General features: G+C 47.9%; 1 protein-coding gene across 4 annotated transcripts; it reads right to left on the bottom strand.

Moving 5' to 3' along the window:
• Positions 1-2,759: 2,759 nt before the first annotated feature.
• ELFN1 (extracellular leucine rich repeat and fibronectin type III domain containing 1) lies at positions 2,760-107,844 on the bottom strand. Of its 4 annotated transcripts, none has more exons than XM_071570981.1 (4): positions 107,699-107,844; positions 85,354-85,466; positions 49,669-49,803; positions 2,760-6,369 (listed from the first exon to the last, which is right to left on the bottom strand). In XM_071570981.1, the coding sequence occupies exon 4, from the start codon at positions 5,927-5,929 to the stop codon at positions 3,539-3,541; it is 2,391 nt and encodes a 796-aa protein (XP_071427082.1). In that variant the 5' UTR covers positions 5,930-6,369; positions 49,669-49,803; positions 85,354-85,466; positions 107,699-107,844; the 3' UTR covers positions 2,760-3,538. The 4 variants fall into 4 exon arrangements, with proteins under 4 accessions (XP_071427082.1, XP_071427081.1, XP_071427084.1 ...); XM_071570980.1 differs by lacking the exon at positions 107,699-107,844 and adding an exon at positions 104,538-104,727; XM_071570983.1 differs by lacking the exon at positions 107,699-107,844 and adding an exon at positions 102,399-102,472.
• Between the last annotated feature and the right edge of the window lie 14,052 nt (positions 107,845-121,896).

Genomic DNA, 121,896 nt, shown 5'->3' with positions numbered 1-121,896 from the left:
CAATGCCATTGCTGACCTCTCCAGGGGCTGTTGCTTGTCCTGTACCAGTCACAGGTGCTTCCATGCCTCTGCCTTGCACACCTGTTCCTGCTTTTCATTTCTTTCCCTCCCTTCCTTTTCCCTTTCCTTTGTGCCAGTGTCAGAGCCCAGGTTGCTGTAGCAGGGGGATATGGGAACCTCCATAGGCAGTGCCTTTCTGTGCTGGCTTCCAGTACACTGGTCCCCACTGCTATTTGAGGTGGGGCAAAATGAAGGAGAAACCTTACCCCTGGCCTCTCCTCTTCTTCACTCTGATGTGCCTTTCCCATGCCCCCTCCTTTCTGCTTGGCAGGGACCCCTCTTGCTTTGGATGGGTTTGGGGCAGCAGGAACAAGGTATGGACAAGGTATCACTCCTCTTTGCAGGAGTGGCTTGAGAGCTTTGGTGGTTGGACAGGAGACAAAATAACAAAGAAAAGCCCATTGCAGGTAATGGTTGATAAACTTCCATGGCTGCCAGTACTGCACCCTGTTTTGGAGGGAGGGGAAAGAGACTGGAAGGTGCTCAGCAGCACAGCCATTGCTTCATCACCACAGCAGCCACCTGGAGACCTGTGGCAAGGCCCCACTGACAGTGGGGCACAGGGTTATACATGTACTGGTACCTCCTTTGGAGACACCTTGAATATAGATGGGCCTTGACCTTTTCTAACCCTCCTTTTTTTCTAGTTGCAGACAGCCTGTATGTGGGAAGTGTTTAATTTACAAAGGCCAGTGCTGCTGTATCACATTCCTGTGTTAGTCTCTGTTGGTTTATGACCAGTGAAATCCTGGTGTAAAAACAGAATCAGGCTTTGATTTCATCTGCCCCTGCTGTTTTATGCCACTAACAACTTTGCATTGCGATAGCAGCTTTTATTCTAGGAGCTAAACGGGCTTCACAGACAGGCAATTAATTAATGGAGCCTCCCCAGCCAGCCTACGCCCTCAACACCACAAGGAAGCATTTTGCAGAGGAGAAAACAAAGGCAGAGGAGCAAAATGAATCGCTCCAGGTAAAGAGCTGAGCTGGCTGCTGCCTCCACAGCGAAGCGTCACACTCCACTGGTGTGGGAATGGTCTCAGTGCAGTGAGAGGCTGAGGAATGTCTTTGGGTATCTATCAGAGACTTGTCAGCACTGGAGCACCTTAGCCCAAATTAACTCATGAGCTGCCACCACCTGGGACCACCCCAGTCTCTTGCTGAGGAATCTCCTGACACCACAAAACAGTGCCAGGAGGCCTGCTGCTGTTTCCATTATCCATCCTTGCTGATCAGCTCCTGTTTCTCCAGAATGTGAGCCCTGGATGGTGCCCTGAGCAACCCAATTTAGAAGGTGGCATCCCTGCCCATGGCCAGCATGTTGGAACTAGATTGTCTTTAAGGCCCTTTCCAACCCAAATGATTCTATGGTTCTATGAAGAGACACACTAAGGGTTTGCAAGGGAAGGCTGTGTCAGCTGAAATGTTGGCTTTGGTCCAGGTGCTACAGCTGAGGTTTGGGGAGGGACCTGCCATGATGGCACTAAACAAGAGATGGGTGATCCTCAACACCCATCTCCAGGTCCTCCTCATGGCCTTAGCAAGATCCAGCCCTGGGATGTGTGCAGAATCTGGGGCACCTGGAGGAGGTGGAGGAATGTGCCTTTGCACAGGCAAAGCAAATGTGTTCCAGGGGAAACTGCCTGCCTTTTATTACGAAATCCTGCTAATGGTTTGTTGTCTACACAAATAACCATGGGGAATGAACTCGTGCACTTCCCAGCCTGCTCTGTGTCTGCCTGGCTCAGCTCCTTTCTGAACAAACATAACCTTTTGCAAGAATACCTGTCAAAATGGCTTTGAAGTATTGAAATAACAGGATGGGATATGGTTTGCTCCTGGGCCCTAGTGCTCATCTGTCAGGATTCAGGATGTCCATCCAAAGAGACTTGTGAGCAGAAAAAACCCTGTGACTCACTGGAGCTTAACAGGGCCAAACTGCATCCTTTGGTCACCAAGGTGGCCTGGGAGTGCCTTCATGGCCTCAACATCTCCCTTTTCCTCCTCACCCCATGAGGAGGGCATCAGTTGTGAGTACTTTAGAGATGGAGCAAAAAGCTGTTGAGTCTTGGACCAGCATTGGAGAGCAATGGTTGAGGGGCATGTCTCTGCTTGGCTGGACCCGAGACATGGACACGAACCCTTCCAGTCTCAGAGTCCCAAGGGCTGGTCAGGGGTGTCTCAGAATGGGCAAGCTGTAAATACTGAGTGTCCCCTCCCTCAGCAAAATCACCCCTCAATGATGTTATTCTCTGGAGAGCAGCAAGAAGCTTTCTCCTCTAATTCATTGCCATCACCCCATCTTGAAAGTGAGCAGATAACCCTCCCCTCAGTTTCTGCTCCCAAGGGCCACCACTCCCCAGATACATCTATTTAGAGGGAAAGACTGATACCTTTCAATTTGCAAGAGCAACCCCATTTTATGGTGGTCTCTGCTCAACCAATAGCCCTTCGCTTCTCATTTACCTCCTGGTTCCTGGTGGTGATGGTCTCCCACGTGGAACAAGGTGAGGGATTCTGCTTTTCTGGGTGCATGCCTTTTTCTTGAATGTACTTGGAAGTGATGAGAACTTGGACATAGACAATTGGTGGAAGAAATCAAGACCAAACACTTAAAAACCCAAACACTCCCCCACCCCAAAAAATACCCCATCAGCCAACTAACCAACCAACAAAAAAGTCCTTCAAACAAAACTCCATCTCTTTCTCTAAAATCCATGATTAAAGCCTGGTACAAACAGGTGAATATAGATATATATATATATTTTTAGTAGATGTAGTATTGTTTTTTTTTTCTCCTCTCTCTTTCTCATTATACAGCAAACATTGCAAATATAGAAATTTTCTCTGTACAATTAACGACTTCGGTTTACAATGCAATGTGTGGTAAAACCTTTCAGTGAGTGAAAATGTGAACGGGCCTTCAACCGGGTAAAAGTCTAAACTGGAAGACTCCGTTTGCAAAAACAGCCCAAAAGATGGAGCTCCTTCTGGTCTCTTTTTGGTTTTTGTTGCTGTTTTTGTCGCTGTTGATTTTGGAAGGGAAGGAAGAACACAAACTGTTCACAAAGAATCCACAAAATCACGGAATAGGGACTCATGCAATGCAATATTGGAAAACGCCAGACCTCAGCTCTCTGCCTGCTCTTTCATTTTCTTTTTATATTTAATTTTTTCTTTTTTCTTATATTTTTTAAAAAAATCATAATGAAACAAAACTTTTTTTTTCACTCCACAGTTTGTTTGTTCTGCAAAGTTTATGTTCAAATTTGGTGCGTCTCACCAACGTGAGGGCATTTTAATATCTCACTTTATATATTATATAGAATATTTATAGATTTTTCATAATTTGTTCTCTCTTTTATTTTTATTGATTTTTTTAAATTTTATTTTGTTTCAAAGACAGTCTGAATAAAAATAGCTGCTGCGGATTTCTTTTGGTCCAGTTAGTGTGTTAAGTCACGAGTTATGTGAGGACTCAGGACTTTTGCTGGGCAGAGACGCCCTTCCAGTAGTCTAAGATGTCATGAAGATCCTCGTCTTTGGCAAACTGGACCTTTTTGCGTAGGGCATGGCCGGCTGCCATATATTCCTCCTCATCTTTGTGCCGCTTGCGGTTGAGTTTGAAGCGCTCCCAGATGCTGTGCGATGGTTTGCAGGTGTATTCTGGGCTGGAGGTGTAGCTCAGGTTGTGATACTGAGGCGAGAGCTGGGAGTAGGCCAGGTCTCTGGGGCGAGGACGGGTCAAAGGCTCCAGGATGGAGGGCTTTCGCCCGCCCATGCTGTCGTGCTGCTCCCCTTGGTGCGAGCTGGGGTACGAGTGCCGGTGTTCGCTGTACTGGCGGATTTTCTCCGCCTCTGCTCGCAGGATGGCCGCGGCCGGTGTCACAGTGAGGATGGTGTCGGTGGTGGGGGATGTCTTCTCGATGTATTTGGCTTCTGATTTGTGGCCCGATCCCTCAGAGCGGTAGGACCTGGGACTCCGTATGGAGCCACTGGAAGAGGTGCTGGAGCGTTTGGGGGCAGCCTCCATGCTGTGGTGTCGCTGGAGGGGGTGGTTGTAGCTTTCCTTGTAGACAGGGGAAAGGAATCCATGTTTGCTGGGGATCTGCTCTGATAAGAGCACCAGCTGAGGCTCCATCGTGGAGACTGCCCCTGATTTCACCCCCTGGAAGGAGGTGGACTCAGATTTCAAGGCATCTATACAGTTGTTGATGATCTGGTTCACTTTGTCTACCTCCTTGGCAATGGTGGAGATCTCAGCCACAGAGCCCTGGGTGTCTGGCGGCAGGGACAGCTCACAGTCTCGCCTCTCAGGCTGCTCACCTGTCCTCACCTCCATGTAGTTTCCCTTGGTGGCCTTGGGGGTCTCACTGCTGTCAATCAGCTTGTACTGCTCGACCTCACCAGCAGAAGGTAGGTAGGGGATGCGGGTCACTGTATCCCCACCCAGTATCTGTCCCTGGGACAGCTGGGTGATGCTGGTGGTCTCCATTTCTGGCCCATATTTCAGCTCAATGATGGTCTTCTTCATGCTGCCGGCAGCCTTTTTGTGCTTCTCCTCCTGCTGGCGCCTCTTCCGGAGACAGTAATACACAACGCCCAGGACAATCACCATGCCGAAGAGACAGCCCAGGATTGTCATGATGTAATGGGTGGCAGTGGAAGGGGTGGGCACCGGCTCTTTGCGGTTGGGTCTGGTGGGTGTGATGGTGACGCAGGTGTGGTTGTACTTGGAGTATTGGTGGACAGAGACTACACAGTAGGTGTAATCTCTTTGTGCTACTAGGTTGCTTACGGTGATGTTCTCCTCCTTCTTCCTGAGCTTGGTGATCATGGAGGAGAAGCCGTTTTCAAACTGGGAGAGGATGTACATCTTGCTGAAGGGGTAGGGGATCTGCACGGTGAGGACGGCCGAGTTGTGGTTGAGGTGCTTCACCTGGATGTTGGGGCGCACCTCTGTCTCACCGATGGGTGTGAACAGGGAGAACTGTGGCGTCGTGCCGTCGCCAGAGGAGCAGTCCTCCTCGGAGCAGGGGCTTTCGGAGGGCACCGTGGTCACCTGGTACCTGGGAGGGATAAAACGAGGGATCACAGTGTAGGAGCCACCAGTGCAAAGGGAAGAGAGCATGCTCAGAGCATTGCGGTAGCCAGTCCGGCCTTGGCCTAACAAGTAGTAGCCCATGTAGTCGGGCGGGGAGTCGCACTGCATCCGGTCATAGGTGCGTGTCATGTTGGTGAAAGCCTCCAGCCATTGCAGGAAGCCAAGGAGCTCACAGGAGCAGTAGAAGGGGTTACTGTAGAGTTCACAGACAGAGAGCTTGTTTAGGCCCCGAAAAGTGTTGCTGTCAAGTCTCTGGATCCTGTTCATGGACAGGTCAATGTTCACTATGTTGGGGCACTCCCAGAAGGCATTGGGGGTGACGGTCTCAATGAGGTTGGCCTGGAGATAGAGGTACTCCAGCTTCCCCAGGCCCCGGAGGATGCCCTCAGTGAGGTTCCTCAGTCGGTTATAACCCAGCTGCAGCACCTGGAGGTTGAACTGTCCTGAAAAGGCACCGTCCTCGATGTAGGAGATCTCGTTCTTCGTCAGGTTGAGGTATGTCAGGTTTCCAAAGCGGCTGAGCGAGGCGTACTGCACGCTCTTGATCTTGTTGTCATTCAGCCGCAAGTCCACAATGGTGCTGTTGATTTGCTGGGGGATGGACTCGTAGGGGGGCTGGTTTTGGCTGCAGATGGCCAACCAGACAAAGCCCTTGTCCCCCTCGATGAGCCAGCAGTCTGCCCGCACCCCGCCGGTGTGCAGCAGAGAGACGGCCGCCACGCACATGCAGAGGGCTGACGTCGCGGCCCACCGGCGACCTGCCATCTGGAAGCGCAGCACGGAGAAGGGGCTCCTGGTCTGTTGGAAGTGGGGAACAGGACAGGGGCTGGGAAGATGTGGGCTAGTGCTTCTTCAGCAGCTTTGCTTGCCTCTCCCTTCTCCTCATGGCTTGGAGACGGGAGGGACGCGTCTGTGGAGAAAGCAGACCTTGGTCCCTACGGTACTCTGCAGCCACCAGCCAGGGGCTGCTACCAAGGTCTGGGTGGCTGAAGCTGGTCCCACATCACCAGGTCTCTGGCATCTCAAGGAGGGAGTCATGAAGTTAAGCGCCCATGCAGAGGAGTCCCTCTGGCTTAGAGACAAGCCTTCCTCTCACTTTTTATAGTACATCTCCTCGTTTTCTTTTTGCTGCCCATCGTGGTGCTGGTCCCCATCTCCATGTGCCTCTGTGGGTTTGGCTTCCCCTGCTCAGTCCCTTGGCTCACCTGCTCAAAACAAAACACAAGCACAAACTAAATATAAAGAAAAGACAGCATTCAGAGGTGTTGGAGATGCATCCAACCACCCTCTTAAAGTTAGGCACTTGCCTTCTTACTCTGTCCACCACCTTTCAAGGAGCCTTTTGTTTATTTGGCTGCCACCAGCAGCGCTTGGCAGCACAAGGGATGTTGGTCACTGACCACTGAGGTAATCTTCTGAGCCCTTGTCCAGCATCACATTTTAGGAAATTGAGAGACCAACACACATCCAGCACACCATTAGTCTGACCTATTTAGGTGTCTACCTTAGAAGGAGAGGAGTGATGCCCCAGAAGTGTCTGTTCCTCTCTACTGAGAGCAGATGAAGTCTAGACAACTCGCTCTGATGTAGATTTGATGCTGCAGTGTTTTGCTGAGGGGAATCCTGACTGTCTCGTGTGCTGGTGTGCACAGCAGCAGTGCCCACAGAAGGGGGTGCTGGTTGAATGCACCGTCTCTCTCTGCCTGCACTGCTGGGTGGCATCTGGGATAAAGCCCAGCATCAAGCATTTGTCCTGCTTCTGGGAATCTGAGCACTAGTTTCAGGGCACTCTTTGCAAAACACACTGACATGATTGTGAACTATTCAGTGTCCTTGTCCCTGGCTGGGGCTTGCTGCCTTTCTGCAAGACCTCTCCCTGACTCACAGGTGAAATGATGCAGAGGTGTGGAAAACCATCAACCATTCAATGGCATAACAGTGTATTTGCAGAGGATGGGACAAGATGTTCCCTCCCCAGCCAGAGGCAGCTGTTTGAAGACTAGGAAGAGTCTTCACTAGACACAAATCTGTGGGGCTGCCAGCAGCCTCACTTCCCACAGAAAAATTCCTGGCTCACATATTCCATTTTTTTCCCTTCTTTTTTTACCAAATATAAATATCCATGGACAGAACTTCTACTTCCTTTTCTAATTTCTTAGGAAAATAGGAAGGCAAAAGTGGAGAGGTGGGAACTGCAGGAGCACCAGCATCTCCTGGGTCTTGCTTTACCTCAAGATATTGAAAATATCATCAGTGGATATCTCTACTGCCAAACAGATCTCTGGTCTAGTAGGACAGATGCAGTGTGGTGTTAGCCAGAGATGGAGTTGCCCACAAATGGGGAGAAATCATCACCACCCATCTAGAAAAATCCTTCTTTGAACTTCTTTTGGGAACAGGAGCTCTGGTTATCTTCCTTGTCCAAGGGAAGTCTGTAGGAGTAAGGGAAGACACCACCATCACTCCTTGAAAACACAGCTAGTAGGAACTGGAGGTTTTTTGGGCAGTTGTGAAGGAGACAGAGGCACATGTTATAGCCAAAATGCCTTTTGTTGAACTTGAAAAACTGTATAAATCCACAAACAGTTTTCCAAACCATTTCCTAGTGCATAGGCAGTAAAGGGACTGTGCTTGGTGCTGCATGTCTGAAAATCATGAGGCTGATTGTGAAGAGGCATTTAGAGGCAGATGCCATACTCTCACTTATGCCTTGAAGAAACCAGGTTCTTTTCCAGCCACTATACCAGGTAGAAAAGCAGACCATGTTTCATTGCAGAGATCCCTGTTCACCACTCAGTTTGTACCTTGGTAAACAGGCAGTAATAATAAGCAATAAAACAGTTTATTTGTTCTTTCTGGATTGTGAACAATCACTGGTGGCACAGTTGAGTTTCCATTATATGAATAACAAGACCTTCCCTCATGTCAGGTTTCTGCACATGAGACTTTCTGGCCATCTTGTGCTGTCACTACCCTAGGACACTTTGCCAGTACCTGGAATCCCATGTTGGCACAGCTGAGTCCTTGGAGCCAGTAAGGAAGGGAAGAGGGAGGCTCCCAGGGCTCCCTGGGGAGATTGCAGATGAGTGCCCCCCTTACCACCTCCCCAGACAACAGCAAGGCAAGGGCTGCAGTGCCAGACAGAAACACATCTGCTGCTACATCCCCCCGGTGTTAGACAACTCAATTAACCTCTCTGCACTCCAGTCTCCTCTCCGGTTCCATGAGATAATGATAGCACTTCACAGGGTGGTGGAAGGCTGAAGCAAAGTGCCCTCTTGTTGGGATGAAAATCCCAGCACACGCACTGTGCTGTAAGTGGAGGCTTTCTAGATATGTCTGCTCTCCTCTGCCACCCAGACCCCTGGTGTCAGGTTTCTCCTGCAGCCTGTGAGGATGCCCGTTGTCCCTAAAGGTGTGTGGCCTGCAGAGCCATAAGCAATGGCTTGTGCCAGTTGTCCCTGTGGGGTGGCTCAGAGAGTGCTTTCCTTGCTGTTGATGAAAGCATCTCCCTATCCTCCTTCATGGTCTTGTAGATTCCAGGGTCCTCCTGCAGGCAAGGGAAGCCCCGCAAAAGTGAGCCAGCACGAGCAGCAGGGATGGATGCATCCTGGCATATTCTCTTCAGCAAGCACTTATTCTGTCACCTCTAACTCCCACTGTGACCCACCTATCCTCTCTGGGCAAACTTGTTTTTGAGAATGTTGTGCAGAGTCAAACCAGCCTTTTCCTTGCAGAGGAAAGTTTTGTCACTCCAGCTTGGGGAGGCTGTGGGCAGCAGCCTGTGTCAGAGGGCATTAGGTAGCAGAGTGGCACCATACATGACCAAAGAGCAGAGAGAGATCTTCCACAGATCTTGTAGGGTTGATCCCCTATAGCCCTCCCCTATAGCACTCCTGTGCCTCGCCCATCTAACTGGAAGTGCTGGGGATGAAGAGGAGAACAGTAGATGACTCAAACATGTTCAATAATGTGTTTTCTTTCCCATACGTTGCCTATCAGATGAGTCCTTCCTGACAACAGAAAGGAGAAAAGGCATTTTATCAGCAGCCCAAGTTTAATTTCAGCTCATTAAAGCAAGCAATTTGCTGGTTTATTTGCTTTGCAAAGTGTGAATAAATGACAGCATTAAGGAGATGTGAGAGAGGAAAGAGGGGCTAATCTCCCTTTTTATTAGATTGCCAGGACATGACTGGGGAGTGGAGAAGTGGGTCTTGTTGCTTTGTACAGAAAATATAATTGTTCATCTTATTGGCTTCTGAGAGCCTCCTTTCCAGCACTGTGGTGTGTGGGTGTGTTCCTGAGTGTGTGTGCTGTGACATCAGCCAAGCACTGAGCATCCCGTGAGGTAGGATGGGAGCAAGGGCACTCGCCATGGTTCCCAGCTCATCTCCCTGTAAGACCAGATAATAGACATCCAGGAGATTTCTCCTTCACTTTTCTACCTTTTGCCTCACCTCTAATATCTCTTTTCTGTACATTTCTGCTCCTGAAAGCCCAGGCTTGATTCCTGCAGGTTAGAAACAGGGCAGCTGGTCCATAAAGGAGCCTTTGCTATCCCTGACTTCTTATAGCTGAGAAAGGGTTCTGGAGAGCAGGGGAGAGAACCCTGTGTCTCTTCTCCACAGACTGGATAAAAATCAGTAAGGAAATCTAGTGGTTTAACCCTCCTGTCTGCCTGATTTGTCTTTGCCCAGTTGCCCTGGGTTTATTCTCCTGGTAACCCAATTGCACATCACTTTTCCCAGTCCTCTGACCTTCCACAATTGCTGCATAGGAAGACCTGGGAACAAACCATCTACAACTCTCACTTGAAAAACAACCAGGAAAGGTAAGATTTGGGAGTCTCCTTCACTGTTTGAGAAAGAAGGGAAAAGGAGGAGCGAAGATAGTGTAAAATAACAATAACAATGATTTGAAATGATGGATTAATCTCAATCAGGGATGTTTTGAACAGTGGTACCATGGTGAAAATGACGACAATGGGGCACATCTATGCAAGGCCATGGTATCCACATTTCTGCAGTTACTTGTGCCCTGCAGAGTCGGTTGTGTTTCCCTTTTCTTCTGCTCTCAGAAGGCAGAATGTCTTGACCAGCTGAGGATGTTGGGCTTATGTGGCTGACAGAGACCAGCAAAGAGGCAATGACAACTCCCTCACTCCTTGTTACTCCTGCACATTGCCTCTGATACTCACTATCCCTGCTGGAGCCCAGATCCGTGTTTCTCCCTGCTAATCCTCAGCCCTGACTGTGATATATTCTCCTCCTACCCATTCCTGCTTCTCCAGCCCTGGTCTCTGTCAACAACCCAGTGGCAAAGGGGGACTGCTGGGATTTTGTGATGCCCGTGAGTCTGCAGCATCCTCGTCCTGGCTGAAAATCCACAGCAAGGGATGTGAAAAGGAAAAGACAAAGCTGGGTCTCCAAAAAGCCGTGCATGCTGGCTGGGAAATTTTTGCTTCCATTTCCCAACTAATGGCATCTTGGAAAATTAAACCAGAGCAGCAGCTGCAAGGAAGCAAACAAAGCAGCCATGGGGACTGGGGAAGGAGAGGGAGAGTGAGCTGGCACTCAGTTCCTGATTTTGTTATTCTACTGAATGAGTAGTTTCAAACTGTGGATTACATTTACTCAGGGAAGGACCCAGAATAACATGTGTGTGCATGTGTGTGTGCATATCTACACACACCAGTGCTCCTCTCCTTGGGAGTTCTGCATCTCCATAACTTTCTTCTCCACAGCTGCTTCATCTCCAGCTTCTCCCCGACCCTGTCACAGCCACTTGGGTTGTTTTATCAAAAAATGGAGGTTGCCCACTACAAAGAAAGCCACAGCAAAATGGAAGTGGTACGTTACAAATGGTAAATGTTTAGCCACCCAAAGACATGAAGAGGGAAAATTCAGCTAATAGGCACCAAATTTTAAAATGAACCTTGGCTCTTCATTATGCATAAGACAATATGAGGAGACAGCTCTAAGTTGGCAGATAAAAAAATTATTAGTGATGAAATCACCCCTGAATGTCTAAAGTCCATTCTGTATGCATCAGGTGGGGAAAAGAGGCATCCTGGCAGGTTCTGCTCCTCAGTCATATTCCTGGTGTTTAATCCATGCCTCCTGCCAGAATCACAACTGCCTTGAATAATAAAGAAGCTCAGGCCTGTAAAACTCAAGTTCATTTTATATCCAGAGGTCCTGGTACTAGTATTGCCTCCACTGACAGGTTTTAGGCAGTGTTTTGTTCATCCCAACCTTATTCCCAAATGCCTCACAGTGTTAGATAATAGAGTTCTCCAGTCAATTCTACTCTCTCTCCTGCTATTATTTATTATTTAAGAAAAACAGGCAAGGGAAAAGAGATATATTTTCCACTGAGGTTTGAAGAGCAATGAAGAAGGAATGAAGCAGAGAGGCAAAGGCAGGGCTGAGAGATAAGTGCCCAGCATCACATACAGGATAGATTTTACTCAGACTTTGGAAGGTCACAGACTGTATGACAAGTATCCAAGTGGGAGGGATGGCAAAGGGATAACTTTCCTGGGAGACACTGTGAGAAACAAAGAGAAAATACATGCTTGGTCTCTATACAGGGCCATTAGTAGCACCAGTATATAAACACTCACAGGTTCTCTATGGTGCTGGGAACAATCTCTCCTTGGGTTGTTCCTATCCAGGGGAATACAAGTCAATGGAGATCAAGACAGTGATGGCTCTTTGGTATCTGCAGATGCTCTGGGCTGCTGGGTCAGATGGGGAACTCTTCAGTAAACAGTTATTCTGGTGTAAAACACACTTTCTGCAAAATTATACCTTGGGTGGAAAAGCTGTGATCTTTATTGGAAGTTGATATTTCAGGCCAATTTAATTTAACACTAAACTTGGAAGCTGTAGTGCCTGAGAGCAGCCCTAGTTCAGAGCCACTGTGCCTCCACCAGCCAGGCTGAGGCCAGAGCTGCAGCCTGGGAATGGCCAGAACAGATCTGTTTGAACAAACTTTTTTAAGAACCTTTTGTTCTACAGCAAGATCAGTTCCGGGTTAAAATGACAATATTTCGAAGACAGGTTAGCTCTTAGGATTTCAGAAAATACAACTCTTCTGCTTTTCAGTCAGCTGCAGTCTGCAGTCATTCACATCCATCTCATGCTGCTTATTTTCCAGGGTCTGTTCAGATAACAATCCTATCCCACACTGCTGTGGGCCACTGAGCAGAATCCTCTGCTGAGTTTAAGTAAGTGTATAAATGATCTTCTTGGTGAACAACCTCTTAAGCCCAGTTGTGTTACCTGTGCATTAAACCAGCCTTCTGAAATATCAACACGGGCCGATATGAAACGTCAGCTCCAGCCTGTGACAGTGCAGCTGAGCCCTCAAAGAGCTGAGGAGTGTGATGAGAGGGACAGAGTTAGAGGAAGGTGAAGAGGAAAAAGACTTTAGAGGACGAAGAGAAGATCTCTGATCAGGTACAACATTAGCAATAAGAAAGATGTGTTTCCATGGGAAAAAGCCTCTCTAATACTTGGTAGATGGAATTTTTCCTTAGAAATAATCAGTCTGAATTACAGGTCCATTATGGGATGGTTATGCTGATGTTAGGCTGGGGAAAAGCAGAGGTCTGGCATGGAAGCAGGACTCCTGTTTTCCCCTGCAAGAAGTGCTGAAGATCAAAGCATGTTTTTCCAGCACTGATGCAATGGAGGGAGCCAGCCCGACGCTGGGAAGCGGAGCCGCTGGTGTTCCTCGGCACCGACAATGTGAACTGTGCCTTGTCTCTGCTGCATTGTCATCCTTGCTCAGATCTTTGCTGCTGCTTGGAAGAGGGTTTTACTGCTTTCATTCATTAATTTATTTTTGCAGGAGGCCTGATAACCCTTTGCACGCTTGAGAGGAAAACCAGCTTTTACACAGGATGGTATCTGGGAGTGGATCTGTGAAATGGTAAGTTTTGTTAGAAACTGTTTTCAGAGGTGCAAGTGTCTTGTTTACTCTGATTTTTAATGGTTGTATTTGCACAGAAACTCTTTCCTCTCTGTCCTGCTCTTCTCCTGAGAGGGGTTCTGAATCCAGTGTGGATCTCTGGCCAGTGCCTACATCAATCACAGTTTCTAGGTGGACTGTACTGCTGAGTGTAGATGGACAAGAAAATATACAGCACACGCAGGGCTGCATGGTAATGATCTGTGATCTCTGGGTAGGCAGAATGGAATTCACTTTTCATCAGCACGTGTCCTGCACACAGGAATTGTTATGGCTGTGCTGTAGGCAACTACCTCTGCTAACCTTTCACTGACTTGCTCACCTTAAAAGCTGGTCCTGCTTCTCAGGTTTGAGACTTCCAGATGTCTCTTCCAACTGAAGTTATCTTCTGGTTTTAGTGATCTATCTCTTGTCCTTTAAACCTGAGGAGCTTTAAGGCTGGACCCTCTGGCTGTCCACTTCCTGAAGAGGGTTTCTGCCCAGATATAGCAATATCTGGCAAGCCCCAGTGCCCTACAAGCCTAATTTTAGCTTAGTGCTGCAGGCTGGCTTCTTATCATGGGCCAGGAGAAGGTTAATGATCATCTGGGCAGCCCTCCAAAACTAATCTAATGTTTATTCAGGATAACAGCATTGCAGAGGAAACCGAGCGTGACCACCTTCCACGCACAGCTTACCCAGCACAGCCCCACTCCTGCACATGGCTCTGCTGGAGGAGCTCAGGTTTGTCAGCTCTTGGAGGAGGGGCCCTCTTCCCCTTGTCTGGGTCAAGACAGGTCCTCATCAGCATTTCCAGTCCTTCTCTCTAAACCCAATCAGATGCTGTGCTTCTACAGACAAACACTTTACTAAGCTGTGGATCTGTTGTTTCAGCAGTGGAAACATGCATTCATCCTTTCTGGTAAATTTTTATAAGATACTTCTTATGAGTCAGATACCCATGCTAGAAACAAATAACCATTTATTTGGATATCTGGGAGGTGGGTCAGCAGTCCCAGCCTGGTGGTTGTGTCTTGGAGGGCCTAGATGTTGCAGATCTGTGCTCCAGCAGGGTCTGGGATGGAGGTGAAAGGATGAAGGGCTGGTGCAGATTAGCACATAAGGAGGCAGAGGGATGTGAACCAGCAGTGACTGTACCCTCTGGCAGAGGGCAGAGTCCATAAAATAGCTCTGTGTGTTTCTGCACCTCAGCTACTCTATAATGGCTTCATTTCAGTCATGAATTACTTACAGCCTTTTCATCCCACCAGCACAGTTCCTGCAGTTATTCTGCCATGCCTTTGAATGGATGTGCAATGGAATACTCCATACCTGTAGGGAGGTGAATGCACTGTTTACTTGGGGCTTCCCTTGGGTCCCTCAGGGCTCCACGAAGGGATTGGTTGTAAGCTATAAAGCCTGAAGGACTGAGATGTGCTGTGCTGAGGGAAAAACGCTCCTCCAGCAATGAGGAAATACATGGCCCAGGAGAGCTTTTGATGCTTCCCTTGGGGTCCAGGAAAAATTGTAGATAGCAAAATTCTGAGAGAGCCCTGAGATGCTGGTATTGGCTTCACCATCAACAGTCCCAAAATAGCTGGTTCTCACTGCCCTTCCAGGCACACTAAGAGGCATTGTGAGAACATCTATTCAGTAGGGTCTCTGGAGAATTCTGAGAATGTGCTTCCTGCTACCTGAAAGGGTCAGGGATATGGCTGGGCAGCCAGATGGCCATATGTGTGTGGAGCTGATATTAATGCCTCATTTGATTATGTATACAGCATGATTAAAAGGCTCCTAGATTCCTGAGCAGGTATGTTTATTATGTTAACTCTAAACAGAACAAAAACTTGGCTCTGCTCTGGGCTTGGCTGGGTAAATCTGGTGCCAGACAGTGTTTCTCTGAAGGCTACCTGATTTCCCACTGAAGTATCCCCATGCACTAGAGGGAAAAAACAAAGTCCATCTTTGCCCATAGAGGATACTCAGCTACAGGTATGAGGGACCACTGGGTTTCCTCTGTGGTGCCAACAAGCCTAAAGCTCAACCAAGTGCCCTTTTACCCAAAAATGTGTGGGAAAATGCAGAGAAGTTTGGGGAAAAATAGAAGTTTGGGTCATTTAGATTCCAGCCTTCATCCAAGAGAAATCTTTTGTCTTGACACATGGTTAAAGCCAAGCTGCTGGTGGAGACACAGCAGTGGGAGCTACTGGTGTGTTAGCACATGAAGCCCTTCCTCAATGTGTCTGCTCCTCAGCAGGGTCTGTGGCCATGCTCTGGGCCTCTGCATTTCCCTGCTTGTCCAGAGACCTCCAAAATATATGGAGAGTGGAAAGAAACTTTGGAGTCCAAGACAATAGAAGCAGGGAGCTGTGCCAGCTTTTGGATTGCCCGTCCTTTTCATAAACATTTCCTGTGGAGGTTGCCCAAGTTGAAAAAGCAAGTGAACCCAAAACACCCACCCTCTCTGGAGGAATGGAGTTTATCGTTAATAATCTACTGCTAAAAGGGTAACATCTGTTTTGGACAAACTGTAATGAGATTTAAACCCCAGGTGGAGGGAGGACTTCACAGTAATAAATGACTCTCTGTATGTCTAAATAGTTTTAATTTTTTTTCTGGCAGAAATAGCTGCTTTTCACCTCAGGCTTCTTTTTGCCAGCTCTTTTTGTTTAATGATTGCTATTAATTTCCAGGGTGGCAGATGGATTTTAGGCTGGTGTAGTCTGAAATGAGGAAAAACAGTCCATGGAGGTGTGAGCTTGGCATGAATGTGTGCACAGGTCACACATGCTGGTGTGATGCCATGTGGGGGAGTCTGCTTTCCAGAGGAACTATTGCTTCCCAGTAGCTGGGACATTTGAGCATCTCTTAGTCATAAAGGAAGGTGAATTAATGATTCTGGTCACTGCCTGTGGCTCTGCCTGTTTAGACCTTCATTTAATAAATACGCTGATTTCAGCAAGAGTTTGGGAGGAATTTAAACCAGCACCAAGCTCTTTGCTAAACCCAAGCCAGAGTGAGCTGGAGAGCAGCACATGGTCTCCAGAACACAGAAAGGAGCTCCCTGCCCATGGCTGGATGCTGCCAGGTAATCAGGATTCCTCCTTGATCATGAAACAGGCATTTTTTCAGTGTTTTTCCTGTGTTATTTTTCTTTTATTTGAATAGTGTGGGATGCTCCAAACAGACAATCCTTCTCCACACTCTGGCTGTGGCAATAAGTGGCTGCTGTCAAACCCAGTATACCCTGCCAAGCTCCTAGAGCCCAAAGGAGCACTTTCTTTATCCTCTTTTCCACCACCTCCTTCTCAATAAGCCCACAGAACTAATTCCATTTAGTGCTACAGTGTGCTGGGGTGCCCTCCTTTCTCTTTCCCTTCTGTGGAGCACCTCTGGACTTGGCTCAGGATGCAGATGTGCAGGATACATGGGTGGTCAAGTGAGAAGCTGGGGCCAGGAAGTGAGGTTGATGATGGACCACCACATGGCAACACCCTGCAGCCAGGTAGCTGCCCCAAGACAAGAGCATGGCAGAGGACAGGGAAAGGAGGGAGGGGTTTAGTTGCCTGGGACTGGGTGAGCCCTAGGGATGGAGCGAAGGGGGTAGAGATAGAAAGTGCAGCATCTCAGGTGATGTAGATAATCTCCTTTAATCTCCTGCTCAAAATAACCCAAAGTCAAGTAAAGGAGGGATTACAGGGCCTAAGCCACTGTTATTGCCAGGGTGTAACAGCCTTAGGTTGCCTCTGAAGGGCTCCTGAGGAGGAAGAGGAAGTGCAGAAAACACTGTCCTGCTGGAAACGCCTCGCTGGTGAGGGTGGCTGTGTGGGCTATGGACCCTCCTGAGGTAGCCCAAGAAGAGTGGGACTGCAGGGTGGGCAGCTGCCTGCACTCAGGAGCCTACACAAGGACCTGGTCCCAGGGGAGACTGTCTTAGATGCCCACTTGTCACCTTGTCATGACTGATGGGCTTATTCTTAGTGCAGGATCCAAAGTGCTTTATAGCCATTAATTATCCTAATGGAGAAGCAGTGCCCATGAGACCCATTTTACAGACAACAAACAGAGCCCATGAGGAGGTAAATGACATATCAGGTGCTGGGCCAGAGGAGGTAAAGGACATATCAGGTGCTGGGGCAGAGCTAGAGTGAGGTGGTCAGTCCCTGCCCTATTACCTCCTTCCAATTTCAATAAGCTTTTCCTTGGATCGTGTTCCCAGCAGCCATGAGGCAGCAGTAGGCTGAAGGCATCTCCTGCCCTTTGCCAAAAAGCCATGCTGTGCTGCTGCCAGAGAAAACTGAACTGCAGAGCCCTATTCATCAGCTCCTGGCGATGTCTACAAGATATCAGCAGCACAGGGACGGTGTGAAGCAGAATTGCATTGGGGAGGGAGCAGAGCATGTTCATTTTAATGAGCTTGTCCCTGCCTAAAGGAGAGAGAAAGCGAGAGGCCAACCTGGTTTAATAAACTCTAGCACACGGATTTAATCAGATGGATCATTGTTCCCCAGCACAGGGATGAATATATTAAAAAAATGATTCAAACTTTTTCCCTTTGTTTTTCATTTGTATTATGTGCTGCGGTGTGATAAAACATCCTGGGGCCAACTTGCAAGGCAATAAAAGAGACTGTGGAGGAGAGGGAGACGTTGATCCATGCGAGTGAGCACAAGCACCGTGGGGAGGGAGGCTGCTGGCAGGCAGGGCTGGAAGTGAGGGGCTGCAGCATCCTCAGCCCCCACCAAAGCCCCAGAGAAGATGTGGTTATGGGGGCTGACCTGGTGTCAGCTCCTTTTCAGAGATTTGAGATGACTAATAGGAGTTTAAGTCCAGTACTAAAGCCAGTCTTTGGTCAAGCTTGAGACTTCCACCTCTCTCCAGAAAGGTCTAAGCACAATCATATCCCCATGTTCCTGGCCCAGGAGGGAAGGAGGGACTCACCTAGTCCTCAGCTTTCTGTAGGGACACCAGCAAGGGATCTGGAATGTTTTCAGGGCTAGATAGTACTGGCCTTCAAAGGAATGGTGCAAAAGGACAAAGCTTCCTCTGTACTCTCCCCTTCTCCTTACTAGGAGTCACTCCATCAGTGTCTTTCCATTGCATCATGTGCCAGGCAGCATGGAGTGGGGTTCTGGGTGCTGCTTATTAATTTAGAGAACTAAATAGCTCTGGTTGCAAAGCTGCAAAGGCAAAGGCTGTATTATGGGGCTCTGTCTGTCTCAAGACCACACCGCTGTGCCTCTGCCTGTACCTGGGGACAGCAGGCACGGGAAGGTCTTGATCCAGCAGAGCAAAGAGCAAACTGGATCTGCAGGCAGCCCAGGTAGGATTGTGTTGGTGTGAGCCTCAGCAGTGCATGGCTCTGGGTTTGCAAGGCTCTTGCTACGTGGGTGTGAATAAAGCCAGCTTAAATAAAATAGTCTTTTGTACTAAATCCTGGACAGACCACCTGGAGCTGTGGTCAAAGACAGACCTCAGAAGCCTCCAAGGTGCCTCCATGGAATTTACCTCTTTTGCCCTGCCCAAGCTCACTGTCCTTTGCTCAGGCTTAAGTATCCTCCAGCCCTTTCTTCGCCCACTCTTTTCTGGCCAATCAGGCTGTGTGCCACCCTGAGACATAAGGAATCAGATCTCCAAGGCTGGGATGGGGTATAATCACTCTCTCTAACATTAAAGACAGCTGTCTAGCTGCATTGGTGCATAGTGAGAGAGTCCTTGGGAGAAGGGACAGCTCCCTGCTAGATTATGGATGGATATCCAAAGGTAGCCCAGAGTTGGTTTAGGAAAGGGTTACAGGTCCCCCTGCCATGCAGCAAAGCTGTGCCTGACAAGTTTGCAGCCTGGCCCTGGGACAGAGACTGGGCTTGTGGAGACAATCCAGGAATTGCTCTTGGTTTGGTCCTCACCTTCCTTCAGGATGGATCACTTCCACCTGCAGCTGCAGAGTTTAAAGGAGGGAGAAAAGGTATCTCTTTCCTTTGAAAAGATTGCTTTAAATTGTGCCATTGACTCACTCAGTGAAAAGTCACTTATGGCCACTTGGTGTTAAATGTCACCACCAACTTTGGCTTCTAACACACCACCATGCTACTGCTTCATTACTTTATCCATTACTGCTCATAAACACTAATAAATAATCCTATTTTCATTCCCACCATTGTTTAAGTGGTCATTAATTGTGGTTTATATGCTGTCTTTGTGTATTTGTGTACGATAGCTTCTTCATGATTCCTTGATTAACTGTGATTGATTGTGTGTTTTAAAATCAATTAAAAGTTTCAACACTAAAAGGTAGAGTCTTTAGCAGTAATGCTCCAAGACATTGCCATTTATAATGGAGCTATTATAGTGCTGGGACCCATTAGTGTGGCACTACGTGATCTTCATTTTCCAGATCTATGCAAATACATATGGATGTGAGAGCGTGCATGGGTCTGTGTCTCTTGTGTGTGAGTTACAGGGTGGGAAGAATGTGCAGAGTAGGGGAAAGAGTGTCAGCTTCTCACAGGGTTGCCAGACCACATACGGTGGGCTGGCTTTTCTGGTGACCATGCATTACCCACTCCCTTTCTTTAGACACTCATGCAAGGGCTGAGCCCCAGGACCCTGTAATTTCCTTGCTGACATGACAGTGTTGTGTATTTATTTTCTATTTGTAAAGAGGTGCTGCTGCCAATACCCTGATCAGGCCCATGAGGCAGGATGTGTTCCCTTCTCCACTGCTGTTTTAGTGAATGTATCTGTGCCTTGGCGGGATGGAATTGAGGAATACAGGGAAGGATAAAAGTGGGTGTAAAGGCACATCTTTATGGTGGTGCTAATAAAATGGTGAAGGAGGAGGAGGGTGGGCACTACCTGGTCACCAGGGCATGTGCTGGAGCACAAATCTCTGCCCTATATAATATCATGCCTCTACTATATCAGTGCTCAGCTCCTCCTGTTGCTGTTGTGCTGGGAAAATGTCTGTGTCCAGCACCAGAGCAGGAGTTAAATGGGGTTAAGAGCGTGCTCTCGTACTGCCTTGCCCTGTAAACCTGAATCCCATGTGTTTATGCCTCTGTGCACACTGTGACTCCAAAGCATCTCTGCCCAAGGCCAAGATGCTTGTGGCCTGTGCAGTGAATTAGGGGTGAGGAAAACCATGCAAGAGATTTTATGCAGGTGCTCTGAGGTCAGGGAGTAAATCCCCAAGGACCAGTGGGAAATTGGGCTCTTGTAATCGACCCCTTACTTGTCCCCTGTGCTCCTGGATATCTGCCTGCTGCCACGAGCAGGGCCCTCCCAGCCATCTGCCAGCTCAGGCAGAGGATTCCTGTGCCCTAATCTGCTCAGAGACATTTGTCACCCACCCCTCTCCCAGCTGCATGCTGAGAAAAATGCCTCAGTGCACCCAGTACAGCTGCTGGAAGCACCCGTTAGGGGAAATCACGAGTCTTGTTAAATGATGGGGGAACCATTTTGTGTAAGCTCTGGAATGGGATCACTCTGTCGTATTAACTTGCCCGCTTGCATTGATGTTAATGAAATAAAGAAATATAATGGTTCCAGACTTTTAAACTTCTTATAGCTCCATTTGCATAATGGCCACCACTACCCTGAACAGGAACTGATCTGTCAAAAAATATTGTTCCAGTCCTCTATCATTCAGCTCAATGGGAGGTGCAGATTGGCCCACAGGAGCTGTTTTTCGCTGATGGAGTGGAGTTTGCCTAGTGCCGAACATAAAAAGCTAATATGAGGACGCAATCCAATACTGTAAAAAAGAAATTGGTTAAAAGTTATAGATCAATAACTGTTAACATGGCTCTATTTTTCAGACAGATCATGTTTACTGCTGCTGGTGACGTGGAGGCAGGCTCCCTTCCTCTGGCTGAAGCAACTCCATGGTTCCCTCTCCAAGGAGCCTGTGGCTGCCAGTCAAGGCTCGGCTGTCCTGAACAACCCTGTGAGCTTACTATGCTGCATAGAATTTCTTGTAAGGGTTTGTTCCCCTCTCCCCTGGACTATGAAAGGTTGGTCAGGGGTGCACCCTAGCACCCAGGCCTGGACAGTAGTCCTGTCTCCACTTCCCTGCATGACCCTTGGCATCAATCAGGCTGTGAGTCCAGGAGTGATGCCAGAGCTCTGGGAGAGCTCCCGTGAGACAGATCACATCTCACTCCTCAGTGACTCAGATCTCCACTCCTTGATGCCCTACAGCAACAGTACTTGATATTTTAGATTGTTACTCCTTGATTACCTAGACCTCTGCTCCTCCATGCCCTGTATCTATGCTCCTTGATTATACACATCTCTGTTCTTTGATGCCCTAGATCTCTGCTCCTTGATTACCTACATCTCTGCTCCTCAATGCCCTAGATCTCTTCTCCTTGATTATCCAGATCTCTGCTCTTTGATGCCCTAGATTTCTGTGCATCAGTGCCCTAGATCTCTGCCTGCTGCAAAGACGATGCCCCTCCCCGCAGACAACCCCTGCAGCGCTTCCAGCTCTTCCAGAGCAACTGGATGTTTTCACCTCTGTGGGGAGCAGGGCACTGTTTTTGGCATGTGTCTGGCCCATCTCCAAAGTGAGGGGAGCATCCCTCCTCTCCACCATGTGTATTTAAACCATGCTACCCACACAGCAGGGTTTGTCTCTCCCCATCAGTGTGTGTTTGGGGTGCGCAGACCCAAATGCTCAACTGTGATGGGGACAAGGGAGTGGGGAGCCGGCTGAGCATCATGAACCAGCCTGACAGTGTCTCTTCTGCTCCCAGTGACCTTGGGCTTGCCTTTGATGGCTCATTACAGCCTGCCTTTGATCACTTGCCTCTTCCCCTCTCTTTCCTTGGAGATGCTGGAGAGCTTTCCTGACCGATATAATCAAAAAGGACATTTTTACTTCCAAAATATACAACTTAATTAGAACTGTGAAGGGAGAGAGCAGCCAGTCCATAAAAACACCCACTCTGCGACAGTTTTTGCCCTGACAATGTGGGAACTGGGAACAAGAGACACCTGATTTTCACTGGGAACAGGGTGGTTTCCCAAAAATACCAGAAATACCACTCACGTCCTAGCCAAAAAGGGGCTATTCCAATGCATGAGAAGGGTTTGGTGTGGAAATGACCTCATCTACAGTGAAATGTGCTTTGCTGAATTGGGACCCATTGCAAGCATGAACTAAATAGCTGCAAACAGCAACACAGAGACCCTCATCTAAACCATCACCCTGTAAATTCACCTTCTAATTGAATGGCCAAATATCCCTCTGTCACCCAGTCTTGCTAACATACTAACTGAACTGGGACCATTTCCAACTTCCTAGAGCCCTCTCCCTGCAGGCAGTGAGGCAGGTCTATCCCACAGCATGGGAGGAGTGTGTTTGCATCCAGCTGCCAGGTGTGGGCAGGACCTGCCTAACAAACAAGGTCTGGTTGTTCCCATCTCTGCAGCTGCCCCGTGAAACAGATGACATCTTAAAAATTGATGGGGTTCATTTCCTGGCTCTGTGCACTTACTTGAAGCACCAACACTGCCATAACCAGCAATGTCCACATTAATTACTATCATAACCCAAGTACCTTTGAATGTGCTCCCCTGCCTGGAATGTCTGTCCCAGCAGTGACCTGCATTTCTCTCCCCTTGAGACCTTCCACATGACTGGAATTTCCAGCACTGGTGCCTGCAGGAGAACAAAGCTGATGCTGGGATATCCCCAGGGGAGGAGGACAGGCAATCAGACAGGTCTGCTGACAGGTTGGCTCTGGCCCAGGCTCAGAGGCTCACCTGGAGCATAAGGAGTTCCTTCCTCTCCTCCTCCCCTTGCCTCATTGAGTAGTAGCATCAGTCCTGCCCCATCTCTGGGGCATGGGCTTTTCCATATTGCATAATGATTTAAATATTCACTGGGGACTGACTCTGTGGTTGGAAGGTGGAAGTGCTTCCCCTGGGATTGTCTGGAGGCCTCAAATTGAGTCCCTTTAGGTCTGAGCCCCAGGGACCAGCCTTCAGCTTTCCACTAGTGAGTCCTTCTGAAGAGAAACCTCCAGTTTCTAAGGAAAAAAGTCAAGTAGTGGAAAACCACCCAGTTCACTGTAAACACAGGTCCTGGGGGATGGAGACAGGCTTTTCAATGCTCTGTTGGCTGCAGAAAATTGAAAATCTCCAATTTTTTGCATAAAATGCTGATTAACCAGTGCTAAATACAAGCATGTCTTAGACCGTGAAAAGACATGCACAAAAGAGATAAAACACTAGAAGTCATGAGGCAATGGGAGCAGCAACTTAAAGGATCATCAATAAAGCTTCTTCAGCGTAGACTGAATAGCATCTAGCCCACATATCACACAGTCTGGTCAAAAGTCTGACCAAAAGTGTGCTTTGAATGCATGAACACAACAGAATCAGGACCTGGAGGAGACCAAGAAACACAAGGGAATGTAACATTCATTTGGGATGCTTCAATCCTGCCTTTTGCCTCAGACCTCAGAACCTCATGGGAAACACCAAGCCTACAAGCCGCAGTTCCCCAGGAAAAGGTCTATGAATTATAGCAGGTCACAAGCTGAACATGAAGTATCAGTGTCGCATCGAGAGGCAGACAGTGCCCTGGGATATCTGAGCTGCAGCATGGCCTATGAGACTCACAAAATCATCTTTCTTATCTGCTCAGGGCTGGTGAGGTCTCTGCTGGAGTAGATTCTGGTATTGGCAGCTCATATCAAAAAGGAGGTGGCGCTGCTGCAGGCAACGCGGAGGAAACAGGATGATCAGAGGTCTATGAAACATGACCTACAAAGAAAGATTGAAAGAACTGGGTTATTTAGCCTAAAAGAGATGATGGAAGAAGAGATGTGATAACAGTCTTCAAGTGCTTAAAAGGCTGCGGCTAAGGGGAAGAGAATAATCTGTTCTTTATGTCCATGGTGGACAGGACAAGAAATAATCGGCTTAAATTACAGCACAAGAAATCAGGTTAGACTTCAGGACAAAAATGGCTTGTGGAGCCAGGCAGTGGGTTACCTGGGAGGTGGAGGAGCTCTGTCACTAAAAACATTAATGCTGTTTGGAAACAGGTTGGCAAACATCCATAGGGAGAGGGGCTGTTCTGGAGCAGGGCTGCACCCTCTCCATGCCCCTTTGGTGCCTGCAACACAATGTCTGGGGCTCCTGGATGGTCCAGAGTGAGATCATCCTGCAGCAATCGCTTCAGCTGGCTGGACAAATCCCAGACATTTCAGCATGTGAGAACTTTCAGGATAGCAAAATTTGATTTTGTAGCAGATTGGGGGCACAAGTCAACATTTTGGGTTATTTTTCTTTCAAAATGGATTTTCTTTTTTCCCCTCATCTTTCAGTCACTCAATTGCAACACAAACGAAGCGGAGCATCCCAGCCACGCCACAGGGGCAAGCTGAAATGACACAATCCAAATGAAACCTGTTTGATAATGTCCTTGCTGAAAACAACAATGGAACCAATCTCTCCCCTCCAGACAGTTGGGTGGGGTTGAGTCACCAGTTCTGAGTGAATAGACTTGCCTTGAGTTGTTTTTCAGCCAGCTCAGAGGATTGTTGCTACCAGAGAGAAAAAAACAAAACAAAACAAAACAAAAGCAAGGCCCCTTACAACTCAGCTGTGCTCATATTGGGCAGCAGCCCATGCACCAGCGGACAGCACAGGGGATCCAACAAGGTGTCCAAGAGCAGCTCAATCCACTTTCACTGCACTGCTGAGCATGCATCTTTGGGCTACAGATTAAGAGATACTGTGTTCTGCTGAGGACTTATTATTACCCCTGGATTCCAAGAGCAATCCTTTACTTTAAAACCTGCCTCCTAATTCATTTTATATTTACCCATAAAATCTTGGCCGGGGTTTCCAAGAGTTGCGGTTTTTTGGAAAGGCCAAATTTTAAATGGAGCTGACTCAGCAGAAGCTAACTTGATTGAAGCAGTGTCTGTCTGAGTTTATTCCACTCCTGGGCAGGGCTGGAAACAAAGCAGCAGAAACTGGACTCTCCCCTAGGTTTGCTTTCTACACAGGCTCTTGGCTGTGTGCAGCAAGCATTGCTTGCTGACCCACAGGGCTGGAACTGGTGAAGTAGAGCAGAGCAGAAGGGAGCCAGCAGACTCCCTGCTGTATATGCCATATTCTGTTGACTTAAAGTTTAATATAGCTGAGATGAGAATCAAATAAAAAGAAGGAAAAGGAAGAAATAATGGAAAAAATTAAAACTCTGTAAGCAATTAATTTTCAGCCTCACTGCCCAGCATCAGTCTCAAGGAGGGGACTGGGAATGCAACTAACAGTTTATGAAAATATCAGTCTAGTTCCCCCAGGATGCTCTGGGATAGATAAGGCCTGCCACGGGGAAGATGGCCTATTCCTTCCCACACTGCAACAGGGTCATACCAGGACTTGGAACCTTTTTAAGGTAGCCCATGGAGCCAAGCCTGCTTCTGCCTTTCTTTTCCCATGCTTTGATCACCTTAGTTGTGCCTGTGGCACAGCCTGGCTTCTGCACATGGTGGCAGCACAACTTCCTTGTTTGTGTTCATGGGGCAGTTCTGTCCCAAGCAGGTCTTGCTTTGGACATGAGTGTCTCCAACACAGCACTAGAGCCTGGCTAGAGCCTCAGGATCTCTCCTCTTCATCCAAGAGCTGAAGCTGGAAGGAGAAGATGGATCATGGAGGATGACCAAGCTGCCATGCCAGTGTAGCACTGGGGACTGCAGTGGGATCGTGTCCCAGGTGAAACAACATTCCTTCAAGGAAAAATTCATTTTAGGCTCAAAAGAAAAACATAAATGTGATGAAAGTTGACTATCTTCTCATACCTTGGACAGTCTCTGTTTCTGAAGTCCTCGCTGTTATGAGGTGATTGAGTGACAGCCAGGCTATGAAATACAGCCAAGGGTTTTGGAACTGACAGCTCATTCCATGTACAAGCAAAGCCTGAAAGACAGTCCAGATCTGCTTAGCAAGAGCAGGCTAATAGCTAAGTACACAGCAGAGACCTAATGAGAACACCAGTATCTTGTAACTCCAGCTTCATTCAGAAAGCCAAGAATACAGAATTGAGTCAGTTTGTATCCGATAGCCATAATGAATGTGCCAGTGGAGATGCCCAGAAAGAATAATACCATAAATTGGCAAAGTGGCAGCTGCATTCATCAGCTCAAACAAGAGCTGGTCATCCATAAAATCCAGCAGTATCAAAGACCAGTTCTTCACTCCAATGTTATTTCCACCTTTAAAGTATGAATGAAAATATGCTTGAAATTTGCCAGCAGCCCCAACAGATGTGTCATTGCTGCTGAGAGCCAACACTGGATGGTGATCCAGGGTTTGAAATGTTATTAATTTATTGCAGAAAATGCTGAGAATCATGAGGGGATTCAAAACTCCTCAACCTGCCAGTCCTCTGGAGAAGGCAGAGAATGTGTGCCTGGGACATGCATCAGCAATGATGCTGAAGTTGAGCACCTGGGCCAGAGGTGGGGAGCAGCTTGCACTGGGCAGTGATATGGAGACACCTCCAGCACAAGCTGAAATGTGGTGCCTGCTGAGCTTGTGCTGCAGGGACAGCACACGGGACCCTGTTGTCTCCTCTGTGACAGGCCTTGTCTCCAACCTGCAACATGAGCGCAAAACCACCAGGCAACCTGCCAGCTGCGATCCTTCCCTTGGGAGCTGGGAAGGAGGGTGAGAAACGTGGTGCAAGTCTCCAGTAATTTGTGCCCACTCCTGTCTGCTTGCAAGAGCACCCCACAGCAGCACCTGTCACTGCGATGGGGTTCCCTTCCACTGCGCCGATCCCCGGGGGAGTTAGTGCAGTGTTATCCCTGCCTGCTGCCAGCACCGCTGCCGCTGGTTTTACCAGAGAGGGTTTGTGCAGGGAGGTAACTTCCCTCCAAGATTGCATCCTGCCTTCCCCTGCACAAAGGGATGGGACTGCCACTGTCACAGCACTCATATTCTTCCTGGGGGGAATTGCCAGGTGCAGGGAGGGGTTTGTTTGCCCCAAGGTGGCTCACAATGCAGGGAAAGGAGCAGTGAGTCCCTGGTGAGGACTTATTTTTTCTCCCTTTGCAGGAGAATAAGGGTGATTTGAAGCCTGTGGGCTTCCAGGAGTTGTGCAGCATTATTCGTGTGACAGCTAATGGAGCTCACTCAATCCATAAAGATTTTAAGTCAAGGGTTTGATGTTAATTATGGACCAAAACATTTAATAGCCCGTTACACTTCCACAAGGCATTTTTTTAATTAAAAAATGATATATTGCACAAAAGGGGGGAAAAAAGGAGAGAAATAATTGAAGATTGCTTTATTCCAGAACAACCTGAGGCAGGCAAGTCAGTAAGGAACTGACGTGTTCGGGAATGTGATGGCAACACCACAAGCATTGAGCTGGCAGTGCAGGAAGCCAGGGAGGGAGCAGCCTCATCCCACCAGAAGAAAATGCCCAGGGAAGGGGAGAACAGCCTGGCCAAAGGCAGGTACGTGGAAATCCACGCCAGTCTTTTGGCCACTGCACTGGCTTTCCCTTACCTGTTGAATCTTTAGTTTGTGCTGCAGAAAACTTGGTTTCAAGTCTTTTCTGACTCTCTATCAGCTCTCTCTCAGGAAAAACAGCTAAACCCCCAGAGTGGAAATTAGTCTGGAGTAGGTCAGGGATGAAGAAAATCTGACATGTCTGGCTCTGATGTTACTCTGTTTTTCATTCAATATTTAAGATGCGTTGGAGCAGGGGCTGGCCTGAGATGCATTCAAATAGTCTGTGCAAAGGAAAGGTCTTCTGCAGAGCAAACCAACACTTCCCCTGCCTCGGGCAGTGTCCATCAGGTAGTGGTCACCGGGGCAGGGGTGCAGCAAGAGATAGCCCAGGAGTGAGCAGCTCCAGGTGGAGACTGTTATTGGACTAACTCAAGGAAGGAGGAAGAGAAATAGGATGGAAATGTGGCCAGCAGCTGACTAGGAAAAGTTAGTGTGACTGCTTAAAGTAGCAAGAGTGTAACACCCAAGCCCCTGGCCATGGATTGATCCAAGTTCCCTCATGCCTCCAGCTCTATGCATTGCTGTTGTTCTCTTTCCTCAACTCTACAACGGGAATAATATTATTCCCTCCTCACAGGGTTTTGAGATGCTCAGTTACTATGGTGATGGGGCCATAAAAGTACCAAAGATAGCAAGAACAATAATAATATCAGACATGGTAGGAGCCAAATAATTGCATTTAGGGCATGCACACAACACAAAAGGGAGAGCCACCTCCATGCACCACGGCTCTCAAAATCAGAAGACAAGACTTTTGTTGTACCAATGGCTCACAGCCTACTTAAAGGGCTAATTCCTAATTCCTGCAACATCCACCCAGTGCAGGGAGTGACCATCAACAACTGCAGCTCCAGGACTGGTCCTACCTCTCCACAGTGCCAGCCAGGGAGAGGGGGGAGCAACAGGGCCGACAGCCCCTTGCCAATGCAGAAATCAATCATTCCTCACACCACTGCTGTAACACAAGGTCCCCACAGATGTTTGGCTGCTGCCCTGTGTGACCAGCTGAGTGTCCTTCACCCAGAGTGGTGAGTATGCCCAGCACGATGTCACTGACAGCTTGCTGCTTTGTCTCTACTGAGCAAAGCACTTCCCTCTTTTTTTTTTTTTTTTTTTTAATTTATGGGGTTTTAATTGAAAAAAATGTATAACATCTGTGGCTGTTTAATAACACCTGTGCATGACAAGGCTGCTTTTCAGCAGCAATTGTCACCGTGTTCTCATCTGGGCAATGCTGAGCCAGTGCTACGTGGCCTCCTCTGAACAGCTGAGGCAAGAATGATCCTTGGAGGGCACGTAATTAACAGAAGATGGAAAACAAGATGCCCTGAAAAAAATATGAGAGACAACCCTTCTAACAAGAGGAAAGCTTAGAGATGAGCAGGTGATGAGTTAGTAATGGTTCATCTGAAGAAATGCTGCTGGAGAGCTGGGCTGCCAACTCAGCTCTGGTGTTACAGTAAGAGGAGGTGTCAGAGCGGATTTGGCCTCTCCATCAGCACTGTGGGCAGTGTTTCCACACCAGTCCTTGCTGGGCACCCACTTTGTGGCTGCCTCCAGCTCTGGCACAGGCAAAGCTTGTCCTCCTCTATCAGTAGCCCTTTACAGCAACACATGCCACCACAGTGACTTACTGCTCTGGTATTTGCTGAGCCCAGGGGGGCTGTTGGCAGCAAGAATACAAACTGCCCTTCTGCCATTTGCACAGCTGCTGTGGGGACCTCCCCTGTGCACCCCTGCTCTGACAAATATTTGCACATTTGCAGCATCCCAGATGTGGGCTGGGAGATGTCACTACCCATGCTGTGGCACGAGGCATAGGGAGCTTCCAAGGCCCTGGCATTGCCATCTGTGGACACAGCAAACCCAGAAGGTAGTAGACACCCCCAGATGGCTGCAAGCCCAGAATCCTTCTCCTTCATTTAAGGTCTGGAGGCCCAGCACCCCCCAGGTAGATTTTACCACGAGCAAGGGGATCCTTAAGCTCATTGCTGGTGTTGCCACCCAAATCCTCCTGGCTTTGACAGCCCCAAGTGCCGAGGCAGTTCCTACCAAAAGCTGCCTTCTTGCAGCATCTCCCAGGGCTTGCTGTTCAGGTGCTGGCTGTAACTGTTTGGCTCTTCAGAAAGCACAGAGCAGCCTGGGAGGCTTACAGGTGCCTCTTACTTTTCTACAAGCTCATGACAAAGCTGCTGGTAGCATGAGTGAGTGAGGAGCAGCAGGGACACAGTTCCAGCTGTGCACAGGCTGAGGTTTCTTCCTTACAGGAGCCTCCCTGTACTAAGCTGGAGGAGGTTTTATCCACTACTCACAGCTCTGGGAAGCTCAGGCTGCCCTGAAATCCCTCTTCCCACTGTGACTTGGTAAATAAATAAAACCTTGTTCCCTGCTGAGCTCAGTAATGGAAACAGGGCTGCTGGGGCTGCAGACAACCAGGGCTGGCAGGTAGAAAGCAGGGGCCGGCTGAGCAGTTTGGATGGGGAATAAAGGAGCAGCAGTGCAAACATTTCTGTGTCCTGCTCTTTGTCACTGCAGCTTGGTAACACTCCCATGTAACGTGGGGTGTTTGAGCAGGTCCCTTCCTTGCACATCCTCGGTGAAGCCCCCACTCCTCTCCCCTTCAGCACAGCAAGTGCCAACGTCCTGCCCCTCACTTTGCTCACACATTTGGGCTAGGAATTCCCCTTGTCTCTCAGTGCACATTAAAAATCAATGTAATTACACATCAAACATTAATTATGATCAAAAAATGAAATTGAGAGGGATTGATCTGGAGAAGGGTTGCATCTATCCACCAAATTACCAAAACCCAAGTCCGTGGGGCTGAGGCTATGGGGATGTGTGGCTGGTCCAGTCAGCAAAGCATTCTTAGACACATGTAGCTTGACAATTTCAGTCTCTGGTTTCTTTTATTTGTTCTTTCAGTTGATGGTGTAAGCCAAACAGAGAAGTGGATAAATTAAATGTGTATTTAAATACATTTAGGTGCCCCTGGAGTAGCTGGTAAGAGGGCATGAGACAAGAGAAAGCAAATTGTTTGTCTCCGCCTCGTAATCCCAAGGACATGGCTAATCCTGCTTGGATTGAAATCTCATCCCTGTTATGGAGGTGACCTCCATGCAGATGCTTCTTCAGTTGGTTGTTGAAGCTTTCCCAGGAAGAGGCCTCCTACACATACCCTTTACTGCCTGAACAGGCTTTCAGCCAACCTTGTCCTTAGGAAGCTTTTTCTAAGCATCTAACCCAAGACCTCTTGGCTATAGTTTAATCCTATTAGAGCTTGTCCAACCCTTGACCAATTGATCACCATAATTTTATAACTGCTTTTTTCCCCACCTTCAGCTGTCTCTGTCCTGGTGCACAAACCAGCTCCCTCAGTTCATCTTCCTGGGGCATGTTTTCCAAACTCTGTGAACTCACTCCATTTGTCTGAATCTCTCTTAGAGTAGTGATGCCAAAACCTGGAGATATATGTTTCCAGCTGATGCCTCACTAGCACTAAATAGAGCCAAATAAATTACCTTGCTGCTGTCCATCTGAAACTATTAATATATCTGTGGGTAAGCTGTGCCTTTGCTCTCCCTTCCTAAAGCACCAGGTTTGCTGCTCAGTTTGAGGGCTACTGCACCACTCAAGTCTTGGCTACTCTCCTGCTGGCTTACCAGTTCTTCCCCATCTTATATCTGAGATTTTGATATTGCCTTCGTAAGTGTAACACTTTGCACTTCACTTTATTGAATTTCAGTGTATTGATTTCAGGCCATTTCTCCAATTTATCAAGATCATTTTGCTTCAAGGAATCTTGCAGCAGCTTGTCTTCTATCTGCTCTGTTGACAAAAGGTCTTTAGACCTCAGGGCTATCAAGCCAGGGCTTTGCATTAGTCCCTAAAATAGCTGGAAGAAACCACATGGGAGGCATGGGGACAGTGGCGGATGGAAGTGACAGGCTGGCTCACACAGAAACAGCCTCACGCTGCCATCTGAGCCAGGCAAGGAGCAGAAGCAACAGGAGGAGATGGAAGGAGCATGATGGAAATGCTAATGGGTCCCTGTGGGTGAGAGCATGGGATACCTGCTGAGAGATGCTGGGACCCTGCTGCAGTCCTGGGGACAGCCCTGGAGCAGGAGGATGGAGGGCAGGTGAGGACTGGGATTTAATGGTCCCTCTTTCCTTTCAGATGAGCATGTGATGAGCTGCCCTGTTCCCACCTCTGGGCTCGCCAGCAGACCAGGAGAAGCCCTGCAGCATCAGGCATTAATGGTGCTATTTGGGGACAGCAAAAAATGGAGTAAGACAGACACAAGTCCACCCTGGTGTGCACAAACCAGGTCAGATGGGTTTACTGTTATTGTTGTTATTATTATTACTACCTGGAGGTTGGAGTGCTCCACTGTTTAAGACAGAGAAAGAATATTGTGAAGGTGCTGCTTGTCCTAAAGTGGAAGGAAAAACTTCCAACCTTTCTGCTTGGGCACATCGTGAAGAAGCACAAGGCTTTGGACAAACATTATGGACCTACAACAGCATCCACTATCCCACCACACTGTCCTTCCTCTGTTTCTCCCACAAGATTGCCCACAGCACCTTCTCCTGCCTCCTTAGGAAGGCTGAAGTCAACAATTACACATGTACTGGGAGGAATTTCCTAAAAAACTTGCAAAAAGCACCTCCCTCAGAGCTGCTTCCTGATAAGTCCCATTTTTTTTCTGGGGTGGGTGAAACAGCTGAGCTTCAGCTGCTGGCACACCAGAAGGGCTGGGGAAAGCATCAGGAGCGAGCTGCAAACAAACCTGGGGAAGGGGCAAAGCAAAGGTGTAATAAAGGGGCTGGAATAACGTGGGAGAGGGCAGTGAAAATGGTTTCCTTGGGAAAAGACTGGTAAGCCTCAAGTGGAAAAGGGACAGCAAGAAAGATATGGGAGAGCTTCTCCAGGTATGGAGGTCATGAGGAGAGAAGATAGAAGAGAAGGGAGGTTTGGGTGAAGCCCTGACAGCCACAGAAGCTCACCTTGGCCCTTGACATGGTAATGATGCGGACATAGACGTGTGATAAGCCCTACTCTGCACACACTTTAAAATATAAGTAGCTTATGAATAAGTATTAAACCCTTATTCCCAAAGCCATAATCTATATTTAATTAAGAAAATAACTAAACGGTGGCAGTAAAAGAGGCTGTGTGGGGAAATGGAGACAGGAACACTGTCAGATAAGCTGCAGTAAGAAGGGGAACGAACAGCAGCCTCATCATGGCAGAGGCAGCAGAGTTGTGGCCTTCAACATGACTGGAAACTCAAGGTAACCTGGCCTTCAGAACACCTGAATACAGCAAAGTCTGCCACAAGAAGCTTTTTGGTCAACAGGTGAGCTGCAGGTTGGCCAACAGGGACTCATTCACATGCAAGTGTGAATTTTCTCTCCTATTCAGTCCTGGTGGTGATGCTGGACTGTGCACAGAGAGCAGTGCACCCAGGTGCCAAAGCAATCCACATCCTGTACGGGAGCATTCAACAGCACCCAAAGCTTTGCCTTCAACACTGCTACAAAAAGCTGCCTTACAATGTTTCTGTGCTGTGTCTAATGTCCAGTGTCTCCTAATGTCTGGCACTGGCAAATCAAAGCAAGCCCTGCAGCTGACTAGCACTCAGGGCTGGCATACTGTTAGACTGGAAAGGTCCATGAGAGCCCAACACTGGGCCAATGCCCAAAACATGTAGAGATGTTCATATAAAGTAGGCAAGAGCTTGTTGGCCCAGGTCAGAACCAGGACAGTGTTCTTCTGGATCCCTTCATGCACCCCTGGGACCACCGTCCTTCTCAACATGACCTTGCACCCATGGGCACCACCTAATTCTCAGGGTCTTTGCCAACTTGGAGCCAGTGCCAAGCCAAAGACTGAAATTTAGCATTTCTCCTGGTCTCTGTGCTGACAGCACAGAGGATGGTGCTGATGTTGATCATTGCTCTGATCAACCCCTGCTTTGGACAAGAGAGAAAAAGATGGACAGCAGTGTGGCCACAGATAGTCCAAGCACTCTGTACCTGTGTCCAGAGCCTTCCAACACCACCAAAACCACTTCCCAGCTACATCCCCAGATCTTTCCCATGTGGCATCTTTTACCAGTTCCCCAAAGCATCACTGCAGCCTTGCTCCATTAACTGTGTTTTGCTGATCATTCCACTCACAGGGTCTGCAGGTGACAGATACTCCTCGGCTTCCTTGGATTGTAGTAGTGGAAATGAAAGTGAGCATGTTTTAAAGGCTGAGTTAAAGAGAAGAAAAAATCTCAGTCCACATACTATACATTATAAATAGACCGTCTGGTTTTTAAATTGAAAAACAACAATAATCACTGCTAAGAGCCTGCTGAACAAAAACAGCCTTATTACCACTGGGACAAATTCATATTTACCAAAAGAACACAAGTATTTTTCAAGCTGCTCTTGAGCTCCTGAAGTTGCTAATGTCCTGCTGCTTCCCCTCACTGCTGTCCCTGGGAGACAGAGCCACAGCAGAGATGTGTGGGCAGTACCAAGTGGGGACAATCTTTTGGCTGTGGGCAGGAGAGAGGGAGGTAATTTGGGGCAGAGTGAGCTAAGCCAGGCTGCAAAAAGAAATGCCATCAGTTTTTAGTTGCATTATTTTTTTAATTGCTGTTTTATGGCAAGGTGACAGGAGGTCTGGAGAAACCTGGATGAAGAAACCTGGCTATGTCTGGGTGGAGATGAAGAGTGAGGATGGGACAGGCTGTGTTTCAAGGGGCACAGTCATTCAGGTAAGCCTATCTTTCCATTCCTATTAAGGAACAGAGAAAAGAACTCCCAGAAAGGATCTGATGTGCAGAGTACACCAGTGTACAGTGGGCACCTGTCCCTGTGAAGGTGCTGCTGAGAGCTGAAAGTATGGTCCTGGGCAGCTGGGTGGGCAGGTGTATGAGTTGCAGGTACTTCTTGGATTTGGATTATCAAGGGGGATAACTGAGATAACTACCTCACTTTCCCATCACAACTGTCACACTGCTGATAGCAAGGTCTGGAGATGTGCAATGAATGTGCTGAGGGACGTGACGCGGAAGGATGGGATCCCCAAAACTACTTTTCCTCCACTCCTTGACCAGAACAAGTGACTGGAGCAGGGAGGTGGGTGTGCAGAAATTGCCATGGTGAGCTGAATGCATCTCAGCAAGATAAAGAGCATTGCCACCAGGCATCAGGGCTGTCCAGAGGGTGCAGAGCAGGCTGAGTTCTCATACAGCGCAGACATGGAAAAGTAAAATTAAAGCAGCCCCATGCCAAGGTCCTGAGATCTTTTCCTCCCTTCCTCTCTTCCCAGGTCATAGTACAGTGAGATCACTAGAAGCCAAGTGCTGGTTGCTAAATCTGATCTGTCACGTACTTTGGGAACAGCATGGTACCACAGAAGTCATCAGTGAGCTGTGAAGGTGGCTGCCAACCCAGAGCCAGGAGCATGGCCTGAGCAGGTGGAGGACTGGAACTGGTAGAGGGAACATTCTTTTATCTGGGTTTTGGTCCCTGAATCAGAGGCCTGGACAGCAATAGCCATTACTGATTTGGAGCCAGCATCTGGATGGCTGCAGAAGAAACTCACACTCGCTGGATCCCTGCCTGGGCACTGTTTCAGGCACAGTTGCCAGCGGGCTCACACAGTTGGCCCTTCCTGTGTAATGATCAGCACAAATGATGTGGGACTGACAGCATCTCACAGCCCTGATCACAGCAGCAGTTACTCTGACAGAGCTCTGGAGCACCCATACCCTTGGAGATGGGGCTAAGAGGGTCTTCTCTCTGCCAGAGTCTGAGTGGGGCCACTGGTGAGGAAGCACAGACCTGTTAGTCTGACCTACCAAGTGATGCTAACTGCTCCCTGTTGGAAGTTGTCTTTCTGAGTGCAGAAAGCAGGTTCAAATGTCACAGAGAAATAAGAAAGAAATAAGAAAGGTGCAGCCTTGGAGATGGAGGAGAAAGGAAAAAAACCAATTTTATAATGAATATATTATGTAGACATGTCATGCCTCTTGCCTGCTGGCATGGATTAATATCCATAAATCAAAGAGGAAGGGACTGTTTTTAATGCTGGAGATGGATGCTGGTCCTCAGAAAATTGCTAAGGGGGCATTAATGAGCAGAGACATCTGGGAATGGCTCCAGGTGCATTGGCTGCATGCACAGGAAATTCTGCAGAACCGCTGTCAGCTAAAAATTATTCCTGTGCTGTGGATGCATGTGGTCCATGAGAAAAAAGGATGGAAGTCCCAGGTCTGCATGTGGAGGTGCTGGTCAAGCTTAGGAGGGAGGTGGGTGAGCCCTTGGTATTCTGCTCCAAAAGGCAGATCCTTGTCTTCTTGCACACCAGCAAAGTTGGCCCCATCACTGGCTGCTTTGCAAGAAGGTTCACACAGACTAAGGGACAGGACAGACTCAGCCTGTGAAAGCCAGGAGCCAAAACTAAGGTGGGCATGCTAATACATCTACCCTGCCTCTGCTGGGCATGTAGTCACCAGAGACAGGAGTCAAGGACAGTGCAATCTCACAGCGACCACAATTGCCATGATCAAGAGGATGGGGAGTAGCACCTCTTCCTGCTGTTTCATTAGGCACTGGATAGGTCAGAGATAAGGATAGCCCCTTGGTACTAGAAGGAGCCCTCCAAATATGAAAGAAGACTCTGAGGTTACGTGGAAGAGGCAGAGGGCAGATGCTCAAAGCAGGGAGCACCTCTCTACAACATTTCTGGAGCCCAACCTGGGGGTGGCTGGAGGATATCTGGGCAAGAGGCATTTGCCCTTTTGAACAGGTACAAGCACTAATACGTTGATCAGGGTCTGTCCTCCTTGGGGTATTTCCCTTTCATCAGCAAAAGGCCCCTCACAGGGGTGGGGCCTTTCACATCCCTGAGAAGGCTTTGTGTGGCAGGGGCTGGAATCAGAAAAAGGGAGGGTCACTTCTGCTGTCAGCATTTTTTCCTAAGGAGAGGGTATTGAGTGCCAGGATTTCGTTAATCACATTTCATGTGCATTTTAAAACCCCTTGAAATCTGAACTTTTTAAGAACATCTCTTGCTCCTTTCCCACCCACAGTAATCTGTAATCTGGCAGTGGTGGCCCCTCATTCCTGCTCTCCCTCTGCCCTTCCCGGGACCACCTCCTTCCACTCGTACTGACCCACTTTAGCCGTCAGATTTACAGCCAGTGGCTCACCCGGGGGAAGAGGCTGGATTCACAGAATAAATTTGCAGATCCAGGGAGCCAGCTGGGGACGAGTGAGCAGGAGCTGGCTCTCCAGGAGAGAGAGACACCCACGCCTGCGTGCACTGGGAGAGGCGAGAAACCTGCCAGGGAGATGACTGGGAGCAAAGAATGCTAAGAAAGCATACATTCATGGCAGTATGAATGGATTAGAGGGGACAAGGGGAAAGAAAACAAGGCAGGAAGGCAGCAAGGTAGGGGAGGGCATGGCAGAGAGGGGCACAGAGCAGTGGAAGGGAAGCACTCCAGCCAAGCAAGGGAACAAAGCCCACCACAGCACAGCTGCTACTTTTCAGGTTGCACTACAAGGGAAATGTCTGATTTGGGAGAAATCTTGGTCTTGGCACAGGGGGAATCTGCTACCTAGGAGGATGACAAGGGTCGTGGATAGGGCAGGACAGGAAAGTTGCTGGGAAGTAGGGAAGTTGCTGGCTTGGAGGAGAGAAAGGGGAGGCTTGGAGAATCTTGTGGGCTGCTGGGACTGAGCTGTAGAAAATTAAAGGAGGGATGGAGGAGGCTGAGCATTTGGAGATGCCTCAGCATTTCAGGGCTTATTTAAAATGAACAGCAAGCTCCTTTGAGGTTCACCTCATCTGATGGAGCAGTCCCAGCTCCTGACAGCAGAGCAGAAGCAGCTGCTGTCCCAGAGTCCCGGCAGAGGGACGGAAAACCCAAGCATGAGATCCAGAGGGCGGCTACAAGCAAATCCATGTGGCAACATCAGAAAGCCATGCTGGGGCCGAGCTCTCAGGCAGACAGGCTTAGCCCTCAGAGAGCAGGGAATTGCTATCTGTCTGTCTCTCCCTCTATTTTCCCTCACTTTATTGTGTTTTGCTTAATTGAATCACACACACACATGCACACAAAGCCCCAACTTGTAGTGTGAAGTCTGTAAGGAAAAGCAGCAAATGAACGTTCCAGGAGGAGCAATGCTGAGCAAACACATGACACTCTGCACGAGCAGCAAGCAGGAGTGAAACAGCAGGAAGAAAGAGGAGAAACTGCCAGAGAGGGACAAGGGAGCTGCAAAAGGGTTTCCCAAGGGGAAATGCAGCCCCAGAAAAGCATAAAAAGGGAAGGAGGAAACGCTGAGATGAAAAGGGAGAGGGCAGCACAGACGATGCTGGTGGTTCCCATAAAGTCATTGGGCCCAAATTCTCACTGATCCCTGTATGGAGCAGTTCAGAGCAGAGGAAGAGAAAGCTCACACAGCCTGGGTCTGTGGGATGGCTGAGCTGAAAGGACATGGCTCAAAGTCCACGGGGTCCTTCACTGCTCCAGGTGTTTCCTGCCCAGCTATGAACAAAACACTCCTTTGAACCCAGTACTGAAGTCCAACTGGGCCACCCACGAGGCCAGCTCAGCCTCTCTTGGCACAGCAATCCTACCCCTCCCTCAGGTCTCAGGACCCCCACTGCCCTTCCTGTTGTGATGTCTGGTGTACCTCCAGCTCCACACAAGATGCTCATCCTCAGGAAAATATTGAATAGTGCAGAATGATGGACATGTGGGGAGAGATGATGATATGCTGGGGGATGTGATCCAGCACTCTCCAGGCTGCTCATCCCCACAGAGCTTGACCCCAATGGCACCATCCAAACACTGGATGACTGGTGCAACCCTCAGCCCAGTCAGAGCTGGCAAACCAGTGACCATGTGCAGAGTGCAGAAACACCAGAGGGGAAGGAGCATCTCCATGTGCAGACAGGCAGCTCCCTGGCCTCTCCTCACCTCTGTTCATCCCAGCACATGAGGGGCTGGGAGGCAGCACAAGGCTGAGCAGCCACTCCACAAGATGTGATGCTCTTCAGCACAAGAGAAGTGCGGGGTTAAAGGACATGAGCATCCTGTCCAGGCTTGCTGTGACAGGCTTCACATGTGTTTAGTCACATCCAGCTATGAAGCCACTCTGGAAACCAAGACATTTATTCAAAGGAGCAGCATCATTGCACACATATCTGCCTGTGTGAAGGAGAACTTCAAAAGGGCTGACAGTCACAGAGCCCAGCAGTAACCTTTGGCTAATTAGCTGTCTTGATTTCCTTGCAGTTTATTTTTACACTTCTTGGGCTCTGAAATGCATTTACTGTAATGTCAAAAAGGCCATGGTAAATATAAAGCTTTCTAGCAATAATTATACCCACCCCCCTGGGCTTTTGGGACTGACAGCTACAGCTTGGCTTGGGCCAGGCTGACAACGCTTTGCTGAGGTTTTGTCTTGCACAGGAGTTACTGTGGTGGTGGAAATGATAAATGTGCCTGGGACAAAGCAGGTATTTTGTGGAATACAATGAACATGTAGCAGAGGGCATGTTTAATGGTGTTGTCCTGAGGTCAAATCACAAATGAGCAGGAAAGACAGAGTAGTGAGGAAGCCTGCAGGATGCAAAGCCATGAGCCAGCTCCAGAAGGAGAGGTGAAGTCAAGGAAAGCAGGCAACCAGAAAAGTGGGAGTGATGCTGAACCTGCAGAGAGGAGCAGGTGGGACCCCATTCTATGCATTAAGGAAATCATCAGCTGGAGTTGTTGACTGGAGAGACTGTAGAGGCCACAGAGCCTTTCTGCCCCTGGCTAGAGGAGAAGGGAGCTGAGAAATGTGCTGCTGTTAGATCTCAAACAAGAAGGGATTTTCAAGCCCCAAGTCCCATTGGGGTGGAAGGTGACTGTGCCTGTCGAAGTGGATCATTCTGCTCTCCACCCCACCTGTGCTCCAAACAAGTCTGTGCTTCACTGCACAGTGCCACAGACACCCTGTGACCCTTGTGGGAGGGGTTGAGACTGTCACTAGGTGGGATGTGACATATCAGGGCTTCCCTAGAAATACCCACCCCTTCAGTTCTGACTGACATTCTCTCAGTTCCAGCAGCTTCCAGACTCCATAGAGCAGAGCAAGTCTGTTTTGTCAGCACTGATTAATTCCACTTGGCCAAGGTGTTGGGGCTAAGGTGAGTGTGCCCACAGCCTGAGCTACTCCTGCTTCTCTCTGTAGGGACATGCAGCCCATATTTGCATTTGCCTCCTGCCAGCTCCAGTCCAGGCACTGGGCACAGACATGGGACCCGGCAGAGCTGCACCACTAGGAAATGCAAAGGGGTAAGAAAACAGCTTCATTATCTCTGTGATCTCCAGCACAAACCACTCAACATGTGGCTCCCCCTGAAATGAGAACAGAAAAGATCAGTGGAAAGAAATCACAGAAGAAATCAATGCATTAATGATCAGAAATGAAGTAATGCTCCTCTGCCCCCAGATCTGGCAAGGAGACTTCTGAGTACCTTCAGATGGGTGGCAGGCACCCAGTACTTCAAACAGCCTTCCCCCTCCTGTCTGGCTGGGTGTCAGTCTCAGGACTGTTCTGGGTACCAGTTGGGAGAACTCAGTGCCAATTAAAATCCAGACTCTTGTATTCTTTGAACTGCAGAGAAACAAAACTTGTGAATTCAACCTTTGCCTTTTTTTTTCCCCAAATGATGTCAGGAGTTGAGGAGACAAAACAGCACTGAGTGAAATTGCTGTTGAAAGCTGCTGGCTATTTCAGTGAGCTGCTTGAACTCCACTGGTGGAGGCTGTGCTGGCATCGGTAGCCCCAGATCTTTAATTTTAAGGGTCAAACCATTATAGACTCTCTCAGGAAAGTTAATTGTAAGTTTACCTTTGACTCAGCTATGTAAAATCAACAATATATTCCCATCTGATCATAGTTAATCACCATCCCATCTCCAGTCCCAAGCATCCCTTCCTACAAGTGAAACTTGTATTTTCATTTTTAAACCTACAGCTTGTGCTGTCTGATCAGAACCAAAATGACTGGCCATGAGACAAAGGGCTTGATTTAGGGGCTGACTTCAGCCAGCTCTCAAACCTGAGTCTCCCCACTTCTGCTGAGGTTCAGGTATTTCAGGACTGAGCTCTCTGCTGGGATGATGCCCCTGCAAGGTACAGCATGGCTCTGTTCAGGCCCTTGGTGTGCAGCCAGTTGGGCCATGACTGCACCTGAAAATCTCTTTGGCTTTTACTCAAGCCTTAAAAGTCCTTTGTATCAACAACCTGCAACTGGATTGCTTTAAATGATGAATACCATGGGCATGGTTTCAAAGCATCTCAAATATCATCAGGTTTGTGAGCAGAGCAAAGCACTTGAGTGCCTATAGTCTTAAAACCCCCCACAGGGTGATGGTGAGCAACAGGCCCTGAATGTTTCACGACAAGAAAGAAGCTATTACATTGCTCCAAGCAGAGAAGGAGAGACATACAGCACTAAGCCCCCACCCCCATCAGCTCTTTTACTGCCCATCTCCATATACCTCAGGCAGATGTGTGTGATGCCTGTGTAATCCCTGTCCTCTGGCATGGCCAGAGCCATGGCCTGGTACAGCGAACTTTTAAAGGAGTTTGTACCATTCAGGAAGGGAGGTCACGCATGTATACCTGCAAATATATTACTAATACACTCCACATGACAGCTGTTGGCTGTATCTACAGACTCTCTGCACTGACGCCTCTCTCTGAGTCATGGCTGTGTAAGCCTCCTTGACAGACCTGGAGAATGAGAGATGTGGTAAAATCCCAAACATGAGTATTGCATCAAAGGTACTGTGATCATCAGAGCACAGATAAATAACAGCTTCCTCACAATCTCAGGGCAGGGGGAGTGCTAGGGCTATCTAACCAGCCTGCTAAAACTTTCATCCTGTGCAGTGGCAGTAGCACAGAGTCCATAGCTGAGGACACAGTGTGTCAGTGCTCATGGCTCCAGAGCCAGTCCAGGATGTTCCACGGGGTGCAATGAAGGTGTCTGTCCATGGTGCTGGCAGAGGAGCTGGGGAACTGAGCAAGGAGCTGGTGGGTGGACTGGAGTGGGATTTCTCCTGCATGGAGAGCTCTGACAGTCCTCCACACATGCCTGGCTGTGTAAGTCACTCTTCTTTTAGCTGACACTCAGGAGAGTTTTAGGGGCTGCTGCACACTAATGATGGGAGATTGGCCCACGTATCTTCACATATGGACAGAGATGAGCTGGAGTCTAAGGCACTATGCAGTGCAAAATGAGAAGGATGGCTGGGACAGTCTCCCCTCTCCCAGTGATCTTCCTTTTTTTACTACCATCTTCCTTATCTTCCCCAGGACTTTTACCTGCTCTGAAGCTACTGCTGCCTCACCCATCTAAGATGTGGGAAGGATATGTGAGCATCCTGAGGGACACGACAGCTGCTTCCAACAGCTGGTACCCTGCACCGCAACAGGCATCCACTATTCCAACCAGTCCTTGAGGCTGGGAAGGAGGTTTTCCATCCATATGATGCTGGAGCTCTGGGCTCTGAGGAATCAGGGCCCAAATACAGCCCTGCTCTGCAGCACTGGGCTCCAAGGCAGGGGGACCTGCCCTGGGTAAAGACCCCACACCACTCTGGGAACAGACAAGAAGCAAGACATCAAAGTGGATCATTCCTTTCATGGTGGGTTTATGAACAGAGAACTGTGCTCCTTCCAACTCCACCCCTCTGCAAAGTCAGTGACTGTCCCCACCATGTGTTACATTTTATTCTGTAAGTGCAAAGTAATTTCCATTGAGGGCATGACACTGAAGCAGAGAGAAAGGGGAGAATAATGTCTTTCTTTAGTACCCACCATCCCAAAGGATCCTGGTGCAGTTTGCTTTACTTTCTATATGTATGCACAGTTAATTAGCATTACCATAGAACTGCAGGTATTCTCAGACTTAGTAGAGGGAATATCTTGTAATAGAAGGGTAAGCAAATTGTTTCTGCTGTTTCCATTACAGCCAACTTTGATTATCCAGGGTAATGGGATAACAGGGACAAAGCAAAACATGGATAACATGAGACCTATGCAAATTAACCTAGGGGGAAAAAAGTTCCACTGAGAGTAATGGAGAAAAAAAAGGTCAGTGATACTGATTAAGGAGCATGCAGATCCCTGCACCAGCACTGCCCTAAGCTCAAAAATCCATACACAATGGTACCTGGGCACAGTAGTTCAGAGCAAATCTATAGGGTCTGTCACTGTGAAAGGGAAGCAGAGATATCCCCTTGCACAGTAAAGCCGAGCTGCAGCTGAGGGAGGCAAACTGCATTAGCGCCGAGGATTTCAAAGCCTCTGTGTGAGGGATTTGTCATTAAAATGAATAAGATTCGGGCACTCAACCCACCTCTTCTCTACATAGCAGGAAGAAGCCCAATTTAAAGGTCAGCGTCTTAATGGGTTTTGCTGTGTATATACCAAGATAATTCCTCTCCAAACAGAAACCCAGCACCTCCTCGGTGAGCCACAGCCACTGCTTGAAGAAGCACAACAAGAACATCCATAGCTGAGGAGGTACAGGAATACAGACAGGTATAGCTTCCATGTTAAAACATGAGGGGAGAGGCTAAGAGGAGCAAAGAGATGACTTCCACCTCATCTCCTTGCAATACAACCCAAGCTGAAGGAAGGGAAACAACTTGAGTGCTTCTGTAGTCCCCCATCTTGGTAAAGACTGGATTCACTCTGCTCTGCCAAAGGGGATTTTCAAATCCTCGGCACCAATATCGTGGAGGCAGCTCTGAAAAGTCTCTGGTTGTGGGTGGATAAAAAGGGCACCAGTGGAGATGAGACAGAAAGAAGAGAGGGAGGAATCTTAGAGAAAGATGAACCTTCTTAATAGGTTTTATTGATTTAACCCAAAGAGAGAACAGTAGGGGGAAATTTATGCCATTTAAATGCAAACCAGCAATAAAAATAATCATTACAGTCATAATCTCAATCTGTTAGCATTTTATGTAGAAATGATCTTAATGGGAAATATTTTCCTTGCAAACTATTTGGATTTACTTAGTATGAAGGAGCCTCTTAAATATAACTCAATCATTATCACGGGTTTTTTTCCAGGGATTGTTTTCAGTCTTCAGTTCTTCCAAGTGCCAGATGATTTCACAGCCCCTGTACAGCCTGACTAGGAGAAGTTGCTGGCCCACTCTAGCTATGATCTGCTGTCCACATCCCTGTGGACATTCTTGCTTCCATACTGGAAATACATGTGGATTTCAATGGCAATTAGAAACAGTCCGTCTCCCCCCAAATGGTGATGAGACAGTCACCAGCCAAGGAGACTGCATCACTTGCTCAGATCTTGGGAGCTTTAATTGAGGGTAAAAACAACTTCAGAGCATGTTTCCATGCCCTTCATCTTCCAGAAGGAGAACCACATGACCACCTCTTTTAGTTTTCCCTCTTGTAAAAGAAGGGGAAAATGAGGGGTTTTCCCTTTGCAGAGAAGCTGCAGGGCTCAAAGTGAAGATCCCAAGCAGGAAGCCCTTTCCTAATGCAGGAGGGGAGATTGGATGTGCCTACCCTCATCTCAGAAGGAGCTTTTCTGGTCAGTGCCTTGTCCCAAGGATCAGCCTCTGTGGGGACTTGGTGCTTCTCACATGCAGGTGCTTGGGAGGTCACTGTCCTTGTGACTCCCACGCCACTCACATCTCAGCCACAAAGAAAGAAATAAATACCCTCTTCTGCCTTGGGACACCTTTTAATCTTCTTGCTAGATTTTCATACTCTAGTCCGGACTCTCAGTTGGACCAGGCATGATCTCATTTAGCATTCCATACAGAGTCTGCTCAACCAAGGCTGCTACCACGTGCCGGTTAGGGGCTGGGGCCACTTTCATTGATGGCACTGGGGGGTTCCCACCACCCTGCAGCAGCCCATACCTTGCACCAGAGGTGAAAACATCCCATGGAGGTGGCCACCTGGACCAGCATCCCCAGTGCTGGGAAGCTCACCAGGCCCTTGCAGACCCGCTGGTGGCAGGACACTTACAGGCAGCAGGTGCCAGAGCAGCAGCTCTCCAGGAGCCAGGCAGCTGCCAGGGTCCTGTGCCAGGGGCTGCATTGGCAGAAGCCACCAGAGCTCCTCTAGTGGGTCTAGCCCTGTGGCCACAGCCTGTGGAGCTGGTCTGGCCCCGATGCACTGCTCATCGCCAGGTTTCCAAATGCACACCGGACCTCATGCTGCGTGGGTAATTCAGGCTCATGAGGGGGTTATTAAAATCCATTCAAAGCTAATGTCAGCCTGTTCGGTGTTAATGTCAGTGGCTGAGAGGCACAGCAGGAGTGGGTAGAGAAGGACTTTGAATCCCCCACTCTAATTTCCAAGCAGGGTGGGCTTGGCAGGCAGTGATGGGGAAACAGGGAGCGGTGGTGGGTGGGAGCATGTGGTGCTGCATCTCACACAGCAGACAGGTGGGATTCACAGTTTAATCCCATCAGCCAAACATTTCACCCCATGTTTTGCTTGACAGTATCTATCCCTTGCTGGCCGTTTCAGAGGCACATTAGCTGCCAGGATCCCAGCAGGTGAGCCTGCCTGACTGATCAGCTCTGGTGCAGCAGCTGGGAAGAGGCTGTTGCTGCTGCTCCACAGCAGGCTCCATCCAGTCTTGTAGGTGGATACAGCGTCGCACCCAGGCACTTCCCATCAGGTTCATTTAGGGGTTCATACACCTCTTCCCCCCAGTTCAGTCTTAGGTCTGCCCTGACTCACAGCCCCACGAACGTGCTGGGGTAGAAAGCAGAGCTAGAATTTGCTCATGTCGGTCAGGTGAGTCCAAACCATCCCCTGGATTTTGAAAAAAGCCGGGTAATTTCAGGATGTGGCTAGCATCATGCAGGCTAAGATAAGAGTAATCGGAGCTTCGGGCCATAAGCCGATTCCTTGCATATGACAGGAAGGAATTAGCCCTGTCTCTCCACCCTGCCCCTCCTGGCAGCATTTGTACACATGGGAACACACCTGGCAGGAGGCTGAGCCACGGAGACATGTGTGTCCCAACAGTTGTCAGAGACGGGGTGACAAGGATCCTGTGCAGCCAGTGCAGAAGTTTCAAGGGGCACAGAGAGCAGAGGAAATCTGCTCCAGCCATGGTCTGCAGGGCAGGTATTGCCCTCCCTCCTTGCACTGGCACAGTAATGTTGGGACCCCCAAGATCTCCTTCTCAGGAAGTCCCCGCCCTGGTTCTCCCCCGGTCTCAGCATCTGTTTGTAGCAGGGATTCCTCCACATTGGCTGAGAAGTGCATTGCAGTCTCTTAATAGCTCATCCTGGCTGGAAGCTTTTCCTCGTATGTAAATACAATGTGTATAACAGTGGCCTCGTTTCGTACTATGGAAGTGCATCAGATGCAACTAAACATACTGAAGATGGCTCAAATGATCCAAATTTAACATTCAGTTATGTAGGCTGAATATTTCAGTGAGTTTTTAGGTTAGAAGGCACTGTAACTGAAGTCTGACCTCCCAGATAGTGAATTTTACCCAGGGATTTAAAGCAAGTCTGACCATTAAGCTTCATCCTCCTGACAGACAAAAATTAGTCTGGTTCATATGCAAGGGGTGCAGCTGCTGGAGGCAGACTGGTCACAAGCTACAAGATCAAAATGTTGAACAACATCTCTGCAGGGCAGCAGGTCCTGGCTGACAATACTGCCACAAACCAGGTTATTTTGCTTTATTTTTTCTGATTTGTGAAGGTAACAAACAGTTCTGAGGTCAAAGCCAGTGTTCAGAAGCATTATTTGGGGCTGCTGTTTTCACCTAGAAAATTGCTGCTATTCAAAAGTCAGCATATTACAGAAAAGTGAAACTCTGGTGGTTGCCAGCAATCAGCCAGATGGGTCAGTGAGGTGGTTTAGGGTGACAGGAGCACTGAGGAGACATGTGGCACGAGCAGGCCTAAGTCCCATCCCGTGTCCCTGGAGAGAGGGGCCAGGGAGGTGGGAAGGAGCTGCATCTCCCTGCAGCCGGCATCTCGTGCCACATGGCAGGTTACCGAGCAGCTGAGAGCGGGCAATGATTTCTTTTGCGAGTTTTCTAATTTATCTAATGAGCAAGAAAATAAATCAAGCTGACAGTCACCCAGGTGGTTTTGAGACTCAGCTCCTCACAGTCCCCTTGTTCTTCCAGCCCATTTTATAACAGGGTTACAACCCGAGGACACAGGACTAACTCCTGCTATAATCTTTTCTTTACTAACGTCACTTAGCAGATGGAGTCATTTAGATGTGCTCACGTATAAATGAGTGGCTTGCCCTGAAAGGGACAGAGCTGGGGCTGCTGGCAAGGTTTTCAGGATCGTTAGCCTAGAAAATGCTTAGCAGGGGAAGCAGTTGGCAGGCAGATTTCACGGACATGGCACCACTGTCCTTTGCCAGCAAAATTACAAGGTTGAAATCCTGGAGCTGGATGGGGCCAAACTGTTCATAGCAAACAATTTAATTGATGAATGAATTGCCCAGGAGATGGTTTTTAGCCATCTGTTCATTGCATGAAGCTGCTTGGAGAAGGGTTTGCACAGTTGAGTGTCACCAGATACCTGTCCACATCAGGCATGGGCTGGCTGGGGCTCCCCATCATGGGAACCTTCACCAGAGTCACCTGGGCACCTGCTCCCTGGATGAGCATGGCTACCTCCAGGCTTACCAACCCAAAGGTGTTATGCTTCCCTACAGATGTTACAGCTATTAAGCCTTCAGAACTGGACCAGTGATAGGACCATACAAAGATCTCAGCATTTGGTGCTTGAAAGGGAGCCTGCGCAATATACGGAAGAACGGCACCAAACTAAACAGCAAAACCTACTTTTCAGCTTCTGCAAGACATTCAGTGGCAGTCTTAGAGGTCTCCCCTCTCTAGCTCCCTGACCCCTGCACAAGGCTACCTCCATAAGCTACTTTCATTTCATCTAATAATGTAAATTAGCTCTCTGGCTTTTCCAAGGAGAATAGCCATGAAAATGTACATTGAGATGAATGCCTACAACCCTTGAAAATACCTCTTGCTTAAGGAAAGGCTTCTGAGGAATGAATAGAAGAGACAATAATTACCAAAGAAGGAGGAAGTATTGTTCATGCTGCCTGGGCAGCGCTTGACCCAGCCCTTGCAAAGGTTGGGGAGAAGAAGGAGGAAGAAGGCAGGGAGCTGTGACACTAATGGCAATCATTGCTCTCTGGGGAGCAATATCTCACAGTGTCCATGGAGATCAATCCCAAATTATTCAGACTAATAGTTCTCAAAACAAACTCTTATTCTGCTCCTTTGTGGCTGGCATGAAGGTTTCTCTGCAAGGCCCATTTTACATCTTCAGTAACTCAGTGCTGGATGGTTTAACACTCCATTGTAAAATCCCTGCAGGAGCCTTTGATGCCGGCATCTTCCAGAGGAGACACAGAGCTTATCAGCTCAAATAACACAACTGTCTTTTATCCTTTGTGTCCCAAGCCTGCTGTTTTGGCTCTTATATTTGTAATTCATTGCCTGGCTCTGGGTCTGGATCCATCAGGACAGGCGAACTGTCTATCTGTCTACATTGCTGAGATATTTGTGCCTGCCCTGAGGAACCTGAGTACTTAAGCTGTGCTTATCTTCATTGATGCTTAGGTTCCTAATTGGTTAAAGTCATTTTGGAAATGTGGTCTTAAGATCTGTAGACTTGTAGATGCTTTCAAATTTACTACCCTCAGGCCAGGCTGTCCATCTTTCCCTCCCATCAGGGACTGCATCCTCCTGGTCTGGTCTGGCTTTCAGAGATGCCCGAGCACCTCCAGCAGCTCAGTCCCTCCCTTCCAGACCAGTTCCAGCCTATGGACCTGCCTGCCTTTCACCAGCACTACATTTTCCTCAAAAAAGGACAAATGAGGTAGAAGAAGAAAAGGTGAAAACATGATAATAGCTGTGGGAAAAGGCCACTGCTATAGATTTAACAATGCTGGAAATAGGGACTCAGAGAAAAGTTTTTCTCAAAAAATTACTCTTTTCAATCTCAACAGAACACAGAAGGGAAGTTTAAGCAGACTTTTTAACACCTTTTGTACTCAAATTCCAAATTCACCTGTCTATCCAAGCAACAACAGAAATAATCTTTTTTTATCCAGCTGCACATTTTGCTACAGAAATTTGTTTCCATTAAGCTATTCCCTTTTGTCCTCTTAAAAAGCATATTTTAAATAATAACAGTGTAAAAAAATTATATACTATCCAAAAAACTCAACCCTGTCTACTGTGCACTTTTATACAAAAGTTATCTCCTTCTTTCAGCGGATTGATGAAAACCCTTTTCATAATATCAAGGTGGAGATGAGAAAAAGGGAGAAAATTTTTAAGTGCCCAGCACAGCTAGTCATTTCAACAGGAAATACAGGGCTCAATCTGGTCTTAGAAAACTGAGCTACAGCACCAACATGAACCTGATGTTCTTTTCCTGCTTTGTAAAACAGAATTTTGTAGAAGTTGGGATGGAAGCACACACTGTACTTCTCATCTGCAGGGTTAAAAAAATGCACTTGCTTCATATTCCTTAAATCCCAAAAGAAGAATGTGAATTCAGTCTTAAATATATATATATTAAGAATACAACCATGATGACTTTCACTGCTACCACACTTTCAGTAGTGCAGCAGCTGCAACTCAGCCACTCAGGGTTTCCCCAGGAAGGTTCACACTTGGCCAGAACTCAGAGAAGAATCCCATCAGAAAACCACCCCAAGAACAGCACTATGAGAACCAAAGCCCTGGATCACTGCCTGTGACTGCAACAGCCTGTTCCCCACTGGAAGTGAATGCCATGAGGCTCCCCTTTGTCACCCTCCCCAGAAAGACTTGCTCCATCCCTGCTGGCTCTCTCCCATGGCCAGCTGCCTCACACCAGCTACTTCATCCAGAGATGCCATTGACAAGGTCATCCCTTACCTCTGAGCCTGCGTGTCGCTGCTGGTTCTGGCTACAGTCATGAACGTCTCCTAGTTGTTGTCTGCAGGGGCTGGGAGCCACACTGGACACGGCATTTGGGATCCCACGAGGTGGTCACCAAGCCCAGTATTTGAACTGCAAGGAAAAAAGAGAAAACATAAGAAGGAGTTTCATCAGTGGGTATAAAAGATTGATCAATTGATTGACTGATTGATTGATGGCTTGATTAACATAAAGTCATCCCAAGGACAGCTTAAGTTATGGATTAAACACAGAAACAAAAGAACTTGAGGTGAAGGGGAGGAGGACCAAAAGGAGGGCCAAATGAGATCAGTTGCTCAACAGAGGAGTTAAAAGGGAAAAGAAATTCACTTGCCAGCAGAGGAGGGACTGTGAGAAATGCTGGAAGAGGACCTGGGACTGAAGTAGAAAAAATGGGACAAATGCCAGACAGTGATGGAAAAAGATGGAAGGAAGATGGATAGCTCTGGGCCTGCACAGGGCAGATGGTACAAAACATCAATGCAGAGCTCCTGGAGGAGTGAGGAGCCACTGCCACCACCAGTACCAGCCATCCAGCACAGACAGGTTTTATTAAGCTTAATAATCATCCTTACACTTGAGGAGTGGTGTCATTAATGTCTTTTTAAATCTTGAGTGTGATTTTATTGCTCTCAGTGGTCACTCCCAACCCCCTCGTTTTTCTATTACTTTTGGATGCCTGGCTGGTCAGGGCTCTCTAGTCTTCCCACTGCTGTCAGTTCCTGCTCACCTGTGATGCGAGACAACCAGTATAGCAAGAAGGACTGACATTGAGCATAACAGTACTCATCTTTGTGATATTCAATGTCTTGTTTTATTACCATCAACATAATAACAATAATAGCAGTATTAGTGACAACCATTTTGTTACTCCTCCTCTTAGTAATATTCAGACATGACCTAAGAGGTATTTCAGAAAGACAACACAAATCCAGTGCAAGATCCAGGGGAACAGGGCAGTTAATTAAATGTCAGAGTGATGGACAGAGCTGGGACAAGCCTGGAACAACATCAGTGAGCTGGACAACCTCTGACAAGTGCAGAGAGATGGATGGATCTGGGACACATCCCAGACCTCTCCCCTGAAAGAGGCAGAACCCTCCTACCCAAACACATCTTTAAACACAACATTGCTCCCTCTCGGTTGCTGTCTCATTGATTTATGCAGGTGAGGAAATTTTCTGGGGAAAGCTGCCTTCTAAGCCATGTCACTGATCACAGCCTGGTTTAGTGACATTTTATTACCTCCAAATGGTGCAAAGAAAATAAAGAGCCCCATTGAGAATGACAGTGTCTTAAAAGTGGTTTTCATCAGTGTATGTGTGAACTCACAGCAGGTAGGGGTTTATTTCACAAAAGATTTCTTCTTCTTTTTCCAAACTAGAAATTCATGAGAGGCAGGCGGAGGCCAGGCAATGGGGAGAGAGAATGGCAGCCAGAGGGTGTTCCAAAACTCCAAGAATATTGGAAAACAAAAGGAAGCCTGTGACAGATATGGGGCAATCTGTAAGTCATCAGAAGAGTGGAGAGCAAAATAGACTAATCAATCAGGTAGACAAGGGTGAGAAGTGTCACAGGGTGGCAATAGGTAGTTGGAGTTCAGTTATGGAATATAATGTCTAAATTGGAAGGAGAAGGGCAATAGCACAAGAACAATGACAGGTATTTGAATGCAGGTAGGTGAACGTTAGATTGGTGGTTTTCAGGAGAGTGAATGTTGGATGGGAATATTATCAGGGTAAGGAAAAATAACCTGGTGTTTTAGAGACAGGCACATATTCTGTAAAGTGAAAGGTGAACTGGTGAGACTTTAAAGTGCTGTTCCATTTCAGAAATTGCTGCTGGAAGACAGACTGTGGGGCTCCCTGGTGCTTGTTCCTCTGGGTTTCCAGGCAAAGTTTGTCAGGTTAGAAGCAAAAAATAATGCTTTTCCTAAGCATAAGTCCTGCAAACACCAGCTGGGATCTGAAAGCCAAACAGTTCCTTTCTAGCTTGTGCTTTCTCATCAGTGATCCTGGCATGTGTAATCTCTAATCCAGTTAGCTAAGATGCAGGGAAGTTGCACATTGCAATGCATGAGAAGATGAGGATTCTGCAGGTGAATTTAATTATTCCTTCTCCAGAGAAAGTAGGAGTCAATAAGGCACCACTCACCCTTCATTAGCTACCTGGGCTGCATAGGGCCAACAAGAAGCCAAGCAGCAACACTTAACTGCTTTTTCCAAGCTAAGCAGGAACAGCAGCATTACACCCAAAGAAAAGCTTGACTTAACATGGAATAATTTCTACCAACACTTTTCTGACCTTAGCTGTGTACTACAAAGACATCACACAGTCCTTCTAACAACACCTAGACCCAAGCAATTAGAGCTGAATAATCAGTTTGGCTTACTTCACCTCGTTTTATGCTCACGAAATGTTCACATGCAGATTGCAATGTTCTCACATTTCTTTGTCAATGGATATAACTTGCCATTTTTGTCCACTGAGCAAATAGCACCATAACAGTTCACTGAAAATCTATATTCAAGTGTAGGCTGGGTGGATGGGTTATGCCAGCCACATGGTGCTGTTCCAGCTCCTCCATTGGATGAGGGACCGGAATGGCTCCAAAGAAATGCAAATCAGGATTGTTTCCTCTCATGTTTGAAATTCCCTTTTGTCGTATCTGTCAGCTCTGGGGCACATTGACTGTACTGAGTATTAGCCATGGACATGGGCAGTGTGGGAACTAAGCCATTTGTGGTCCTCTACAGCTCACAGAGAGGGCCAGGTATCTTCAGAGTCCACTGGAGAGGTGGACACCAAAGATACACTGGAGAACCTGAGGACCTTAAGAGGAAGAGCCTGACTCTTTTAAACAACCTGCTTAATTCTCCATGCCCAGTGCTGGCCAGGGCAGGCCAGAGGCTGTGGAGAAAGGGGCACAGGTGTGCAGCCCAGGAGGTGGAAGGAGCTCATGAGGTTGGACCAAAGGTGGCAGTGACCTGCTGGTGACTAATGAAGCCAAGAACAATGTGTGTTCTATCAGACTGAGACACGCAGAGAGATAAGAAAGTGAGGGGCAATATATCAGGCTTTCAAAGCAAAGCATATTAGGAGATCAATGGGACAGATATTAGACCAGAGGAGCACACACCGGAGAGACAGGAACAATTCTGTTCCTTCTTCTCCCCCGTTGCTAAGGAATTTTTTTTCCCATTTAATAACATCCTCATTGTTTTTAAATGAGCAGCAAAGCCGGTGGGTTCCACGTGGCATTAGCAATGTGTTTGTGAAAGGGAAAGTGACTGGCTCCTAGCAGGATTTGATAAAAGCCTCTCCAAGCTCTCAGTGATTTACAGCTCGAGAAAACAAACACGGACTGATACAAATGCAGAGAGAGGCAGAGCCGGCACCGACATCCAGGTACACTCAATTACCAATTCATCAGCCCAAGTGAACTTGAAGGGCTTTTCAAACTCTACACAGCTCTAAATTAAAGGAAATCTTTAGATGGATAGCATTCTCCAATGGGGGAGTAGAAGACTAATTTGTTGATCTTCAGCTCTGGAGCCCTTGCCTTTCGTGGGCAAAGAGCCATGTAAAAGGGGGGCAAGCAGCAGCTCCCACTCGCCACATGGGACCAGGGAATGGACCAAACATCAGGATGCTGTTCACACACACTTGCAAAGCTGCCAGCACACAGCTCTCCCTCTCTTCTCACCATGACAGCCTCCAAATAGCCTTTTTCCCCCCTCTGTCTACTAAAAAACTTTGCTTTCACCTGCCCTGGAGGTATTCATGGCAAAGCTGTGAAAATAACCGATTTTTTGGATTATTGACTGAACTAAAAAAAAAAAAAATTCACTGCGCAGTGACCCCAAATTGGAATTGTCCAGCCTCTCCATGGCAAAATATACAGAGGAAAAAAACTATCTATGGTCAACCAATTGTTTCATTCAATCTGAAACTAACTCATGGGGAATGTAATTTTTCTCTCCATCTCCTGACTAGAAACTATGTTTTTTTCACAAGAAGAGATGACTTACAGCTTCCCAGCTCCACATTCCAGAGGCACTGGCACCAACACAATGTTTCATATCTTCCCCTATTCCATGAAGCAACTCTGTGATGGGGAAGAGGGGCCTTCAGTGCTATTCTAATAAAAACTCAGAGGCAGCTGAGGCAGCAACAGCACCACAGAAATGGAGGGAGTCTGACTACTGAGAGAGACTGCGGGAACTCTGTTAATATTCATGCAGAAACTGATTTGATTTCAGTGTCTAATTGGTATCTTGGGGAAACAGCATTTTTGGAAAAGACAGCACCCCACCTGTGTGTGCTCAGGAGAGGAGCCCCACATTGCCAGGGCTGACGGAGTGACTTACTGCCCCCAAGGCTGAGTGGCTGTCCCTGTCCTCCACTCTAAGTCCTCATCTCACGGGTTTGGAAACCTGAACCAGCATGAGAGCCCTGGGGCAGCTGGAAGGGGTGGGTGCTGAGCTCCATTGCTGCTCGAACCTTTGACAGAGGAGATTTGGGAGAGTTTTGTGCCAAGATGCCCGTTTATCAGCAAAGAGAGCTGTGTCAACCTCCAGTCTCACTCAGGAGTAGAGACTGCCTGCATCCCTGTGGAAGCCGCCAGCATTATCCCTCCTCCTGCCAGAAGAAGCATCAAGCCCTTAATTTTCCACTGGATATCAGCCCTCCTCTTTCCTCTGGCCTCCTCCAAAGACAGCAGCCATCGCTCACACATGCAGCTCCAAGGCTGGCTCTGAACTATTTAAAAGCACAGCAGGTATTTTAATTATTCACGTCAAGCGCGCCTTGCTTGCTAACGACTCTCCGAAGCTGTCATAGCTGCTCCCGGTGGAGCAGAGCCCTGCCAGCAGCTTCCCATGGCCTGGCCCCAGGGCAAAGCCTGGGTATGCAAAGCAGCCATGATCCAGTGTTGTCACTGAGGGCAGAGGTGGCACAGGGACACTTGAGTGAGGAGCACCCTGGCAGATCGATCTGGTCCCATGTGCTCTTGCCCATCCAACCCATCATCCAACCTCCTGCCCAGCTTGGCACCTCACATCTTCCACGCCAGGGAGATCTGCTGGATGTTTTGCTATTACTGCAAGCTGCTGTGCCCCACACTGATAGATTAGCTCTGGTAATATTTTAAAGGCACTGGAATTACCAAAATGCAAGGAAAAAGAGGGGTACTTATACAGCACAGCTGGGTGTCTTCAGATGAAGACACTAGTGGGGATAACACACTTCCTTACTGCCTTGAGCTGCTCCCAGAGTTAGATGCAAGGAGCTGCTTTGGAAATCAAGCCCTTGCTGCCCTGCAGCAATGTCTTTATTTGCTTCTTCCTTCCCGGAACCATCGAAAATATTTGCTGCGATAGCATCACTCTTCTCAGAGATCTTAGGAAAAAGTTCTTTCACCCAGAGGGTGTTCAGGCACTGGAACAGGCTCCCCAGGGAAGTGCTCCTGGCACCAAGCCTACTAGAGCTCAAGAAAAGTTTGGGCAATGCTCTCAGGTGCATGGTGTGATTCTTGGGGTTGGTTGTCCTGTGCAGGGCTGGGAGCAGGACTTGGTGATCCTTGTGGATCCTTTACAACTATGGGTATTCCATAATTCTGTGATTCTGACTCACATCCCTTCTGAGGGCCTGTCACTGAGGGCTTGAGGCAGAACAAGCTCAGCTTTTTCAAGATGAAATAGGTGGAGAAAGAAGGATGGTGTCCCACCTCCATAGCTGGAAGACAGACAGCTTATGTTGAAGGGAGTTAGTCTTGTCCCAGGCTTACAGGGGTTTTTCTCAGCTCTGGGGTGCAGGTGTGGGACAGAGTCAAGCACTTGCAGAGTGATCAGGGCTGTGGATTCCTTCATTTTTACCCCACTGAGACTCAGTTAAATGTGAGCTTTCTTTTTGGGACCTCAGGATTTTTATCTGAGGTTGATCCTTTCTCTTGGAGGTTGCTTTTGGTTATTTCTCTTATTTGTGATAATTATAAAGTCGCTCTTCTTCCCCACCTTTGCTCACCATTGCCTCAATGTAAATTTGGAGGATTGCCAAGAATATTCAGGACCTGCTTTCCCCCACCTCTGTATGAGCAAGACCCTCATCGTGGGTATCCCTGAGCTTCAGGGCTCTTCTCTAGCAGCAACACCCCGTGGACGAAGCCTGAGAGCAGAGAGTGCCCCACAAAAGCACACTCCCTGGTGGAAGAGCCAGGCTCTTCAAGCCTCCTGGACCACCACAGTCAACCCTTCTCTTTATAACCTGTATGTTTTTTAATGCTAATTTCCACCACATGCCTAATTCGAAGCTCTAATAATGAACAACTGCTTTCTTCCTTTCCTTCTGATTTCATATTCATGAGTCAGGGTTTCCTGGCACTAAACGTAAATGCTAAACGGAAATCGCTGCACAGTGACATGTCTGTGTAGCTTCACTGTCCATTTATTTGCCTTTTCAAAGAGCTGCTGTGTTAAGCAAACATCTCTGCCTGGATCCTATCTGGAGGAGTTTGTCTGGTACGGCATGGTGCCTGCCGGGGTGGGGGAAGCAACTCGGTGTGAGGGTGTCTCACAGCTCTGTTTTTGCTTCAGGGTATTTCTTCTACAATAGTTCGAGCTCGGGGAATACCTCAACCTTTTCTTGAATATTTGCTTGAACCTTGGCAGGCTGTGTTCAGCACTGACACAGCAAGGGATGAAGCAGAGAAGTCCCAGAGAGAAACACATCCATCGCTTCGGTTCGGACTCCACCGAGGGCTCCTGCAGGCAGCAGTGGGCAGATGTCTTGGCAGGGGAGGCAGAGGGACACCTGTAACATCACTAGGCAAATAATTTTTTCTGGCAACTGGAAAAGTCACATACATATGCAAAAAAACCTCCAAACCTTTCAGGGTTCATCCAAACTTACTGCCATTCCCAAAAGAGAGAGACAAAAGACATCTTGAAAATGGGAATGTTTTCTATTAACCATATTGGTCAATAAGTTTCAGTATTTTCCTTGAAGACTGTGCTTCCATGTTAAATTGAATTTTTTAAACAGCAAGGGCAAAAATTAATCTATAAACAAAAGTCAAAGAATTAAATCTTCTTATATTTCAAGGTGAGCTGAGATGTTCTTCTCTGCAGATCTGCCAAAAGTGTGTAGTGTCCAAACCTTCTAACATGCCTGGGCGAGAAGCTATAGACACGTAATTTGGCACCATGAAATCTTCTCTCCACCAGTTCACCCTGCCCATGGAGAAACACATCTGCTCACCTCTGCTGGTGAACAATTTGTCCCATTGGAGACATCATCATCTTCACCTGATTGCTTGCAACTCTCACTGTCTGGTCTCTTCATGGAAATACCAGCCAAAGGTGGCTTTGGTCTAAGATGTGGGCTGGAAAGGGGAGCAGCCAACATCCAAGTGCCCTGGACTGCTCTGCCAGCTTTGCTCCCAGAATGGTCATCTTCATGGGGCAAGTGGGCAGTGAGGAACTGCAGCTGTTTGGTTGTCAAGTGTTGGAGGCTTTCTGTCCTCTCAGGTGCCTCAACTGCAGCCTCCTCCGATGCTGTGTGGATGTTCCTTATGGTCTTGGTATTCTGTTGCCTTCTGCAGTCATCCATTCCCTTTCCCTGTCTGCCTTTCCCCAAATGCTTTAACAAACGGGCTCATGGGAAAGCAAGAGTGAGGATGAGGGATGAATTTCAGACCATGAGAAATGAACTCACAGATGTGAGTGTTTGCTACTACCAGCTGAAGAGCTGTGCTCCTGCTCATGGAGGACATCGTGTGTGGCATGTGTTCAATCAAAGTAATCAATGGGGACCACATTTGGGGTATTATCTACATGCAGCAGACTCCTCATGAGGAAATTATGCAGCAACATTTATTGGTGGCAATGATTCAGCAAGTAATGGAAAGAAATATTTCGCAAACCATCATCATCTTCTCATGGAAAACTCCCAGATGGGACTGAGGGTAAAAACCCTTTCATTAAAAAGCTATTCAGTTATGGTAAAACTGCCATATGTGGCTCACTGAGATTCTGATTGTCAGTGACTTCAGCTTGAAAGCTGCTGTGAAATCAGAAAGCTACTTCACACTTGAACAGGGGGGTTGAAATCTGTCTTTAGGGACCTGAAAGCACAGTTAGATCTCACGCAGCTGAAGATGTCTTACAGCTGGGTGTCTAGGTTAAGGTAATTGTCTAGACTTCTTTTATCATCAGTGAAAAGAGAGATGTGAACCAACCCCCAGAGAGTGATTCATTCTTCCTGTCTTAGAAATCTATTTTTGGATGGGATGAATTACATTCTGGAGGTGTTCAACTTTCTCCACTGACTATGGAGGAGTCTAGATGAACTTAGCCTAAACACTTCACCTTTCTATTGCTAAAACAGGCAGTTCTTGAGTGGTGAAACCAGCTCAAGTTGTGGCAATACAGTGTCATACTGATGGTAGGTTGGGAGCACTTGGCCAACACCTACGGTGAACAACAGTTCTCTCTGAAGTTCTCTCAGCAGACAGGAGATGGAGGAGGAGGAGAAATCATCATAAGCACACACTGTGATGATCTCAGTATTTAACTAAGACATGAGGACACACTGATGCCTGATCATCTCATCTAGCTCATTTATGTCATGCAAAATGTACAGATTACATCCAATCGCTTCCAAAGTGTGACCTGAGAGTTGTAATTTTGCAGTGCTGGAGGAAAGCAGGGACTGATCTCTCAACTGAGTGCAGCCTTTCTAAAAGGTCAAACCTTTTACTGAGCTTCAGTTTTCCTGAGATTATCAGTTACAAACTTCTACTAACCAACAATTTCGTTCTCAGAAATCCGTTATATTCTTGTACCCACACCTAGTTTTGAGCAGCCACCTCTTGCAATTTTAAGGGCTTGGCTATAACTCTGAGAGTGGTTTTGTAGACAAAAATTTCATGTCTCAGTTTTGCCATAGTCCAGGGTCAATGCTAATAACCTACAATTCAAAAATAATCCTACTGTCTTCTAAGGGGCTTCTTGCTAAGAGTCTTCCAGAAATGAGATTACTCTGTCCATGACTTCTGAGGGAGCCAGTTTCAGTCATCTCAGAAGATCAAGATCTTAAGTGCCATCTAAGATCTTAGAGCCATCTAAGCCACCACTTAGAGACATTATGCCCAAACCTCACCAGATTTGACTCCCGCAACATACCATGGGACACGTTATCTGTGTAAAACCCAGGACTGGGATCCCAGGAACTCTATAGAAAAAGCAGACATTGCAATTTCAAAGATCAACATGAGAAATTAAAATAGGAATGTAAATGGAAGAAGTCATCGTTCATAAATACTTTCTAAAGAAAATGTTTGCAACTGGTTCTGAGTAGGGCAGATAAATTATGAAAAGCATATCAGGACCCTTCTCCAAAACCAACAAATGTGTAGAAAGAGGGGGAATAAAATTCATGAGGGTAAAGATAACAATGAAGGATTTTTAACTACACAGAATTGTGAGCTTTAATTCTCAAGGAGGAAGATTTGTGCTCTTTCCTGGGGCGTACTACTGCCAGAAACAGAATGTAGCTGATGACAAAAAGCCAATGGCTGGAAGCCAAAGGGCTCCTTAGGGGCCAGGGAAATGCCCTGGAGACCTCACTTCTCCATACCCATTGGCTTATACCTATCAGAAAAACTTCCCTGCATTTTTTCCTGACTCATGCGGAAAATTAAGTTGGATCATACGTATTCAAGAGGCTGTTCATGATGTTTATGGGATTGTGTTCAAGACAGGGTTGAGCAATACCTTCAGTTCACAGGGAGATACCAAAAGTAACGTAGACAAGCAAGGGGTGCATCTGTCTGTCTATCAGGGAACATGGAACACACAGGCTTCTCGGGGCCTAGTGATATAAATTAGACTCCTCTGAATTGAACAGATTAACTTAATAATATGACAGGCCAGCAGGACAAATATACACAGCACCACTGCTTGGTTTCTCTTGGTTTCTCTTTTCTTGCCTACTTCAGCCAATGAGTTACCTGGTACAAGTTTCTACAGTTGTGCCTTGATTCTCCTCTATTTAAAAACAGATTAATGTGACTGCAAAGTGTTGGATATCTCCAAAGGAAAGCCATTGCATGAGAGATTTTTCTATTTTAAATCCTGAAAAGCACTAGCCAAATGCTAGTCCTTAAATACAGCTGGTGAATATATAAGGAAAATGGATTTTTGCAGAAGACTACATCACTGAAGTGAAAAGTCAATAATCATCTTCCATACTAGCATTTAAATATCTGAGCAAAAACATTCAGATAACGATATCTTTCGGTTCAGATTGTTCACTGAAAAGAAGGGAAAACATAGTATTAGACTCAACACTAAATACTGTGTTGACAGAGAACACAAATGTCAGTTTGACCATCTTAAAAAAGATATTTTAGAATATATAAAATTAAATGACTCAGGATTACTCATGATGATATCTTATATGAAGAAGTGAAAATTATTATATCAGGAAAATTCTTGGAATTGCTAGCAATGTACAGAAAATACAGATATAAAAAACATGCCTCCCTTGATAAAGAAATACAGAGACAACTGGCTCCAAAGATGAACACAGTAACCCAAAAGCAGGACAGAATACTAAAGAGTCTAACAGAAATCTCAATACATAATCAAGGGAAAAGACAAAATCAGAAACAAAAATGGCCAAAGGAGACTTCCATGAAAGGGGTAGCAAGATAAAAGGGTCTGCCTTGCCTTATTACAAGGGAGTTTATACACAAGTACAAAAATATGGAAATTTTTCAGAACAAATGCAAAATTATTTTAGTAAGATGTAGCTCAGTTGGGAAAAAAGAGAAAAACTAAAAAGTCCAACATAACAGAATCATACCAATGCTCAAAGGGCTACAAAACATTTAATTTCTGGCAAAGGAACTAATTGTGACCAGCTAGCCCTGCAACCAGGCAGTCCCAGCCAGGCATTCCTTCACTTCCCCAGCAGAAACTTGCATTTCAACAAAGCCAAAATTTCTCACGACATGAATTAGTTCTGGCAAAATCACATTTTAAAAGAATTGGAAATGTTTTGATAAATCAAAAATTTCATTTGCAATACTTCAGGAGAACTTTTCATTTCTATTTGTATCACACAACAAAATCTTTAAACATTAATATTTAAATGACAGTAAAATTAACCTGAAATATATTGCAATAATAACATAATATTCTATTCAGAATGCAACCAAATGTCAAAATCTTGTGTTTTCCTGCAAGATACTAATTATTCTATTATCTCCTTTCTAAATTTTCAGGCTTTCCAGGTATTTATTTCAGAACTTGTACTGGAACATAAGAAAAAGGCAGACTCTTGAAACCCTTAGGTATGTTGTTGTTATTCTAATGTGAAACAAAGGGAAATCTATAAGCAAACATATCTGCAGCCTACAGCATCACAGCAAAATATGAGCCTCAGGACTGTAGTCAGCTCAACACCCTCGGTGTGCAGGGAACTGCACTCACAGCCTGGGTGAAGAAACAGGAATTTAAAATACTTTTGGGTACAGGAAAAGTACCTGACTGTGCAGAGTGGCCACTCTTTCTGAACCTGACTTTTTTTCCCCCCTCAGTTTGGTTTATATTTAGAAATGCTATAAATATCTTCTGTTTAATCAAATGAAATAATGTTTTGATAGATCATTCACTCATTTAATCTCCCCAAAAGAAAGGCTGCCGATAAGACTGTCTGTTTTCACTGCATCTGTTCACTTGGCAGGAAAAAATAATTTCAATGGAAACGTTGCAAAAACCTACCCTTTCTACCCAGATGCTCTATTTCCATGTTTCTGATGCCATCCTGCCTGCAACCACTTCTTTAGATTTACAGGAATTAACTAGTGTAGGACAGATACCAGACTACAAAGTATTCCAAAAAAGGAACGATCGCTTTTGATGATGACTTTGGAAGTTCAATCCAAAAACTGTAATCTCTTGTCCATATACAAAAATAAACATTATGGGATGGGTTTAATACACCTAAAAGTTTCATCCCATAAGGTGCTTTTATATAAGTTTCAGAACGGAACTGCAATCTGGAACAAAGCACACAGATTCCAACTAAGTGGCATTTGTATGAAATTCTTCCTTCATCATTTCTACTCATTCTTTGGGTTACTTTTGCAACTATCCAAGGTTTCTTTGGCACTTAGAAAAATAGTGCAAACATAACTACACAGGCCTTTTTAAATAGTAAAACCCATTGAGTCAAGCATAACTCTTCAGAGCTGTTTTTAGAGAAGATTAGTATTAAGCTTCAAGTAGAAGTACTGACCAGAAGAACAATAGATATTTGGGATGAAAATTAGGAATAATTTGGATCTAATCCTGACTGGAGACTCTTTCAACTTCTTTAGGTCTTTCCATAACCAACCTAAAGGAATCAACCATCAAGAAAAATCTGTAGTACAGGATAATGCCACAAGATAATATCCTGTTCTGTACTCACCAAACTGAATTAATTGTGCTGATACAAAGTTTGTACAAGGTACAGAGCATGGGGAAATTAACCCTTTTGATTTCAGGGAGTGGGCAAAAGATGCAACTAAATACAATATTCCACAATTTTGATCCTTGTGTTTTCTCCTAAAGCACTTGATTATTAGGAAAACAGCCTTAAAGATTACACAAAATACTTAGGATTTGTAGGATAATATTGTTTATATGGCACAGCCAGGGTGTAGAATCTTACCTGTTATTACTGGGCTTAAAAGAGAGCCTGTAACTCTGCAGAAGTTTAATGGTAATTTTTTCTGGAGCATGGTGGCAGGCAGGAGAGCAAAGGAAAAAATTATTTGTCACTGTTTCCAGCATGACTGTTTTTCAGAATCAAGCTCTAACTGCTGTCAAGACTTTTATAGACTTCAAGCAACAGATAATAAAAGACAAAAATCAGAAAAACAATTAAAATGAGTAACAGCAAGAGAGTCCTTTTTGCCAATAGCCCTTATCATGCTATGCACTATGCACTGACAAAATCATATTGTGCTAACACAGATGAACAGGATAATTCTGCTGTCATCGGACAAAAACTCTTGGTAAAACCCTTGCAAGGTCTGAATTAAAAAAATAAGCCATCAAGATAAAAGCAATTGCTTTTCAAATGGACAGGCGAAAATGGATTGATAGAACATGATCAAGTAGTTATTGCATGTAATTTGATGGCAGGCCTGTATAAAACTTAATATAGTGTCTATTGTGCCTCTTCCAGATTATGGTCTTGATGTTACTGGCTCATGAGTAGTGCTGGAGAAACTGCAGTGGGAAAAGGAGCTTCCAACATGTAATTTGGTTTTGTCCTAAAATACAGACATATTGTCAGGAAATAGTAACTGTTACCAAAAATACTGCTGGAATGAAAAATACTGTGTTCTTTCCAGTGGAAATAATCTTAGGAGAAGAAAATACCAAAATAGCCAACACTAAAACACAAAGTCCCTGTAAGAGGAACGTGCCCTGATTCAGCAAAACAGGTAAATATATGTTTACATCAAGGGAGCTCTGCACAGTGGAAATCACTTGTGTGTTACGATTTTATGCACATTTATGTCCCCTTGAAGTCAGTTGGATACACAGAGCTCCACTAGACTGGGTGGTAGTGGGTAACCTCCACCTCCCCATGGCAGTTTGGATGTTGTGGTACCAAGTGTGGGGAAAAGGGAGACCCGAGAACAGAGTTAGTCAGGAAAAAAGCTGTAAAACTCTGCAAGACCTTCCTCCTGCACAACTCACAGCAAGAGAGGAGTGGAGAAATGGATCATTTAAGGTGGAATTGAAGGGACTTGTAGTTTGCTAGCTTGCAAGTTTGATAACCCATGGGATGCTTTGTGTCTTTGCCAAGTCCTGGTGATGATATTGAGGATCAGTCCCTCTCTGGACCCTCCTAGACATTGAAAACTCAAGTGTAGAGAGAGAATTTAAGGACTGAATTCTATTCCAACCCATGATCACATGTAGCCTTGACACAGATTGAAGCTCACACGTTTTGTGTCATTCAAATATAAACTTCTAATGATGGTCTCCATGAGGAGATCACGGATGGAGGCCACTGTGAGGTGTGTAGTGACTCTCATCCCTCAAGGCAGCCATTTGTGACCTTTCCTCATACAAAAGGAGAACTGCTCTCACAAGGAGTCTCAAATACAAGGACAGGTCCTTAAATGTTCACCTCAGAATCTGGATTTTCATTTTTGGCTCTTTGATCTTTTCTTTTTTGTTTTCCTCTTCACTCATTCTTGAGTATTTAGACCCATCCCATAGCTCCTGAGTGGATGTGTTAAGAATAAAATAACAACAAGGGGTGGGATTTTCCAAAGCACTCAGCATCGCCTGACTCTATTCTCTTTGAAGTCTGCAGGAGTTTTATTATCAACTTCAATGGGAGCAGTTAAGCCAATGCACATTGTAAACGTGCATATTCATGAAGCAAGTGGGATTTGCTAATGGGACATGGATTCAAAGGGCTGATAAGATTTTAGTGAAATAGCTACTTGAAAAAACAAGTAGTTCCATGAGCACCAGAACTATGAAATCCTGCTTTCCCTGAAGCTGATTGATTTGGGCATCGAGAAGGTGCATGTGCTGATTGAAGTCCTTCCTGTGGGTGGGGTGCTCCCAGAAGGATTCACTGGCATCAAATAAAGGCTCAGCACAACATGGCAGCTTTTTCCTCAGTAGAAGTAGGGCATCTCTCTTCTACCTCTGCCTGTCTGCTCAAACCTTGAGGGAACTTGCTATTTTTGAGATTGCAACCCTCTATCAAATTCGGCTAGAGTTGGATAATGCACTTAAAAGTTGTGAGACATATACACACAGGTATAAACACACTCCATGTGAGCATGAAATCCAAGTTTCTGCAGGATCTGCAGGAAGTCATATTAAGACCTCTCAGAATCAAGTTTTGAGGGAGTGAAAAAGATGGATTCAGAGCAGCAGATCAGCAGCCTCTGACAATTGAACCACAGCCCCCGAGAATTTCAGCTATGGAGAAGGTCAGTCCTTGAGGGAAGAAGACAAGAATATGGTCCTTCTGAGACAAAAGTGCATTCCAGATAAGAAACTGAAAAATATAAGTGTGGCAAATTTGCTCAAAGTACTCAAAAGGCCTAAAAAAATACCATATTTTAAAGGGTGCAGATTTTTGAGCAATGGAGGCACTGCACTTCCGGAAAGCCAGGGCTTTTCCATTCTGGAAAGCCAAAGCATCTTTGGCTGCACAAAGAAAATGAAAGGAAGTGGCAACAGTGACTGGTCCCTCTGGCATCTGGGTGAAAGCAGCCCAAGAGGAAGACAGAGAGAGTTGGATACAGTCCCCAAACTCCTTTCATATGGGAATCCAGACTCCCAGGAACAAAGCCTGGCAATGGACCTTCTCTGCCAAAAGCAACTCATTGCCAACCCAGGTGCTCACATTCTCTGTCACTGTCTTTGGCACCAGGGGCGTCCAGAGAAGAGGATCAATTCTCTTTCCATCCCACAATTTCCACACCGCTGACAACTCAGAACACAATTCAAGAGGGAATTCAAAGGATCTGTTGAAATTTCAACTAGGAAATCCGAGTGAGTGAGCATATGTAAATAGAAAGAATGAGTAGCACATAATTACATCAAATTGTTACTTAGCAAGGGAAGTAAATAACCCAAAATATGCAGAGCAAAAAATGGCGATGAATTAGAACTAATTACTTAAGGCTAATTAAAATAAGAATGGCTTGAATTGAAATATGTTAATAGCACTGAACCTGCCACCTACAAGGGAATTTAAATAAAAGTGATAATGTCACTTCAACCTTCACCTGACAGAGGTGGAAAGTTGGGATTTGGAGCTCATGGCTGCTCAGGACTACTGGCCACAGCATTGCATTATTTATGATTACTCTTGGAACGAGCTGGATTTTTCTGGCAGGTGCAGAAAAACCTGGTTCACGGGTAGATTCTTGGATAATGGATGTGAAGTGGAGAAAATATGGTGACAGGTAAAAGCTAAATCCCTTGAAGATGAATAGATCCTGAGGTATTTCTCTGTGCTGGGAAGTGCTATGGTTGAAGAGAGCAAAAGAGAGAGGCATGGAGATAAAGAGATCACAAAGAAGGAACGAGAAAGAGGGAACAAGAGAGACTGAGGGAGCGAGGAATGAAATAGATAGGGAAAGCTTAGAGCCATGACAAATCATCACCAGCTTCAATTACAAGAGCCTGCTGGGCTATGAAATCTACCAAAGGTCGCTGGATTCCTGTCTTTGCAATTAAGAAACAAGTGGCTTTGTTGGTTCCACCCCACAGCCCAACTGTCTGATGCAAGTGTCCAGGGACCAGCGGCTGTAGGTACCTGCACAGACTGCACTGCACTAACAAGCTGGTCCAGGGAGCATGGACAGCCCCATTTAGGAGATGAACAGAGCCATGCACCAACTCCTAGCCAGCACACCAAAGTGGCACTCCTGTGCCAGCAACTCATACCTTGCCAGAGAGAGCAGGGGAAATCCTCACGCAGCAGCAAAGCATCGTTCAGCACCTTCTTGCTGTTCTGCAGTCAGGCCACAGGGCTCAGCTTGTGATCCCAATAGACTTGGATCCATGCGGGCATGGACTGAGCCAGTTCAGTGGAAGCATCTACACATGGAGAAATCCTGATCTTCTGCCATGAGCACTGAGTGCCCATGCAGTGCACCACACTCTGGGGCTCATCTCTTGGTGCTGATCTGGGCATGAAGCTCTCCTTCCTGCTCCAGAAGCCGAGCTGGTAGGTGTGCTTACTGCCTCACTCTTTCCAGTTCCTCTGGTTCACACTGGAGGTGAAAATCTCTTAACCCTCTCCTGCCCTGGGATTCACCTGAAAACCATGGGCTCCTTGTCCCAGCATGCTGTGTGGACAGGGACTGTGGAGGGGAAGGAGGGTGGGATATGCCAGTGATGCAGCCTTTCCACTTTCACTCCAGTTCCTGGGCTGGCTTGTGAGCCAACTGAACAGAAAGCTGGTGCCAGGCTTGGTGCCAGCTGATGAATCCAACTGGATTCATCTTGAAGCTGTGCATCTGAGAAAGCTCTAAAGCCCAAGCACAGTTGGGTTCTGCCCAGGAGGTACAGGATGCTGTGCAATATCAGCAGAGGTGCTGCAGTTCCAGAGGCCCTGCCCTGTCCATAACAGCCTTTCTGGCATGGGTCAGCTGCTGAAACTGGACTGCAAAAGCTACGCATTACCAAGAGTATGGACTGACTCCCAGGCAATGGTAACAAGCCTTGGATTGATTGCCTAAACCACAGACCTGCTGATGACCATCTCCTCAGAGCTCAATTTATACCGAATGCCAGCCAGGATGGGTGGTGGTGGGACATACCCTTGGAAAACATCACCATATTGAGTACCAGGGCTCTACTTGGAGCATGCTGATGGGACAGATCCATGCCAGGGTGGTTGCAATATGATTTCTATTTCTCCAATCTCCTGTAGAGTTAAAAACACCTCTTAGAAAAGCAGAATTCAGACTCGCTGCTCCTCCTGTGCATGGAGGAGCTGGGGCAGGCCAGGAACAGGTTCCTGTGAGCCTGCTGCCAAGATCCTGACATCACCAGCTCTGCCCTGTCTGACCCTCTGCCTTCCAGGGAGGGAAGCCCTGGCACTGGTGAGGATGCTGCCTCGGCAGACACAAGCAGTAGGCTCAAAGACATTTCCTCTTTGTTTCTCTGCTCGGTGTAATGAATCTTGCCTCCCACTCAGATCTGCTAAGTAAGAGGAGTTACTGTGAGTAATCCCCACTTCGGCATCTTCTGCTGTAATCGCAGAGAAATCACATTAGCTTTTTTTTCTAGGACAAGGAGAAATTCATCAAACTGCAATCCAGGGAGAACACACGCAAGAGAGAGAAAGCACACACATACCCTGCAAAAATCCCAAAGTTGACATTTACATTTCAAACACTTATAACAGCTAAACAAATAACTGTAATTATACTATTTGCATACTTTGTTAAATAATTGTTTGCTAGGTAAAGGCAGCCTGTGTGTGTGTGCCTGTGTGCACAAGGAGCGGATGCTTGAAGCCTCGGGAAGCAGAACAGCTGCTGCTTCCCTTCCCAGGTGACCTGTTTGCTTTACAGAATGGTTACAAGTGACCCATGCACTGGCCAGGGGGGTGGAAGTGGTTATTTACAGGGCATGAAGGCCCTTGGCTGTAGAGGATGAGGACCAGGAGCTGAAATCCTGCTGCCCAGCAGCCACATCATCCCCTGAGCTCACGGACAAGCTGATTGCTCCAGACTTGAGCACCAGCACTTGACAAGATGAAGCTCCCATGCTCTGAGCTTGAATTTAGGATTGCAGAAGGATACCTAAGGAGAGCTGCAGGGGAATCAGGGGAAGGCAGAAAAGCTGGACAGAGGGAGGTTCCCCACTTTGCAGCACCACATGCTGAACACCCCTCTGACGCTGCCTGACTCAGAGCCCACAAGCCGTCTCGTGGCTGGCGATTTCCCTTTGCTCCTGCAAAGGCATCTCAGCTTTCATCCCTTCTTGCTCAGCTCCTCAGGCAGACGGCTAATTGAAGGGTTTTTCTTTCATTTCTAGTACAGAAAGCCCAATAAATGCCTTTTAATCTGCCCAGCTTTCCTCATGATTGGCTCTGTCTATCCACTCACCACTCCATTCCACCCCCTTTTTCTTTTTTTAAAGTAGACTTGAATGATGCAAACTGGTGGAGAGAGGAGAAGCCTTCTGCCTCTCCTCACATGGTCAGAAAAGGTGGAGTGGAGCCAGAGCCACTGTATCTTTTCACACCTGGCTGGAACCAGGTCAGGCAGCTAATGCATTTCTCAGGCTCAGTGGCTACTTGTTGGAGACACACAAATGCTGCTCGGCTGTTTGAGTGCTGGAGGCTGGGAGAAAAAATACCCAGTGAGAGACATATGTGTCGGAAGGCAGAGAGGGATGTGGTGCCAGGAAAAAGAAAAGTGATGCGTATATGGAGAGCTGGGCTCTGTGCAACAGGAAGAGATGCAGATTTAATAAAAGGCTCCACGACTTTGAAACTGCCCCTCACAGTGTTGCTTAAGGCAGGAGGTTTCATTGACCATGACAAAGAATGCTCATGACCTGTCCATGGGCAGGTCCAGAGGTTAAAACTGTCCGTGTGGGTCCCTTAGCTTGGGAGCAAACCTGTGCTAACTCTGCATCCCCAATCCAGAGAGTTTGTTCCCCCAAGCAACAGCAGGAAAGTCACAGTCCCAAGGAGGAACCTCGGCATTCACTGGCTCTGATCCGTGCAGCACATATTTTTAAGTGTACAACTAAGGGCATCCCATGGGGCTGGGAAAGAGAAATGCTCCAAAATAACTATTCTCCCCTCAGAACATTTTCACTGAAAACGTTTATATTTACCCTTCAGACAAAACTTTTTCCTGATTTTTTTCTTTAAGTTGAAAGAACATTTTCCAGTTCAACTCTAGTTCTTTCAAGTAGAAATGTTCAGTTTTCTTTAATGATTCCTTTCTCCTTTCTCTCCCACTACTCTGCTTTTTACTTAAGAATTTAAGAAAAAAAAAAGGAAATGAGGGAAGGAAAACTAACAAAACCAGAGTGAACTTTTTTACAGTAGTTTCAAACAACTTGAAAAAAATTATTTAAAAAAAAAAGTTTTATGAGTGATTTTGAAGGATGCAAAAGCTTTATGCAAACCTTTTTATGTAGGTCAAAAAACTTTCTCCCAGGATAAAAAGATGCCTAAACAAAAACCCTTAATGGGGGTGAATCAATGTGGACCAGTTCTATAAATAAGCTGCTACAGTGATAAAAGCTTTTCCCCAACTGACACTGCCTTGGTGTCACCTTCACCTGCCCCAAACACCTTGTGTTCCTCTCCTGCCTTTCCAACCTGCAGCTGAAGCTGCACAAGGCACACTGTGTGTGCTACACAACAGGGCTATACTATAGTCCACCATCATTTACACTCATTTTGTGAGTGCAAATGCCTTCTGTCCATGAATACATCCTCCCATGGAATCCTGGTCCCTGCATCTCCTAATGAAGGCAGGACTTCAGGGCCAAGTGAGAAAGCTCAGTGTCCTACCCATGTGCTGATACATCATCACCCTAAGCTGCAAAAAAAACCCCAAAAACATAGAAATATAGAATCATAGAATAGTTTGGGTTGGAAGGGACCTTTAAAGATCATGTAGTCCAATCCTCTTGCCATGGGCAGGGTCACCTTCCACTGAGTTGCTCAAAGCCCCATCCAGCCTGGCCTTGAATACTTCCAGGGATGGTGTCAGTGTTTCAACACCCTCATTATAAAATATTTCTTCCTCATATCTAGTCTGAATCAACCTTCTTTTAGTTTAAACCTGTCACCCCTTGTCCTACCACAATAGGCCCTGCTTAAATGTTTGTTCCCATCTTTTTCATAAGCGCCTTTTAAGTACTGAAAGCCTTTGTGTTAGAAACTGGTCTCATTTAGCCAGTCAAACCAGACACTCATTAAAAAAATGTAATGAGCAACTAAGGTAATTTTTTTTAAAAGCTTTTTGATTAGGAGGACGTGCTGAGGAATGCTGCACTCAGCAAGAGACGTCTCCATGAAGGTGGTAGCAGCAGGTAGAGAGGAGTTGGGCTGCCAAGGGAGAGGGAGGCAGAGCCGGGAGCTGCTGGGGATGCCCGAGCCACGCTCCGAAGGGCAGCGGGACACAGTCACGGTTTGAAGGCATGGCTGTGTGTGTGTGTGCCTGCATGTTGGCTCGAGCCAGAGCTCTGGGATGCCATCATCCCAATTTGGTGAAGCAAGGGAGCCCGAGCTGACAACAACACGTGTAGCAGCATTGGAAGCCGAGTGGGGATACGCCAGCAGGTCAGCACAGCTGCTCTGATGCTGCGGAGAGCGGTGCCCGCCTCGAGCAGGGCTGAAAGGGTTGACCCTAATGCTCGGCTCCAGCACCACCACCTCAAGGGAGATTTGACAATGTGAGCTGGGTCAAGGCACAAGTCGGAGCTGTCCCCGCAGTGCACAGCAGAGGAGGAGAGGTTGGCACGTGTCAGCCAGGGCAGAGTGGGGAGTCTCGGGAGGTATGCTTGGTTTAGGACAAAAAGGCAAAAAAACAGAGAGAAAAGAAGCGTGACTCCTGCCTCTCTTTAAATAATAATTACCAAAAAAAGTTCACGGAAATGGACAAATTTTGCTTCAGAAGACATTTAACACTTCATTTTGCTTCATCCTTTTTTGAATACTCTTTATAAACCACAAAGGCTTTCAACAAAAGGTCATTAAGAGAGAAAGAATTGAAGCCTTTCTTGAAAGAATAAAAGGAGAAAGCATCTTGACATTTTTAATGTGGTTTTTCCTCCTCCCTCTTATCCAAACTGAAAATTAATCAACATTTATTTGATTTCACACACATAAGCCTGTTTTGTGGAAGTGGCATTTGCTGACAGAGAGCTGTTTCGACAGGAAAATTGCAGTCAGAGGAGCACACAATATGCTGCACACCATTAGGGTACATGAGCTACAAGGACACTGGTCTCCCAGGGTTCATAATAAATCCCGTCCTTTTTCTGGGTCAAGAAACTCATAGCTGTCTGGAGGTTATGCTAACACGCCAGGGTTTGGGGACTGATGTCAAGATCTGAGGAATTCCTGTTGCCTGGAATAGAAACAATGAAATTGTTCCAAGACACCATTTATTCCCAGGTGCCTGGAAGCTGTCATTTCTGGGGAAGATGAACAATTTGAGAAGATCTAATGCCTTCAGAAATAATTCAGAAAGACAGAATTCATTCAACTCCCCAGGTCAATAATGAATGGGACTCGCGTGAGTCAGAGGAGGATGGAGGGGACCTGTCCACCAGCTCTCCCAGACCAGGTGAGCTTATGCAGCCACACAAAGGGCAAAGACAAAGGCTTTGAGCAGCTCAGACTAGAGACTACACATGCTCCACAGGGACTGGGTGGGAGCAGTTAGGACCAAAGTATGCAGTATCATGGGGTTGGCAGGTACAGCCGAACAGCTCTGCCAGCAGTTAAGGACCAGCCTAATTCCCTTGCCTTCAGCCTTGTGGTACTCCAGCATCCCACTTATCTCCAGTAAATGACTTGTTTATCTTGCTTCCTTTCACCTGTCAGTCAGTTCTAGTCTAAGGACTAGATAGGAATTGGTCTAGCCAGGAACAAACGAGCAATGCTATGAACAGCGAGGTATTTGCCAAATAGCTGTGAGACATCCTGAATGTGCCACAGCCTTTACCTGCAGCAAAGGGTCAGAGGTGGGATGAGGAAGGGACAGCATAGAAAGAATCATAAAATTATTAACATTGGAAAATACCACCATGCCCATTAAATGATATTGCAATGAAGCTACTACTTCCCAATGTGACATAATGCCACACTAAACCTGGATACCAGAACCAGTCCTGCTTCCCCGCAGCACTGCCCTGGCTCTGTGCAGCATCCTGTCCTGGCTGGCATTCCCTTCCCTGTGTACACCACTTTAGAATGCCATGGGTCCCCATATCTATGTCAGGGAGCAGAGAAAATGGCAAGGGAAAAGCAAACAAAGTGACTGGGAAAAGAATAACAAAACCAGCAGAAAAGTCTTCCCACGCCACTCTGTGCTTTCAAGTGAATGAGGCTAATTAACTAATTGCCTAAATTATTAGGGCTATTTTTACCCTTGTACGAAGGCTTGGCTTTATTACCAATTTCTTAAGACTCAGCACTGAACTCTCAACTTATCAGAAAGTTAATGAAGCAAAGTCCCTGAAGTGGGGAGCCAGAGGGCAGAGCAGTTGCTGGGCCAGGACTGGGGTTGGGGCTCAGGTGGGTACCACTGTGGCAGGAAAGGAGCATCTGCAGCAAAACAACCCCCTTTAGGTGAAGCTGTTTAAAACAGTTCAGTTATTTGCTGAAATCTCACCTGCACCTGAAGTTGCCCCCAGTAAAGCATTTCTTTATAGCTAAGCATCCCTTCTGCTCCTCCAGTTTTCCACTGCAACCAGGATGATAGAAGCTGATTTGAAGGAAGGATTTTGCACCCAGGTGAGAAAAAGGGAAGACTGATGGCATTGCTACATTCCAGTCCTGGCTCCATGGCAATCCATCAGCTTTCATGGGCAAATTGAGGGTAACCTTGGATGACTGGACAACAAGCAGAAAATGCTGCTTGAAAATGCTTTTGGCCATATGCTGCCAAACTACTATTGACCCATCTAGGGGCAAGCTGGTAAAGGTGGGGATGCAAGTGGGAACTTTGGGTCTGCACCTAAGTGGGATGGAGCTTGCTGGAGATGGTTTTGATAGCTGTTTTGGGACCTGGTTGAGATTTTAGTCGATGGAGCCTGCTGGCAACTACAGCACTGGTATGAAGTTATCACACTCCAGTGTTTCCAGCTTGGGTCTCTTGAACCAGCCATCAGCAAAGAGCACCCTCCTGGGCCCAGCTGGATCCTCTGCCCCTCTCGGGAAGTCCCTGAACACCGGCATCAGGCATAGAGCTGTGAACTCTGCACTGCCCCAGGAAACAAACACTTTCAAGCCTGGTTTCCCCACTGTTACCATGGGGAGCAAGTTCAATCCTGCATGTGCTGCTTCCAGAACTAATCGGGGTTTGCTGTGCTAGTGATGCCTGGTGTCTCCATACTTACCAAATGGGATGCAGCCAACTAACCAAAATATGTGTGTCCCTCTCCCTGCAGGGAGCTAACAGCAATGTTGTTTCTGAGAATTAGTGGGACTCTCTGGATATGTTTATGGAGATGCACCTGTTGTTCTTTCTCTGGTGACTCCACCACGCACCAGTCACCACCGCTTTGCACATCGGACCCAAAAATCCTTTGATTCAGATACATTCACTGCAATCAGGCCCATACACACAAAGTCACCCATTCATCACGTGCTCACAAATATCTCCTTCCCAAATTATCCAGAGCATCCTCCACAAAAGAAAAGAGCTAATCTACCTCCTATAGACTCAGCTGACCACACACAGTCCCAGGCATGCAGCCTCCATTCAGGCAGGAATCCAACATGGTAGGAGCTCCCTCCTTCTGCTCTGAGAAAATTCTGTTTTCTTGGGGTTTGAGGGATTTTCTCTCCAAGGAAAACTAGATGTTTTCTCCTCTTCAGCTAAATGCCAACATCTTAGCTCCCTGGTGGAAATCTCAGTTAACCCCATTACAATCCCCCAGTCATTCCAGCTGAAGTGCTGGTCCCCTCAGGAACAAGAAGACTGATAATGTTTCTTTTCTGTAACAAATCTCACTTATCAGCTGTAATGAGGTGACATTTCAAGTCTAGCTCTTCTCTCAACATACAAATACACAACAGTTTGGGGTGCCAAGTCTCTTCCAGGCATGTCATTTCAGAGAAGGACAGATGACCCTCCACTGTCCTTTAGATGCAGGAGTGAGCTCTCCTCTGAGTAAGGTCATACAACTCACCACAATCTTTGGTATCTGTCTTTCTACCTGTAGATGCTCTCCCCAAACTCTGGCCACCTTGCTTGCTGAAGACCTCATCTTGACTAGAGCTAGCCAGCTTTTGCTGTTGGAAAATACTAGGTTTTGAGATTCAACTACTCCAGAGTGGAATCTCTGTTAGATCAGGCTCATTTCTCTTAGAAAAGATGAATACTTTCTACTATATTGCCAGCAAAGCACAGGGAGCCATTGTCCCAAAGTTTTGTAAATATAAATCAGAGATTATGGTCTCTGGGGTGATTTGGCAGGAAACGTCACCATTTTCAAGGGCCTTTCTGTGTGTGAAATAGAAAGAGTTTGCTGCCCTGCAGCTCCCCATTTGCAATATACTTAGAAATTCTTGAGTACCTGGCACAAGACTTGCTGTATTATCTCCCACCTCATCTCCTGTGTATAAAGTTGGCAGCCTGGCAAGGGGAATTATTCCTGATTTGTGCTATCCAGAAAACAGCCTGACAGGAAGATTTGCAAGTCACGTCTCCCTGCTCAGTGCCATCTCCTGCCCCACTGCTCAGGAACCCACTAGAGATGATGAAACTTGGGCTCTCCACCCTGGGAGAGGGTTGGCAATCCCAAAGCAGGAACTGGCAGGCAGTTCTCATTGGCTGCTGCCAGCTCCTAGGACTTTTCACTGCCTGTTCCCATCACTCTCAATGTTCCCACCAAGACACCACTACCTCAGCCACTACTGCAGAGAAACCACATGCCACATCCAATGCTGCCCATTCCACCCACGCTTGGGGACCAGCAGGGAGATTAGGTGACAATGGAGAGTCCAAGAGAGCTCAGTCCTGCTGCAATATTTACAGTATCAGGAGAATATCCTGGTTTCTTCACTCCAGATAACATGGAGATGGAGAGGACTTTAAGACATTGCTATTTCCCTGCTGTTCTAGGGCAGGTCCTGCTAGAGGTGTTGGGGCAAAAGGTGGAAAAGTCTGATTTCAATTTACCAAGTGCCTCTTCACAGCACATCTGCAAGTCAGATTCAGTTTCTCAGGGTTGCCTTCTGCATATTTAATCCACTAACATATTTTCATAGACTTAAATGCAATGTTGCAAACACCATCAAAAGAGACTAGAGAAGAAAGGGCAGGAGAAGCTTGTTCTTTTTCTTTAGGCTTGTGGTGGATTCTGCTCTGAGAGGCTGGAGAAGGGGCATTGCAGGTGGGAGTTGTGCCAGACCCTCAAGTGAGCAAGCACTGCTTGGAGGAACAGGCAGGAGTCATGGGAGACTTCAACAGGCAGGTCTAGGGCAGGGATTGGCACTGGTGATGCTGGGATAGAGCATTTAGTGACCTCAACCCACACCTGTATCTCCTAAGAGAGCAGGATGTCAGCTCAGAATTTGTTACATGGCATCTCTGCAGAAAGTGGAAAAATACATTGGATAATGCAAAACTTTTATGGGAATGTCCCACTGGTGAAAGAGAGCATTCCCCAGGAGGTCTCTGCACAGGTACAGGCAAGTAACGCAAAACTTTAAACACATACTTGACAAAGAAAAGCACCACATTAGATGATTAAATCTCCCATGTACCTGGGGGAAGTGGAGAATAAACCCCGCTCACCAGAGCTCTGAAACATATTCACTCACCTGTTGCAGGAATTAATCCTTTTTGTTTTTACTAACAGAGAGTGGCAGAGCTATGCCCATGGAAATCCTGTCTGAAATGAATCCCTGATAAAGAGGAAGCCAACTTGAAGAGTGAGTTTTACTGCCCACCAAGGCCTTAGGTTTTTAAAGGGTCTTTTGTAGAATTACTGTATTAGCAGGCTACTACAGGTATAGATATCAAACTGCTATGCACAGCAAGAAAAATAACAGAAATTTTGAGATGGGAAAGAAAGACATGGAAAAAATGAGGCAGAGGAGGGTAACAGGGGGAGAGAGGAGAAGCATTGATGGGTGATGGGGAGGGAGGCTGTTAAATGATGGAAGAGATAGTGAAAAGGGGATGAAGAAGAGAGCAATGAGCAGTAGTGTTGGGAGAATAGAGAAAGATAAAAAGAGGAGGAGAAAGGAAAAAAGAGATAAATGAGGGCAAAGACCAACTCATCATTTTGCAATTCCACCCCGGTGGAGAGGAAAATTGATGTCTGGAGCTTTTTTATGGCCAACCTCCTGGGCATGGGACAAAAGACAAGTTATTACCCAACCCCAGGTCAGGTCTGTAGCCTGCCAGCTGCCTAGACACATTCAGAGAGCCCAGGGGAGCTGTAAATCAAGGGGGACAAGGAGATCACAGGGAGGCTGGGACCAGGCGCCGAGCAGCAGTGAGCTCAGCAGAGGCAATATAATCACAGGAGAGGAGTGAGCCCAGGAGTGACATGGGAAGATGAGAAGTGCCCAACCCACAAGGGCTTTGCTCATCTCTCCTTCACGCCATTCCTAAGGGCAGTGCTCTCCCAGAGATGCAAGTCCCCCTGCATTTCCTCCTGATTTCTCTTCCTATTGATTTTCAAACTCTGAATACCATTTATTTTTGCTTGCTTGATTCACTCATTCATTGAATAAAGGCATCATCACTATTATTATTATTATCCCCGTCATCGGGCTCCTCATCACACATTATATTATTTGCATTGCAGAGCTGGAAGATTTCAGGTTGAGGCAGGAAATTTGTGTGAGTTGTTATTACTGCAATCAGATGAAGTGAGAATTGGATCGGCAAAGGCTGCCAGAGCACAGTTGTCCCAGCAGGGCACCGAGGCTCTGCCCAATCAGGGGAAGCTGCTGTTTCAATGTGCAGGTCCCGCCAGCAATTTCGGACCTGCCTTTGGTGTCCCATCTCTCCCTCCCATCCCACCTCCCAGCTCTGCCAGCTGCCAGCAGAGAACGGAGAAATACATCAGCACAGGAGGGCGAGGAATCAGAAAGGACTTGGCGAGATTGCACATTTTCTGCCTTGCTGATGGTATTTATTAGACAACAGAAAATAGCTATTTTACCATCTGCCTTGTAAAAAGAAAAAAATCCTCATTAAATTAATGGAATGTGCAGCTGCCGAACAGAGTGTTCCTCTCGCGGCTGCCTCCCCATCAGCCCAGCGCTTGCTGGAGCAGGGAATTGGGCTGCCAAAAGTAGCTGGAGCAAACTCAGGCTCGTGTGGTGGGAGAGGATGGACAGATGGACAGACAGCCTCCTGCTCCTCCCAGCCCCGGGCTCTTGCCAGGGGACCTATGGATGCCCTGCTGCTGCAGACAAGGTGTAGGAGCTGCCTTGCTCACCATGTTATAGAGAGCAGAGGGCTCGTGCACCCCTGGTGAGACTCAGCTTGTGAAGGGAACTGGATGAGTCTGCTCAGCAGGCTGAAATGCCTCATTTTGCCTAAGTAGAGCATGATCCAGACTCCAGCAGGCGGAGGTCAATGTTGTCCCATGCCATACATTGTGTGTGGCAAGATTAATGGGCCTATAAAGTCCCAATTTCCGTGCCTGTGCCACCTCAACTAGTGTGCATGAGTCAATTCATCCCTATCATCCATCTCCACATCTCAAAGGTACACCTGAGCTGATGTTTGCCCTGTGGAGGTGTTCAGGTGAGACCGCAAAGCCAAGGAAGTCTCAAGCCTAGCTGACTGCACAGCCCAGAGGAGTTCCTACACATAAGCCCTTGTTTTGGCTGAGAACAGGCCAAAAATCATGAGCCCAATCCTTTCTCAATCTCAGCAAGGCAGGTACACCATAAACCAAAGGTCCAGGATGACTTTAAATTATGCTGACAGAGAGAGAACAACAGCCAGTGTTACCAATTCATTTCTCCTTGGCACTGAGCAGCGCTGAAGGGGTTTAAATGAAGCTTTTCTTCTGGTATCTGGCAGACCATGGGCAGTGTTTAATAGGGAAGTGATTGCCAAAATCCCATATTACACGGGGCTTTGAGGAGCAGATCCACCAGCTTGCATTGCCAAAGTCTCCTAGAGGTACCAGATACCACAACAGGATGCCTTATCTCATTGCCTCACCACCTCATCATGAATAGCACCTGAAGAGTGATGCTTGGGATTACTTTGGGCCCAGCAGTTCTTCTCCAAGGGAAATAAAACCCTTTGCTAGTTTCCTCATCACTGACAATGTTTCAGGATCACTGCAGTATAATCCACATTTAATCTTCAATTGTGTTTTCTGCTGCTAACGCCTCTGCTAATGCCAGGGAGGTCCCAGTGCTTGCACCGCTCATCTGAAGCTGCAGTCTGTTCTCTGTCATCCTCCCCTTCTCTTTCGAGGAGTCTTTTCCACACAGATTTTTCCCCTAGATGAGTTTTCACCTGTCTTGCAGGAAATTTTTTCTCTTAAATTTGCTCCTTTAGCATTTATGATGCAGCTGGGGGAAAGCTCACCTTGGGAGGGAAGTCCAGCGACAAGGAGGTTGTTCCCATTGTGTCTGTGTCCAAGATGGCCTCTTGGATTTCAGCATGAAAAAGAAAGTTGCAGGACTACAGCATGTCGAATCACTTCATGCCGAAATAAATCCTGACATAATAAGCCCTAATACCGCCAAAGAAACTATTACAGTCAGTTACAAAAATAATCCACATTGAAAATCGGTGAAAATACCTCTCCCCGGTGGAATAACATGGCTCCAGAGGATCAGTTCCAGTCAAAGACGATAATTTCATGTTTACCCAACAGCTGAGGGCAGCTCCAAAAGTCAAATGTTTGTTGCCAAAAAAGCTCTGCTTAAGTGAGATTTTGCCACCTTCCATCAATGAGTTGCTTTTAAAAGCGATGAGCAAGTACAAAAGGGAAGACCATGAAAGGCATAGATCAAATCAAAGTCCAGGAGGATGCTGTGACTCTCTCCTACACCATTGCCTTCAGTCCTATCAATCCTCAATTTGCAGCAGCAAGGGCAGAACCAACACAACCTGATTGCTTCTCAAACACAAATTTTCTGGTTTTCAGAGGTTAATGGCAAAATTTCTCACAGCCTTTGCATCTTTTGCTGCTGGTCTCAGGGATTTTAAGGCAGAACCACGTCTGCAAGTCATTGACTTTATCTATAGTACCAGTTGTTTGTCTGCTCAGGGTTGTAGGAGTATTGCCATACTTGGATTCTGGCTCTGTGCTTTGTGCAGTGCCACTCTCTCAGAGGAACCTGCGAGACAGGGCCACCAGACTGCTGAGCTTCCTCGTGGAGTGGTTCACAGCTTGGTTTAGAAAGCAAGTTAGCAATAAAAACGTGGCAGGGTAGCAAAAAAACAAGGACAGGCATTTTTTCCCTTGAAAAAAACATTTGCTTTCTTAGAAAAAAAAGAAAACAAATAAACAAACACACACACACAGTTCTTTTAATTAAAACTTGAAGCCTGTCACAGGGAATTTTGATAAAAACGTTGACATTTTGCAAAGTTGCCCTTGGACAAATCATGAGCATTGAAAGCTCTGAGACAGGGACACTGTGCAAGTGCCTCTGCGCATGCCAGAGCGTTTGGGAAGGACATTCATCTTCCTGCAGTCAGGTGTGTTGGTAATTCCGTGTTGTTCCTCATGTGTTTGTCCTTCCCATATCCACGTGCAATCTACGTCGCACGGGAGCTGTGGCAGGACAGTGAGAAGGCCAAGAGAAGGTCGTGTGGTTGCACACAGGGAAAAACACAGAATGCCCGTGGCAGGGCTGCTCGCACACGGCTTTGCAGGCAGGCAGGGCTGCAGGTGTTGCTTGGAAAGGGAGGACTTCGTGCCTGTGTGTCTCCTGCTGCTTGCACAGAGATGGAGCTGCATCACTTCACAAAGCCTGGGACATTTTTACAGCAGTCCAGCGTCAGGGTTGCTGGCTGGGACAGCAAGGGGTGAAGCACAACTTCAAGATTTTAGGTTACTCCTTTGTTCTGTGGGAATTAGTAGAGCCGTAACTTGACACAGCACCCACAATTCTCCAGGACAGCTCCAATGCTCAGGACCTTGCACAGCAGGATGGTTCCACCTCATGAGTCAGGAATGCTGGTGCCAAGGCTTTCTCCTGCTTATGCACAATTTTTATCCATCACCCCTGGCTCAGGTCTCAGCTGCAGACAGCAGCCCCTCCGCAGGCCCTGCTCATGCAGACACGGACCCACGGCCACCTCCAATCAACCAGGGAGGAAAACAAGAAGAGACAGATAGGGAGGAAGGACCTTATCCTCCAGGTCTGCCCTGGGGCTGATGCACATGTGAGGAGCCGCTGCTTTTTAATACCATGGGTCTCATCTTAGCATCATTTCGCTTTGCTCCATCCCCCTGCTTCTCCCATTTGTGTGGGAGCACTCAGTTCACACTAACAGATCTGAGCATCGCCAGATGATTAAAGGAAGTGCTGCTTTTTAAATCGCTCTGATTGGGGTTGACGGCTGTGTAGAGTTGGACACTTGGCTCTAATGATGTGTGAAAATCTCCCTGCTGTGACCCATCGTTCCAGCTGTGGAAAATAAGGAGAAAGGCGGAGGAGGGGGGTAAAAATTCCCTTCGGTGGGAGTCCCTGATCAGACAGAGGTTTGTCACTCTGGACGGTCCCTCTGGGGCTCTGCTCAACGCCTCCACGTGGCTGGGAAAGGTGGCTCTGCTTCATGGAACTGATGGCACTGTGTGAATGTGGGACCAGAGGCAGCAGATGAAACAGGGTCCTGTTCCAGCGCAGGACGGCATGATCAAAGCATCTGAGCCATGTTGGAAGCAAAATGCCAGGCAAGGAATGCCTGCCAGTTTGATGGGGGGCTCCATCCTGGCTCTGGCTAGTCCCACCAATGCTGGTGTTGAGGGAAGCATTATCCAAAACTGGAATGTTGTCGGTGTGTGCAGGATGCCAGGGCACAGCTGTGCTGCTGCTGGAGCTTTGCTTCAGTCAAGTACTGTGAGTGTGGTAAGAAGGGTCTGAGCAAGAAAACCACACTATCTCTGACACACAGGGGCCACCAGCTGACACCTCCTCAGGTTAGTCTCCATCACTGCTGCTACCAGGGGACCAGCTGTCAGATCTCTGCACGAAGGGGATGTTCACCCAGCCAGTTCGCTGCCTTCTTTCCCCACCACCTTCCTCCACTGTTAACTCCCTAATGACACCTGAATTCAAAGCAAATCTCAGCATACACAGTCCATTCCTTCCTCTCCAGATAAATTTGCTTCTTAGAGGCCCTGCTAGCTGAGATTCACTGTTCTGTAGTGGATGGGAATGGCCAGGTGGGCTCTGAAAGGAAGCCTGAGTTTCCTCAGGCTCAGATGGGGCTAAAAAGAGGCACAGGGGGAGGTCAGGCACCAGCAGGAGGTGTCCTGCAGCGAGTGACCCTCAATGTGACATTGATGGCTCTTAATTCCTAAGCCTGCTTTGGAAGGATTTCAGTAGATCCTATTTAATCACTGCAGCCTCTTCATCTCCCCTGTCTCATCTCAGGGTAATATTACGTATTCTTCTCCAACGGCTTTCTCCAAGAACTGGCCATCCTCCTCCTCCTCCTTCTCCTCCTCCAGGGGTTCCCAGCACAAGACATGCCACCAAGTCCTTTGCCTGCTGCACAGTGTGGGGCTGCTGAAGCTGCAGCTGCCCTTGGCCTGTTTACTGGCACACAGCTCAAACAGCATTTGCCTAATTTCCCCTGCCGCGGGAGGACTCTGTCTCATGCTAACGAAGGGCACGGCTCCCTGCAGGTGCACCACCACCTCCCCACAACTGGGCTGTGCCGTGCACAGCATTAAATATTTAAGCGCTTGTCAAAATGTTGTAACGATTTTTTTGTCTTGTTCCATTAGCTCCATTTCCAAAGGCCACCACTGGAACTACTGAACATTTATTTCTATTGAATCCAGCTTAGAAGTTATGATCTGAGAAACCAGGAGACAAGACAGTATGTTCTGTGGCACCAGCTTTTCCCCATCACTGCTCGGCTGAGACACGCTGGCCTTTGAAATATCATTTTTATTCCTACCTTAGAAAAACTAAAATAAAGAGATTGACTCTTCCGCCTCCTTGATTTGCTTCTGCTGGTTAAATAAGGTACATAAATATCAGTCAGGTGGCTGCTCTGTGTAAGTTTTGGGGCTGTGTCTTTAAATGTCCTGCACAGTTTGTGGTACCGGTTGTGGGAGCTGAATTTCCTCCCCAGGTGCAAAATAAAGTGCTGTTATTACATGATTTTCCTGTTGCTAGAGAGGTATGCACATGAATCTTCCTCCCTCGCTGCCTGTGCATGAACAGCATCTCATTATGCAAATACTACAAGTATTAGACAAAAAGCACTGAAGAAAGCCAGGGGAAAGAGCAGTTTAGACTGGGGATGAAGTGTGGGCAGGGGGGCTGCAGGGATTTATGGTCCCCTGCTTTGCTTTAGGTTCACTCTATCACCAAGAAGGACAGAGCCAGAGCTAGTTGCATGGGGCTGGGGACACCTGTAGCCCCCAGGGACTTTCGGGAGATGCCCAACACACCAAATACAGGCCACAGGATCCTGCACCAGGATCCTGCACCACAGGATCCTGCATCAGTCGCTGCAGACTCAGTTTTGCAAACAAACCCCAAGTTTTCAGGAGGCAGCTGAGCTTGCTGCAGACCAGAGGATGGGACAGCCTCCTCTCCTTCAGGGTAAAAAAAAAAAAGGGAAATCTAAAGCTTCTTGGAGACTTCCCTGCATTTCAGTTTCATGCTATTTAAAGATATGTGAGAGCCCAAGAGTTCCAGCCTGGCTGCCTGTGCCCGGATGCTTCGAAAAGTTGTAATCCCCGCTAGTGACATCACGGGCTGTTGCCATGGGGATGTCACAAACTTGGAGCTGTGACTTCACCACAGCAGGGATGGGCAGCAAGGGAGGCCCTGCTTCCCAGTCATCAGTGTCTCTGGTAATTAGCAAACTGGCATGGAAAATGAGGATGAAATACACAGGATAGGCACATAAAACCATTTTGCGAGTATGATCTATTGGAAAGCATTCCCTCATGAGAAAGCGCCTCCTTAATGTATCCTGTGCTCTTAAATAACCCACAAAAGGCAGAGAATAAAATAGAAATTATAGTGATTTGTTTTATTGGGCATTTCATTGAGCAATTAAGACGATAATTAGGAGAAAGAACATTAAAAGGCGTTACGCTCAGCCCTCATCCTGCTTTAGAGGAGCATCCTCATATTGAACATGCAGCATCATCCAATGTTGTCCTGTGCCAGCGTGGGGTTCCCTGGGGTGACAGAGGCATACATGGATGTGGGAAGGGGTGAAAAACTTCTCCCCTGTGGCCTGGCAGGACACCAGAGCTCTCCCTAGAAATGCAGGGTGGGAACAGTAGGTTGCAGGGAGCAAACCCCATCTTTGTGACATCTCTTGGAATGTGGTGTCAGGCTTTGGCACTCATTGTGCGTGGCATGTAGGGGAGGCTAAAGGAAAAAATTCTCTCTGGGGAGAAGTCACTGTGGTGAACACTGATGGAGAACCACAGCCAAAGCAGAAGCAGCAGAAAGCTGGAAAAGCAGTTGAAAGCTCAGAACAATGCCCTGTGTGCCAGCAGGGCAGCTCTGTCACCCACCCCCCATCTAACATCTATCCCCTATTTTGCCTCCTCATCTTTGGTACATGTAAAAGTACCTGTATAACTAATCCATATCCAAATAGGTTCAAACACCATTCCAAGAATCCTCAGCAAACACATCTCAATCTAAGCTGCCTCTCTAAGACAGCAAGTATTTCCCACAGATGAGAAAACCTTGGTGGTGGCCAAGACATCCATGAAACACACATATCAATGAAACAAAGATCTGCTCAAGTCACGAACTCTGTGGGTCTTGTCCAAATCCAGCACATCTTCCTCCACCCCATTTACACCTAACAGCACAGCCACACTCCAACTGAAAAGTCAGGACATCAGATTCCAGCACAGGCTTCTTCTGGAGCCATGTTACAAACTGGGTGCGCCAATGCTCACACAGCCACCTCCTAAGAGGCCCCCGGTGAAAGCCAGCTCCAATGGCAATGTCCCCTGCGAGTCCTCAAGGACTGGTCACTACAGGGATCAAGTGCAGCAATGGGAAAATGCAAATGGGTGTGACATATACCATGAAAAGAAAGGGCTTTACTGGAATCAGTGGGTCCCTTTGGACAGGCAAGATGACAGTTGAGCTAATTCCCTTTATTTCCTCAAACCACGTGCACAAGTAGCAAAACAAGCAACCAACCCATCCAGATAAATGAGAAACCCCAAACTGCAACACAGCAGCACTGACCAGTTACCAAGAATTAAGCAGTCCTTAGGTCGCTGCTTGCTCCAGAACACATACTTAGAAAAGTGTGCAGGAGAAGGCTGACATGTTTTAAACTGGCCTCTGTGACTGGTAACCCCTTTTTTCTCCCTAGGGAGATGGATGTGATGGCTATAATCCCGTTGCCATGCTGGATTTCAGGGACAGTGGCTTGTTCGTGTTGAGCCCAAAGCATTGACAACTGACAGAAAAATCCACGTTCAGAAAGTCACTAACCCTCCCTTTTCTTGTCCTGGGAAACACGGCTCCCCTCCATCCCCCCTGCTCAGAGGGAGTAATTGCCATCCTCTTCAAAGGAGAGCAAAACTAGCTTTTTGGCTTGTGGCTGGCTCTTACAGGCATGAGAGCAGCTTGTTGGGAGACGAGTGCTCAGCATAGCCCTAAAACAAGGCTCCTGTTTGAAGTGCATGGATTGAGGCTGGATTAAGAAAGCCCAGGAGGAGTGCCTAGCTCTGCTCCTGCACTTAAAAGGCTGCTCGGCAGCAGCGGCCAACGCAGCTTCATCCTGCTCCCGTGATCCCCACGAAGCCGCCACGGCGCCGGGGAAGCGGCGATTTCGTATGCGCGGTTCGACGTGCCCCGGGGAGTGGGTAATGGCAGCGCGTGTGCGCTACTTCCCAGTACAGCTCCTCCTGGGAGGCTGCGGGAGCCCCCAGCGCCGCACTGACCCTGTTCTCCTCGAGAGGGGTAGGATGAGACCAACAAACACAGGGCAAAACACCACCATCAACCACCTCTGCCTCGTCAGGCAGAGCCAACAGAGCCTTCAGAGCTCAGCACTAATTGGGTGCAGAGACTTATCTGTGGCTCAAGACAAGTTTGGAGAACCCTTTCTGAAGTTTCCCTCTTGCAAACACCTTATTTCCCCCCTCTAATCAATGCAACTAGCAGGTTTAATGCAACACAAACAAGGAACAGAGGATAGAACAATATTCCAGCCCATACCTGAAGGCGTATCCTTCTTTTCTCAGCAAGCAGCGGGGAGGACGTTGCTGTCTCTTGGTAATTTTCCAACATCCTGTGTTGCAGGTACATTTATGCACTGATCATAGTTGGAGCTGTTAATAAAAAAGTGCAAAGAAAACAGATTTTACTGTGAAGCGTAGGGCTGCTTTTCTCCCAGCTTTGCATTATCATGACTTCCTCCTTTTTTAATCTTTTTTTTCTATGATTGACCAAGTTTGGGGTTCAAAGCTTTAAAAATAAATCGCGGATCGTCTTTCATCTACTATGCATGAGAGAATCAGAATCATTACATGGTTTAAATGGATATTTTGAGAGCAACGCTGGACCAAGCAGTTCCTACTTTAACTGGGAGCCAGAGGGATGAAGCTAATTTGCAAATAATGTTACATGCTGGTTTTACTTCAACTCAGGGAAAAGGCTGCAGCGACTACTTGTCATTCTTTGTGAGAAATTGAACAAAACGGAAATCAGTTGACTAGTTAAAAAGAAAATATATATATATATATGACATATCTGCAGCAGACCAATTTCTCCTGCGCCAGGTGAACATCCCGGGACTGCAATTAAGCTGCAGCTCAGCACGAACCCTCCCTGAGCACTGGGGACAAACAGACTGGCTGTCCTTTTCCTGAGAGCAGATTTTTAACTTGGTCATCCGAGAGCTTTTCTGCAGCTCAATTTGAACCACTTCTTCTTTACGCAGTTCTAAAGTCAACTTTCCCCTTTAACATCACTAACGCCTTCCCCCCTGGAGGGGTGAGCGCCGATATCTGCAGAGCTGCATCTTCACAATGAATCGCCTATCGATGACTTTGTGGCTAATGTATACAATGCGAAGCAGAGGAGCTAATATAATGCAATTTTCCATGTTTACTGCATTATTACAGTGGTTGAATCTGCTGATTAGTTCCCATTTTTTTGCCATCTCGTCCTAAGCATCCCTTTTATTTTTGCCCTGCTTATCTGCATACAGTCATTTATCCGCACGGCTGCTGTAGCAGCAAGCAGGGCCAAAGCTATCATTTCTCCTCCCTCTCACATTTTAATCTTGCAGACCTCAATCTTTGTGATACCACTATTATTTTGTCTATATCTGATCTAACAGGAACCAGCCATTATTTTTTGCCTTAAAAACAGGAAACCAATCTGAGCAAAAGATCGTGGTGGCTGTGGCACTAATGATCCCTGGCATATCTCCTTGCAATGAATCCGATGCTAAAACAGAGACCATTTGTTTCCCTTCTCTCTACAGAACTGCAGGACTGACCCCTCATGCACAGGCAGCTCCCATCAATAAACAACATTGCCCCGATCTCCCAGGGGATTAATTTCTCTGCCAACTATCTCAGCAGCTCTTCTTATTGTCTTATTTATCCAAACAGTGGAAAAACAACTCAAGTGGAGCCAGACACTCTCCAACAACATGACTGTTACTGATTTCTTCAGATTTCTTCCCCTACAAGCTAGGAAAGTCTCCTCCCCCAACTGTTGTTAATTGAAAAGGGAGGGTGAAAATTTCCTATAATATGAACAACACCAGAAAAATGCTTTTCATTGCTGTTCCTTGAAGATCATGGCAAGAAATTTTGCCCCCAGCTTCCCTAATACTCCTCACCTCCCTGCTCTGAGGTAACTGTCCCACCAACTGGAGAACATCCACTGAAGCATCAAGCCAAAATGCTGTGCATATGCCAGACACATCAGCCAGAAAGGATTTACTTGGGAGAGATGAGGAAAAAAACTGAGGGAGCCCTCAACTCCCTTCTTCTGCATCCCAAGGTTTTTCAAACAACGAATGTGTTCACTCAACCTTCTCACTGTATGTCCATGATCTGCACCATTGCTCTGTGACTTCTACCTACTCCAAGCTCTTCATCTTTTCCTGCAGCCCAAAGACCTCCACATGTTCCACCTTCCCCCAGGAATATTATAAATAAATCAGGGGCCACATTCAGCCCTTGGTTTGTGATGCAAGCAGGAATATCGAGGTGCTTCAAAGGCATGTGGCACTGGCAGAGCATGGGATTCTGCCTGTCCTCTGTCCAGGATTTATACAAGTGAGACATAAGGAAATCAAACCAAACCCTTCCCCATATCCTCTGCTGAACAGCCCGGTTTGGGGAATCCCTTGCTTACATCCACACGGAGCTCCCAACCACCCAAGCTGTAGCGCTGTGGGAACCTGAATGCTCCTTGGTCTAGATACAACACAGCATGTATTGTATTTATTATTAATGAAAGATTAAATGTTCTAAAGAGCATTATTAATTTTAAAGCTACTAATAATCATCAGCTGTCCCTGACTTCACCCCACAAGCCTGAGAGCTGTAACGAAAGAGCAAATTCCGGCTCAAAGCATCTTTAACCGAGGCTGCTGCAATCCCCAGCCCAGTTCTGCAGCTCAGGGCCCACAGGCATTTTCTGCAAGTAGTGAGGAACCTCAAAGGTCTTCAAATGTGACCAACCATAAAAAGCCAGAAATGGCAGAAAAATAATTCTCTGTTACCCTTGTCTGTGAAAAAAAGGACTCTCACCAACCTCCCAGCTCTGCAACACCAAGCTGTCTTCTCTTGTTCCAGTTTGCAGCCCTATTATCACCCCAAGCCCAGGTTTGCACAGGTACCGGTGTTGCAGCAGTCAGGAGATGGTGATAACCCATTTTAGCTCCAAGAGAAAGTCTGCATTTCCAAATGTATTTCTTGCCCTCTTCCTCCTTGGGAAAACACAGCTCCTTACAGTCTCACAGGAGCATGAGCTGAACAAAAGTCACAGAGGACCCATCCCAAATGAGGTCCACAGGACAGGACTGTCCATGGTACCAGGTAACACTCAGCTCACCTCCCAAAAGCAGCATCTGCTCCCATCAGAGGTGCTCCATCAGCAATAGGAGCAAGAATGTTTCTGCTCTGAATCCTCCAGCTCCTTGGCAGGACAAGCAGCGAGAGGAGCCACCAGCTCCAGCAGAAAACCAGTGGGTCAGAGGGGCACATGTGAAGGTACAAAGCATCCCTTGCACATCAGCAGCTTTCCTGCTAGCTCGACACATCAGCACTGGTGGTGAATCACATTTACTTTGTATTTCACTTGCAGGAACAGGGAGAAAGAGGTATTTCACAGAGGAGAGTGACAAAGAGGTCCACCTTGGAAAACAGGTTATTTTTGGTACTATAATCCCTTTCCTATGGAAAAGAGAGAGGCCCAGGAGACTGATGGAGCTGCTGAAACCCAGAGAGGAATCTGGTAGCAGAGCCTGGAGCATAATACAGATATCAGGAATCAACAACCAGAACAAAGACCCATGTTTAAAGACTGTACCAGCCTCAGGACGGAGACCTGTGCTTCACCATCCACCTGCCCACCAATCCTGCTGTAAGCCATGCCAATATGGGATGCTGCAGAGCCAGAAGGTGACGAGGAACACTGTTTGCTTACACAGATCTCTCCTAAGCATGCAAAGACCTGGCTCTTCATCTGAGTGCTAATTCTCACCCTCTTTCATCCCTGTTTTTTGCAGCTTTTCTACAAATCCAGAATACATTTGAGCGATCAGCACAATGTTTAGTGAGAAAATCGTATGCCACATTTCCGCTTGGCATGATTTTGAAATGGTTAAGCTGTTAAGCCCTGAAAGGAAAGTTTTAAGAATATCGTGAATAAAAGAAGCCAAAAACAAAAATAAACCAACAGTGGCAAAATTAGAGCATGACAGAAAGGAATCGTTTTGATGGATCATTTTTTCCAGAGAAATAGTGCATGCTGGCTGCTGCTTTCCAATGTCAGGATCTCTGCAGTTGTGTAGCACTTGGACTTTCATTACAATAGCAGAGAAATAAATTGCAAATCAACACTAGCACACAGGAGAGGGAGAAAGTTTTCCTTAGCTGGGATCAAACCTCGTACGAGTTTCTCTAAACCACTGCCTCTGAGGCCCACTTTGCCCATCTCACTGTGCCACAGCAAGGGAAGGCAGGAAGGGTTGACACGTCCTCAAGTGCATGTGTGAGGGCAGGCAACAGTCCAGGATGGGGTACTCTGAGAGATACCCTACAAATGCTTGTGTATCCGTACTTTTCAGAAAAATTCATCTGAAGAGAAGTAAATCCTGTCCCAAACTGTGGCTTACCTTCATGCAACACAACCCCAGTGGTACTGGTCCCTCTAAGGACAGTCAGGTTCTGCCTAGAGCATTCAGGGGGGCAGAGAAGACTCCCCACCTTCACCCAGCCAACTTGATTCACTCAATGCAGTGACAGCTGTGTGGCCCCTCTGTCTCCTGTGTCACTCAGAGGTCCCTCCTGAATTATGTATTGCTTTGCTGCTGTGCACACTGACTTGGTGACTTACACAGCCAGTTACTGGGCTGAAGGACACAGCTCCAATTGCAACTATTTAGCAATTATTTTTATCATTAAATGTGATACAATTCTACATCAAAAGACCTCCCAGAATGCATACATGTGACAATGTCCCACTCCAGCTGTGACACAAAGCATTAAGGTAATGGCAGTGCCAGTGGCACTCATATCTGATACTTCTATGTCCACCCAATGCAGTGCAGCTGAAAGGAACAAGGGCTCTTTTTCTCCCTCTCTAGTCTCCCCTGAGTCACTGTGAAGTGTTTGCTATTCAAAAAGTTCTTGCAAGAGAGCTCTCTCACCTGAGAGGGTCTGGATCAGAGACATCAGGTTAGGTCACCTCCAAAGGTAATGGTGGAAGAAACCTCATTCCCCAGCACATTCACGTCTGTGTACATCTCTGCAGAGGTCAAGCACTCTCTGGATAGGGCATCACCTGTCCAGTTCTGTACACTGACCCAGCTTCATCTGGGCACGATATGAAGATGAACAAATGGCCAGAGACAGTCTTTTCCTCCACCCCTACCACTTTTCCTGCTCGGGTTGTCCTCTGCGTTTCTGAAGTGCCAGGGGATCTCGTGCTGGGTGCACATAGTCACAAGATGAAACCCATGACCTATAGCAAATCTCTCTGCTTCCCCAGAGAGGCAGGGACCCAAGCAATCAACCCACCATCTATATCCCTCCTGGGAGGTGTTCTAAGACTCACCTAGACCAAGTCAACACCAGCCTGATTCAACCACTGGCAAAAGTCCTGCCTCAAGCAAGAAACTGGGCTGCAGAGTCCCAGAGGTCCCTTGTGCCAGCATTTCTGAGCTCCACCTTGTGATCTCCCCTCCTGCATTCACCCTCCTTCGCAATCTTGAAATGGCAATTTCTCTGGAAAGCTCTCTGTCTTCACAAGCAGAGAATCTCATATGTGAAGCATTAACAAAACCTGGGGATTTCACTTTTATTGGAAAACCAAAGCGCCCTCTGCACACGCCCCTTCCCTAATGACAAACAGCATCTCTGTAGCTGTCAATTACCCCTGAATCACAGCACAGGCAGGAACAGAGCACGTGGTGACCTGCAGAGGACTTGGGGCGAGAAAACAGCACAATAAATAATTACCTCATTGCAAGTCAAGGGGTAGCATTTCCACAAGGAGGATAATTTTACTCTGCACTGGTGTTTATATTGCAAATTGCTTCCAAGGTTCTATCTCAAGGAGCCTTTGCTCCTCATTGGCGTTCAGCCATTCCCAGCCCCCATCAAGGAGCCAGGCCTGGCAGCCTTATCCCAGGGCACTACTTTGACTTCAGGCAGGGGGAATAATTCCTCTGGATAAGGTGGGTAACAGCACAGCATTACTTATGCTCAGGAATGCACCCAGCCTCCACTGACCACTAGCATGTGTGAGTTCAGAGTTCCTTTTTGCTATCAACCTTCCTCCATCCCATTTCCAAGTGAGCTAGTGGGATTCATGAGAGACTGGAGCTGGATCTTTACATGCCATACAGAATAATACCTAACCCTCTTTCTTCCCCTATCTGAAGTGCTGTGTTATCAAGTGCTAAACTTTTTAAAGAAATTACTGTCCAAGTGTTCCTACTGCAGCATCACAAAATAAATGAGCAGAGGGCAAAAGTAAACCCGTATCTATAGAGGTGGTCTCCTGTTCATGGACACTGCAGGGAGAGTGTGGATATTTCTCCACACTGCAGCCTGGTGATTCTCAGTGCACTACACAACTTCATAACAAAAGATGCTGAGGTGGTGCTGGTGGAAGAAGGGAAATTGGTTTTCCCTTCCTTTTATTTTACACGTGCTTCTGTTGGCACTGGCTCCTGGACACATATTTCTCCAAGCCCAGCTCCTGCTGAGCATGTTAACAATGAAGCACAAACTCAGGCACCACTGTCTGTGGGTTTCACTAAAATCCTTCTATCAGCCCTCTGTGCCATCCCAGGATGGCAGGGCAAGGTCACAGCCCCCAGCTCTGTCCCCAAGGTGGGGAAGGCTCCTATGACACAGCTTAAGCCACCGTAGCCCAAAGCAACCCTTTGACTCCTCTCAAACACATCAAGTATTCAGTCCTCAGCTACAGAGCTGGGAAACACCAGGAGAGCCTGGAAGACAAGCAGTTGTGTTATCAGACATTCATCATCAGGAATGAGAGCACACAACTCAACATGAGTGTCCTCCACTGGCTTCAAGGGCACACACACATTGAAATTCCCAGCAGATTCAGGGCTCTTGTTTGCACTTCCATCACAGCCGCAGCCAGAAGCTCAGAAGGCTTTCCAGGCAAACCTAGGAGTTCCACTAGCACTGACAGCCTTGGTTTTTACTTCTGCAGTGCTTGTGGATGTTTCTGGGAGAGTGATGGATGCATTTTAGGTATTATGAATTAGAGGAGTGGTTTACATAAATGAGAAGATAGAGGAGATTTTGGTCAGAACAAGGACTTTTTTTCCTTCTTTTAAATTTCCTAAATTGTTCTCCTAATCATCAGCACTTCTTGCCATGATGAACAACTAGACAATTCAGTCATGTTACCTTGGATGTATCATGGCAGACAGCTAATCCTATTGGTCATAAATCCTGTCCCTTTCAATCTCCATTATATAGGAAGAGCAAATTTGGTATGATGCATGTGTCATTACACGCCGATGCCTTTCCATTATCATATAACTGGATACCCCCAAGGTTCGTAATTTGCAGTATAATAGTAATTTTTAAAGAACCATTGGTAATCAATAGCTCTCAGCATCCCTGTCAAGATCATTTGCAAAACAAATAACAACACTGATCTCAACCAACTTTACAGGAGGGATATTTAATCCCCATGAACTGCATTATATGATGGATAAGTGAGGAATCCTAGACTATGTATCATGTATTTTCCTTGGATTAAATATCACTTCAATCAATGTTGTTACCAGCCGGTACAATGCTGTCTGTGTTTTCACTAAGTAATTCTGAAGTATTGTCTTACAAATTGACATTAGCTACGTGCAGGGCACCAAAACCACATGGCAGCTTTGTGGGTTGAGGAGAGGGCAAGGCAGAGGGCAGTGCCGACGTGATGCTCATGGGGAGTACCTGGCAGCAGGCAGGGCTGGGGGTACAGAGCGCTGCCAGAGACCCCACAAACAGAGCACTGCTGTGATGAGGGGTCACAGCAGATGTTTACCATGGCCATGACCACTGCCCATGACCATTGGCACATGGTTGGGTGAGCACAGATGGTTCTCAGCCCTGTGCTTGCAGGGGTGATGCTCCTTCCCAGTGTGTGTTTGCTCTGCAATGCTCTCCCAGGCACAGATCTGCCCTCGATGCCAGAATACCCAGCATAGTCAGAATCAAATCACTGGCAGGAGGAGGTGCTGTTCTCATCCCTTGTCAATACAGAGCCAGGGTTTAACCAAGTTACTACCTGTAACTCTACAAAAGTGCTAAATAGTATCATCTAATAAGACGTTCAGCCATCTGCCTCATTAGCTAACAGACAGACCTTAAGGACAACAAACAGAGGCTCGATGTTACTTATTGCTTTTCCTTTTTCTGCAGCGTGCACCGACAGAGGCTGTAATTAGGAAGGTAACTGTGTCTCGACTGTCCCTGCCCTGGCTGCAGTCAGTCTGGCTCAAGCCCATCCACACCCCAGACCCTGACAACCTTTAATGCAGTTTAACATATAAAAATGGAGACAGCAGGACCTTGTGCAACCAGTACAGAGAGAGGCACTCAGAGACAGCACAGGCCTCAGGGGATGTGCCACAGCCCTGAGACAACCCTGCAGCATCCAGCCCAGGGCTCCCTAATGAACATCTCCCAAGTCAGATTAAAGCCACCCTGCCTGTGCTTCAGCAGCCTCGCTATCGACCAGCCTGCCTTACCTGTTGCATGGCCAAGAGCTGGCCAGCACCTGCACTTTCTCTCACAGATGGCTTTCCAAGGCATTAAATCCACATTTAAATTTTCTACTCAGTTCTGCCTCTTCAGAGCTCTCCAGCAAAGCTGTATCTTGCTCCTTGCAGCTGGAGACACCTATAGCAAAATCTTCAGCTCCTACTGATGTGGAAAAATTCATGCATTTCTCTCCTTGTGTAAGCACGGGTCTGGCACTCACAGCACACCCCAGAGATAAGCCCCAAATCACTCATCGCTAGAAACCCTACGCTTTGGTAAGGATGGACAGAATTAGGAATAAAAAACCCCACCCTTGGACCCTAACTAAACACTTCAGCTGCTGCAGATTACAGAATCCTATTTAGCAATACAAGAAAGCATGTTCCACAGAGGAAACATCATCAACCTGGCTATGGGAAGACAGTAAAATAAAAAATTTGGGGAGGAAGGAGAAACCCAGGGTTTTGCTTGTTTTGATTCATTTTTGGAGACAAATGTGGTTTAGAAAAGAGATTAATTGGGTTGTCCTGGCACCTCTTCCTGCTCAACAGCACCTCAACTGGGCTGTACACTCCTGCAAGCTCCTGGCTGCCCCAAGGAAAATGCCATTAAAGAAAATACAGCTATTTTTAAAGCTAGAAGGACAAATTCTCCTCCCAGTTACACCAGTGACCTCGTGACTCTCCACAAGATTGGGCAGGCATAGCTCTGATTTGGGGCTATTTTGAGCATCCTCCAGGCACCCAGCAGGCAGAAAGCACCTAGGAACAGGATGAGGCTCTCATCTCCAGATAGTCAGACCCAACCTGTTAAGACAGCAATAATTTTCATTTTTTACCCAACTAGAGGGTAAAATATGAAATCTCTGTTTAAATAAAACACTTTAACCAGCACAGCCACTTCCCCCCATATGCAACTGGGCCCAAGCAGGGCTGCTGCTTCCTGGTACTCCTGCTGCCATCCCTGCTCATTTATCACACATGCACATGTAGTACAAACTCATTCAGGGCTCTTCTGCAGATGAAATATTTAAATGGTTTATACTCTGCTATCCCTTTTAAATAAGATGGTATCACCATAAACAGACTTGGGCTGACTTGTTCTCTCCATCACTTTTTTTTTTTAATATTCTCCCTTGCAATTTCATCAGGCTGCATCCAGCACAATCTGAGAGCTCCATGCTGGTAAATGGATGGAGTCCCTTGGAAAGTTCAGATGTTTTACAGGGATGAGGAAGAACCTTTAGATTTCCCAAGCAAGCATGTGGGCTACAGCATGGCTGAGGGGATACCACATATGGAAAGGGATAAAAAGCCTGGAATTTCTCATCTGCAGTTGCTGGGATGAACTCGCCTTGCCATCTGACCCAGCCTGTCTCTGTCACCCTTTTTGGGAGCTGCTGCTCTCACCCCAACACAGCTGCCACATTTTAGCTGCTGGTTGCAGCAGTAAAAGCAAGATCCTGGGCAAGCTCTGGCAGACAAGACATGGCCAACATGTGCTGAGACACCACCCAAAACCTCCAAGAACATCAGGCTTGGAGGAATTTCCCAGCTCATGTGGTCAACACTCTGGCTTTCCCCCACTGCCATGCCCAGTTCTCAGGTGTCCCAGGACAGTGCACACACACTCCAACTTCACTAGCAAACTCAATGAACAATGGCTGAGCAAAACAATCAATGATTCTACCCAAATCCAGCCCAGTGTTCTCACGCTGGAGACCAGGGCACCCAACACTGCTGCCCCGGTGCAAGGGGAGGGGACACATCCACGGACAGAGAGGGAAGATCTCTCACTTGGATTGCAGAAACCTTAAGACAGAAAGCACTTACAGCTGTGTACACATCCATATGCATAAGAGAACAGGCCCTGATCCAGCACACGCTTACGTCAATCTGCCGTCACCAAGATTTAGGAGAACATTTAAAATTAAACAAAAATTTCCTTGCGCTGCAAAACTAAGGACAAAGAAAGGAAATAAGTCTTGTGGTTAGTGCAGAAGCAGGTGTTGAAGGACCTGGTCCCAGCAAGGCTCTGGTACTGACACCCCAGATAACCCTGGGCATGTCACTTCGCCTCCAGGTTTACCCACTGAATGTGTCTGCGAGTTCTCTAGGCATAAAACCACTGACAGATATAAGGGGCTCTCAAGACAGTCACGGAAAACCTGACCAGCTTTGAAGGTTACTTCCCATCTCATCTCCATGGCTGGCTCTTTTCACACTCTTTGCAGAAGGACAGGTTACCTGCACTCAACAGCTCCAAGGACCCCACAAGCGGTGGCTCTGAGGAGCTGGTTATAGTCTAAACCACAGAAGAAATGTCAACATTTGCAACAACATGTCAGAATTTACCTGCTGAAAATAAAGACGACAGCATTTCAAAATAAATGGGAAGAAAAGCAAGATCAATAAGTGACACACAATTCCCAAACCAGCCTCATTAAAATGAAATGTATTACTCTGTTCACCACCACAAGTAAGAGTTCCAGGGCAAAAGAGAATATGTTGGCTATACAACATGATGCTATTTTATGGCTGTTTTGTTAAGATATGGACTGGAATGCACAAAAAAAATTGTAACATGAATTAGTAATTCTTCATTGAGAGAGAGGGGGAAAAACTATGTAGAAAGTTTGAGGCTTTTCCTTAAAGCCAGTATAGAATTAGAGAACCTACAACCTAGTTCAAAACTGGAAGGGACTTTAATAGGGATGAGGAATGTTCTGCAAATCTGTTACAGAATCATAAAACCATTTACATTGGAAAATACCTCCAAGGTCTTCAAGGCCATTTGTGAAGCTCAAGATTAACAAGCTGACCTACACAGTAAACAATGAGACAAACTTCTCTGAACTTTGATGGAGTTGTGATACTCACTTTGCTTGTAAGCCATTATGGCTGGATTTTATGTCTTTATTGTTTTTCCAACCTAAATGACTACATGGTTTCTTATGGACCTTTAAGAATCACATCCCACAAATCTATTTCCCTTTTTCTTTACACATGAAGTAGTTACATGAACTCCACAGCCCAATTGCTGCTCCTTTGTGAATTGGGGCAGCTGCTGAAACATGTTGATTTATCAAAGTTCTCCTCTTACTCCTCTGTGGTAGATGTTCTCCAGAAGCAGTTGTGTTATTCCTGAGCCCAGGTTTCAGCATTGCCCTAGACAAGGTGAAAAGGAGCCAGGCTGGAGGGCAACACTGGACAGACTCAGCAGGGTGTCCGTCACCCTCCAGCCTGAGTCCCCTCCGCAGCTCCAGCCCCACCTGCCTGCTCAGTGGAGCTGGACTCAGCCACAGCTCCATCCCATTCCCACCTCAGTGTGTTGCTCCACTGCACAGTTTGCAAAGCACAGCCTGTTCCTAGCACAGGCCAGGTTCCCACAGCCCCAATGGGCAAAGGCTCCATCCCAGACAGCACAGAAGTTCAATGGTGCCATAAAACACCAGAGACAGACTTGAACTCCCAGATTTTAAAGACAAAGCAATTTCCAGCAGCTCTGTATCCCCTTGGGCCACACGCCAGACCTTGCAATTCACTACTCAGCACCACTTTCCCCAGGAGAAGGTGGCTGGAAGTGACATTACTGCAGTGCCTCCCTCCATTCCCACAAGTCAATCAGCTTGGTGAGCTTGGTGACACCAGCAGTCCCATCCCTTGTCCTGCTGACCTTGATGGATGCCCCGTCTGTCACACTCTTGATGTTATTAGCCCACAACCTTTGTACCTGCTGTGCCCAGAGCAAGGGCAGAACCAGCACGAGGGTTGTGGGGTTTGCTTTCAAGCCATGCCCTTTGTCAGGAGTAAAGCAGAAGGAGGTATTTTTATACTGCAAATCAGATGTTCAGTACCTTTTTTAATGATTGCCTTTTTTAGCATTGCTGTAACAAATTTCCTTTTTTTTTTTTCTTTTTTTCAGTGAGTGCTCAGAAGAGTCAGTGGGAAATACCCCTTTAGCGCTGCTCCACACAGCCCTGCTTTTACTCAAGCAAGGCCAGGCACAAACTTCTCAGCACAGTGATGAAACAGAACTACTTCAACTCCTCAAGCGTCCCAGGCTTTTCCTTGTAATGAGACTGACCATTTACACAGCCTGGAGAGGGAAGGGTTATAAGCCCTTGAGCCATGCTATTACCATCTCCTGCTGGAACACCTTGGTGGAATCAGCACTGAGCTGAAGTCAGGACATTTATCCTCTGACAATACTGTATTGCAACAACTTTATTTTGATGATACAGGATGATTAATGTTTACAGCTGCTGTCATTTCCTTTGATAGATTTTGGGGCTGTGGAGTGACATTTGCTCAATGCACCATTCCTGAAAAGCTGCACTCATCGTAGCGTGGAGGAGAGAGATGCTCCATGCATCCAGCCATCAGTAACCTGACTCCGCCAGCTGCAGGTGGCCAGAGGAGATACTGTGAGGAATGGGGAAATGCTTAAGGAAAGTCTTGACAGGTAAAAAAGGCTGTGAGTTAAGAGGAAGGTGTGTTAAACAGCCAACATTATAAGAAATGGTGAGAGTCTGTCTTTTTCAATGGAAAGAGAAAAGACTGTTGGTTACAAACAGCACAGCCAAGAGCCGCAGCAGACTGTGCTGTTTTAACACAAACACGCTGGAAGATCAGATCCCGAGCTGAGACTTCCAGGGCTGAGTTGCAGCCATATCGAGCTCTCACAAGTGCTCTTGAAGTCAAAACACATCCAAAAATCAGGTTGATCAATTGGTAAAACAAGACACAGACAAATGTCTTAACCGTAGTCTTCGCTAAAAGCAAAAACAACAACCCAACTAATAAACCTTAATCATAACCTCTGCGCCTCCGAGTTCCCCCCACCTGTAACATGAGGACAAGAATCATTTCCCTCACCTGGCTGCTGCAAGGTTCTCCTAATCAATCAGCTCATTAATTCATGCAAAGCATTAGACAGCCAGCAGATGGATGGCTTTACACAATAGCATTTTCTACAGTGAAATATTTCTACTTAATTCTCTGCCAGCATCTGCCTGCCCACTCTCATCTCACCGGCTCAGACAGGGACACTCTCGAGGTCCAGAGCAGTATGGTCTCCTCTCAACCTAAACAGCACCTGGTGCCACATGGGATTCCCTGGCTGGAGACATCCTTTCCTCAAGGCTTCTTACAGAACTTGATTTTCCTCATATTTAAAAGCTGTCTCAGGAGCGTAATGATTTTAAATTCACTCCCCGCTGCAGTCAATCAATGGAGCGGCGGCGGCTGCTGGTGCCTCGCGAGCAGGCGGTGATGAATGGGACTTTCGAGGCTGCACCGCTCGCCTCCGAGCGAGAGGAGAGCGTGGGCAGAGGGTGGGGAAGAGAAGCAATGACAGAAACAAAAATTAAAAGGCAAAACCAGGGCTGTGGGTAGAAAAGCCCAAATTGCTCTCTGCAAAGTTGGGACAAGTGTTGATCCACTCCTGGAAGGCACAGCTTGGAGGGAGCAGTCTTGGCTTTGCATTAGTCTCCCTGATCTGTTATCATGCTATAACTTGAATAAAGCAGCTAAAACATTTGTTACAAGTAAGTGCTAACCACAAACCTCACCTGTGCCAAGGACCAGAACCCTGGGCACCAGCATCCACCCTGCATATGTGCCCCTGACCCAGCTCTGCTGCCCAGGAGGAGCGAAGAACAAACACCTGAGTGCGGCTTTCAGGAACACATCTTCCCTTCAGACAAAGCAACAAAGGGCAGAGCACCAAAGGTGTTATCCCTTAGCATTACCTGTGGGATGACACACAGAATCCTGAGCCTCCCTACCCCTGTGCAGCTCCAGGTGCCAGCAGCAGAGAGGAGCAGCCCTGAGTGCTGTCACCCCAGAGGGACAGGGAGCACCCATTCTTGCAAGTATCATGAGTTTCCACAGAGGAAAAAAAAAAGATCAAATGGACACAAATAACCCCCTGTTTCAGGGAGCCCCAAAGGCCTAATCCTGCTCCAGTGTGCTGCTGATCACCCTGCTCTACCGAGAACAGGTGCTGCTCAGCATCTGAGACAAGCTGCTTCACATCCGGGCTCTTTTTCTCCCTCTTCCTCCAATTACAGGGTCAGGTCAGGGTTGTGAGGCCTGTCAGCATAAAAACAAAAGAAAAATCCTAATATGGAAAACTGGCATTCCCGAAGAATCTGCAGGTTGTAGCATGAGCATCACAGCTGAGTGTTACAAGTCTCGCAAAGAGCCAAAGAATGAAACCCACCACACCAGCAAAGTTAAAATATGAGGCAGTAAAGTAATGATGTTGCTCCTATTTGAGTAAACACTAATTAAGAATGTGTAATTGAATTAATGCATTATTTAGAAACCCCAGCAAATCCTGAGTGGGGCTATAAATACATTATAGGGTTCCTTCGACATCACATCTCCCTCATTCCTCACTACACGCAGTCTATTTTAATGTCACCAGAATCTCCAGATTTATTTACATCCTCGTCACTAACAATTGCTTTTCATTTATCCTGTTTTTGATATCCTCTCCCCTCAATTCCACACACTCAAGTGCTCCATATGGGGCGGTGATTGCTATTTAATAAGTCACAAATAAGTCTAATAAATTAGCTCAGCTCATCAACCACTTCCCCTCCCAATGCCCCATAGCCACATGTCTGGGTCTACTTTGTTCAGAACCTGGAAAAACATCAAATATCTCAATAGAAAATAAATCCATCTCCTAGAAATACATTTTTTTCTACAGCTTCAAGTGTCGGTTTGCTCCATGTTACACTGGGAAAGGCCCTGCACAAGCAGGATCTAAGCTTTGTCCAGAATAGGTTGAGAAATCAGTATCACATAGTGAAAATAGAGACAAACTATCTCAGGGAAAAGGAGAGAAAAAAAAGTAAGCTCCTCAAAGGTATCACAGCAGATGTTTGCACCTGTGAAAGGTCCTGAGATTTGCAAGCTGGGACAGTTTAGGAGTGCTTTGGGTATTTAGCAAGAGGCTTTACATACCTTACTCTTTCCTCCTGAGCCCTTTGTAGCAAGGGTTAAGGTTCTTACTACCATTTCTAGGAAGAGATACAAATACACCAAAAAGAAAGAAATCCAGTGAAATTTTTGAAAACCGCTGAAGACAGTTGTAAGGAGAGCAGCACGAGAAAATAACGCAAAGGCAAATCCAAGTTCACATTCATACACAGCTCCAGAAAAGGGAAAAAAGAAGCAGCACTAAAGTGCCTTGTACTCAGATATGAGCATACACTGTAGCAAAATCTGCATGCTGTTTATAAAACATATTGGAAGACTTTTCCCTAAAAGATGCCATAGAGAGTATAAAATTTTATTATCTCTGCCTGTCCATTTTATAAAGATATACACAAACAAGTAGCCAAATCTGCCTGCAGTTTAACTCCATTAAATCCAATGAATGAGTTTGGCCCACAAGAAACTCTGCACTTACTGTAATAAAGCTAAAAGCTGATAGCAGCTGATACAGTAAAACACATACATTTCCATACACTTATCCTGCAGATTTAAAAATACAAATGAGCTTCAGAAATTGCCCTCGTCCAGCTCATAAAGAAATGGTGAAATGGGAAAGGAGAAAAAACAGATGTTGGAGATTTTCCCATTGATTCCCTCTAAGCCCAAAGGGGAGAAGGTGGGGGAAGCCAGCAGAGTTGTGGTCATTTGAGTTTTCTGAGAGCCCTGGATGCATACAATGTGTGTGTTTGAACAAATGCCTGATGGTTTGGTCCCCAGGTGGGACTCCCTACCTGGCAGGAACCACTTCTCACCACTCCTCAGGAAAGACGAGCTCAGGCTCCTGGGGCAGCGAGACAGGATGCTCTACTCCCTGAGGCAGCTGGTTACAATTCCTTTTCAGGGGGCTTTCCTCATGAGCAATGGTTTCTCCAGCCATTGGGTCATCTTGAATTGTACCTTGAATCTCACATTGCACCGGGGTCTGTGCCAGGTGGCACAGAGGCCGAGCCCAAATGACAGATTTAAGTCTTCATTGATTGATAGGGGTTTTTTGTTTGTTGAGGTTTTTTTTTAATGCAAGCAGCTTTCTCTCAGGCTGCTGCAGTAACCCCTCCAACCTCCATCCCCACCTCCCCAGCCTCCTACTGTGTCCCTCCAGCTTCCTTACCCAAGCTGACACAACCCTTGCAACCCCAATGCCGCCTCCCCAAGGCCCTCATGCCTCAGCTCCTCATGGTGGTGCAGGGAGACTCCAGGTCCCCCTCACCTGGAGCTAACTCTCACAGCTTTTCTTGGTATTTATTATTATTTTTTTCTACTACAGGGGTGTCTCAGGATGACCCTTGTGCACACACTCAGCACTCCAGCAGCCAAACTACAACACGTATCATGCTTTTCCCCCTTCTTCTCCACACCAAGCCACTGTCACCACTCTGCTGGGGGTTTAGCAGACACAGGACAAAGCTTAGGGTCTCCACTCTAGCCCCTTCAACCCAAGGTCCTCACAGCCCTACTGCTTTCCCAGCTCTGCCTCCTTCCTCACCCACAGTTTGGGCCATGCCTGGGACCATGGCTGTCCCACCAAGCCCCACCTGGGCCCAGTTTGCTGCTCATCACATATCCATCTCCCCACACCCAGACACTCAGCCATGGTACTCTCCTGCTATCAGGCTCACTCAAACTCTCCCCAAGCCCTGAGTTCATAACACCAAGAAAATCCAGCAGCCATATCCGATCATGCCAAACACTGCCCAAGGTTGTGGTCCCTGATCATACCCCCACACAACCCCTCCAATAGATTCCCCTCTTCTGCACCCCTCACCTCACAGCCTTGATGGTGACTCCAGCAGCTGCCTCCCCACAGCCCCAGCAGAGCTCAGAACAGCACAGTCCATCTGCAGCAAGCTCTCAGCCACATAGTCTCTCCTCCTGAGGCTTCCCCCTGCCCTGCAAGAGCTCCTTCTCAAGTCCCTCTTCTCCATGCGGCTTTCCAGTGCCCTTTGGTGAGAAACTGTGTAATCTCAGGCTTTTGCCACACCTGGAGCTAATAGCAATTCACAGCCAAGTGCCGGCAGTTGTGATGCTGCAGGCAATGCTGCGCTGCTGTGGCTTTTCTCAGCATGAAATCCCGGCCCTGGAGCACCCGGCAGAGAAACTCCAGCCGGACCAGCGTGGCTGGGATGTGCCTGGCTGCTGCTTTCTGTGTCCCTCTGGATCACTGGGATTCACTGACAAAATCCTCCCTTGTCTCCAGCATGTGTGAGAGTGAACAAGTGTTGGAAAAAATTACCCAAGGATAGGGCTGAGACTTGGCAAACAGATGGGATAGCTCTGGGCTGTCTAGTGCATGGACCTTGTCCATGTCTTGTCCCCATCACACTTTCTCCAACCTCAGAGTTATATTCAGAGCAACTCGTAAACCTACAAAGCACTGACCACGTCCTTCTGTTTGCATGCACTGTGCACTGCTATTTTTAAAATATGATGGGAGAACCAAAATAAATAATCCACAGCTCACAATAACAAACCTTGCACCTAGAACTAGCCAAAAGCCTGACCTTTCATAGTTAGGCAGCCTGGTGAGAGGTTAGATATTGTGTTTTCTGATCATCAAACAGGAAAGCATTAGCCAGACAGAGAGAACAAGCTCTTATCTAGACCTGATTTCTCTCCCCTCCAGGGGATCCTGTAGGATATTTCAGTTCTCACTCGCTCACTGTATGACTCTTCCCTCCCCCAGTTGCTTGAAATCAGCCAGATTCACAATCTAATCTGGCTGGGAGTCAAAGGGGAGAAAAATCAAGTCCTAATGCAGTGACTACTTTGAATGGGGAATTGAAGCCAATCAGAAAGGCATTATTGATTCCTGCTCGGAGCACCTTGGTCAGGGAGGGGAAAGCTGCGGGCAGCCGCAGAGCTGCCCATCTCAGCCAGCCAGGGCTGCCCTGCCAGGCCTGCAGCGCTCCTAGCAGAGTTCCCAGTGCCCACCTGAGCAGGGAGCCAGCCCTATCCGGCACAAGGAGAGCACCCACTACCCCTGTGCCAGCACTGGCAAGCACTAGCCCATGGCATACACTAGCCCCTGGTGTGCACCAACCCACGTGTGTTCAAAAACACGACCCGTGTTCTACCTACAGTGTTGTGTTTGTGTGCAAACACTTCCAGTATGCATTGCTTTGGCATGGGGCTGTCTGCAGGAGCCAGGCTGCTCCATCAGATGGGATGTGTGTACCAAGGGCCACGGCGTTAGTGCGGTGCAGGGCAGCCCTGCGGGAGAGCCAAGGGTAGGCAGCAGGGCTGGTGGTGTGTGTGGGTATGAGTGTACCTGTGTGACCCCAGCATAGTCCTCGCACTAGGCAGGGGCAGGCAGTGGGTGGCTCAGCCTGGGCAGAGGGACAGGGGCAGCAGAGGATGGGGAGCAGTCAGACAGGGCTGGACTCAGCTCTGGGCATCCCTGGGTGCGATCCCAATGATCCGGCACGCGTCAGCGCTGGCTACGGGCTCCTCTGCCTTATGTAACCGCGGCAGGGAAGGAGCAGTGAAGGGGGACGGAGAACAGGCGGAAAGGAGCTCCCCATTGAACAAAGCAGAAGCCGAATACCCCCGTCAGGGTAACTCTAGACGCCAGGCCGAGTTGCGTTGTCCCCGGGCGGGCTGACCTGGTTCGGGGCTGCCCCGGTACGGGCGGCCGCCGGTGCCAGTTCCTGCCGGGAGCTGCCGCCAGGCTCTGTCCGGAGCCCCCCTCCCGGAGCCAGCGGGACGAGGGGGTATCGGGGGATGAAAGGAGTTCTGGGAAGTTTGGGGAATCCCATATTTTGCAAGGAGGAAGGAGGGAAACATGTCTCCTAAATAAAACCCCAAAACTGCACGGGGTCCCGGTAGCTCCTTTCCCCCTTGGGCTGTGCCCCCCAACCTGCCATCCCGGGCACCGCGGGACCGTGCGAGACCGGCACCCCCTTACCTGCCGGCGTCACGTCTGCTGCTGCCTGCCCTGCTCCGGCTCTTCCTCCTCCTCTCCTCCTTCTTCCTCCTCCTCCTCTCTCCCTCTCCCTGCTGCTTGGGGCTCTTTATGGAGATTCATTCATTCATGCCTTCCCATCGGTCCCTCAGCCTTTCCCTGCCTCCCGGAGGCAGAGCGTGTGACGCCTCGCCCCTTTCCAGCCACTTTCTGCTGTCACAGAGCGGCGCTGCCCCAGCCCGGAGGGGCGGCCGGGCTGGGACACGCGTGGGCAACGCCGGGCCGGGGGAGCGTCCCCTAGTGAGGGGTGAGGGGGGTGGGCGGGCGTGGGTACCGACCCGCCCTAGGGGATACAGACCGAATCAGGCGCCCATTACTGGGGCGTCGTGTCACCTCCAAGGCTTTCCTCTCTACCCTCCGCTCTCCTCATCCGCACGCCAAGGTGCTGTCCAACACCGCTGGTTCCCACCGAGTAGCGGCTGCTGGGGAGAGGGCGTGGGTGGGCCCGCACCCCACGCCGGTCCCCGAGCGACCCTCGTCCCTTCTTTGCCTCTTTGCTCGTCCGCTCTATCCCATCCCAGCCCGTCCTTCCTCCCCCACTTCCTCTGCCTCCGCACCCGCGCCAGGACCGCATCCCGCTCTGCCGAACGCTGCACCATCCACGCCGCTGACAGAAACGTTTACTCAAGCTCGGAGCGGGACGGCGGAGGCCGATATGGGGGATTGAGGCTCTCCAGCCACCAGGCACTGTGCCCCCGGCCGGTCCCGTGTCTCCTCCACCCACTCTTCCCCCCGGGAGGTTGCTCCCATCCCGAGGGCCACTTGCTCCTCCAGGTCACTGGTCAAATTTCACCCATGCTCCAGCCTTCCCCCAGGACAGGGGTCTTCCCGCTGCCCAGCACTGCACTTTGGGGGGCTGGGGACACGCTCCCGAACCCCACTGACAGCACTCCGCTGCCCGCTGCCCACCGATGCAGGGGCAAACCCAGGAGGTCTGAGGGAGGGTGAGCCCTGCAAGGTGCTAGGCAGCACAGGGGGGTATTTTAGGGGCTAAACTCCTGCGGATTGCCTCGACTGTGCATAAGCACAGGGTTATTCTTTCCAGCGAGAAAAGGCGGAAAAATCCGCTTTTTCCCTCGGAAATGTGAAGAGCAGCTCCTGAGCTTGGGCGCTGTCACAGCCTTGAGAGCAACAAACTTGGGGTGAAACCTCTTAAAAACCCTCCCCGGAGCGCCCCGCCCGCTCCCGCTGAGTCGCGCCGTTGCCACCGCCGGTGCCACCCCTTTCTTATCGGTGCCATCAATTTCTATTAACGATCGCTTTGTTCACCGCTGCAAACTTCTAAATATTTAATCCAACGCGAACCGGCGGCGGAACGCTCGGAGCTGACGGGAGGAGGCGAGTCCCCGGCCGCGGAGGCGGGAACGGCGGCTCTGCCCCGGGGGAGCCTAGTGATGCCGGTCCCTTCCTTCCCCTCCCTCCGCAGGGCTTTCCCGGGGCTGTAAATCGCATCCTGGACGTGGGCAGCATCGCAGGTCCCCCGGGCTGCCCGGCCCGGGAAGGCAGGGATGAGCAGGGCTGGGGAGGTTTCTCTCCAGGGAGAGATGGAGAAGGAAAGGAGGTGTGAGGGGTGGCACCCCGAAGGGCCGGTATATCCGCAGCACGGGGTCGCGGCTGCCCGTCGGGTCCCGCCACGCACAGGAGGAGCAGCCCCGCTCCACACGAACGGGACGGAGGCTGGGGACCTCCGGGGATTTGGGCTGGTGGGAGTGGGCCTGCCCAGGGAAGGGGGGCCTGCCCTCCACTGCCCTGGCATCCCCAGGTACTGCGCCCGCCCCACCCCGCCGTCCTCAGAACCCCCAGCCCCGGCCGAGTCTCAGTCAAAACGCAACCAAGAACATTCTTTGGCAGCTCCGGAGGCGGTTTAACACTGACTGCGCCGACGGGCGAATACCCTAGTCCGACGGCTGAGTGTCCCGGTGCTCCGGTGCTCCATGCTCTGCCTGCATTCGAAAACTTTACAGCAACATCTGTCATCATAATTAAATCTGCAACACACCCTTCGGGCAGGAACACGTTCCCGCGTCGTCGTGTGGCCGTTCCATCCCTCCCTCCGCCCCCTGCCTTTTCTTAAAAAAAAAAAACCAAAATCGCGAAAGCGGCTCAATCTCGCAGGCGGGCACCTGCCCCCGACTCTCCAGAGTCATCATCGCGACGGCAGCCGCACTCAGCGAGGTCCCGGGGACCGGCCCCGCCTCGCCGGAGCACGGACACCCCCCCGCCCTCCTCCACTAATTTTCTTTAATTAAAGCTCTAAGTGCGGCGCGTTTGGCAAGGACAGAAATAGCCGCTGAAGGAGCGCGTGTAGGGGGAGGCAGGTCTCAACTGCCGGCGTGGGAATGCAGAAGGGATTGAGGGGGGGGGCGGGAGGAGCAGAGCCAAGGAGCGGCTGTACCACAGCCCCCCACCCCAAGACTCGGAGCTTCTGGGGTTATTTGGGGTGGTGAGTGAGAGCCCCCGCCCCGAACGCTCCGTGCGGCGCTGGGGCGAAAGACCCCCGTCCCCGAGGGGACGCTGCTGCCCGCGGCACCGGCTCTTCTCTAGAGCACCGGGGCTTCCCGCAGGCAACAGTTGCAGTGGCGGCCGCAGGGGCTCCCCGGGGATGCTCCAGCTCGGGCGCATCCCGCAGGCGGGGCGAAGACCCCGAAGTGGGGATCCCCCATGAGCGGGGGTGAGGGAACACGGACCGGGCGGCTGCCGGGGTTCCCGGCTCCGCATCCCCGGCACGGCCGTGGGGAGCTGCTCCGGGTCCGATCTCCCCCTCGCCCGGGGGAGAAGAGCAGCGCGAGGGGTCCCGGCGGAGCCTGGGGACACCCCGCCCGCGGATGGGAGGGCGCTTCGCTACCCCCGCTGCCGGCCCGCGGTCTCTTCCCGCCGGAGCCCCAACCTGGGTTGCAGCCTCCAAAAGTTTGGCGACATGGAGCGGCCACCGGGGGCTGCGCGGGGCTCGCCGGGCACACGCGGCTCTTGGGCAGCGCGGGGCGCCGCGGCGGGGCGACACCGGGCGCAGGGCCGGTGTGGAGCAGGGCGGGGGGCTCCGCCCGGAGTCGGGGGCGACGCGGGGGGACCGGGCGGGCTGCGGCTGGGGCTGCGGGCGCACCTACCTGCTCCGGCGGTGGCTCCCAGCGCTCGGCGGCGCGTCCAGCCCAGAAGCGCGGTGATGGGCGGCGGAGGCACCCGCGGCTGCGGCTCCCCGCGCCCTTCCAGGCGGGCGGGCCGGGGGCAGGAGGCGGGCAGGGAAACGCAGCCGGAGCCGAGCAAATCCCAGCGCTGGAGCCCGGCCTCCGAGAAGAGAAGGGCTGCAGCTCCTCACTGCGTCAGGCGGAGAGCCCTGCCCGTGCAGGCGGCGCCGGGCATCGCTGCCAGGCCCGGGGGGCTCCACAGACACCTCTCGGCACGGCTCGGCTCGACGCGGTTCGGGTGGAATGGGATGGGCACGGCGCAGTTCGGCTCGGTGCGGGCCAGGCGGAGGGGTGCGGTGGGGCACGGCTCAGCTGGCCTCGGCTCAGCTCGGCCTAGCACAGTCTAGTTCGGCTCGGTACGGCTCGGCACGACCGGTTCGGCTCGGTTACAACTCGCCTCCGTTCGGAGGAGCTGGGTTCTCCGGGGCTTGGTGGGACCCGGTGGGTCCGTCCGCGCTGTCACAATCCGGAGCGATAAGCGGCTTGGCCGGGAGAGTCGGGCTGGCACCAAAGGGGCGGGGGGGCTGCGTGTGTGTGACACAGTGTGTGTGGCACTGTGACACTGTGTGACACACTGTGTGTGACACTGTGTGCACGTGTGACACTGCATGACACTGTGCCACACCCTGTGTGTGCAACATTGACACTATTTGTGACACTCGCATGTGTGTATGACAGTGTGTGCAAGCACTGTGTGTGTGACACTTTGTGAGAGTGGGGTTGTGAGTGTGCAGTGTTTGTGAAGGTGTGAGTGTGCATGTCGGGGACATCTGCCTGTGTGTGTGGGTATGACTGTGCTTATGTGTGTGTGTGGTGACACCCTGAGGGGGTGCAGGGATGAGTGTGTTGGGGTGTGTGTCTGTATGTTGGGTTGTATCTGAGTGTGTGTGTGTGTGTGTGTGTGTGTGTGTGTGTGTGTGTGTGTGTGTGTGACAGGCAGTGGGGGGAATGCAGGAACCAGGGTGTGTCTGGGTGTCTATATGCCTGTATTTACACACACGTCTGTGCCTGTGAGCCTTTGTGAACACCTCTGTGTGTCCCCCATGTATTCATGACAGCCACCCCACCTCTCACACCATCTGAACTTCCAAGGGCCAAACTAGTCCCAGCTGGGCAGTGCCAGGGGACACTGGGAGCATGGGGCTGGGGCAAGCTGGCTGGGAGAGCTGTGACAGCAATAGGGCTAGACAAGGACCACCACCCAGAGCTCCCAGGGATCCCCAGCCCTTGTGCTCCGCCCTTCCCAGGCATCTTCCTGCCTCAAATCACCCCTTGCCTGTCCCAGAGTTTGCCATCCTGCCTCCCCATTTTGGCAGGGTTTTTATGCTGTTTTAGCAACACAACACACCTTTAATCAGGATGATTAAAGTGTGGCTGGCACTGAGCCAACCCTTGGAACAGCAGTGCTCTTCTCTCTCCCCAGGCACTGTCATCTGAGGGAAGGACTGGCCTGTGCATTTCTTGTGACACAGCTCGAGGTGTCTCAAGTCATCTCCAAAGCCACCTTCGAGTCTGCAAGTTCCTTTTGCAGCCCTGCAAGATGGCAGGGCAGACAGAGAAGGTGGGGTGCAGGAGAGAAATTTTACTCCTTTCAGTTTAATAGCAACAACACCAACACCACCACAGCCAAAAAACCTGAAGCATGGAGTAATAGAGCTGGGAGACAGCCTGGGAACAGACAAGCCATGGCCCCTCTCCAAATGGCAGCTGGCAACCTGGCTCTGCGCTTGGCTGTGTTAGACACACAGCCCAGGGAAAGCGCCCATGGAAAGGCAGGAGATATCCCTGCATGATGGAGACGATGGGCATGATTTGACTCCCAGCACACTGGGGAGGCTATGGGGGTTGGTCTCTGTGTTAGCTGCTTGCTCTGGAGTTCTTCCATTCCCCAGCCCCAGCCCCAGCCCCACCCCCCACCTGTACTCTTGCCCTTGAAGCATGAAGACCCCTTTCTTTCTAGAGCAGGGATGTCCCATTCTATCATGTCCCATGGAATGCCCTGAAGTCAAGGAGTTCCCATTGAAATTGCTTTGGACTAATAAAGAGACGGGGCTACCATGAGGGTGGCTCTGGGGTCAAATGTCTTCCTGAGGAGGCTGGAGATAAGGGATCCCATCCCTTCTCTGCTTTTTCTGAAGAAGGAACAGACTGGCTTCCCTCAGCAGGGAACAGACACTGGCAGCACCCTCCTCATGCCAGAAGCAGAGTGTCCAAGGATTCAGCCCCCTTGTTGGGGCCACACAGCCCATGGGGCAGGCAAAAATACTGGGGGTTCATGACTTCCCTGGAGCTGGATCTGGCCTCTGGCAGCTGGATCAGTAATCACCCAGAGGGGACATGGACATCACTGGCACTCCATTGCATGTCTTTATCCGTGGAGACAAGCAGAGAGGGGAAGGAAGATTTGCCAAAGGTTCTTGGCAAATTTGCTGCCCATTGGCACACAGTGCCCAGCTCCTCAGGGCTGCTTTGGGAGAGGCAGCCCCTCAAACCTCAAGCTTTACCTATGGTTCAAGGACAAGCTTTAAGCAGCATCATTCCTACCAGCTGCCAGGTCAACATCGGGGGCAGGGAGGGGAAGTCTTGGTGCTATCAAACAACTTTGCAAACCAGGATAAATTAATAAAAGGAGTAAGTACTTCTGAGCAAGCTGTTCCAGTTCTGGGAGGAAGTGACGCCAGTCCAGGCTCTGGCCCCTATATTTAGTAAAAATCTAAACCAGACATTGATAATATTATTAAAGACAGGAAGGAGTAAAAGAAGATGTAGCCATGCTGGGATGACTGATCTATTTACGTGAGATGACGGGAGGAGTGCTGTGAGAAAGGTGTCTCAGGTCAGGAGAGCCTCTGCAGGCCCTTTCCCTCCACCACCAGCAGAAGATGACATCTGACACAGCAGGTCCAAGCAGTCCTAACCCAGATTAACAAGTGGTACATGAGGGAGAAGTGGTTAATAAAACATTGGCTGCTTTCCCCAGTGATGTGGAGGGGGTATGGGAATGAGAGCTCTTCTGCTGCCTTTTGGAGCATCACCTGCAAGGGAAATGCTGGCCAAGGGACAGAGCATTGGCTGGTCACTGGTCCATTTGCCCATGCAGAACAGGGAGGCGTTGAGTTAGATAAGTAAACGCAGTGTGACCTTGGGTGAGCGATGTCTCTTCTGTCCTTGCTCAGGGAAGGGACTGAGTTGTACCTGTGTGGTGCCCACAGCAGCAGGGCTTGAATCTGGATTCTCCTTATGTTGCACTGATTGGGATAACCTGGTGTCCTCTGAGAGAGGAAAATGCTCACCAGAATAGAGGAGTTCAGAGGGAAAGGTAGCAATGTGACAGCCAGATGTGTGACTGCCTCTGTGCAGAGCCTGCGGGAGAGTCAGAGGTCCCCACCCTGCTGTCATGGGACCCCATGAGGGCAAGGGATGGAGATCTGTCCATAACAGCAACAACTAACCTTGCGTAGAGGGCAAAAGTCCAACCAGCCTTGCTCCCCTCTCTGCCCTGGGCATGTGCAAAATGCACCATGAAAGAGAGCTCTCAACAGCAAAAAGGGAGGATATTCCTTGTGGGAAGGGCATGTTCTCCCCCTTTACATCCCTGTGAGTGTCCCTTAGCTTGAAGGAGAAGTAGATCTGCCCCACTGTGAGTTCCCATCCAGCAGAACAAGGGGATGTGCAGTTCCCAGTGATGTACCAGAATGGCTGTGGATGACTTGCCATCCAAGGGATAATTTTTTTCAGCCTGAGATACTTCTTCACTGTTGTTGTCAAATCCAATCTAAAAATCATCAGACTAATTAGAAAACAAAAAATGACATTTTACGGGCTGTTAGTGCTGTAAGTGGACTAAGGCCTTATGGTATTTAAAGAATGTTTGGAAAACAACAGCGATATTTACATCTGGGAAACTTACCAGGCAGAAGCTTCATTTCAGAACATTTTTGTTTAACACACTCAGCCTTGGTGATGACAAATATTACTGCACATCATTACCCCAATTTTTCTGGGTGTTAATACCTCATCCATTGCAAATCATATCTGCTGTAGACTTGGCAGCTTGGATGCGTTTTTATAGATTCCCATTTGTTCTGAGTTTCTTTTTAATTTTTTACTTTGAAACTCTGAAGTAGTCAGTGAAATTCAGCAAAAGGTGACAGCAGTGGGGATGGCGGACTCCTGCCAGCCCACAGCCCAGGTGCAGAGTGGTTATACGTCATGAATTGCTCTGCTCACCACCTGGAGCTGGTGGAGACAGGTCTGGGTTGGTCTCTAGTCCTACCTTTACTCACTGGCAGATAAGGGGATGTCCATGAAGATGGTGGAGTTGTCATGTAGACATTCAACTCCTCACCCACCTCTAAAAGCAGATGTCCTTTCTGAAGGCTCCAGGGGACTCAACCCATTGTTGATGGTTTCTTTTGGCCCCTCTTGATACCTTGACATGCTATTGTAGTACAGATTACATACTACCTTCCTTTTGGGACCTCCAAGAAAGTAAACAAAGTGAATAATTCACAACAAGCAATTTCTTTAAAGATTTTGTCATTATTTTCACTCTCATATGCACTTTGCCCATGAGGAAAATGAGAAATTCTCCAGAGCAGTTTTTCAGTGTTATTCACAAGTCTCTTTGGGGAATAACTCTTGGCTTGTGGGTGCTTTCAAACCAAGGATTCTGCCACCAAATCTTCAAGTTGCAATTTGGGTCATGGCCCACCAAAACACACATTTCAAACCATGCATCCAGGGCAAAATTCACCCTGCTTGCTTAGCCATATCTAAACAGCAGTGGATGGAGAGGAAAATCTTGTCTCTGCCCTTCTTGTCATTGTTCAGATCCAAGCAGACGGATCATGACCCCTATTTTTACAAGTGGTCACTGATTTGGGGGCCTCATTTAAGACATCATTTAAGACATCAAAGCCATGCTGTGGGTACCCAAGGTTTGGCCTTGTTTGAGGTGGCTATAGAGGCAAGTCAGCCAGGATCTAAAGGCCTGCACAGCAAACATTTTCCTTTATTGCTGTGCCTTCAGTTCTCCTACACTCCTGATGTCCAGGAGGATATGTCCAGTGACCCTTTCCTTGGGGAGTCCCACCTTGTCACTCATGAGGGACATCATCTCTTCCTCAAATGGCAGAGCTGGTTCAAGGCCCTGGCCAAAACAAGTGATGCTATTCCAGGGCTGTCATTAAAATGAAGCTACTTTGCTTTGCCAAAACCATCTCTGAAGCTGATCCCAGCAAGAAAGGTTGACAGGGAGCACATGCCTGCCTTGGAGACATGTAGATGCATCATGACTTACGTTTTATTTACAGAGCATCAGATTGCACATTCCCTAAGAGCTCTGATTCATCCCTCTCAAACCCTAGAACAAATATTCCAAAATCAGTCTACAGCGTGGGGACAGGCTTTGTTCAGTGCTTTGAAAGAGAGCAGGTAAAGTCATTACCCTCACTTTGCATAGCAAAAAATGATATGCATAAAGCTGCATAGAACAACCCTGCAAAGCTCAAAGGAAACAAATGGGCGACTTGCACCATGAATTTCAATGGGACTTTGTGCCGCCAGGATAATAGCCAGTGAGACAGTGAAATATTGCATGGAGAGACTTCGGGCAGTAAAAACATGTTCAACTTGCTAATGTGGTGGAATATCCCACAATATCACACGGGGGGAGATTGCAGAGCAATCTGGGACACGTGGATCAACCTGAGAGATAATGGAGCACACACGGGCACAGGACAGGAATCATTTGGGATAGTGACTGCAGGGGTCTTTTAAACACAGGGAATTACCCTGTGGCTTCTATCTGGAGCTGCCCCCCTGGCTTGAAGAGTTATTTATCCAGTTGTCTTGGAGGCAGCACCTGGTTTGCAAGGAGGTCTCCAGCCAATTTTTCACATGGGTTAAGTACAGTGCTTGGAGCACCCAACCTGGGATGAAGATCTGTAGCCAAGTTTCTTATTATTATTCCCAGCAACTGCCTTCACACTGATCCCTGGCTGCTGAGCACCGCCTGCCTCAGGTTCCTGCTGTTCTGTGGTCTCAAGCAGGAGAGACAAGGCAGTTTTCAGGCAAAGGGGCTGTGCCCAGGGAGATCCTGGCCAGGGCTGCAGCATCGAGGGAGGCATCCCAGCTCTATGGGGACAGTGTCCCAAAGTGTCTCTGCCTCCTGTGAGCTACCTTGTGGGATGCCCTGCGGGCCACAGGCTTAGTAAAGTCTCTAAATATGGACTGAGGAAAATCATACTTCTATTTGACACCCAGAGAAAAGGAGGCTTCCACAAAGCTGGATAACTCGCCTGAGGATGGAGTGAATTAGAATTCTTTAAATTAAAGAGCTTTAAACAGGATCTTCTCCCCAAACTGCCACTATATCCATTTCAATAGTTATAGCAAACACTTTGCAAGTAGACCCAGAGGAAAAGGAAGGAGGAGGGAGGCAGCCAAGACAGAGAGGATGGGTGATGCTTCGACGTGGCAGGAAGGAGGCCAGGAGATGCTTGTTTGCACCAGGATCAGCTGCACTGTTACCAAGGCAAAGGAGTTAAAGCAAGCGATTCCCTAAGGCAGCCTAAACTTTTATAGATTGCTGATGGTGAAAGCAGTAAATGAAAGGACACCTCTGAGTGAGCACTCATGTATTAAGTAGATTTGGAGGTTGTCCCCATGCAAAACAGAGTGTGCCTTTCAAGGTTGTGTAACTCACAGATGAGGGGTGTGAACTCCAGACAGGGAAGTCTTATCCAGACCTTCAAGCTGCAATTTCAAGATGTCCATGACAAGGGGAAATGGCAGTACTGCGTCTGACTGCCACCACTGGCCGTCTGGCTATTTAAGGGTCATTTATGTTTTGGGCCAAATGGATATGGGGAAAAAGAAGAGAGCAGCCAAGATGTGCAGATGAAGCTGCAAGACAAGACTAGTTATGTGTCAGTTGTGGCACTTAAACTCTTTGGCTAAAACCTAAGATGGGTGAAAGCAGTGAACAAATTGAAAATTTAGAGGGGAATCCAGCTATTCAATCCATCAAATCTGGGATTAATGACACCATCTCAACTTCTTCTCTTACTTTAAGGCTGACTGGAGATCCAGGAGAACACTAGTGCATTCAGTAAGAGACTGGAAATGGGTTCAGAATTAATCACATGATGCATCTCCTTTGCCCCAGGATCCCAGAAGCAGAGACCTCCAAATTCTTCATGTTCTTTAGATGGCTCCAGGCAGGCTGAGTCCATCCTTAAAATAAGAGTGTAGGGAGCAACTCTCCTCCATCCACACCAACCCAGTGCCAGGACTCTGAAGGCAGCGATCTGGTAATGTCCCTTTCATTGACATGACATTCTAAATAGTGCAGCACTGGGGCCGCTGACTCACAGGTCCCCAGGTAAGGAAGGAGCCACCAGGGAGGCTCCAAAGCTGCAAGCAGATCCTGTGATAAGACCCAGCCATGCAGTGACTACAGCCATCCAAAATAACATTTGCTTCCACTGAGACTCACGAGCCCCTTGGGAAGGGAAGGACCAGCTATTCAGCAATGCCGTCAGATCTCAGGGGAATGTTTTGCTCAGAGAATGGGAGTTCAGAGGATTTCTGCAGCTTCCCCTCCCAGTCTCAATTTACCTCACCAAATTAAAAGCAGTGTGGGCTGGAAACGACATTAAAAGGAAAAAGACGACAGAAAAATCACACTGAGAGTATTGTTCTGGATAAATAAGACACAGGCGTGTTGCGGAAGGTAGCTAAACCCATCCCACAAGTGGTCTTCTCCTGCCAGGAAGATGTGACAAAAATAATTACTTTGTCTATACATAATTATTGTGCTGCTTTGAGCAGCTGCCTGCCCTTGGCACAGTTAAGGGAGCCTTCATCTGATATTGGTTAATGACATTAACCATTAGACCCTTAATGTCCTGACCTGCTAAATGGGCTGCAATGTCTCCAGTGATGGTGCTGGGCACCCATCTCCATGTCTGCCCATGCTGGTGGGGGAGCACCACGTGCCTGTTGCAGGAGAAATGCTCCCAGCTGCTGTTTCCAGTTGCACCATTGCCTGGAAATGGATGGAATCCAGTGCAATCCTGGATCAAGGTCTCCATCCAGGAGATGCTTATTGGAACTGGTAGGGTCAGCTTGGTCCCATAGATGCAAGTGGTAATTTGTGGTACTCATGAGAGGTAGAACCAATGCTGGAAAACACAGAACGCAGAATTGGTTTGATGATGAAAAATAAGAAGGAAAGTGGTAATGGAAGCACTTTATTTTTTTTCTCCCCTGGGTACAGAAAGCTCCAAATCCCTCCAGTTTTGGTCCATCTGCCAGAAAGTGACCTGTTCCATGGGTCACTTGGGGAAATCTCCATGGAATAAATTAAACGTTCTTCATTTCATTCTCTCAAAGGAGCAAATAAGAGTTTTACAACCAGCTGTCAAGTGCTCAGCAGCTAAAATATCAACAGAGTATGACAGACGCAAGACCAAAAAAGCCTCTGAGGTTTCCTTTCATTGACTGGGAAGTCTCTGGTTTCTATCTTATTATCTTTCAAGCTAAACTGATACGAGCTGAACAATCAGGAAATTGAATAGCATCATTGGCAAAGACAATCCTCTCCCAAAACAGCTGACAGTGATGAATACCTGAGAAGACCCATTGCTTGGGCATGGTGGGATCTAACAAAACAGCATTTGATCTTATCCCATACAACCCATTTGGCCAGCAGTGATGGAGAGCCAAACATCCTGCTTCTCCTTTATCTGGGAATAATCTAACGTTTGGGGCCTGTGGAGCCGGGTTGTAGATTGATAATCGCATACTTGAAGATCACAGGCTATGAAAATTATTGCTGTGCTGGCTGGAATAAATTATGCAAAGCAATGCGTTATCTGGGAGCCTGCAACACACACGCACACGCGCACACGCACACTTCGGTGATCTATCGCTCTCCATGCAGATGTTCTGCTGCAAAGACATTTTAATTAATACATTGAAAATATGTTTCCTGCCTTGTCTGAGCCGGAGATGAGCAGGGAAATGATGCTGAGTGGGGTAAAGCCCCCACTGCAAAAGGAATGAGGAAGGGAAACACAGTGATTTAAAATTAGTCAGAACTAAGAGGTGTCTGAAATGGGGCCCAGTCGTGCATTGAGCTGGTGTTGGCAGGAGGGTGAGCAGTGAGAACTGAAGATGCTCTCTTGGAGGCCATACAGGGCTGTAGCTGTAGCACAACTCCTAAATCCTTACTATCCCTATTCCTCCTGCTGAGAACGCCCCTTCTTCACCCACTCTTCATTCCTGGCATCCCCACTGACTTCATGTGCATCACCAGGGAGGACCCAGGTTAAGGCTCAGTGAGTCACTGTTCAAAGCAGAAACCAAACCTAATGCTTGGAAACACAGCTCTTCCAGAAGGGCCATTGAAATTAAAAAGCCCAGTCAAAACACCAACCTCACCTGCAACATTTGGATATAAACACCCTTCCATTCAGAAATAATCTGATAAAGCAACTTCTATCCCTCAGTGCAAACTGAAAGTGTGGGATATCCCCTGGGAGAGGGATGTGCCTGAGAAGGTACGTTGTGCCTGGAGGTGAGCAGGGTCTGATGAAAGAAAACAAATTACCACCCCAGGGTCTGTCCTCACCAAGGGGATGCACCAGCAGGTTCGCTGTGGGATGCAGCCCAGCTGGGCACCTCCATCATGTTCCATCAGGACTCAAGGAAAGCGATAACCAAACCCCCTGGCTGCATCTAATCAGCATGGAGGGCTCTGGCCTCAAGCAGGGAGAAACCCAGATATACTCCCTGGAGAAAAAAGATGTTAAATTAGCCTTGCCAGGCTAGGGAGTGCTTTTAAATTGCAGCAGAAGTGTTTGAGAGATAGCTCTCCTCTCCACAGGAGCTTCTCCCCATCCTTGGGATTTAAGCCTGTTAATAGTGGAGTATGATGATACTATCTGTTTGTATTGCACTTTTTATCATAAACAGTTCCCAAAGTGATTTGCTATCATGTCTTCTGAGAGCTGCTGAAACACAGGCCCTGGTGGGAAGCAGTAGCAGAGCAGTCACCACACCACTTACAGGGGAAAGGAAAGGGGAATTTGGACCAAGAAAACCACGTCCTTGGTTCTTCAGACCCTCTCAAACCAGCAAGGATGTGGGACTTTTGGTCCTAGCCAAAAGATCTGTGTGCAAGAAAAAACACTCTGTCTATCTGATGATAGACAGGTGGGATGACAGAGCAAATTGACCTTGGCCAGGTTAGAACCAGAGACTCCCGGGAAAAGCAGTAGCTCCAGCCTCAAGCCAACCCATCCCTTGCTGCTCTGCACCAGACCCAGATTCCCCTCAGAGAACACAGCCTGTGTTCACCCCAGCTGCCAGGCCTGAGCCACCAGCCCTGGCCCTCACTCAAGAACACATGGAAATGCATTTCTCCAGCCCTCCCTGTGGGAAGACAGTCATGCAGCAAAACCTGGGGTTATTTCTCTAATCTCTGCTCACAAACTGCCTGACTCATCACTGTTAGAGCAGGGACATGGGGAAGGTGGTGGTAGAGGGAAAATAAAATGAGAGGTGGAGGGGCAGGGGATCAGGAGAAGAGGAGTGAAATTGGAAGAGGAAAAGCAAAGGGAAGATTTACCCTCAGTGAGCAACAGCCAAGGAGAGTGGGAAAAGGAAAGATTCGTTGCTGCCACGCAGTTCCTGCTGGTGTGCAGTCCCAGAGGATGCATGCTCTGTCTCTCCCTGAGGATTTCTCTCCCTGCAGAAGTTACAGATGAGATCTCAGCAGCTGATAGCAGTGGCAGCAGAAGAAAATGAAGCAAAACTTCTTTGCCCAGGTGGGGAAATGGCTGTGTTTCTCACCCTCCCATTAATCCAAGAGGCTCAGGGGTTGGCATCTTGTTCTCCAGTTCCCAGCCCAGAAAAGGGAGGATCGACGGGGTTACAAACTCCAATGGAAAGCAGAATCTCACTCCTGTGTTTAGACACAAAATTGAGCAGCTTTTTCCTAAAGTGACTCTTGGAAGAGCCCAACTCTGCAGCCCCCAGGCCAAAACCCAAATAATCCACTCTGCCCATTGGGGTCCAGAGACCCCAGCTGCAGAATTAACCTGGCTGCCCTGACCTCTCTTCTGATTCATGTGTGGGGATGCTAGAAGCCACTAGCTGGCTGCACTCAAGGTCTGTCAGTCCTCCAGCACTGTGCCACTGTCTCCTGTGCCTGCGAGGACAGACAACTCCTGCCACCACAGATTTGTTGCATTTGTCACAGCACAAAGAATGGTAAGAGATGGTCCCAGAACTCCCTGTGCACGCACAGGGCAGGGCACCACACCACAGCCAGTGGTGCAGGCACACCTTCCTGGGAGCACTGCCAGGGCTTTGCCCACAGCTGTGGTGACAATGGCTACATGTGCAGCTCAGTGCTTGCCAGGACTAGCAAAGGCAGGACCGGCTTCTGCCTGAAGCACCTGGACATCCAGGTTGGAGATATCCAGTGGTCTGAGAGTATAAGCTGGTGATGCACATAATTAGGACAAGTATTTCTGTGTGTTTTCCTTTGATACAGGAAGATGGACAGATACTTCGCAGAGCTGTTTTCCTTCCCCAAGAGCCAAGTGCTGTGCCCAGTTCTCCCTCCTATGGCCACTTTTTAATCAGACATACTGGGCACAGGCACACAGACCTCCAGAAGCATTGTGGAGCCTGCAGCTCCGTGCTGCGAATATCAGTGGAGGCGCAAAGCGATTTCACTCACAGCTACATCGTCGCTTGACTGACACCCTGTAATAAAGAGATTCGCCACATAATTACTGTGCATTTGGGATGCAGCACCAGGGATTATTTTAACCCAGTGACAGCCTTAAACAGTAGTTAAAATATATATTTATATTAATGTCATTAGTTATTTTTGTGTCTTTTACACAAAAGGCTTTTCTTTGAAATGGCAATACAGTAAACAACAGCTCAGGTGTCTTCCAGAGACATCTCTACCTCTATTTTCAGGTGAACTGTTGAAGTAAATGGGAGGGGAAGGATCTGAGCTGAGATTAAACAAGTAGCAGCTTCACTTGAGGATAACAAGGGGTGCAGGAGCAGATACCACTGTCAGGAGCCTCTAACCTCTTACCTCTCACCACTACAGGATAACTGCAGGAGCCTGAAAAAATCTCTTCCATACTTAGCGTCCTGCTGTAGCAGCACATGACACGCTGCTGGTGGCTGAGACCTGACCTGTGTTAGCGCAACTACAGCTGGGCACAGCCAGGATGGAGGCACAAGGGCTGTCATATTCAGATATCCATCCCAGCTTTGACAGAAAACATGTTAATCTAGATTGATAACAAATGAGAGAAGGAGCTGGGCATTTACTGGTAGGGAATAACAATAATAAATGATGGTTTTTATTAAGAAATATTACCTAGAATGTTTATTTCTATTCATGGGCCTCTAACAGCCAGCAACGTAATAAAGAGGTAAAGGGAAAGGGAAAATTAGAAAAATGAAGGTGATCAAATAAACACACGCCTATATATGCCTTAAGTCAATAATACCTAGATGCTGCAGTTGGTTTTGTGATTTCCTGCAATGAAGGAAAGGCCTCATTTCATAAACTGATACAAATTATCCTAGAATCAAAATGAAAATGGGTACAAAATAGGTGGTGAAATATTATCAGTCAGCAATGGGAACACAGATCCTTCCATCACTGTCACAGTGAAGCTGTGGCTCCAGCAGATGTGCAGAGCCTGGTACAGCTCTTGGTGGTGCACCTACATGCCATGGGGGTAACACACCACCTGGAAATACTCCTCTTCTGTATTTGACTTACATCCACTTCTTGCTGTGACACTGAGATGGACAAGACAGACCCATCCTGGGCTGGGTTGCATCTCTGCAGTGTGGTCACCCACCATTAACTATGTGACTCAGGCATTTTTCCTGAGCTGCTGCTCAGTTCCCTGTTGGTAGCAGAAGTTCTCCTCATTTGCCCTTATGTTTGTGACCTTGCACTGCTGGCACTCTTAGATTTAATCACTTCTACTCCTGTCGAGATCACCCAGGTCTTCTGGTATGACATTACGTGCCTCTCACTGAGGATATTTCGCAGCGTTGCATCTCCAGAGCATTTCATTAGCATAAGACTAATTTTTATAGCAAGGTCATTAATTAAAACATTATACGATGAAAACATTGGCATTGCTGAAACCTGCCCTTGAGAAACTTGGTGAACTGTCAGCCCTTGCTCAGTGCTTCCCTACTCCCCACTGCCTCACCTTTTATTCCACTAATTCCCACCTCTAATGGTTTAATTAATAGGACATGAGATAGGTGAGGTATCCAGGCTGTGAAAATTCCCAGGAAGAGAATTTTGGGGTAATAATGGAAAATCTGACACAGCATAGGGAAGAGACTGCTCTGCACACACACAGCTTGCAAAGGTTACCCAGCCCTGAAGTTGTGCTTCTCAGCAGCCTCTTCTCTCTCGGAGGAGGAGGCCATACAGATGCTCTCAGGGACAGACCAAGGCCATCTGTGGTCCCAGTGATGGCCTGACACAGTATGACTCTCAGTTCCCACCTCCTGCTGGTCACTTCCCTCTCTCGAGGTGGAAGCAAAGTGTGAATTTAAAGGTCTGAATGTGGATTTGATTAGGAAACTCCCCGAAACCTTCCTCTTTGCACACATCCTTCCACAGTGATGCCTGAGCTTCACAGCAGGACCCTCAGCCCACTCCTGGAGCACCACAAACCTCTCCCAGCAGATCTTATCATGGAATGGAACAGCATTACAGCATTGCCACATCTCAGAGGGATGTCACTGTTAGTACTTGCTGCATGTGGATCATCAAAGTTATTATCTGCGTGTATAACAAAAAGGAGACTGGCAGAGAGGACACTGAAGTGCAAGGCACAAGAAAGTGAAGGGATCCAATGATGGAGGAAGCCACAATGTCCACAAGGAGCCTTTCCAGAGCTCAGTTGATGGGAAGGGCACTACACATATCCTCAAGGCCCAAAGTCTTTTTAACTCTTCTCTCCAGCTGAGTGGCAGGCAAGAAGTAACCTTAGTGATTGCATTTCTTTGTATGACCCCATCTAAAACTTTCTGCATCAGAT

Source organism: Pithys albifrons, chromosome 16 (assembly GCF_047495875.1).
Source record: "Pithys albifrons albifrons isolate INPA30051 chromosome 16, PitAlb_v1, whole genome shotgun sequence".
NCBI lineage: Eukaryota > Metazoa > Chordata > Aves > Passeriformes > Thamnophilidae > Pithys > Pithys albifrons.
This window is presented reverse-complemented; position numbering and strand designations above follow the sequence as displayed.

Excerpts from the sequence above, each read along its gene's own strand:
- ELFN1 (XM_071570981.1), bottom strand. The coding sequence starts at position 5,929 with ATGGCAGGTCGCCGGTGGGCCGCGACGTCAGCCCTCTGCATGTGCGTG.